General features: G+C 36.9%; 5 protein-coding genes, 1 long non-coding RNA gene and 1 pseudogene across 6 annotated transcripts; 1 reads left to right on the top strand and 6 right to left on the bottom strand.

Moving 5' to 3' along the window:
- Positions 1–14,033: 14,033 nt before the first annotated feature.
- LOC144997559 (uncharacterized) lies at positions 14,034–15,119 on the bottom strand. The gene is made up of 2 exons (XR_013659849.1): positions 14,854–15,119; positions 14,034–14,500 (listed from the first exon to the last, which is right to left on the bottom strand). It is a non-coding gene; the product is annotated as an uncharacterized LOC144997559 (long non-coding RNA).
- Positions 15,120–17,160: 2,041 nt separating this feature from the next.
- On the bottom strand, positions 17,161–17,781 carry LOC145045620 (uncharacterized). The gene has a single exon (XM_078993945.1). The coding sequence runs from the start codon at positions 17,779–17,781 to the stop codon at positions 17,161–17,163; it is 621 nt and encodes a 206-aa protein (XP_078850071.1).
- A 25-nt stretch (positions 17,782–17,806) lies between these two features.
- LOC145045619 (uncharacterized) lies at positions 17,807–19,629 on the bottom strand. Its single transcript, XM_078993944.1, has 2 exons — positions 18,171–19,629; positions 17,807–18,078 (listed from the first exon to the last, which is right to left on the bottom strand). Exons 1-2 carry the CDS (start codon positions 19,627–19,629, stop codon positions 17,807–17,809), a joined length of 1,731 nt encoding a protein of 576 aa, XP_078850070.1.
- A 1,450-nt stretch (positions 19,630–21,079) lies between these two features.
- Positions 21,080–24,720, bottom strand: SNF4 (sucrose nonfermenting-like protein). Its single transcript, XM_078956726.1, has 13 exons — positions 24,003–24,720; positions 23,814–23,901; positions 23,539–23,721; positions 23,257–23,391; positions 23,112–23,171; positions 22,932–23,021; positions 22,626–22,760; positions 22,393–22,537; positions 22,147–22,320; positions 22,006–22,069; positions 21,844–21,913; positions 21,635–21,749; positions 21,080–21,532 (listed from the first exon to the last, which is right to left on the bottom strand). Exons 1-13 carry the CDS (start codon positions 24,122–24,124, stop codon positions 21,441–21,443), a joined length of 1,473 nt encoding a protein of 490 aa, XP_078812852.1. The 5' UTR covers positions 24,125–24,720; the 3' UTR covers positions 21,080–21,440.
- Positions 24,721–43,671: 18,951 nt separating this feature from the next.
- On the top strand, positions 43,672–95,177 carry LOC145045618 (large ribosomal subunit protein uL2mz, N-terminal part-like; annotated as a pseudogene).
- Positions 95,178–97,279: 2,102 nt separating this feature from the next.
- LOC145045617 (uncharacterized) lies at positions 97,280–99,986 on the bottom strand. The gene is made up of 4 exons (XM_078993943.1): positions 99,675–99,986; positions 99,039–99,539; positions 97,815–98,526; positions 97,280–97,743 (listed from the first exon to the last, which is right to left on the bottom strand). Exons 1-4 carry the CDS (start codon positions 99,978–99,980, stop codon positions 97,280–97,282), a joined length of 1,983 nt encoding a protein of 660 aa, XP_078850069.1. The 5' UTR covers positions 99,981–99,986.
- A 4,021-nt stretch (positions 99,987–104,007) lies between these two features.
- Positions 104,008–110,642, bottom strand: LOC144998388 (sodium/hydrogen exchanger 1-like). The gene is made up of 15 exons (XM_078958161.1): positions 110,360–110,642; positions 109,959–110,213; positions 109,683–109,801; positions 108,689–108,786; positions 107,979–108,038; positions 107,817–107,863; positions 107,178–107,372; positions 107,026–107,072; positions 106,826–106,892; positions 106,544–106,644; positions 106,350–106,451; positions 106,122–106,260; positions 105,975–106,037; positions 105,771–105,854; positions 104,008–104,616 (listed from the first exon to the last, which is right to left on the bottom strand). The coding sequence occupies exons 2-15, from the start codon at positions 110,136–110,138 to the stop codon at positions 104,275–104,277; spliced, it is 1,644 nt and encodes a 547-aa protein (XP_078814287.1). The 5' UTR covers positions 110,139–110,213; positions 110,360–110,642; the 3' UTR covers positions 104,008–104,274.
- Positions 110,643–144,179: the final 33,537 nt, after the last annotated feature.

The following is a 144,179-nucleotide window of genomic DNA, read 5'->3' as shown; positions in this document are numbered from 1 at the left end:
CAATGCTCCTAGCATGCTGCAAGTGCTTAACCCTACTCAGTCCTTTCGTAAGGGAATCTGTTGGGTTATCTTCTGACGATGCCCTCTTCACTACGAGGAGTCCCTCTTCCGCCCAATGTCGAATAAAATGATATTTCCTGTCGATATGTCAGGATTTGCCATGATCCCTCAATTCATTGGTCAAGGCAACCGCTCCTTCATTATCGCAGAATATCTCTATAGGCTCCTTTATGGATGGCACAACTCCAAGGTCTCCGATGAAGTTCTTCAACCATATCGCCTCCTTTGACGCTTCGCTCACCGCTATGTACTCTGATTCGCACGTTGAATTAGCTACGATCTCCTGCTTGGAACTTATCCAAGTCAATGCTACTCCATTTAGGGTAAAGACCCAACCCGATTGAGAATGATAGTTGTCCCGATCGGTCTGAAAACTGACGTTACTATACCTTCGCAGCCTTAAGTCATCACTCCCACCGAGGACTAGAAACCATTCCTCGGTCCTCCAAAGGTACTTAATAATATTCTTGACTGAGGTCCAATGTGCTCTGCTAGGGTTCCTTTGATATCTGTTGACCATGCTCAAAGTGAAGGCCACATCAGGGCGAGTACAAGTCATAACATACATGATCGAGCCAACTGCGGAAGCGTAAGGTACTCGGCTCATCTATGCTATCTCGACTTTGGTAATCGGGCTTTGAGTCTTACTCAACTTGGCATTACTTTGGATCGGTAACTCCTTTTTCTTGGAATTCTCCATACTAAAACATTTCAGTACTTTATCCAAGTAAGTATTTTAACTAAGTCCTATTAGTCTGTTAATCTTGTTTCTCACTATCCTTATTTCCAGAATATAAGCAGCCTATCCGAGGTCCTTCATAGTGAAACACTTCCCAAGCGAAGACTTGACTTTCTGTAGGGTCAGGATGTCGTTTCCTATGAGCAGTATATCATTGACATACAATACGAGGAAGCTAACAATACTCCCACTGGCTTTGAAATATACACATGACCCATCCTTGCTTCGCAGGAAGCCAAACTCTTTGACCTTCTCATGTAAACAAAGATTGCATATGTGAGATGCTTGTTTCAATCCACAAATGGATTTCTCAAGCTTACACACTCTATTAGGATGCTTCGCATCGACAAAACCCATTGACTGACTCATGTATACATCATCAACCAACTTCCCATTAAGGAAAGAGGTTTTGACGTCTATCAGCCATATTCCATAACCATGAAATGCAACTATGGCTAGCATCACCCTAATAGACTTTGTCTTTTCAACTGGTGAGAATGTCTCATCATAGTCAACTCTACGAGCTTGAGTAAAGCCCTTCGCAACCAAAGGCGCCTAATAATTGTGCACTTTCACATCCATGTCGGTCTTCGTCTTGAAGATCCATTTACACCCGACTCTCTTACGACCTGGCACATTGTCACCCAAATTCCAAACTTAGTTGTCATACATGGACTAAATCTCGTTGTCCATAGCCCATTTCCATTTTGCAGACTTCGGGGTTGCCATGGCTTCCTTGTAGCTATTAGGTTCATCCAAATTTATTAGTGTACTATCACCAATAAACGTATCACCCTCACTTGTTATATGAAACCATATAACACAGGCAGAACACTAACTGTACTGGAACGTCTAAGAGGTAAGGACTCGTTAATCGGTTCAACCGGAGTTTCCTCCTCGGGTTGAGCGCCAACGTTAGATGTTCCTTCATCGTTTGACTCTTGAAGTTCTTTAAGATCGATTTACCTCCCAATGTCCCCTTGGCTTATGATTTCTCGCTCTCGGAAAACCCCTCTTCTCACAACGAAGACAACATTGTCACTCGGTCTATGGAAGATATATCCAAAGGACTTTTGTGGATAGTTGATGAAAATACACCGCTCACTACGAGGTTCGAGCTTGTCGTGAGTCTCTCGTCTTACGAAACCCTTGAAACCCCAAACCTTGATATGTGCCAACGAGGGAGATTTCCCTGTCCACATCTCGTGAGGTGTTTTGGCAACCTTATTTGTAGGGACTAAGTTAAGGATATGGGAAGCAGTCTCTAAGACACACCCCCATAATGATATAGGTAGCAAAGCACAACTAATCATGAAACGAACCATATCTAGAAATGTTTGATTACGCCTCTCAGCCACACCATTCAACTGAGGTGTCCTAATTGGCGTCAATTGCGAAACAATTATGCATTCCTTGAGGTAATCGTGGAATTCAAGACTAAGGTACTCTCCACCTCGATTGGATCGAAGCATCTTGATTTTCCTGCCCAACAGATTCTCCACTTCTTATTTAAACTCTTTGAACTTTTTAAAGGTTTCTGACTTGTTCTTGATTAAGTAGATATACCAATATCTGTTATAATCATCAGTGAAAGTCACATAGATACGTTCCTACTGGAAGGAAACTCACCTCGTAACGCTAGCTGCTGAGATGCTAAATCTGAAATTGTCTGACTGCTGCTCTGGAATTCCTCGGCTACAAATCCCATAAATACTAAATCAAATACTGATAACAAACCCCAGGGTAAAAATTGACCATTTTACCCTTGCATTGTTTATAGTGAATTGAGTATATCAACCCATAAAAGATATACAAACTATAAATACAATGGGATTAAAAATACTCTAACCAAGAGTTTATACTTTTAAATAATAAAATATTTAACTAAGTATACATACCTGCATTCATACTAAACTCTGTGTTACAATGACAAGAACAGAAGTATTACGATTGTTGAATATCACAAGTAAGCTCGGGGATGTATGGTCAATCTTGGGAGTGGCATAGCCTGATCAACTATGCTGGTCCGAGGAGTGATTAGCATATGCCCAAGAATGGTTGTGATGTGGCAACAATTCTAAAAACTTACCAACACTATCACAATGAGAACACTAGAACATAACATAAGTCTAAAATACTATATGAGTATTTTGTGTTACTATAATTACTTACTTGAGAACTAAAAAGGATCTTTGTTACTAAGTGAATAGTTGCTAAGTGGATACATTAAAGTTATATGTAACTAAGATGTCATAGACTTAGAATTTGTGAATTTTTGCTTTACCCCTGTTCCTTGTGAATTTGGAGTTAAGGTCGCTTATTCGAAGGCATATCCTGCTTTGATTACATATAACTGGTATGCACTTTACAAAGATTGATGTAACTAATGAAGATTGTCTAATAATTATTTTCTTACCCTAATTATCGCATAGATAACATGGCTGGACTCCATCCCCACGGCAACTCGTACCTTCCGAATGAAGGCAATGCTGGATGGTTTGGAGAAGAACCCGAGAATGGTCATCCGATCCATTTGAATGATCACCATGCTGAAGACCTTTCGGATGATGATAACTCTGAGCCAGAAGTTGAGAACCTACCCTCGGTAGCTCCCATTCCAAATCCTAACCCTCGTCCGGCTTTTCATGGCCCGACGCCTCCTTGGGTTGAATGCTTGGAAACATGGAGCCAAGAGCAAGATCAACCTATGTCGTTTAATGGAGACCGAAGCTTCTACAACTTAAGCGAAGGGGGCTCAGCAGACAGAGTTCTACCAATTCTGACCCGTAGAGTTTCCCGAAATGAAATTCAGGGCAGGACGGTTCTCCATCGTATCGAAGAGGTTAATGCCAATGCAAGAATGCATACCATCCGCACCAATCATCTTGAAAACACTCGTGAGAGATCGGATAGAGACCATGAGACCCTGCTGCAAGCACTAGCTGAAACTCGAGCCGAAGTCATAGAGCTCTGAGTACGCCAGAGGGTGTACGAAAGATACATGCTCGATATGGAACGTTAACTAGCTGAACTAAGGGTTCACCATAGGGGTGACCGTCGCCAGTAAGAGATGCTTTACTTTCCTTCTTTTTTTTAAAGAACCGTGTTCCTGTCTATGATCTATGTAGCACTTTTCTATGTGACTACCTTGTATTGTAAGTACTTTTAGTTAGGCCTTTATGCTGTCAAAGGCTTATCTACTCCGGATATGATCTAAGACCTACTACAAGGTCAATTTTCCCAAACTTATTACATCTTAAACATCGATGATATTGACAGTCGGCTAACTTCTGTGTCACTCTTTGTTTAAATACTTTCCTCATACTTTCATTGGAGTCTATCTGAAACCCCCTCTAGTCAAGTTATTGGACTATAGTAATTTAATTTCCGGGATCATTACCAATTCTCTTTCAAAGTTTGGATCATGTTAACCACCAACCAATAATACCCTGGTTTGGACGGCAAATGTCTTGAGACCATTCTATGAACTTACTTCTACTATGTACTAGGACTATATCATAAGGATGTAGGTCAAACCCTCGAGAACTTACTTCTACTCTTTACATGAACGATCGAAATACATGTAGGTTCAACCATAATCGCTCATGAATTCATTTTCTTTTCGTGTAACAAAATCATGTCGCCCAAGAAAAGTAAACAACCCATCAACCAAACACCAACTCTTCAGATTGATGCATCTACCTTTCAAGCTGCAGTCTCAGCTTCCGTGACAGCTGTTCTGACTCACCTTAACGCTAACAACGCAAATGTTAGCGGGATTGTTAGCAATAATTTCAATCAAAGTAACAACCAAGTACATCAGCGAGTAACGAACTACCACGACACTCCAAACCTCAAACCCAAGAGTAAGAAATGAAAGTTTGGGATAAATTTAAAGGCAAATCACCCCAAGGGACGAACAAAAGACAACAACCTGTGGCAACCTTCGCGGCCACGACATCTGTAACTCCTACTACCATCCCTTATGGTATCCCGATTTCCCCTAACCTAGCCAACCAGTATGCTGGAAACCTACCAAAGTGCAATAAGTGCAGCTTCCATCATCTAGGTAGTTGTCGTCTGCTAAACTACAATAACTGCAACAAGAACGGACACACTACCCGCTTCTACAGGACTCGGATCCAACACATTACTTCAACCACCAACGTCGAAATTTCACGGTTTATGTGGGGTTATGGGACACTTCAATAGGGACTGCCCAACAGAGAAGAATGACGGTGGAACAGGAGGAGTTTGACCTCATAATGGAAAAAGGCAACGAAGGACCCTACTATAATATAGGTTCACTTCCAATCGACAGTAATTAAGTATACTTTTAAATTGTTTAAAACTAGTGCAACTTGAGTTTTATCTTTTGCAAGATCCCATCAGTCAAGGGACCCTCGTGCTGTGTATACTTGCCTTTTGTAGTATACCTTGTTCGCAATAGTAATCTTGTAGTTAATCTAAAGTACTATGACTCTGTTAAAAGTGGCACTGTTGTGTTTTGTCTGTAACACCCTCATGATCAAATCTAATGCCTTTATTTCCAAGTAAGTACGATATTATCATACAACTTGAGTCAATTCGATCCTCACAATACCAAATTCGTACGTAAATCTCTTTCTCAAAAATCGCCTTTCTAGCAAAGCCGTCATTCCAAAACTCCAAAGTACTCATGCATCGAGTACCACATGTTTCTTATCCTTTCCGAATAAATCTCAGCAAAAAACCCTCGGAGTACCACTCATACAGTACGTCAAGTTCAAACCAAGGACCCTTACAGTTGATCTATCGCTGAAGAATGTATACACAAGGGTGGTATATAATCAAGGTTCTACAGGTTTAGAATTGATGATTCCACTTTAACTTATTCTCCTTGTTTGGATGTGAGCTTAAAGAAGAATAATTTATTCGACTACCTTTTCAATCTTACTTATATATGACTTGTATACACGAGACTGTGATTGATAAACCATGTATGACTTCTAATATGAACTTCAGGACGGAGACTGCCCAAGACTACGAGTAATCGCATCGACATGCGAACAAACTTAGAACCCAGTACTACTCCTGTAACCAGATCGCCCTACAGTCTAACACCTACGGAGATACAAGAACCGTCCGGACAACTTAACGACTACTCAACAATCGAATTGGAAGACCAAGCTCATCACCCTGGAGAGCTCCGGTCTTATTCTTCAAGAAGGTAGACGGGTTGTTTCTTAGGTGCTTCGACTAACGGAGACCTCGAGAATATTTCCATTAGAAATCATTACCCTCTGCCTCGCATAGATGAATTGGTTGACTAACCGCAAGGAACGATTTACCTTTTAGAAATGGATCGGAGATCCGAATATCACCAGTTACGAGTTTTAGAGAAGGATGTACCGAGGACAATCTTCCAAACTCGATGCGGACGCTATGAGTCCGTAGTGATACCCCTCGGATAAGACCAATGCGCCCGTAGTATTCATGAACTTAATGAATAGGGTATGCCATCCTTACTTGGAACAGTTCGTCATTCTCCTTATAAATAACCTACTTATCTACTCATGTAGTAAGAAAGAGCAAAGAAGCATCCACGACTCAACGTACTCCGCGAACTCAGTAACATACATTTTACCCTCCACGTCTCGAACTTGAAAAAGTACCTTTCCGTCAAGACTCTTGTAATCCCACTCGACGAGATCGAGATCAACAAGAACCTCACCTTCGTGAAAGAACCGTAGTGACCATGGACCGAGAGGTCAAGTGAACGAAGAAAATCCGGTTGCCATTAGTGAAGGTTCGTTGGAATGCCAAGCGAGGAACTGAATTCACTTGGGAGCGCGAGAATCAATCGAATAATAAGTATCCCCACCTCTTTGCTCGATTATTCATACCTATTCCCTTACCTAAATTCTAATTTCGGGACGAAATTCCCTCTAACGGGGGAGGGGGGGATGATGTGACAAACCGAAATTATCTATCTTGTTCAGTCTAACACTTCATTGAAAGTCAAACTCATTCCTGCTATCATTTAGCACAATTTGGAGTCTTTTTGAGCGTTCTAAGCCTTGTACACTTAAGGGATAAGTGTCGGGATTTATTTGTTGAAGCTATAACACAAAGAACAAGCCTTAAACACCTTGACCAGGAGGTCATGGCCACCACAATGGAGTTTACGGCCATAAACTCCATGTGGGCCGTAAAATCCACCTTATATGATCAAGTGAAGGCCATTTGTTCATTCCTTTCTTTTCCTTGGCTGCTTTCCTCCCAAATCCTCTCAACTATCATCCCGATCTTCAAAACTAGTAAGTTTCTTATCCTAACTAGTTGATATTTTACTTGATCTAGCGATCTTACATGATTTCATCCATGAACTCATTCCATTTGTGTAGATCTTCAAGTTTACCAAGAACACCAAGAACACACACTAGTGTTCTTGGCCAAAACCGACCATTCAAGCTCCTATATCGTAACTACTCTTGTTCTAACTTGTTATATACTAGGTTTAACATGTTTAGGCCTTAGAAACATCAAGAATCAAAGGTTGAATGAGAGTTTACGGCCAAGGATCTCCCAAGACCGTAAACTCCCTTTAAGGGTGCAATGATACCCTCTCTTCCTTCCTTAGGCATAGAACTTAGCCTAGAAACAACCACCATTGAACTAGGGACCTCAAACATCAAAATGGTACTTCATACCATGAGTTTACGGTCATAAACTCATGGGGAAGTAGTTCCTAGACCATAAACACAAGTTAAGGTCAATTCTTGGATCTTAAACTCACCTAGCCTCTTGTTTAACCTTGGAACACTTAACCACTTAAGATATCATACCTTCAAGCCTCTAAATAATACCTTTTATAGAGTTTACGGCTAGGAGTAAACCTCCCCTGGGCCGTAAAATCCATTAAGTATGGTCCATGGGCCATAAACTCAATAACAATGCCTTGCACTCCTTTGTTGCAACCCAATGGCCTCCTAACACTTAGACAAAAGTGTTTTCCACTCATTAGGACGTTTATACTTGTCTAATTAGTGTTATAATCACTAATTGTATACATACATGTCTTTATATATTATTAGGATCATTGTGTGTGTTCAGGTCTTCACTTGACACCTAACACTTGTTCAGGCCTTAGGGTATTGGTTATTCGTCCGAATGTCGTCTAAATATTAGTTATATATTATGTGTATATATATATATATATATATATATATATATATATATATATATATATATATATATATATATATATATAGACATAAAAGTTCCATCAGTCAATTCAGCACCTTTGGGTAGCAAAGGCATACTTTCGGTTATACACGTACATTACTAATAACTATAATAGGTATAGTTAGGAGATACGACTTACTATTCCAAGTACAAGGAATCACACAAGATTCAATTCATTCATGAGTCTATACTAATACATTAGATACTATATGAATAAATACTATTACATACTATATGTATAAATACTATTACATACTATATGAAGAGATACTATTACATACTATTACAGAAGTACAATTATAGAAATACTATTACATACTATATGAAGAGATATTATTACATACAATTACAAGAGATACAATTACAAAGATACGATTACATAGATACTATTACATAAATACTATTACAAAGATACTATTACATACGTTACGGGACTTACCATTCCACACCCAAGGCTGTTAGCTATAGTAGGGAAAATGCACATCGACGGATGTCTACGGTTGTATTGTTCGACGAGTTACCACGCCATGAATATCCTAGTACAAAAGGATACAATTTCAGTTATTATATTATTTTCCTTATTACCTTTACTTTGTGTCACATTCACATAATCGACGAGGTAGATTAGATTTGAATAATAATAGTTGTACAAGGGAAAAACCTTCACTTATGTAGAGGTTCAATCCTTCAAAATAGTCGACTCTTGGTAGAAAACTACATTTTATACTAGTAGGAGATATAGGATTTCCTAGGGTTTTCATACTTATACAAACTTTTCTTCAAACATTTACAAGTCTTTTCTTTACAGTTTTACAAATCAAAGATACATAAATACTTATGCATTCACCAGCTTTATTGCTGATACTCGCTTTCAAAATAACTTGTATTCTCAGGTCACAAATAGACAGGTACGACGACCAGGTTTTGTGAAGACGGAGCAGTCAAGACTCGTCTTTTATTTTGATTATTCATTATGTTGTTTTATACTATGAAAGAACACACTTGTATTTAAAATTATACTATTAATACAATGGATGATGTTGTTGCTTGTTTACTACTTTGCAATATGTTTGCGAGTGAAATGATAGTCAAGTGCAATATGTTTTGCCAGTTTACGAGAGTTTGGGTTGTCAATAATGAACACCACTCCTTTGTTGTCACATAGGAGGAGCGAGCAACTTACAAGAGAAACGTGTAAATCAGCTAGAAGGTGTGTTACCCAAATGATGTATGCAACAACATTTACAAGGGAGTGATACTCATTCACTAGTATCATTGGAGCGAGAGTAAGTAAGTCTAAAATGTGATGTGCCCTTAACATAGCGTATAATACACTTAACATGAATAAAATGGTCATTTAGTAGGATTCTATTAGAAATTAGAATTGGCTGACAAGATTGACTGCAAATGAAATGTCAGGACAAATGATAGTCAAATACCGAAGAACACCCAACAGGGATCGATATAATTATAAACTATAATCATTTTAATGGATTCTCAATGCGTTGTAATTGTTGACCATAAACCATGGGTATTTCTACAAGTTTGCTTTCATTATGCGCGCCCATTTTGAGATGGTGTATATGGTCATGAGAACCGATGATGAATTCCATTAGTATGAAATTGATCTTTCAGGGTCTCGTTCGTTCATTTATGTTTGTGAACGTTTGTTTATGTTGTTTGTATACGTTCATTTATGTTTGTTTGTTTAAGTTTATTTATTTTTGTACAACTTCAATTGTTTTTTTATTTAATTAGTATATTATATGTTCAATTCAATTATAAAACATCATACAATTATATATAGAATAAATAAAAGATCATACGATTAATGTAAGATAATACAATCTGTTATATATAAATATTATTAAAAATGATTAAAATTTAGAAGGAAAAAAAACTATTTTCTTAATAGATACTCTATGTCGGACAAAGACAATATTATAAGATTAATATAATATAATTTCGTCCGCTAGACATTTTCTTTTACTAAGATAATATATATATATATATATATATATATATATATATATATATATATATATATATATATATTTAAATAATTGATTTAAAATAAATCCACATATTTTGATCATATATGCAAAAAAAATCCTCATATTCCATTGTTGACCGATTCACCGGATAAAATGGTCAATCTGCAAACAATTACTGGTTTTGGACTTAATTGAATAAAAAATATATAAGGATTAAATCGATTATAAGGTTAAAATATGAAGACTTGTTTTTGTAGATTTCGTTATGGTGCTCAATAAATTTGTTTATATCAATTTGAGTAAATTGCAAAATTGGTTCCTATAATTTACCAAAAAACTGTAGTCTAAGTTCAATTCTTTTTGACACATGGTTAGTCCAAAAATGAAAATATTGTATAGATTTGGTCCCTCAAAAATTAAAATGCATTCGAAAAGACTATTTTGCCCTTGTAATTTTCTTTTTCTTTTATTTACATAAATATCTATATATTTAAAAAAATAAAACTCCATATTATCTCTCTATCTGGAGCATCACCGCCATGAGCTCAGTCTCATCCAAGCTGTTTATGTTCAGATCCACCTCCGTTTATATCCATTGTCGTCCACCTCTAATCACCTCCCTCCAAATCCAACAGCCTACCTCCATATAGATTCGTCAAAATCTACTACCATCCAACGTCCTCCGTCAAACAAATCTACAAAAAAAGGCAAACATACATACTCTTTGTCCCTGAGTAAATGATGATCGTGGGTTAGCCCTTCGATCTAGGAACTCAAACATAGGTGGATAGGGAGGTACGAATGAAAGTGTTTGATTATTCTTCAGCGTAGTCGAGTCCGTATAGTGTTAGGGTTCTGACATTCGACAATTGTGTTCGTCTACAAAGTTCCAAATCTAGATCTGATGACGACTCGTCATCGTTGTGGTTCTAAATGTTGGATTAATGTCTAAGCCCGTAACCATATTTGGTAAATACTTGACCCGATTATGCATGGTCCTTTTGGGTTGCCTTCACCAAAGCAACTTGACTGGAGAAATAAATAGAGAAAGAGGTTATTATGATTTATTAATATGTTATAAGAATAATATATTAAAGGAGAAATCATATTCATTTAATTAATATTGGTCAATAATTAATTAGGAATTAATTTTGTGATCAAGTGTGATTAATTAAACTAGAGGGACTGAATTGTAATTATGTGATAGTTACAAAATAGGGCAATGGTTATCCTTGTAGAAGGATGGATGAATTCAAGGGATTGGATATCCTTGAAATCGTCCATATGGTCCAAGAGATAAGGGTTATCAAGGCTTATCTTGTGATTGCTTGGTGGGCAAGCAACTAGATAAGGATAAGGACTGAAACCCTAATCTCAACCCTATATAAAGATCCTTAGGCCTTAAGAAATTGTCCCACTTGATTCTAAGAGATCCCTAGGCCGATTTCTACCTCCTCCCTTCTCTCTCTTTAGCCTCTCTAATTGCTTGTGGTGTTTGTGAGCCATTAGAGGCACTACACTTGTGGTGCTTGCTTTCAAGACTTAGGGTTTGAAGATTTAAGTTGTTATTGCAATATAACAACAAGAGGTATGTGATCTAACCTTATATATGAATTTCGAAAATAGCAAGCTACATTAGGGTTTTATTCATGTGTTCATAATGTTGTGTATCTAATAGTGAAAACATAGATCAAAATCTAGGGTTGCATGCACACATAAGATTGTTTGTATAAAACCCATCACTAAATTCGTTAACGGTGGCGATACTCCTCCCCGATGGTGTCGATGAAGGTGGTTGGAGTATTTGACAACTTTGGTGGTTTCTAATGATGGTAGTGGTTCCCGACGAGAATTATGGTGGCTTCCAACAAGAAGGTAGCCAGTGGTTGCAAGTGGTTGGCGTTGGTCGACAATAACTGTCGAGAGTGGTGCTCCAGCAGGAAAGAGAAGAGAAAGAAAGAGAAAAGATGAAGTTGGTATATTAGAAAAGAAATAAATAGGTTAAGGTGAGACATGTTTATTAGGGGTTTTAGTTTTTGTTTAGTTTTATTATTATTATTATTATTATTATTATTATTATTATTATTATTATTATTATTATTATTATAAAAATATTTAAACAAATAAAAAAATGAAAAAGAAAATCATGAAGGCAAAAATAGTAGGGTTAATATTATAAAAGCCGTAAATTTTTAACGCGTAATTGGTAAAAGCTCTGATATTTTTTTTATTATTGTTGTGGCCACAACTTTCTCGCAGAATTATCACTCTAGCACACTTAACGAGTTTCATGGTTAAGTTGGTTAACTTTTTTGCAAAATCAGTCCTAAAAAATTCAAATTTAGTTCTCGAGGTTTGAAAAAAATTACACCATATGGTTTTTTAACTTTATTTTTCGTTTTTTGTATACTTTATTTATTTTTGGTTTTTTTATAAATATATGTACATTTTTTATTTCCTTTTTTTATATATATATTTTACTTATTTTAATTTTTTAACTTTATTTTTCAACAATTTTTTAAAACCTTTTTACCTTTTATTTTCAATTTTTTAGTGTATATATAGAGTATATTAGAGTTTTTTTTAGGTTTTTTCACATTTCTTTTCGTATTATATATATATATATATATATATATATATATATATATATATATATATATATATATATATATATTTTCATCTTTTTTTTTTTTTATATGTTTTCCAATTATTTGTTTTTTTTTTTTTTTTTTTTTTTTTTTTTTTTTTTTGTATTTTTATCTTTTTATTGACATTTTTCAAAAAATGTAAAATGTATTAATATATTGGAGTGTATTACAATTTTGATAATTTATAGTTTTGTAATTGTTTTTTATTTTTATTCAAGTAAATAAAGTAGCTATGTTTATATTTGTAATTTCGATCCAATTTATTTTCTTTTTTTTTCTTTAGTGCTATTATATTTATGTTATAAAAAAATGAAAATTAAAAAAAATGTTTACTTAGAATTAGTGTTTCAATGTGTTATATAACTTGCAAATTAAATCATATTTCTATATGTGATATCAATAGATTAAATTCATGATAATATTTTTGAATTTGATAATAGACTAAAAAAAATAATAATAATAATAACAGTCGATCTTTATAAAAAAAAATCTTGTTATAGCAACTTATATTGAATTCAAGTTCGTTTACTTGAATCAAAGTAAATAAAAACATTAAAAAAAACCATAAATAACTAAAATAAGAAGAAAAAAATAGAAAAGAAAAATTGTAATATGAAAAAACCTTAGAAAAACTATAAGAAACAAAAAATAGAAAAAAAAAATAAAAAGATAAAAATGTGAAAAACGTAAAATATAATACAAAAATGAATATGAAAAAACCTAAAATAAACTCTAATATACTCTATATATACATTAAAAAATAGAAAACAAAATGTAAAAAGGTTAAAAAAAATTGTTGAAAAATAAAGTTAAAAACTGAAAGTAAATAAAGTATATATAAAGAAAATAAAAAATATACATATATTTATAAAAAAAACCCAAAATAAATAAAGTATACAAAAAACGAAAAATAAAGTTAAAAAACCATGTGGTGTAAATTTTTTCAAACTTTAGGGACTAAATTTGAACTTTTTAGGACTAATTTTGCAAAAAAAGTTAACCAAATTAACCATGGAACTCGTTAAATGGGTTAGAATGATAATTCTACAAGAAAGTTGTGATCACAACATAATAAAAAAAATATCAGGGCTTTTTCCAATTATACATTAAAATTTTAAAAACTTTTATAATATTAACCTAAAATAGTATTTTCATTTTGGAATAACCATATCTAAAAATTTAGACACAAACTGCACTTTTTGGTAATCGGCCGATTTTACAATTTCACTATAATGTTTTTTTCAATGTGTGAAAGAAACAACAAAATGTGGCATTTTTTTTTTAAATTGTGAACCACAACTAGTCTCAATTTATATAGCAATATAATAATCAAGACAATAGTACAGAACATGGATTCTTTAAGCATGATCCCTAGATTTTTCATTATATATAATTAAGGATTGTACACAAAAAGGCCTTCTTTTTTGGCAATACATACCCTACATTCCTACACGATCAACATGTTTCCATACCCAAAATGTGTTTCTAAAACTAGTGGATTCATCGTCTACCAACCTGCATATGAGTAACATCACCAAACAACCAATTATCCCCAACCAAAACTATATACGACACTACCTATGACAAACATAAGATTCCATTTGAGTTGACTTTTCAATTTTTGAACCTCTCCCATAACCTCCATAAGCTGCAACTTTGCCTTTTCCTCGTCAGCAACCCTTAAAGTCAGCTTCAACACTTTCTTCTTCAGGCGTTCGACTTCAGTTGATTTAAAATCCACCTCGCTTTTTTAGTTTCCATAGCGTACTTCTGTAGTGTTCATTTAGTGGTGGGTCAATCCACCGGAAAAAGTTACATCCGTGTGGAGAAGGCTGAAAATTCAATACGAAATGAGAGTTTCTTGATCGTTGAGCACATATCACATTTAGGGTTTTTGAAAGGTAATCTCGTTTTCATTTTTCAAACAAAAAAATAAAAAACCATTAAAATATCACATTTAGGGTTTTGAATAAGTATACTCTCATTTTCGCAGGAAATGCATGCATAAACTGAAGCTACACTGAAAAATCAAACCAAAACCCTAAAAACCACACCCCCTAACACACCAAAAGATCAAATCGAACCACAATGTATCATAAAACACCAATAAATACTTCATACCCAGACATGCAGCAACAAAAGAGACAAAAATCAGACTACAAGCCTAAAATCCAAAAAAGCAAACCTCAAACTTTTCATCTTCGTCCAGCTCCTCGCCGATGGCGTCAACCGTGGCGGTGGCGTTTTTATCTTCATCAGAACCAACAGGACTTGAAATGGCTTTGAGTTTCTCCTCATCTTCTTCCTCCTGTTCGTGGACATGTTCCTTCTTTGACGAATTAGACAGAGACTGCTTCGTTGAGTCCTTGGATTTGGAGCGTCTTGCCATGGAGATATTCGAGGGTTTTTCTTCCAGTTGTGTAAATCTGGTGGGAGGTACAAAGAAAAGGTGCAAATGGCCGGTGGTAGATATTTTAGGTGAAATTGTAAGAAATGGGTCGGGTTTTCTGAGAGTAAAAAGTAAATATGTGGAAAATGGGTCGGATTTATTATATTTATCAAGGTTGGGAAGAAGAATTTAACTTGATGAAATTGTATTTTTGATGATTTGTTTTTTAATTTAGAAAAAAAAAATCAACATTTTAAGTCTTTTCAAAGAGACCTTTTTTTTAGTTATTTATACAATTATAAGGTTTCCATGTATTCCAATTTAATAAAATCCGCCTTTATATACTTGATCGGTTAAAACGTAGAGCTATTAACTTGATTTTGGCACAATTAACGTAATTCTTTGTTGTTAAGTGCCATATTAGATTTTTTTTAATTTGTAAAAGGCGGTCAAAAATAATAAAGAAAAGAAAAAACAACAGAAAGCTGGACAAAGAAGACAACGAGACAACACCATGAAGAACAACAAAGATCGAAGAACAAACTAGTATAAGAAAATATGAAAGAATTAAATTCAACTTCGGAGGGAACTATAGTAGCAAATGATCTGAACTTCATCCGCCAGAAATAACATGTACCCTTGAGACAACACCATAAATAGCAAACAAGTTTTGAAATTTTGAAAATCCAAATGATCCAACAATTACTGGAGGATAAAATCGTTTTGTCATTCTAACAAGAAAAAAATACATTGTTATAAATAAATCTCTAAAATATCTTTTGATACCATATACGGAGAAATTTAATAAATATCTATGTCATATTTATATAGAATTCAACTTCAACAAGTACATGAACTTTTATTAATTTTATTATTATTAAAGTTAAAAACCAAAATCCCAAAAAATTAGTTAGAAACCAAAACGTTTTTTATTTAAAGTTTGGGTTTTGCAACATGTAAAAATCGACTAAAGGAAAATGAAAGTTGTGGGGAAATAATTGTCACCAAATGTTCTAGGCATTTTTGAATACCCATACAAATAGGTGTAAGAGAAATTAAATATCCTCCTCTCTTAATGTTGCCTAATGTAATGTTGCCTCCACGACTATCTTAGCTTGTGAGGATTGTGACCTTTTGTGATGATTATATTATAGGCTACAATGGAACTTTTTTGTCATCTCTAAATTGTTTGTTGTTGGACGATGGGTTGTAAAGAGCCCTTATCTCTATCCATGATCCATCTTTTTGGTTAGATGTCCTTGATTTTCCATTGCATCATGCCTTATGTTTGTGTCGTTAAACTGAGTTAAGAGGGTGTTTGGGATTGTTTTTTGAATTTCGAAAGAGCTTTTAGACAAAAGTTTTTATTGACATCTAGTGATGATAAAAATAATTTTTTAAAAATGTTTGGATTACCTACCATAAAAAAACTTTTTAATTGTAAAATGACTAAAAAGGTATGGAAATAGATGAAGATAATATTGTGATTTTCATTTCAAAAATACAAAAACACTTCAAAAAATCAAATTTTCATAACTTTTAGAAAGACAAAATTGCAAATTTGATCCCTGTGGCTTGTCAAAAATTATGACCCAGTCTAAAATATTTGGAATTGCATTACCGATCGAAATAAAATTTTTAATTATTGCAAGTTTAGTTTCAAGATTGGAATTACTTAAAATGATTGTTTTACCATTTCTATTTGTTTTTTATTTACTTTATCTTATTAAAATAAAACAAAAAAAAATATAATCATAATCCTAATAACCCATCCTACCCACATCCACATCCCTGTTTTACAAACTCCATCTCTAATGTCCACCGGAAAATTAACTGATTGTCAGTGCCACCCTTTTCGTCGGACCACCACTAAAAACCTATCGTCGGAGACCTATCGTTGGTGCCACCACAATGCTCTTCGAATGGAGTTAGATTTCAGATATGCTATCACCCTCTTTCTCTCTTTTTTGTTCATCGAACGACCATCGAATCTGTTACCCTATTTCTCAGTTCGTCTTCTCTCACCATGGTCCATGAAATTAACGTTCTTAAAAAAACAAAATGTTTTGAACAAATAAACACCAAAAACACCTACAAAAAGAATTACAACTCAGCCCGACGACCTTTAATGTCTTTAAATTCATCAATTATAGACTTTGAATGAATGTTTTCAGCAATTTCTCTTTCTATGTAAATCATCAAGTTGTTTGCGAGAAAATCATCCGACATCTTATTGCGAAGACGGTTCTTGAATATTTTCATTGCTGAAAATCCCCCCTCTATTGTTGCGGTAGAAATTGGAAGTCTCAATATTAACCAAACCACTCTATCAAGCAAATAGTATGTCTCACGTTTCTGAGTTTCCACAAGATGCTTGCATAGGTCAGCAATAGTTGATACACCACTTAGTTTGAGATTCTTTGTGATATCAATATTAAAAATCTCCAATTGATATCGTAATTGAATCCTCTCTTGCTCTGTAAAATCTTCAAGATAATACTTCTCATCAAGAAGACAAATTTGATCAATGTTAATCACTTTAGAAACTAAACTAGAACTAAGTCTCAACAACTCCATCGCCCGATCATTGAATCTACTATTCAACTCATGTAATTGTTTGTCCAATGTGGTTGTAAACAAATCCACTTGATAAAAATGTTCAAAAGTAACATGATTGTCTGTTTTTCGATGCCGATATCGAGTAGAAGTATATAGGGCATTCATATTTGGCATATTTATTTGATGTTTTTCACAAAAAAAAAAACTTTACTTGTGCAAGTAAAGACTCCCATCCTTTGTTTCTAAAATCATTTAGACTCTCCTTTGTTGCTGAAACTAACTCCATGGCATTAAGAATATCTTGGGATTTCTTTTGTAGAGCTTGAGAAAGTATTTCAGTTTTTCCCATTACTTCCTTTATCAGGTGAAGAATAAACACAAACTCAAATGATTTCAGATAACAGTAAGTTGCATCAGCATCTCCACGTTGAGAATAAGTAGCAGATATGTCATCAATTATTCCTTGGAGAACAACACAAGTACAAGCAAACTACAAACGGAACGAAAATGAGAACCCCAACGTATATCACCAGCTCTTCTTAATATTCCTTTACCTGATTCGATTTCACCTAGTTCTAACAACTGTTCAATCTCAGTTGCCTTTGCTTTTTGTAACTCATCATGACGCTTACCGGAAGCACAAACTACGTTAATTGTAAAAATTAAGTTTGTGAAAAACTGGTGAACCGGAATAATTTCCCTTGAAGCAGCCACCAAGGCTAGTTGCAATCTGTGAGCAAAGCAGTGAACATAATATGCATAAGGACAATCCTCAAGAACAAGTGCTTGTAATCCGTTCCATTCCCCTCTCAAATTACTAGCACTATCATAACCTTGGCCACGGATTTTACTAACATCAAATTGATAGTGTAAAAGTTGTCTCCACATATTTGTTTTCAAGGTTAATGATAAGGTATCCCTAACATGAACCAAATCCAAGAACCTTTCCCGTATGATTCCTTCCACATCAACAAATCTCAAAACTATCGCCATTTGCTCTCTTTTAGACTCATCTCGTGACTTATCAATCATGACACAAAAGTATGAATCCCCCACTTCACTACGAATATGCTTTCGAACTTTATTTGCAATAATACTAAGAATTTCTTTTTGAATGTTCGCAGAAGTATACTTTGAATTATAAGGAGCTTTCTCTAATATAACGTTTGCAACTTCATCATTATACGATGCTAGAAGTTTTAGAAGTTGGAGAAAATTACCACGATTTTTGGAATCAAGAGTTTCATCATGTCCTCGTAAAGCACAAGCTTGGAAGGTCAACCAACGAACTGTGCCAATTGACACTTTTAAGCGTAAACGGTTCTTCAATATTTTCGCTTCATTTTGCTTCACTATGATATTTTCAATGTGTGTTGCTTGGTTCATCAAGTTTTCAACAAATGCAACATCATTTCTATGTTGTGAGCAACCAATATGTTTCAAGAACGCACAATTTTTCCCGTCATTAACTTTTTTCCAATTGTCAAATCCTTTAACAGTAAATGCATCGTAACCATGACACACACTTGGTTTATCATTAAATATATAACAAATAAAGCAATAAGAAGCGTGTGTTGTTGGAGAATATTCTAGCCAATTAGGGAAAATGTTGGACCAAGAATATTTGAATCTACGAGGATGTTTTGTTGAACCTTTAGCTTTATACTCCTTAAGATGTATTTGGAAATGTCCTAAATTCAGATAAGCTCGTCTCACTTGTTCTCTTAAAGTAACCGGATAATCCCACATTTGCTTTCGTTTAGCGGGATCTCTTTCTAGATTCTTCGAATCAACTTCATTAGGATTTTCCTTTTCTTGTGGTTGTGGCTCATTCTCTTGTTGTTTATCCTTTTCTTGCGGTTGTGGCTCATTCTCTTGTTGATTTTCTGTTTCTTGCGGTTGTGGCTCACTTGTTGAAGCTTTGTGACGTTTACTCTCTTCACTTTCATGGTTAGTTTCTTTATCATCTGCCTTTCTTTTGTAAAAATAGTCTAAGGTTTTCATCTTTCCCATGATTATATCTATAAAAATCAAAATGAAGGAACAATTGATTCAATCAAAATCAAAATTAGAACAATAACCAATAACTCATTTAACAATTATCAGTGTGTGAAAATTGAAAAGTAAAACCAAATCAAATTGACAAATTGACCGCCAAATTAAATTGATAAATTGAAAACCAAATCAATTTTATAAAAATAGTCTAAGGTTTTCATCCATCTTTGTTTTCAGTTAATCAGTTTTGTTTGAAGCATAACAAAATCATTTTGTTTCTATTCCATACTTCCAGTTTGGTGTCCACTGTCTAGAATAAATATACTAGAAGGCAATAGCAGCAACAATGCAAACAGGAGGCAACAGTAGCAACAGTGCAAACAGGAGGCAACAGCAGCAACAGTGCAAATAGGAGAAATTGACAAATTGACAGGAGAAATTCTAGAATCCTACTATCATAATTCCTACACCAAATCAGATAAACCAAATTGATAAATTGACAGGAGAAATTCTAACCCCTAATTTGGAGTTTGGACCGAGAGATTAAGAGAAAAGAGGAGTAACTCGCAAACAGGCAACAACCGCAACAGTGTAGGCGTGCAACACAACATTCAATCAGAATTCAGAACAAAGAGCAAGTGAACTGGAAAAGAAAGAACAAGATTCGGGATTTCATACCTGATTTTTGGTGCGATGGGCGATAGCGAGAGTGAGAGTGTGAGACCAACAGGCCAACAACGACTCAATGAGCAGCAATTCAGCGACAGCAACAACAACGATTCAACGAAATTGGGGAAGAACCGAACGTGATTTCTGGAGTCTGATTTGGTTAGACTATACTTGCTTGGAGTCTGATTCGGGAGGGGCCAAAGCCCAAGTTTGAAGATAACATGCCTTGTAATTATTTTTTTTGAAGTATATTTCTTATTTCTAGCCCAAAAATCAGGGGGGCCACTACCCCTCCTGGCCCCATACATACTTCGCCACTGTATATATATATCGAGGACAAATCCATCATTATAAAAAGTTTCAAAAATTTTACACTGGGCAAATCCATCATTATAAAAAGTTTCAAAAATTTTAGACTAGACTCGCAACAAAATAAACTTTTTAAACCGATGGTACAAATCCAAAACATTTTTAGACCAAAATCTCAATTTTTGACAATCAACATAGACAAAAATTATACAAGTTTGTCTTTTAGATACCTCCACTTTTAAACATATCAAAAAGTCACTTTAAAAAACAATTATCAATAGCCAAAAAGTTTTTTAGACTTCTTGATTTTTTTAAGCCAATAATTTATTTTGTAAAACAGCCTAATCAATCACCCCCTAAATCTTTTAATTAATTTTTAATTAAAAGTTTGAACGATTTTGCTAAAAAGACTCACCGATTGAAATAAGTTTCACAAAAGTAAAATAAAATAAAAACTACAAAAATTAACACCTAATAAAAAAACCACATATTTCACAACACCACCAATCTTTCCTTTTATTATTTATACCTAAAATCAACCATTGAATAACTGTTATAACTTATAAATACTACAATAATTAAAATACAAACACCATTCAAAAACCACAATTCAAAAAAAAAAAAGTCAAATAAAACTAGTTGCCACGTGGCAAAACAACAAGAGCACATAGGCTTGAGTCGAATCACATATAAAACACAATCAAGATTTACATGCCTTTGCTCTTTACACTAATACACCTTATCAAAACCCGAGGCCAAATCGCAATCATATGCTTCAAAGAATTGTGAAACAATTACTGTTACTTTTGTTGATACTGATACTGATACTGATACTGTTACTGTTGTATCCATTAGCTTAGCAGGAACTTGAATATGTCGCCTAGCGAAATGATACCTTCTACCCGCTTGCTTCCAGCCTCCACAATCACAACCCGTCTTACCCCTGACCCGAAAAAACTCACAAATGTCAATTTTGCCCTCTCATGTATTTATTTTCCTTATAATAATTTATCCACATAAAAAACTTTATATTAAATATATTTACCTGGTTTTGCTAATCTTTCCATGACTTTATGCAGAGAATCTGAGCGTAGACACATGTGGCATCTTTGTGGGGTCCCTCCATGAGAAGCATACGGTTCTTGTCCCAGCTGCAAAGCCTGAGATTACCGAATTTAATTTTTTTATTTTTTATTTTTATAAACAAAATTGAATTGAAATATGTTTATATAAGTAAATATAATCTTTACTTGCCTGATGAATAGTCATTTCTTCAAGGTTAATATGCGTATAAATTTTATCTTTTGCCAAAGCAGTAATATCACTGTCAAAAAAAATTAATTCGATAAAAACAATTTTAAATTTAAACTCAAAAAAAAAAAAAAAAAAAAAAAAAAGTAAATATTAATGTTTTACCTTCGAGAGTATACATCCAACAACGAGTCATTATCATCAACAATAGGAATCGAGCTAACTTCAGCTGCAAAAAAGAAAGAAAGATAGAATCACATAAAACCTGAAGATAGTCAAAATGACAAATATACCCTCAACACACACCTTGCACAAACAAATTTAGTGCTGAACTTAGAGAAGAATTCGGTTTCAAAATTGCTAATGGTTGTCTATTTGTTTCTCCAATTTTTGGAACCCATGTTCCTAAAGGAAGTGTACAAATTGGAAGTTGCAATATAGGCAATGAGCTTGTAGAATGTCTAAAGTATCTGCAAACAACTGAATTAGCAAGATGCAATTAGTTAACATAATAAAATGTAAAACCCAATAAATAAATAAATAAAAGCTTACGTTTTAATATTTCAGAAAGTGAAGCAAGATATAATAGTTGTGGATAAGAACCATCATCTGAGAATGAATGAGTTACAGGAACTGTAGCTACACGATTTTGCAGTATCTTTAATGTCACATCTTTTAAGTTTTCATCGGGTCCCACCTGAATTGATATGTACAAATACATAAGGAATAGCAAACAGTTCTTGTTATGACAAACAAGGGTAAAAACGTCCGAAAGAAATACTCACCCGAACTAGTCTTTTAGAAAATATTTTACCCTGATCGATAGTTTGTTTGCTTAGATATAACTTTGCTTCTTTCCAAGCAGATATTGTATGTGTCTCGAGTTCTTCCTCTGTTAGATTGGATCCATGATTACCAAGCTGCAAAAGAATTAAATCAGAAATCAGACATTTTTTTAAATCAAGAATACTGTAAATTAAATTATATAGTGATCTTGATGCATTATGGAGTTATAAGTTGTGTTTCTGATTGAAAAAGATCCAATTCCAGACCTCAAAACAAATAGAGTCTTGGATTCGCCTTCAACTTACCTCTCGCATAATTAAAATAAAATCCAGTGCACTTAAAACACCAACAAACTGACCCTTGCTGAAGTCCCAAAGAGGAGCTGTTGAAATTCCCTGAAAAAAATCATACATGGTATAAAAGAATAATGAAAAATTACCATTTATGATGAAAATTCCATATAAAGATTCAAGGGTCATACATACCTGCTCAAAAAGGATATGAAATGCTTGCTTTACAGGCAATTCAACATCTAAGGCAATAACCTGAGAACAAGAAAAAGAATGTAAAAAAAAACTAAATCTTCAAAATGATATAAACTTTATAGAATATCAAGATTCTTAATCAGACCTTGCCAGATTCAGGGAGCAGCTCATATGCCATATGTGTAGACAGGAATACAGAAATCCTTTGACGGGATACTGCCAGGTCAGCATCTGATATCCTTGTCAACAGGTCATGTGATGTACAATCTGAAACCCTAACCTGTAATAAAACAATTTCCTTTGCTTTAAGATAACAAATCATATAGAAAAATAAGTGGAAATAATTATGTGATGAAAGATTTTATAGTTAAAAAAGAGAATGATGAAAGGTTTCACTTTCAGCAACTATTTTTATGCTATTTCTTACCACTCTCTGAAAGACCTCATTGTCAACATCCATGCTTGAACCAGAAGTGGTATGTGGGGTCAAGGCTGAAGGAGTGAAGTCTGGCTCCCTAGCTAAGAGTATGGTATTCACAACACCATAATTACCAGTTACAAAAGGTTGGTGTTCATCATGCCTCCATTCACCATCAACAATGAATTTATACTGCAAGATGAGGTAAACTATGAAGTATGAAGATGGAGTTATTAATCTTGAGAGCAAAGAACCCTAAATGTTTCAAGTATGGAAGAACTAACCTGATGGTAACCAGGTGGTAAGCTGCATATGGTTTGAAACACAGTAGGGCATCCCTCAACGGGGGTCATTGGCCAGTGCTCGGACCACCTTCAGGAAATGCAGATGACACCGATCAAAGAAAGTTTGGGGGTATTCATTGAGGCAATATCACAAACACTTGTCGTGCAAAATTAGGATGGAAAACTTACCCTGTAAAAGAACCGCTTAAGTATACACTTCTTCCCCCATAAGGCCACACAAATCTCGCTGGTGTTAAAATTGTTCCTGCACCACCACCTTCCCGGCCATAATCCATTCCTGAAGCAGACATTCTCTTTTCCGCTTGTAATCAAATTAAGCTAAATTTCCGAGTTTTACCCCAGGAATGGGAGGTTAAAATTAAATACAGATACAAAAAACTCAGATCGAGCAACTTTCGTAGGACCCTCAGCTCTAAATTACAACAAAAAGTTATGTCTGACCGAAGATGGAAAGATCGGTAGCAAAACTCTATTAGAGCTCAGGCTGGACTTCTCTCCAAGAGCAAATGTTTTACATCAAAAGCCCGAAAGCAATCTCATGCACAGAAGAAATTCGAAACCAATAAAAGAATTCGAATGGAATGGAATGGAATGAACCCTAATGTGAATCAAATCGAACAAAAATAGTGAGGAATTCGATCTCGATAAAAATTCGAAAGCGATGACGATACAACCCTAGAGCGAAAAAGATCGAAGCTTTTTATTTGTGTAAATTCGCAAAACCCTTTTATGTTTTCCAATGAAAAGCTGAATCTTTTTGTGTATAAACCTTTTCCCCGTCGGATGTATGCGTAGAAGGGTGAAGTAATTTGAAGATTTGGGGAAATTGTATTGAAGTTGCGTTGCGTAGTCACGTACTCAACCGTTCATTGGACAACAACGGACCCAAACCAACAAAGATGGTGAAAATCTCAAAGTGAATACTTTTTTGTTAAATTTTATTTAAAGAAATGTAAGAGATTTTAATTTTTTTTTAATTTATGCTCAAATTTTATCCATTTTCATTAAGACAGATATATTATAACTAACTTAACCATATAGAAACGATAATAATTTACGAATTTTATAAGTCACATTGTTTCAAATGGATAAAAGTTAATGTGCGTTGATATTGTAAATAACAAAATAGATTTGTGTGGTTTGTAATGTTTTTTCCAAAATAATTTTATTTTATAAAAAATGATCCTTGCGTGGAGATGCCATAAAAAACTAATAATAAAATACAAAATATTGGATAGTGGATATCAGCTATAATGTGTTCTTCAACTCATGGCTAGATGATTTTAGATTGTATCTCATCGGTCCACATTCTGCTAGCGATACTTTTTGTGTTTTAACAATATCGCCTTAAGTGATACGTAGCAGAAGATCTCTTTAGTCCATATCCAAAATCAACAAACACTTTGGCTATAACTTTCTAACACTAAGAAGTCATTTGAGCTCGAGAAGGAATTGATCTTTGACTTCAGATGTGTCGGAGCGATTGGTAACATAATAAAACCAAAGACTAAGTAATTTTAAGAATAGATGCTTTTCACGAAGTCTGAAGAAGCATTTTCCAAACCCCTTCCATCGAAAAATAAGTTCAGTTTTTGAATTGCTGGTCAATCTGTAGCTTATCTTTTTAATGTTGTCAAGAGAGATATCTGGTTCGGGAAGAGGGGAAAGTTGTTTCCATTTTTCATAAAACTCTTCATCAATCCTACTAAAATAACCACATGATATATTCTCAAATGATTAAGTATGGTTCCCAGAACTTGTTAGTAGTGGGATCTCTAGTTCTCGCACCATTTCCTAAGAGATATTAGATCAACAGGGTTCATGAATGGAAAGTCTGTTAGGGTAACGTTGCCTTTTTTTCACCATTAGCTATCTTGAAGAATTACTGAATGTGTCTAGTAGACTTGAAAGACCGGACTTTAATTTCATTGAATTTGTTGATTCGTTTAGATGACCACACAACGTTCACTCCTTGACAGGGCCAACCCATGAGGAAGGGCAAACTGGGGGACCCCAACAATTAGTGTGTGTGTGTGTGTGTGTGTATATATATATATATATATATTGTTGTAGTATATAGAATATTAGTTGCAAAAAAAACAAAGGCACCTGTGATTGAATGCACGTTAGAAGTTGAAGGGTAACCCTGAGTTCAAATTTCTTTGTAACTATTTGATATTTTTTTTATCACTTAAGTTTTTATATTTGAAATGTTCATATGGATATTTTTTTATTACTATTATTACAAATGTTTTATATCTAAGATGTTCGCATTGCGACGACCCAGTTTTCAAGAAAAACTTATTCGCCTTTTGGATTTCTGAATTAAGGTCTTTTTAGTTTTTACTGATCTTTCGTCGTCGGCTCGTCGTATGCATATGCTTCTTGAACTCTTTCTCTCCTTTTGTTTAGTGATGCGATATCCAGATCTTCAAGCGCCTCCTCATGGAGGTTATTTATTTTATCTTATGTTCTTATATCCAAAAAGATACTCACTCGTATTTTTTATTTAACATAATGATTGCTAACTAGTTGATCTGTTTTAGTTTTGTTATGGCAGGAAATGGGATTAAGGTTATACCCCGATATCAAATATCTATTTTATTCAATATCTATTTCTTTATAAATTTTAGGATTGCAAGTTTTACATCATTCTATATTCTAAGCATATTTTGTAACAGCTTAAAATATGCGATGGTTCCAAACATTAATCTTTAGTTTGAATTTGATAGGTAGCCAATTGAATATCTTGAATTTATTTTGAAAGAAGAGGTTGAGTTGGTATTAATGGATGATGTTAAAGAGACAAGAAAGAGGGTTTTAAAAGTTACGATTGATATGAGTTTGTTTATTAATGTGTTTGGTTATAACATTGAATCGATGGAAGCTTTTAGCGTTGTTTTACAGTTAGTTTTATATTCCTTTAATAGTTGTTTGATGTCTGGATGAAAAACATCAAAGTGGAATGTCTTTTTGAGATAATGGAAAAAGTTTGATGTTATTGTTTGCTTATATATAGAGCTAATATTCACAAAATGGTATTGTTCACAAAGACGTCCATGCATATTTTCTATCAAATTGGCTTGAATTGATGTCTCTTTGCAAGATTAAAATTGTTCATTGCCACTGTGTTTTGGATTGCATTGTTTCATTTTAGGCTATTGTTGTTTAATGTGTTTTTTTTTCAATACCATGATTAGATTTAGAGCCTAAAGTTTGTTGAAAGTTATGATGTTTTTTTCTAATATTTTGTTATCATTCATTGGAGAACATTCTTATTTTTTTTTAATTTGTATTTGCAAGCTCCCTACTGAATGTTTAATTTATAAAATCTCTTGTCGTTAAAAAAACATTACTTTTCTAAATTTTAAAGGGCCCCAATTTTTGCTTTTGCCCTGGGCCTTAAATTGGCTTGGATCGGGCTGCTCCTTGATATCATTAGTGTCAGTAATATATCAACCTTTGTCTTTCTCTAACAAGGATCTCAGTAATAGGACGATCAAAAGGATACCTATCAAGTGGTTGCATCCATAGACAATTTGGAGAGTTAGAAAAATATCCTAATTTTCATTAATGTCATCAAGGGGTTTGAATGAGAACCGAGGAGCATAGCTTTCACCAGTGAGAAGGACAATGTCATCCATCCACTTTTCGATTCATCAATGACTTAAGGATTCCTTTTGTTGAGAATTGAGGAGATTGGTTTATCATAATCTTCTTTGTCTTCGTCTTCATCAACTATGATTTTGTCATCATCTTCAGTAGACAAATCTTCTTCGATTGGGCTTGACCCAACAACATTTTCTTTTTCCAAAGCAACTTGATGATCAAGCTCGGCTTTCAGCTTTACAGCAGCTTGATATCCCAACTCTTCTGTGATCATTTTGAGCTCTTTAGTTTTTGTATTAGATGATTCCTTGTAGTTTAAATGAATAGCTTCTGATTCATCAATTTTTCCTTTCCCTTTGAGTTTGGTTGGAGTAGGAGGAGTCTTTATTTCTTTTTTCTTGAAGAGGAGGAGGAGGAAGAGTGATGTATTGCAAATAGGGAGAACAATTAAACTGACTGATGGATGAGGAAGCTTCTTATTTTGTAGCTTTGAGGGTGGATTACTTCTTATTTTCTTCATCTTCTGATGAGTCATTCGCTACTTCCACTATTTTTGGCTTTGTGTGGATGTACCATGAGTGTGGATAAGGATGATCATTTTGTTTTTGTGTAGATTTCTCTTCGTCTCTCCTTTTTGTGGAGGTAGAACCATCCAAAACCTCTAACTTGTCACTCTTGAGACCTTCCATTTTCTCAAGAATGGTCATGTAATGTTTGGTTAGCTTTTTGTTGAGGTCGTTGATGATCATAGAATCAACAGGAGATATTTTCTAAGGATGAGTTTGTTTTTCTTTCAAATCATCAACATACAATTGAAGACCTCAGAGACATACATCCATTATACCATTCAAAATATTGAGAGTTTGTTGTTTATCATTCAACAACTTGTTTAATAGTAAAACAAGAATAACATTACATGTCATCACATGAGAGTTTTCATATGAGATCCTCCAATATTTTCTCATTGGGATGCTCCTATCTAAACAATAGTATTGAATGAATACTGTTCAATCTCTTTAATCATCTCAATCATCTTTACCTCATGTTTCAGAAACTTTGCAACATTAGTAGCATTATTTTGATAAACCTTTTGAATAGTAGCTTCCACCCTGAGGGAGATAAGTTCTTTGATCCTCTGATCTCTTTCTTGAAGGGCTGGAATGATGGGTTTTAAATGTAATAATGTGGAAAATATCTAATACTATTAAGGGTACATGCAACCTAACTTGATCTATGTCATAACACTATTGAAGCACACATACTATTGAACAACAAAAGTTCTAAACACAAATAGAAACCGAAATTCACAAAAGGATAACTTGCCTCTTATTTGTTATTGTAAACAAACCCTTTGATCCAACTAGATCAATCCAATAGTGTAACAACCCGATTTTCATGCCCAAAAATTTCATTTAAAATAAGTGGTTTGTAAAATATTTATAGCAAAACATCATTCGGTTATATCATTTCATAAAACATATTACGTGTCTGAAAACCCAAAACAAGAAAATAATAATAATGTCATAGTACAATCCCAGGACATCTCATAATGAGGAAATCCAAAGTGTGTACGTAATGTGTCACTACCGCGCCGGCTCCTTCCCCTTCGCTGAAGAGGTACCTGAAACCAAAACTGAAAAGTGATAGCTTACGCATCCCGCCAACTAAAGACACACGAAGTGAATTATACAACCCACGATCTGGAACTGGAAGCAGTGGTCTTCGCTCTGAAGATTTGGAGGCATTACCTCTATGGTATGAAGTGCACCATCTTCACGGATCACAAGAGTCTCCAACACATCCTGAATCAAAAAGAGTTGAATATGAGACAAAGAAGATGGGTTGAACTATTAAACGATTATGAGTGTGAAATCAAGTACCACCCAGGCAAGGCTAACGTGGTGGCTGATGCCTTGAGCCAGAAGGAGTACTCTAATCGTCGCGCGAAAACTCTCTCAATAACCATCCAATCTCACCTAACCACTCAGATCGGGGTAGCCCAGTCAGATGCCATGAAGGCGGAAAATAGAGCAAGCGAAGCATTACGCGAAATGGAGAAGAATCTAGAGGTAAAAGAGGACGGAGTATACTATTTCATGAACCGTATTTGGGTCCCTAAACTCGGAGGATTTAGGGAGGTAGTCATGAATGAAGCTCACAAGACGCGATACTCCATCCATCCAGGTTCGGAAAAGATGTACTTGGATATTAAACAACATTATTGGTGGCCTAACATGAAGGCAGAAATTGCCACCTATGTCAGCAAATGCATTACTTGCGCCAAAGTAAAGGTGGAGTACCAGAAGCCCTCGGGGTTATTATAGCAACCGCTGATTCCTGAGTGGAAATAGGAAGGGATTTCCATGGACTTTATGACCAAGCTACCCAAGACGTCAGACGGATTAGACACTATATGGGTAATAGTTGACCGACTGACAAAATCCGCCCATTTTCTGTCACACCCCCAAACCAAGGATGGCGGAAACGTCCGGGGGTGGATGACTTCATGTAGAGTATCACAACAATGAGTATAATAGTGCTCAAAGTAAATACAACCAACACAAATATAATTGAAAACGTTACATCAAAGCACATGTTTACATGATTCACATCAATTACATTATGATACAAAATGAACTGTTTGACGATTTATCGTCCCATCCTCAAAACGTTGTTGATTTCCTGTTTTCACTGAATTCCTGAGAATACAAGTAGTTTTGAAAAGTGTCAACACAAAGGTTGGTGAGTTTATAAGAGATTTCGTTAGAAAAGTATATCGTTTTCCTTGTAAAAGCGTTAGAATATGTATCAAGAAAATCCGATATTTTCTTTAAAATCTGTGTAATGTAGTCTTATGACTGAAGACCAAAATGTATAAGTAACCTTTCTTATTAATAGAAAATGTTATGTATTTAAATGGACGTGGACTCTTTTGAATTAAATGAAATTTCTGTACGTTCTCATATTTGTTAATACATTATATATATGTAGTCCTAAATTAGAGGACCGGGTAATAACAAGTATTGACCATACTTTAAAGGTATAAATGTGGTTTCAAATGATGTGTAGTCGTAACTACCAAAACCAAAAGTGTACAGTAAAATCTGTACTCATAGAGATAAAAAGTGATTTTAAATCGACATAAAACTCATTTAGGTTTTAAAAATAAAATCTCGTAAACTTATGGATTGTTATATCCTATGTGAGTCGCTATAATCATACTATGACTATGTGAACCTGCCACGACGTTCTCAGGCGTCGAGAAAACTGAAATGACATTTGTCACCCGTAGACCTGCAGGTCCAACTGTAGCTAGCAGCAAGGTGTGGGGTGTCAAACCCAATATAGATCTATATACAAGTATCATGTTCTCCCTCAATGAGATTCTGATTATAACTACCAGGAATTATATCTCGCACTCGGACATACGGGGGGAGAGAGAGAGAGAGTCTCACAATATAGGATAACAAGTTTACGTGAAATGTGTGTGAATATAAATCTTTCTTGTATGAATGTACCCTTTTTGTACGAGTGTGTTGAGTGATGTATCATAAACTATACCTATTATAGTTTATCTAAAATGTATGTATATGTATGAACTCTTTTATGGAAATGTATTAGTGTTATGAATTTATCAAACTATAGGTTAACAAGTTTACGTGAAATGTGTGTGAATATAAATCTTTCTTGTATGAATGTACCCTTTTTGTACGAGTGTGTTGAGTGATGTATCATAAACTATACCTATTATAGTTTATCTAAAATGTATGTAATATGTATGAACTCTTTTATGAAAATGTGTTAGTGTTATGAATTTATCAAACTATACTTTTTATAGTTTAATATACGTGTTCTAAAATGAATGAATAATATTTATTATGAATGACTTAGTTTCAGTTCATGATGATAAACTAACAAAGAAACACATTCAATAATTTGAACTTATGATTATACACTTTGCTCAACATAATACAAAGTGTTATGATATTTACATGCTGTTGGCTAACTTTAGCCATTCTGCACTGTTTTGGAAAAATCATAGAAAAATCATACGAAGTTGAAAACTAGATCCGTAAATTCTGAGAGTTCAAAAAATGTGTCTAGTTTACTCATAATTCTTATCACGATTTTTAATGACCTCCAACTTGGGTGAATAAGTCCAAAATCACAGACTGGTCCGGATTGTTGTTTGAAATGATAGTCAGTTTTGTAAAAATCACCATAAATTGTAGAAAAATCGTATGGAGATGTGCAAGTAGCCATTTTAAAGCTAAGAACTTGAACTATTTGCACCTTGTACAGTTTTGAAAACAAAAATGTTTAAGATGCCCAAAACAGTCCGTGAATGGAGTTGAACTTTTCTGATGAAGGCTGTTAGAAAAATTTAGTTATGTCCTTAGTGTTTTAACTTGTATTCCCCCCATGAAAACTTGAGAAAACATCAAAATGTAGGGGTATGAACTCACCTTGAGTGATTTCAGTAGATAAGTGTTGAAGAAGAGAAGTGTTCAAGCCAAGAACACTTGAAGAATCACTTGAAGATTCGAAGCTCTAACACAAATATGATGGAGTTTGTGTAAGATATCCATGATTTGAGTGGAAATAAGTGAGATAATCATAAGGAGAATGGATTATGCTTACCAAATGTGGAAGAACACTTGATAATCATCCTTGAATCTCGAGTTTGGTGGAGAAAGAGTTTGAGAGATTAGTGGTGTTTGATACTTAGTGGAATGAGAGCAAATGAGAGAAATGAGGAGAGACGATGTTTGTTCCAGCTTTAAAAACGTGGGAATGAGTGTAATTTGAGTGTAAGGGACATTGATGTGACTTAGGTAAGGTGGGGAGGTGTGGTTAGTCAAAGAGTGGGTGTGGGGTGGTTGCTTGTGACATTGGATAAGGCAAAGTCAACACTCCACCTTTAATAATTCACACATTTGATTTTTATTATTTAGATAATGATTTTCATCAAAATATGTTTAAATTATGAATATTTAGGGTTTATTATGTTAAAATATAATTTCTGGAGAAAATCCCGCTTTAAAATCACGAAAAACGGGCTTAAAATGTTAAAAATATCAAAAATGGGCTAAAAGTGACAAATTTCCGAAATCTGGCCGAGGTTCGGCCTTCTGATGCTGAAACCGAGAGGAGGGAGGGTAGAAACCGAGAGGGGAGAAGGGAGAGAGCAGGAACCGAGAGTGGAGAAGAGAGAGGAGAGGAACCGAGAGGGAAGAAGAGAACAGAGAGGCGGGTAGAGGCAGAGAGGAGAGAAGGAGCAGAGACCGAGAGGAGGGAAGAGAGAGCAGAGACCGAGAGGCGGGTAGAGACAGAGAGGAGAGAAGGAGCAGAGACCGAGAGGAGGGAAGAGAGAGCAGAGACCGAGAGGCGGGTAGAGACAGAGAGGAGAGAAGGAGTAGAGACCGAGAGAAGGGAAGAGAGAGCAGAGACCGAGAGGCAGGTAGAGACAGAGAGGAGAGAAGGAGCAGAGACCGAGGCTCGGTCTCGCATGCCTCAGCCAACAGAGGCTCGGTTCTGGTCCTAAGAGGCCTCTCTTCTTGGTTTCGGTTCCTAAAGCCTATTTTTCTCGTTTTCGCCCCGTTTTAAGCCGTTTTTGACCCGGTTAAGGGTCGGAATGACCCGAATGATTCTAAAAAGTTACGGGAAACTTTTGGGAGAGATTTAGGAGAGATTTCTCACACTTGGAGAGATTTGACATTCTTGGGGAGATTTCCCATACAAAGAGATTTTTGCGAGAGATTTCACATACTTGGAGAGATTAGGGAGAGATTTGACATTCTTGGAGAGATTTCTCATACAGAGAGATATTTGAGAGAGATTTCACATACTTAGAGAGATTTGGGAGAGATTTGATATTCTTGGAGAGATTTCTCATACAACGAAACTTTTGCAAGAGATTTCACATACTTGGAGAGATTAGGGAGAGATTTGACATTCTTGGAGAGATTTCTCATACAGAGAGATATTTGAAAGAGATTTCACATACTTGGAGAGATTTGGGAGAGATTTGATATTCTTGGAGAGATTTCTCATACAAAGAGACTTTTGGGAGAGGTTTCACATACTTAGAGAGATTTCAAATAAAGAGAGATAGAGTGAAAACAATTGAGAGAGGTTTTGAGTGTGGCATTTGTGAGTGTCTGGCTTCGCAAGGCAAGGTTTGTAAACCCTGTTAAGCCTTGTTTAAGGATATTACACACTCCCGATGAGTATGCAACATTGTTTTATTGGTTTGGGCTCGCCACGTACCACAGTTTTAGGTTAAGGAGATCTAGGTGTTCGCACTTTTTGCTTTATGATTTCTCATTAGAATAGAGAGTTATGTAGAAGTTTCATAATGTAAATTCTAGTACCCACGGGCAAATTGAGTCAAACGGTTTGACTTGTTGACTTTGTCTTGACCGAAATTTGATGGTTGTCACATCATCCCCCCGTTAGAGGGAATTTCATCCCGAAATTTGAATTTAGGCAAGGAGTAAGCATGAATAATCAAGCCGAGAAGTGAGGATACTTCCTAATCCACTGACTCACGCGCTCCCATGTGACTCTAGGTCCTTGGTTAGTATTCCAGCGAACTTTCACTAATGGGAAGTGGCGTTGTTTCATCCGCTTGACCTCGGTCCATGGTCACCATGGTTCTTCCAAGAAGGTGAGGCTCTTGTGGAACTCTATCTCGTCGAGGGGAATTGCTAGAGTCTCGTCGGATAGATACTTCCTGTAAATTTTGGGACGTGTTGGGTAGGGTGTACTTTACCAAGCTCGCGGGGGTAGATTGAAGTAGCGAGTTACAGGGCTGATTCTGACAAGAATCTCGAAAGACACAATTATTTGGGGTATTGGCTTTCCACGCTTTCCGAAGTGTACTAAGCCTTCCCAAAGTGAGTGTTTCTAGAGGAATTTGGTCGGTTACACCGGCGTTCTAAAGGTTTCTTCCTCTTGCTTCTCTTCCTGTCAAGGGTTGCTCCCTTTAGGGTCAAAGTTGGGAGGGGGTCTGTATTTTTCGAGAAGTTCCAGAGGAACTAAGATGGTAGGTCAGCAAGACCCATAATTTTTGGCGTATTCCTGCTAACGCCTTCGGTGCTGATTGTTTCTCAACGGTTTTGATCAATTGAAAGGGTCCTTATGAATTTCCACCTTGATAATGATGTGTCTTGAGAATTGGACTCCTCGATTCCAAAACTCGTATCTGGAGAACTTCGGGTAATACTTCTCTGATCATATTGCTTCTGTGGTTTGTTGTAGCTGCTCTCCTTGGTTTCCTTCTTACTACGAGGGTAGACAAGTAAGTCGTGTGTAATGACGATGATGAACTGATCCTAGCAATAATGGCATATCCTATTTATTACGTTCATGAATCCAACGAGTGGGTTTGGTCCTATCCGAGGGTTATCACTACGAACTTTCAGCGTCTGCATCGAAATTGGAGGATTGTTCTCGGACATCCTTCTTCAATACTCGTGACTGGTGATATTCTGATCTCAGGTCCAAATCCTGAAGGGTACCTCGTTCCTTGAGGTTGGTCGGCCTATTCGTTAATGCGAGGCAGATAGTAAAGGTTTCTATTAGAGATGTTGTCGGGGCCTCTGAAATCGATGGAATTATGAGCAATTTGTCTTTCTAATTTGAAGAATAAGACCGGAGCTTTTCAGGGTGAGAAGCTTGGTTCTTCAATTTCATTGTTGAGTAGTTCGACAGGTTTGACCTGACAGCTCTTGTAGCTCGGTAGGAAGTATGTGGGTTTGGTTTACACGACTAGGCCTTTTTGAATGGTAGGACATTCACTCGTCCTTCTGGGCAACCTTAGCCTGAAGTTCATGGCAAGATTCGCACCTGGTTGTATCCATCCCAAGCTTCCTTGCTTGAACCTTGTATGTTGTATGCATGACCTTCCCGAAAGGTCTCCTGTACATACTTGTGATAGGGCTTTGGGGAGTATAACACTCCTCTGGTGCGTGTTTTGGAGTTCCACAGCGAGAGATGACCCAAAGGTCCGTGCTGGATGTTTATGAGAGACGATAGTTTCGATATTCGGGGGGGTTAGGCGAAGGGCCCTTTTGTAGTCGTTAAATCGGGAAGACGAGGGCTATATCAATCAAAATTGAATAACAACAACACTATCTTTTTAGATAACATGAGATAAGTTGTATTCGAAGGAAGAGATCACTAGAGTGATAGAGTGTCCTGTATTTCTTTTCTGTGTGTTCCGTTTTGTTAAATGTTATGATTATTGCAGATGATTCATACCACAGTGTCTAGCACTGGTAGTGGGTGTGTTTTTCAATAGCCATTAATGATACTTGATATCATGATTCCTGACAGGTCTCCTCATGATCGAGCGGTATATGGTCGTCGTATGTAAATTGATATCGTGCAATCGTCGAGTGGGTGACCCCACTCAACCCCTAATACTAGACATGGAATCGGAGTCAGGATGGAATTATCTGTTTCAAGACTTTAGTATTTTGATTCTAAATTAACCCCGATGTATGGACAAGGTCATCACAACTTACAAGTAATGCTCCTAAGGTCACATATGAATGTCTTTGGTTTGATTTGTATGAGAGAGAAAATATTTTAGCTACTTTTTAGAAGGAATGTTACTTTAGTAAGCGTACCAAATTCATTACAAACATATAGTACGTAAACGTTTTGTCGTTGGGAACATTACAAAAGTCCTAACATGGTTCCCTTGCTGCTTCTGTTGGTGTGTTCATCACATTCCTCCTGTTCCTTCGTCGTTCTTCTCAGTTGGACATTCTCTCTTGAAGTGTCCCATTTCACCACATAGGCAGCATACTGGGCCTACCTTGGTGTAGTTGATTGAAGGGAGGTGATGGGCCGAGGCCCTACAGAAACGGACGATATGCCCTTTCCTGTTGCAGTTTTTACAGTGCATCTCCCGGCAAGCCCCATGATGATGAAAGCCACATTTGTTGCACTTTGGGAGTGATCCCTCATATGGTCTGGCAGACATTTGGGTGTCCGTCCCCGAGGCTAGTGTCGAGGCATGTGTCATGACTGCTGTTGTAATGGTAGGGGCGGCCCTAGGTTGTTGTCTTTTAGTGTATCCCTTAGATTGTTGGCGCTCTTTCATGTCCCAAAACTTTCTCTTCTTGTTCGTAGGTTCGTGGCCTGAGGTATTTTTGTTGGTAGGTACCCATTGGTGTCCCTGATTGTTACCACAATTTGTATTGTTAGTACCGCTTCCACCCCTATTGACGTTGTTAGTATTGAAATGCACCATGACGGCTGCCACAGCTGCCGTGACTGCAGCTTGAAAAGTAGCGACGTCTATCTGAAGTGTTGGCGCCTTGCTAGTTGGTTTGTTGCCTCTTGGTGAAGACATAACTCTGTTTCATGACGAAAAACAACTTCATTAGTGGAAATGATTGTCTTAAGTGCATCCTTACAATTTATATTTACGCATATAAATTTTTGCACATTACTGTACTATTCTTAGTGTTTCTGCTAACGCTCCCGAGATGGAGTTATGGCAGTAGTTAGGAGTAGGTTTCATATGGACGTTAAGCTTTACTCCTCTTAGAATCATGTTCATCCGAACACCTTGGCTGAGGAATTTTGATGGGATCCGGTGCATTAGTGCTGGTATGATCGCACCCATAGGTCTATGAAGAAGAAACTTCTCAACAAATGTTTAAAGGTGAGACGATAATGAGTTTATAGAATGGATATATGTCGCGAGTTTTCTAACTAAGTTTATCTCATATCGATTTTTATCAAAGTTCGGTTGTTTAGGGTGTTTTGAAAACAATTTATAACGAGATTCTTTGTATAATAAACTCATGTATTTTAGTAGCTCGGTATCCAAGTGAAACCTTATACTTGACCCAAGCTAGGTCCTTATCACGACCTAATGATGTATGCTTAGTTATATAATTAAGGCTAGATAGACATTCGAGTCGGATAGGTACATCCTAAGCCCATCTTGTTAATATGACCCTAGAATCTATGGTTTCAGTGAAAATTTCGACCTCGATGCAAGTCTTCTTCACATTTGTGCATGGGCAGGTTTTGATAGTAGATAGATTTCTCGATTAGTATGACCACTTAATTTGTAGTGTCGTGATTTTACTTACAATAGAGTAACACCAACGCATACTTATGAAGCTAATTTACCAGGTCTGGTGAGCGGCCTGAACTCTACTTATGATGATCCATCCCTTGTGATGCCTGAGGCAAGGTCGATGCAATTTTGTAGCTCTGCCAATCAACGCTTGGCTACAATCATCCTTTCTTTGAATGTTGTGTGTCCTACCCTTTTACTCTCTTTCCTCTTCACGAGTGGCGATAAGGTCCTAAAAAGAGAGTTGGTATCGGGAATAGTAGTATAATTCTGAGTCACCGGTACATGAGATGGTGGGGTCTATAGTAGTGCGCAGTTTTCTGAACTCAAATTGTAGTCTTCCTGTTTTAATCCCCGATGATCACGATCCGCCGGGTCTTTGCCGGGAGGGCTCTGTCCGTCAGTCCCCCGTGGTTGAGGTCATAGCACCCTCGTTGGTCTCCACATGGTGGTTGTTGTCATTGTTGTCGATATTCAACTCTCGATCACGATTGCCCAACGGGTCACAGGTTCATTATAGTTGAAACGGTTCACGGAACCCTTGCTATGCATGGAGGATTGATTACCTCCGGTCCCGCTTATGATTCTTCTCATAACCATTCACCATTCCTCGAGTTCGGATTAGGAAAGTAAGGGTCGTCCGGCAAGTAGGATTTTTGCTATGCCGTATTTGCGAGAATAGAAGTGGAGGAGATAAGTACGATGCGTCTAACTCTATTATCACTTACTTATAGGGGGTGATCCTTATTAGTTACTCCTATAATGACATAGTGCATACTAATTACATATAACAAGATACGATAGACCTTTGAATAAGTGATCCCACTCTAGGTCCACATCCAAACAAGGAAAAGGAAGTAAAGTAATGACCACAAATTCTAAGTCTATAATTTCTAAGTTATATATAACCTTAAAGTATCCACTTAGGGACTATAGACCTATTATTAAGGATCTATTTAGTTTTCATATAAGTTATGATATTACAAAATACTCCTATAGTATTTTAAACTCATGTTCTGTTCTAATGATCTCATTGTGGTAGTGTTGGTAAGTTTTAAACTTGTTGCCATATCACAACTATTCTTGGGCATGTGCTAATCACTCCTCGGACCAGCATAGTTGATCAGGCTATGCCACTCCCAAGACTGACCATACATCCCCGAGCTTACCTGTGATATTCAACAATCATTACTTTTGTTTTGTTCTAGAGAGGTGCTGACCTTAATATGTATGTATGCATGTATACCTTTAATAAGAAAACTATTTATTTCTAAAAGTATAGTTGTTTTGAAACTTTAAATCAGAGACTTAGTCCCAATGCATTTATAGTTTGTATATCTTATGTGGTTTGATATACTGAGTTCACTATAAACAATGCTCTGATACTAATCTGTCACACCCCCAAACCAAGGATGGCGGAAACGTCCGGGGGTGGATGACTTCATGTAGAGTATCACAACAATGAGTATAATAGTGTTCAAAGTAAATACAACCAACACAAATATAATTGAAAACGTTACATTAAAGCACATGTTTACATGATTCACATCAATTACATTATGATACAAAATGAACTGTTTGACGATTTATCGTCCCATCCTCAAAACGTTGTTGATTTCCTATTTTCACTGAATTCCTGAGAATACAAGTAGTTTTGAAAAGTGTCAACACAAAGGTTGGTGAGTTTATAAGAGATTTCGTTAGAAAAGTAAATCGTTTTCCTTGTAAAAGCGTTAGAATATGTATCAAGAAAATCCGATATTTTCTTTAAAATCTGTGTAATGTAGTCTTATGACTGAAGACCAAAATGTATAAGTAACCTTTCTTATTAATAGAAAATGTTATGTATTTAAATGGATGTGGACGCTTTTGAATTAAATGAAATTTCTGTACGTTCTCATATTTGTTAATACATTATATATATGTAGTCCTAAATTAGAGGACCGGGTAATAACAAGTATTGACCATACTTTAAAGGTATAAATGTGGTTTCAAATGATGTGTAGTCGTAACTACCAAAACCAAAAGTGTACAGTAAAATCTGTACTCATAGAGATAAAAAGTGATTTTAAATCGACATAAAACTTATTTAGGTTTTAAAAATAAAATCTCGTAAACTTATGGATTGTTATATCCTATGTGAGTCGCTATAATCATACTATGACTATGTGAACCTGCCACGACGTTCTCAGGCGTCGCGAAAACTGGAATGACATTTGTCACCCGTAGACCTGCAGGTCCAACTGTAGCTAGCAGCAAGGTGTGGGGTGTCAAACCCAATATAGATCTATATACAAGTATCACGTTCTCCCTCAAGGAGATTCTGATTATAACTACCAGGAATTATATCTCGCACTCGGACATACGGGGGGAGAGAGAGAGAGAGAGAGAAAGAGTCTCACAATATAAGATAACAAGTTTACGTGAAATGTGTGTGAATATAAATCTTTCTTGTATGAATGTACCCTTTTTGTACGAGTGTGTTGAGTGATGTATCATAAACTATACCTATTATAGTTTATCTAAAATGTATGTATATGTATGAACTCTTTTATGGAAATGTATTAGTGTTATGAATTTATCAAACTATAGGTTAACAAGTTTACGTGAAATGTGTGTGAATATAAATCTTTCTTGTATGAATGTACCCTTTTTGTACGAGTGTGTTGAGTGATGTATCATAATGTCACAACTGTAAATTTTGAGCCGTGTAATCTATGCATTCAACCTAATGTGAATCAAAAACTTCAATCAAATACAAGTACTATAAGTAGTCATCAAACAATTGGAGACCCTAGAAGTTCTTGTTAAGTCCATTTAGGACTAGGACTTCCTTATTGGATCCAAATGGACCAATAAGCTTCCAATTGGACTATCATGGGTTTAGGACCCTAATTGGGCTCTAATTGGACCCACATTCGTTTATTTCAATATTTTGGGCTAAGTAGAACCTAGAATGAAATAAAACACAAGTTTTGATCCATAACTTAACCTAACCTAGCTTAATAAAGCATAAAAATCACAATTTTATTTTATAAGTCCAATAAATACCCTAAACTACCTCTAATGTTGGGCTTAGGGGCAAAAGCCCAAATTTTTCCTCTTTCCCTTCATATTCTCGGCCCAAGGCCCAAACACAAGGAGAGGTTGACTTTTAAGTGCCACCTCATTTTTACCCATGGGTTCTCCATGCAAAAATCACATTCATCCATGCAAGCATCACCTCAAAGTCTTTTCTTCCTTCTCTCTCTCTCTCCCTCTCCCTTCTTGTTTCGGCCGAGGATAACCAACACACACACACATCTCACAAATTCTCTCAAAAATTCTCTCAAGAAACTCTCTCCTTTCCCCCTCCAAAAATCTCGAAATTTAGGGACTTTCCAAGAGGATTTTGCAAGTAAATCATCATCTAAGCATCCTAGAACTATCTCAAAACTCGAGATCTTCATCAAAGGGAGCCAAGGCCAAAAACACTTCATTTTTCCTTCCATTTCCTTGCAAAAAAAAAAAAAAAACCGAACCAACACCCCAAGGTGAGCTTCATACCCCCCTATTTTCTGTTTTCACTTGTTTTTGGGGGGAGAATACAAGTCATATGTGTAGATCTATATGTATTTGTGTGCCTTGTATGATTTCCATGCTTATATGTATGCTTTTATGTGTTTTTATGTTGGATCTAGCCTCAAAACTCATCAAAACCGAGATGTAACTTGTGCTACATGATTTTAACTTCAAATATATTTCTAAACACTAAGTGCTTCAAGAAAAATTGGCTAAGTAGTTAATGATAATTTCTTTGGGTTAAAAACACAAATTTTGGGCCTAAAATGTGAAAAATGCAAAAATAAGGGTCCAAAACGACATTTCACAGATTCTGATGGATGAAGTGTGCTAAAACAGTTTTCATAAGTAAATTTCTGGAAATATACTCATTTAGTGGACTAAAATCATAAATTTTAAGCTTAATGGGCTAAAAATGTAATTTTCGGCCCAATAAGGCCCATTATGCAAATTTTTCTGTTTTGGAGGGCCAAAACCGTAACTTTCTGTAAAACAGTGGACTATAAGTGTTCCAACTCCTTTTCAAAGGTTAAAAACGCTTTTTAAATTTAAAAAGGACCAAAGTTGCAAAATTTTTCCAAATTGGGCCAAAATTGTAAAAGTTGCGAAAAGAAGGGGTTAAAACCGTAAAAACTGCATCTCCAGGAACTTAAACTGTTTTTATGAAAAATATGTTGAAAAATATTAATTTCAATAATTTTTGGTATTAAAATGTCAAGAAAAATAGTTTGAGGACTAAACCGGGAAGTATTTTATATAAAGGGTTAAAAATGTAATTTTTACAAATGATGAGGGGCTGAAAACAGAAATATTTCAAGGCTAGTTCAATATACACAATTTGATCAAATAATGGCATCGTGACTATCGACGAAATTCAATACACTACAATACCAAAAGTCGTTGTTAAACGAATTGGTTCGGTCTCGAACCAATAAAATCCGAAAACTACTAACACTACGACGCTATGACACTACGACACTACGATTCATACAACTAACGATTTGGAATTCACTATACATACGAGTGTGCACAGACGTCTACGCACCATCTTCGGGCCCCAAAAGTGTAAAATCTTGTTCGTTGAGCCTAGCTAGCCCAATGACCTGATCTTAAGGCCCGAAGACCTCTATCTTACGAAGTGTTGGGTTTTACCAATCCGACACGACGTAACCGGACTTTCAATGGCTGTAGACTACTGGTCCCCAAGGGTCCTTTAGTGTCGCCAGTGGAGTCTGCCTTTTTGCGAGGCGGGTCTGGGACCCCTCGTACACTATATCCCCAACCGGTTAATGGAGTCACCGGGGTCTTCGTGACCTCTTTCTCTTCGGATGTGGGACTACACCTAGTCAGGGCGATTGGATAACGCGATTAGTACTGACGACGCCTTCGGGTTCGTTAGTATAACTATAAACTGGGCGTTTGTGTAACGCGAGTTTGTAGTAAATAATCCTGCTCGAGAACCTTCCAACGTCGCCTGTGACTGACACTATGCGCTATGCAATGATTTCAATGTAACTTCATGTAATATAAGAAATTAGGAAAACATCGGGTTTTCCTAGGGTTTTGTTTTAATACATACAGATTCAAAACGCATACAACCTTGATGAACAAATTTTCTTTAAGTATAGAAACAAACAAGCATACCTATGGATCTTCACAACATTTTCAAAAGCTTTTCTGTTCAGAAAATATCGGATTTTCTGGTGGTTTTCAAACAATACAAAACATTGGATTTCAAACACTACTTATGAACTCACCAACATTTCATATGTTGACGATTTTCAAAATACTTGTATTCTCAGGGAACCAGTGAGTCAAGGGAAATCCTATTCAGTGACGGATGCGGTTTATTTTTGTATGAATTGAACGAATTAATTTTTGGGGAATGTAATGTTTAAACAATGTATGATATGTAAACGCTACTGGTTGTACTATGTTAATGAATGGTGACGAATGTTGTTATGTTTCATATATATTCAATGTTATGGTATTCAATTGAGTCACGACAGCCCCCGGACGTTTCCGCCGTCTGGTTCGGGGGTGTGACAGGTTGGTATCAGAGCTTTGTTTATAGTGAACTAGCATGTCGAGCCATACATTGACATGCAACTATAAACCAAAAAGAGGGACTAACATAACTCTGAACAACACAAGTAAATAAAACACACTTGCTTGCATTAGGGATAAGAACCTAGCGTCGAATCAAACACAATAATGCTGGTATCTTGGTTAATTCGGGACTGTTCTTAGGGATACCAAGGAGTGAATGTAGCCTGATCAACTACATTCTCTCCAAGGTAAAACTAACACACGTCTTGATGAGATCGGGATAGCCAGGGAACCTAAAACTATACCCTTTATCACCCAAAAAGAGAATGTTGCTTAGTATGTATGATAGATATAGCATCCTAGGATAATGTAGTATATTTACGTACTCGCGCAGACAGCATGGCTGGCTTTCATCACCCGGGAGACCCCTACTTCCCTAATCAGGGAAACAACGGGTGGCCAGAGGAGGAGCAGCAGGGTATTCAGTTTTATCAGGCCTTAGTAGCTCACGGGATGCTTGTGGATGAGCCAGGAGGGAATCCAGGCGGAGCACACGATGTCGGACCCGACGAATACATAGACACTGAATACGAATTTAGAGAGCTCGACGATGACGACAAAGACGGTCGGGTCGGGGACCAGAACCCCCTCCCGCCATGCGAGGACGAGGCCCAACCCGATCACCCTGCTCCACCAGCGAACACCCCAGGAGAGAACCGTTCCCTCGAAGCTGAGATCGCTGCACTGCGACGACAGCTGTATGCGATGGAGGCTCGAGCAGTGCGAGCAGAGCATGAGAGGGATGAGGTTATAGGAGACATGGCAGAGATGGCGCAGCTACTGACACAACATTTCGGCATATGACTTCGGCACCACCTCCTGACGCAGCTCATCGCGGTTAGGAATAGACTTATCATAGTAGGTTATTAGGAACTATGTTATGTACTCCGGCTCTATGATTAAGTGACTACACTACTCATGGAGCCGTTATGCTGTCAGATTAGCGTTATCTATGTATGCTCCTACGAGCAAATTTTCTTGTACTAAATGCGGATAATATTAATGAACTTTTGTGTGTTTTGCTAAGTTATTCTTAGTTGCTATGTGTTGAGACATTATGATTGCATGCTTGATGATAGTAATGTTTAGGTTCGCACCATACACCTAGATAGTAGGGTCGCAACCTCCCAGAAACCACGAACACTCAACATCTTTCCGTTTCATGACAGAAGGATGCCTCGCCCAACTACTCGCGGAAACCCAGGACCAACCCCGCCCGAAGCTGACTCCACTGCCTTCCAGGCAGCCGTGTCTGCTGCAGTCACAGCAGCGATGGCACAACTTCACCGAGGAAACAACGGAGGAGGTAACGGGCAAGGATCTGGGAGTTCGAACAACGGGACGAACCAAGGACTCACTAGAGCATGCACCTACAAGGATTTTGCGAACGCTAAACCCCGAACTTTCAACGGTACCGGAGGAGTGATCGCCCTAAAGCGATGGATCGAGAAGGTAGAATCGGTGTTCGAGATATGCGAGTGCCCCGAGCAGATGAAGGTGAAGTTCGCGGCCTGCACTTTCGTGGACCAAGCACTCACTTGGTGGAATGGTCACATAGAAGCTATGACACTCCCTATTGCCAACTCTATACCCTGGACAGAAATGAAAGAGATGTTGACGGCTGAGTACTGCCCCCGAGGTGAAATACAGAAGATGGAGCAGGAGTTGTGGAACCTCACGGTGCAGAATGGGAACATTGATGCTTACATATCGAGGTTCAGCGAACTATCCCTGTTGTGCCCGGGTATGATCACATCAGAGGGAAAGAAGATTGAACGATTCATCTGGGGACTGACATCCCCCATTCAAGGGAATGTGATAGCTGCTAACCCTGAAACGTTTGACAGCGCGAAGAGATTGGCAAAGAGGCTATATGATCATAACCACAAAAAGGGCGAAAAACCAGTGGAGACCGAGAAGAAGAAGGAGAGCGATGGTAAGAAAGGATGGAACCACAAGAGGAAGGGGCTTCAGGGCCCCGAGACCTCAAAAAGGCAGCAAACAGTGGCAGTTAACGCTGTTACTGCGCCGGTTCCAGTCACCTCACATGCTCCAGCCTCAGCTGCTTCAAATGCTTCAAGGCCCTATTCCGGTAGTCTTCCCAAATGCAACAAGTGCAGTTTCCATCACCAAGGAGAATGCCGGGAACTCCATTGCACCAGTTGCAACCGAAGGGGACACACTGCAAGGTTCTGCAGGACTTATCCTTCTCAGAACCAGAGTCAGGGGAACAACCAGAACAACAACAACTACCGCAATAACAACAACACCAATGCCGGCGGCAGTAATGCAGGGTCTAGCCACACCTGCTACGGGTGTGGAAGGACGGGACATTTTCGCCGAGATTGCCCTAACAACAACAACTCAGGAAACGGAGGAGCAGGAAGAATGTTGACTATGGGTCAGAGTGATGCAGTTCAGGACCCCGCAGTTGTGACCGGTACGTTCCTCCTAAACCACACTTATGCATGCATCTTATTTGATACCGGAGCGGAGCGGAGTTTCGTAAGCGATAAGTTTAAACACTTATTAAAACAACAACCCCAAAAGTTAAATGAAACCTATACGGTGGAAATGGCCAATGGGAAGACCGAATCCACTAGGGAAATCTACACTGGATGTACCCTAACCCTTAACCAACACGTCTTACGAGTAGATCTGATGCCAGTGTCAATTAGGAGTTTCGATGTGATTATCGGCATGGATTGGTTAAGTCCCCACCATGCTGAGGTTTTGTGCCACGAGAAGGCCGTTCGCCTTCGTCTCCCGAATCACGAAACCCTAGTAATTTACGGAGACAAACCTAGCACGAATCTTCGTCTTATCTCGTGCATCAAAGCACAAAAACAACTGCGAAAGAACAACCTAGCGTTCTTGGCCCACATAGTGGACAAGGCCAAAGAAGAAATTAACATCCAAGACATTCCGGTGGCGTGCGAATTCCCGGACGTGTTTCCTGAAGATCTTCCAGGAGTACCCCCAGAGAGACAGGTTGAGTTCCGAATAGACCTCGTCCCAGGAGCAACTCCTCTCGCTAAGTCACCATATCGATTGGCACCTGCTGAAATGCAGGAATTGTCCAGCCAACTCAGTGAGCTTCTGGACAAGGGATTTATCCGACCTAGTTACTCGCCATGGGGAGCTCCGGTGCTCTTTGTCAAAAAGAAGGACGGATCTTTCAGAATGTGCATCGATTACAGAGAGTTGAATAAACTCACTGTTAAAAACCGCTACCCACTTCCACGAATCGATGATCTATTCGACCAGCTCCAAGGAGCTAGCTATTTTTCTAAAATTGATCTACGGTCCGGATACCATCAACTCAAGGTCCGAGAAGAAGATATCCCAAAAACCGCTTTCCGAACCCGCTATGGACATTATGAATTCGTCGTAATGCCCTTCGGTCTAACAAATGCACCCGCCGCATTTATGGACCTAATGAATCGAATCTGTAGACCGTTCTTGGACAACTTCGTCATTGTGTTTATCGATGACATCCTCGTCTACTCTCGAAGCAAAGAGGAGCATGGCCAACATCTCCGACAAATCCTAGAGACCCTGCGAATGGAAAAGCTGTACGCCAAACTCTCCAAGTGCGAGTTCTGGCTCCGGAGTGTGAATTTCCTAGGCCACGTAGTAAGCCAAGACGGAATTCATGTGGATCCTTCTAAGGTCAAAGCGGTGGAAGGATGGGCAACTCCGACTACGCCCACAGAGATTCGTCAGTTCTTAGGCCTAGCAGGCTACTATAGGAGATTCATCCAAAACTTCTCAAAAATCGCCAAGCCACTTACCTTGCTTACGCAAAGGAGTGTGCCATTCAAGTGGACAGACCGGCAAGAATTTGCGTTTCAAGCCCTGAAGCAAGCTCTTTGTAGCGCTCCTGTATTATCTCTACCCGAAGGAACGGAAGATTTTGTAGTTTACTGCGACGCGTCGAACCAAGGCTTAGGTTGCGTTCTCATGCAACGTGGAAAAGTGATAGCATATGCGTCCCGCCAATTAAAGACGCACGAAGTAAACTACACCACCCACGACCTAGAACTGGGAGCTGTGGTCTTCGCTCTAAAAATTTGGAGGCACTATCTGTACGGTACAAAGTGCACCATCTTCACGGACCACAAAAGTCTCCAGCACATCTTGAATCAGAAGGAGCTGAACATGAGACAACGAAGATGGGTGGAGTTGTTAAACGACTACGAATGCGAGATCAAGTACCATCCAGGCAAGGCCAACGTGGTAGCTGACGCATTAAGTCGGAAGGAGTACACAAATCGCCGTACGAAAACGCACTCGATAACCATCCAGTCTCATCTGACCGCTCAAATTGCATCAGTCCAGGCCGAGGCTATGGAAACGGAAAATAGAACCAGCGAGGCATTACGCGGAATGGAGAAGAACCTGGAAGTCAGAGAGAATGGGGTATACTACTTCATGAACCGTATTTGGGTTCCAAAAATCGGAGGATTCAGGGAGATCGTTATGAAGGAAGCCCACAAGACACGATACTCCATTCATCCTGGTTCGGACAAGATGTATTTGGACATTAAGCAGCACTATTGGTGGCCTAACATGAAGGCGGAAATCGCAACTTATGTTAGTAAGTGCCTTACGTGTGCCAAAGTAAAAGTGGAATACCAGAAACCTTCCGGATTGTTACAACAACCGGAAATCCCTGAGTGGAAATGGGAGGGGATTTCTATGGACTTCGTGACCAAGCTGCCTAAGACGTCAGACGGTTTGGACACCATATGGGTAATAATCGACCGACTGACGAAATCTGCCCATTTCCTGCCAATCAAAGAGTCTTACAAGATAGAAAGGCTGACGCGGTTGTACCTACGAGAGATTGTAAGACTTCATGGAGTACCAAAATCTATCATCTCGGATAGGGACAGTAGGTTCACGTCACGCTTTTGGCAGTCGCTCCACAAGGCAATGGGAACTCATCTCGATATGAGTACGGCGTATCACCCACAAACGGACGGGCAAAGCGAACGAACCATTCAGACGCTTGAAGACATGCTTCGTGCATGCGTGATAGACTTCGGAAAGTCTTGGGATACCCACCTACCGTTGATCGAGTTTTCATATAACAATAGTTATCATTCGAGCATTAAGGTGGCCCCTTTCGAAGCACTGTACGGGCGTAAATGTAGATCACCGTTATGTTGGGCCGAAGTAGGTGACACCCAGCTGGCAGGAACACATACGTCGAACGGAGCATTAACGGGACCGGAAATCATTCGCGAGACTACAGAAAAGATTGTCCAGATCAAAGCTCGACTACAGGCATCGCGTGACCGGCAAAAGAGCTACGCTGATAAACGGCGAAAGCCCTTAGAGTTCCAGGTCGGTGATCGAGTAATGTTGAAGGTCTCACCCTGGAAAGGGGTTATACGTTTCGGAAAACGGGGAAAGCTGAACCCGCGATACGTTGGACCTTTCGAAATCGTCGCCCGAGTAGGTCCAGTAGCATACAGACTACAACTACCCCCAGAGCTAAATGGTGTGCACCCCGTGTTTCATGTTTCTAATCTGAAAAAGTGCCTGTCGGATGAAACCCTTGTCATCCCTCTCGACGAAATCGAAATCAATGAGAATCTCCTGTTCGTCGAAGAACCAATCGAGGTTATGGACAGGGAGGTGAAGCGTACTAAGCAGAGTCGCATCCCGATTGTGAAGGTACGGTGGAACGCAAAGCGTGGGCCAGAATTCACGTGGGAACGCGAAGATCAAATGAAGCAAAAGTACCCTCACCTATTCTAGTTTTCTCAAATCTAGCTTTCAAACAGAATTTCGGGACGAAATTCCCTCTAACGGGGGGATGATGTCACAACTGTAAATTTTGAGCCGTGTAATCTATGCATTCAACCTAATGTGAATCAAAAACTTCAATCAAATACAAGTACTATAAGTAGTCATCAAACAATTGGAGACCCTAGAAGTTCTTGTTAAGTCCATTTAGGACTAGGACTTCCTTATTGGATCCAAATGGACCAATAAGCTTCCAATTGGACTATCATGGGTTTAGGACCCTAATTGGGCTCTAATTGGACCCACATTCGTTTATTTCAATATTTTGGGCTAAGTAGAACCTAGAATGAAATAAAACACAAGTTTTGATCCATAACTTAACCTAACCTAGCTTAATAAAGCATAAAAATCACAATTTTATTTTATAAGTCCAATAAATACCCTAAACTACCTCTAATGTTGGGCTTAGGGGCAAAAGCCCAAATTTTTCCTCTTTCCCTTCATATTCTCGGCCCAAGGCCCAAACACAAGGAGAGGTTGACTTTTAAGTGCCACCTCATTTTTACCCATGGGTTCTCCATGCAAAAATCACATTCATCCATGCAAGCATCACCTCAAAGTCTTTTCTTCCTTCTCTCTCTCTCTCCCTCTCCCTTCTTGTTTCGGCCGAGGATAACCAACACACACACACATCTCACAAATTCTCTCAAAAATTCTCTCAAGAAACTCTCTCCTTTCCCCCTCCAAAAATCTCGAAATTTAGGGACTTTCCAAGAGGATTTTGCAAGTAAATCATCATCTAAGCATCCTAGAACTATCTCAAAACTCGAGATCTTCATCAAAGGGAGCCAAGGCCAAAAACACTTCATTTTTCCTTCCATTTCCTTGCAAAAAAAAAAAAAAAAACCGAACCAACACCCCAAGGTGAGCTTCATACCCCCCTATTTTCTGTTTTCACTTGTTTTTGGGGGGAGAATACAAGTCATATGTGTAGATCTATATGTATTTGTGTGCCTTGTATGATTTCCATGCTTATATGTATGCTTTTATGTGTTTTTATGTTGGATCTAGCCTCAAAACTCATCAAAACCGAGATGTAACTTGTGCTACATGATTTTAACTTCAAATATATTTCTAAACACTAAGTGCTTCAAGAAAAATTGGCTAAGTAGTTAATGATAATTTCTTTGGGTTAAAAACACAAATTTTGGGCCTAAAATGTGAAAAATGCAAAAATAAGGGTCCAAAACGACATTTCACAGATTCTGATGGATGAAGTGTGCTAAAACAGTTTTCATAAGTAAATTTCTGGAAATATACTCATTTAGTGGACTAAAATCATAAATTTTAAGCTTAATGGGCTAAAAATGTAATTTTCGGCCCAATAAGGCCCATTATGCAAATTTTTCTGTTTTGGAGGGCCAAAACCGTAACTTTCTGTAAAACAGTGGACTATAAGTGTTCCAACTCCTTTTCAAAGGTTAAAAACGCTTTTTAAATTTAAAAAGGACCAAAGTTGCAAAATTTTTCCAAATTGGGCCAAAATTGTAAAAGTTGCGAAAAGAAGGGGTTAAAACCGTAAAAACTGCATCTCCAGGAACTTAAACTGTTTTTATGAAAAATATGTTGAAAAATATTAATTTCAATAATTTTTGGTATTAAAATGTCAAGAAAAATAGTTTGAGGACTAAACCGGGAAGTATTTTATATAAAGGGTTAAAAATGTAATTTTTACAAATGATGAGGGGCTGAAAACAGAAATATTTCAAGGCTAGTTCAATATACACAATTTGATCAAATAATGGCATCGTGACTATCGACGAAATTCAATACACTACAATACCAAAAGTCGTTGTTAAACGAATTGGTTCGGTCTCGAACCAATAAAATCCGAAAACTACTAACACTACGACGCTATGACACTACGACACTACGATTCATACAACTAACGATTTGGAATTCACTATACATACGAGTGTGCACAGACGTCTACGCACCATCTTCGGGCCCCAAAAGTGTAAAATCTTGTTCGTTGAGCCTAGCTAGCCCAATGACCTGATCTTAAGGCCCGAAGACCTCTATCTTACGAAGTGTTGGGTTTTACCAATCCGACACGACGTAACCGGACTTTCAATGGCTGTAGACTACTGGTCCCCAAGGGTCCTTTAGTGTCGCCAGTGGAGTCTGCCTTTTTGCGAGGCGGGTCTGGGACCCCTCGTACACTATATCCCCAACCGGTTAATGGAGTCACCGGGGTCTTCGTGACCTCTTTCTCTTCGGATGTGGGACTACACCTAGTCAGGGCGATTGGATAACGCGATTAGTACTGACGACGCCTTCGGGTTCGTTAGTATAACTATAAACTGGGCGTTTGTGTAACGCGAGTTTGTAGTAAATAATCCTGCTCGAGAACCTTCCAACGTCGCCTGTGACTGACACTATGCGCTATGCAATGATTTCAATGTAACTTCATGTAATATAAGAAATTAGGAAAACATCGGGTTTTCCTAGGGTTTTGTTTTAATACATACAGATTCAAAACGCATACAACCTTGATGAACAAATTTTCTTTAAGTATAGAAACAAACAAGCATACCTATGGATCTTCACAACATTTTCAAAAGCTTTTCTGTTCAGAAAATATCGGATTTTCTGGTGGTTTTCAAACAATACAAAACATTGGATTTCAAACACTACTTATGAACTCACCAACATTTCATATGTTGACGATTTTCAAAATACTTGTATTCTCAGGGAACCAGTGAGTCAAGGGAAATCCTATTCAGTGACGGATGCGGTTTATTTTTGTATGAATTGAACGAATTAATTTTTGGGGAATGTAATGTTTAAACAATGTATGATATGTAAACGCTACTGGTTGTACTATGTTAATGAATGGTGACGAATGTTGTTATGTTTCATATATATTCAATGTTATGGTATTCAATTGAGTCACGACAGCCCCCGGACGTTTCCGCCGTCTGGTTCGGGGGTGTGACACATAAACTATACCTATTATAGTTTATCTAAAATGTATGTAATATGTATGAACTCTTTTATGAAAATGTGTTAGTGTTATGAATTTATCAAACTATACTTTTTATAGTTTAATATACGTGTTCTAAAATGAATGAATAATATTTATTATGAATGACTTAGTTTCAGTTCATGATGATAAACTAACAAAGAAACACATTCAATAATTTGAACTTATGATTATACACTTTGCTCAACATAATACAAAGTGTTATGATATTTACATGCTGTTGGCTAACTTTAGCCATTCTGCACTGTTTTGGAAAAATCATAGAAAAATCATACGAAGTTGAAAACTAGATCCGTAAATTCTGAGAGTTCAAAAAATGTGTCTAGTTTACTCATAATTTTTATCACGATTTTTAATGACCTCCAACTTGGGTGAATAAGTCCAAAATCACAGACTGGTCCGGATTGTTGTTTGAAATGATAGGCAGTTTTGTAAAAATCACCATAAATTGTAGAAAAATTGTATGGAGATGTGCAAGTAGCCATTTTAAAGCTAAGAACTTGAACTATTTTCACCTTGTACAGTTTTGAAAACAAAAATATTTAAGATGCCCAAAACAGTCCGTGAATGGAGTTGAACTTTTCTGATGAAGGCTGTTAGAAAATTTTAGTTATGTCCTTAGTGTTTTAACTTGTATTCCCCCCCTGAAAACTTGAGAAAACATCAAAATGTAGGGGTATGAACTCACCTTGAGTGATTTCAGTAGATAAGTGTTGAAGAAGAGAAGTGTTCAAGCCAAGAACACTTGAAGAATCACTTGAAGATTCGAAGCTCTAACACAAATATGATGGAGTTTGTGTAAGATATCCATGATTTGAGTGGAAATAAGTGAGATAATCATAAGGAGAATGGATTATGCTTACCAAATGTGGAAGAACACTTGATAATCAGCCTTGAATCTCGAGTTTGGTCGAGAAAGAGTTTGAGAGATTAGTGGTGTTTGATACTTAGTGGAATGAGAGCAAATGAGAAAAATGAGGAGAGATGATGTTTGTTCCAGCTCTAAAAACGTGGGAATGAGTGTAATTTGAGTGTAAGGGACATTGAAGTGACTTAGGTAAGGTGGGGAGGTGTGGTTAGTCAAAGAGTGGGTGTGGGGTGGTTGCTTGTGACATTGGATAAGGCAAAGTCAACACTCCACCTTTAATAATTCACACATTTGATTTTTATTATTTAGATAATGATTTTCATCAAAATATGTTTAAATTATGAATATTTAGGGTTTATTATGTTAAAATATAATTTCTGGAGAAAATCCCGCTTTAAAATCACGAAAAACGGGCTTAAAATGTTAAAAATATCAAAAATGGGCTAAAAGTGACAAATTTCCGAAATCTGGCCGAGGTTCGGCCTTCTGATGCTGAAACCGAGAGGAGGGAGGGTAGAAACCGAGAGGGGAGAAGGGAGAGAGCAGGAACCGAGAGTGGAGAAGAGAGATGAGAGGAACCGAGAGGGAAGAAGAGAACAGAGAGGCGGGTAGAGGCAGAGAGGAGAGAAGGAGCAGAGACCGAGAGGAGGGAAGAGAGAGCAGAGACCGAGAGGCGGGTAGAGACAGAGAGGGGAGAAGGAGCAGAGACCGAGAGGAGGGAAGAGAGAGCAGAGACCAAGAGGCGGGTAGAGACAGAGAGGAGAGAAGGAGCAGAGACCGAGAGGAGGGAAGAGAGAGCAGAGACCGAGAGGCGGGTAGAGACAGAGAGGAGAGAAGGAGTAGAGACCGAGAGAAGGGAAGAGAGAGTAGAGACCGAGAGGCGGGTAGAGACAGAGAGGAGAGAAGGAGCAGAGACCGAGAGAGGCAGAGACCGAGGCTCGGTCTCGCATGCCTCAGCCAATAGAGGCTCAGTTCTGGTCCTAAGAGGCCTCTCTTCTTGGTTTCGGTTCCTAAAGCCTATTTTTCTCGTTTTCGCCCCGTTTTAAGCCGTTTTTGACCCGGTTAAGGGTCGGAATGACCCGAATGATTCTAAAAAGTTACGGGAAACTTTTGGGAGAGATTTGGGAGAGATTTCTCACACTTGGAGAGATTTGACATTCTTGGGGAGATTTCCCATACAAAGAGATTTTTGCGAGAGATTTCACATACTTGGAGAGATTAGGGAGAGATTTGACATTCTTGGAGAGATTTCTCATACAGAGAGATATTTGAGAGAGATTTCACATAATTGGAGAGATTTGGGAGAGATTTGATATTCTTGGAGAGATTTCTCATACAAAGAGACTTTTGCGAGAGATTTCACATACTTGGAGAGATTAGGGAGAGATTTGACATTCTTGGAGAGATTTCTCATACAGAGAGATATTTGAGAGGGATTTCACATACTTGGAGAGATTTGGGAGATATTTGATATTCTTGGAGAGATTTCTCATACAAAGAGACTTTTGGGAGAGGTTTCACATACTTAGAGAGATTTCAAATAGAGAGAGATAGAGTGAAAACAATTGAGAGAGGTTTCGAGTGTGGCATTTGTGAGTGTCTGGCTTCGCAAGGCAAGGTTTGTAAACCCTGTTAAGCCTTGTTTAAGGATCTTACACACTCCCGATGAGTATGCAACATTGTTTTATCGGTTTGGGCTCACCACGTACCACAGTTTTAAGTTAAGGAGATCTAGGTGTTCGCACTTTTTGCTTTATGATTTCTCATTAGAATAGAGAGTTATGTAGAAGTTTCATAATGTAAATTCTAGTACCCATGGGCAAATTGAGTCAAACGGTTTGACTTGTTGACTTCGGTTGACTTTGTCTTGACCGAAATTTGACGGTTGTCACATTTTCTGCCAATAAAAGAATCCTACAAGATGGAGAGACTGACAAGAATATACAACCGAGAAATCGTGAGGCTTCACGGAGTGCCAGTGTCTATCGTCTCAGATAGAGACTGTAGGTTCACTTCACGTTTTTGGCAATCACTTCAGAAAGCACTTGGAACCCATCTCGACAGGAGCACCGCTTATCACCCACAAACGGATGGTCAAAGCGAACGAACCATCCAGACGCTCAAGGACATGCTTCGCGCATGTGTGATAGACTTTGGGAAGTCTTGGGATACCCACTTACCCTTAGTTGAGTTCTCATATAACAACAGTTACCATTCGAGCATCAAAGTCGCTCCTTTCGAAGCGCTATATGGACGTAAGTGTAGATCACCGTTGTGTTGGGCTGAGGTGGGCGACACCTAGATAGAAAAAGAACTAGCATCGGACAAGACGTTAACAGGACTGGAGATCATACGTGAAACCACGGAAAAGATAGTTCAAATCAGAGCTCGACTACAAGCCTCGTGCGACCGACAAAAGAGCTACGCTGATAGACAGCGAAAGCCCTTAGAGTTTCAGGCCGGGGATCAAGTATTGTTAAAAGTTTCACCTTGGAAAGGGGTCATTCGCTTTGGAAAATGGGGAAAACTAAACCCACGATACATTGGACCTTTCGAGATCGTTTCCCGAATAGGTCCAGTGGCGTACAAACTACAACTACCCGCTGAGCTCAGCAATGTACACCCCGTGTTCCATGTTTCCAATCTAAAGAAGTGTCTATACGATGAAACTCTTGTCATTCCCCGTGAAGAAATTGAAATCAATGAGAATCTCGTGTTCGTGGAAGAACTAGTCGAAATCATGGACATGGAGGTGAAGCGTACTAAGCAAAGTCGCATCCCGATCGTGAAAGTACGTTGGAATGCGAAGCGTGGACCAGAATTCACGTGGGAACGCGAAGACCAAATGAAGCAAAAGTAACCTCATCTATTCTAGCATTCTCAGATCTAGCTTTCAAAAGAATTTCGAGAAGAAATTCCCTCTAATGGGGGGATGATGTCACAACTAGAAATTTTTGGTGCCTTGTAACTACAACACTTATGTCAATTATGAATCAAAAACATGAAAGTATGTATGATGCATACTCTATGACAACAAAATTTCAATCAAACACAACATGCAAGCAATTCAAGTGGTCAATAAGCAATTGGAAACCCTAGAAGTTCCTGTTTAAGTCCATTTTGGACTAGGACTTCCTTATTGGGCCCAATGGACCAATAAGCTTCCAATTTGACCACCTTGGGCTTAGAACTCTTAAATGGGCTCTAATTGGACCCACTTCCATGTATTTTAATATTTTGGGCCATATTGGGCCTAGAATGAAATAAATTAATTATATGAACCATTTTCGGGCATAATTAACCCAATTGAGCCCTAATAGGTCATAAAAATCACACTTATATTTATTAGGACCAAAAATCACTCAACATAACTATGAAATTGGGGTTAAACCTTTAAGGCCCAAAAACTCTCTCTTCTCTCTCCATTCTCGGCCCAAGCCCAAAGGAAAAGAGGAGTTGACTTTTCCTATGCCACCTCACAATTACCTAAAGGATTTCCATGCAAAAATAACCCATACATCCATGCATTTCCCATACTTCCACGCAAGCACTCTTTTCTTCTCCCTCTCTGTAACATCCCAAAATTACCGGTTAAAAATTTCATTTTTAATTTAGATGAAAACATAAAACATCATTACAAACATTCATGATAAAAATCCATGTATGAAAAACCGGTGACATCATAATCAGAATTCAGAGTACATCCCAGAAAATCTACAATGCGGAAAACAAAAGGCGTATGTGTGATGTGCTGCTACCACGCCGACTCCTTTCCCTTAGCTGAGGAAGTACCTGAAACAACAACTGAAAAACGTAAGCACAAAGCTTAGTGAGTTCCCCCACAATACCCCATACCATGCAAGCATATAACAAAAACATTCAACTATGAGATACGGGCCCTTGCCCACACTCGTGAAGATACGGGCCCTGCCCACACTTTGCTTTCTGGGAGATACGGGCCATGCCCACACTCGGGAAGATACGGGCCTTGCCCACACTTCGTTATCTGGGAGATACGGGCCTAGCCCACACTCCACTCTCGGAGAGATACGGGCCTAGCCCACACTCAACCGCCAACTCATATCATACCATTATCACACAGACAACAAGTATAGACAGCTCTATCCTACTAGCATATATCGCAATCACTCAATTAAGAGATATGGGCTCGGCCCACACACTAATACTAACGTCTCGTCTATACGGGCCGACCTTGGTGCCTTAGACCCGTTACTACTGAAAGGAAACTAACCTCGAAATAGTTGATGGTGTGTGTGGGAACCGACTGTCTACTGCTGTTGCTACTCCGGAAATCCTCCGGTTGTAATTCCCACAACATACTCAATCAATCAATATTTACTGCCTTTTTGGGTGAAATGACCCTTTTACCCCCGACCATGCCCTAAGTCAAAGTCAGAGTCAACTTCCAGTTGACCCAACTCGTCGAGTTGGCTATCCAACTCGCCGAGTCTATGTCCAAACGACTATCTAGGATTCTGTTTCTACTCATCGAGTTAGGCGTTGACTCGACGAGTTCTCCATCCAACTGATGTTCAAGTCCTTCATCCTACTCGCCGAGTTGTATGAACAACTCGGCGAGTTCATCTTCATCTGATGAACACTTATGCTGCGACTCGTCGAGTTGTATGAACAACTCACCGAGTCTGACCTTGATCTAAGGAGATTGCCTTGAACTCGCCGAGTCAGGGCATCGACTCGCCGAGTTCCATTATGGGTGAGTTTTTGCTTCCAACTCACCGAGTCCCTCCTAGACTCACCTCGCGACTCGACATAACAAAAAAGGGGGAAAACCCAGAGACTCGCGACTGGACTCGCCGAGTCAGATGAGCGACTCGCCGAGTCCGTTCCATGCAAGAGCTAAAAATGTGATTTTGCTCGAATCCAATCCATGTCATTTGTAGATCTGGGCTCCTAGAGCATGAATAACACGTAAAGTTTCCAACTTTACGTGTAAATATCCATCTATGGGGATTTTAGGGTTTGAAATGCACCAAAAGAGTAGATCTAAGGTTTATGTGCAATGTGGGCTCATAAAGGTAGTGGATCTGAGCTCTTGGAGCTTAACTATGCTTGGATCAAGAGACCAATCGGCTTATTTGGGAACATTATGCACATACAAGCTTGGGGAATGGCTCAAGAATGTCTTAAATGAAGCAATAAGCATGGAAAGAAGGGAAAAACGAGATGTACCTCAATGGAACTGCTGAGAGAATACAATGGTGCTTGGATGGCTTCCCCTTCTTCTGGATCTACTTCCCTTCTTCTTCAAAACCTTCAAAAACACCAACAATTGCTTCAACTCTTCAAAGAACAAGCTTAAACGAGGGTTAGGGGCTGGCTTGGGGCGGATATGTTGCTTAAATAGGGTGCAAAACCCTGAAACTTAGGGTTTCATCCAACAACGGTGACTCGCCGAGTCCAGGATATGGACTCGCCAAGTCGCCAACTTAAGCGTGTCCCGTGTCTCGTCCCTACTCGGCGAGTCGAACCTATGACTCGCCGAGTCCAAGGCTTAAAAAGGAAAAATACTCAATGAAGATTTACATACCAGGAACTAGGCGCTACACTCTCTCTCTTGCTCTCGGCCGAATCCAAGCACACACACACACACATTTCACTCACAATTCTCTCAAGAAACTCTCTCATTTCTCCTCCATATTTTCGAGATCCAAGAGGTGTTCAAGGGATTTCTTCCATAAAAATCATCATCTAAGGTAAGATATTTCTTGGATCCATAAGCTAGCTATTTCATTTCATTCAAAAATCATCTCTTAATCCATTCAAACTTATGATCTAGCACCTTAGAAGCATCCAAGTCCGAGATCTTTCAAGAAAGGTTGCTAGGATCGAATTCTTCTCATCTTTTCCTTCCAAAACCGAAACCACACCCAAGGTGAGTTTCATACCCCCTTCTTTTTGGTTTTTATGAGTTTTTATGGGGGAGAATACAAGTAAATTTGTAGATCTATGTCTAAATGTATGCTATGTGTGATTTGATGCATGTATGTGTGTGATATCTTGTGTTTGTGATGAATATGCTATTCAACAATTGTGTAAAACTGAGATCTAAAACATGGGGAAGGAAATAAACATAACTTAAACTATTTTACACTAATCCAGTCAAGAAAAATAGTTTATATGGTTAGGATGTACATAGTTGAACATAAAACCCATTTTAGGGCTTAAATTGTCAAAAATACAAAACTTGGGGTCCAAACCGACAAATTATAAATTCTGGAGGATAAGAAGGGTCCAAATAGTTTTTAAAATAATTTTTCTGAACATCAACATTTTTGAGGGGCTTAAAATGTAAAATTTTAATCTAATGGGCTAAATTTGGGCTTTTCGGCCCAATAAGCTTCAAAGTGCGAAATTTCTAAATTGAGGGGCTGGAAATGAAAATTTCTGTAAAATAGGGGATTTGAAGTGAAACAAAACTATACCAATGGTCAAAAATGCTTTTCAAATTCAAAAAGGATCAAAGATGTAAAAGTTTTCTACTTTGGGCCAAAACTATCAAAGTTGCAAAATTTGGGGTTTCAACCGAGAAAACATTATTCTGGAAGGACTAAAGCTGTTTACAAAAATAAATTTGGACTAAAAATGTTTTTTCTATAAGTTTATGATACAAAAGTGTCAAAATAATGTTTTAAGGACTAAAATGAAATTCTTTTATATAAAGGACTAAAAGTGATATTTTCTTTATAAAAGAAAGGTTGTGAAAAAGTAAAAATTCTTACTTTTAAACAAATTAATTCATCAAGACAAATACGAGATCCACGACTACCGGCGAAACGTAATAACAAATACACTTTCAACACCAATATCGTTACCAAATGAATTGATTCGGTCTCGAATCAATAACAAATCAAAAATAATAAATAATAGTACTTCAATAAACACGCGAAATCTACGAGAATTCAATATTCAATCTTTGAGCTCGAAAGTTTCAAATCGTGCTTGTTGGGCCTTTCTAGCCCAATAACATGATCTTTAGGCCCGAAGGGAACGCGCTTACATGTTATCAGGTCTTCTATGACCTAATTCCATGTAAAAGGATTTTCAATAGCTCTATTGTGTTGTTGGGCCCTAATGGTCCACTAGTACTGCTAGTAAAGTCGAGAAGTCAAATGCGAGTCAGGTCAAGTGCCTTTCGCATTCCCGATAGCCTTGAATAACTTGTGGAAATAAAGGAGGCTTCTTACCCTCCTTTCTCCTCGGTTGTTGGGCTTACGGGAACTCGAGTAATCAGATTCGTGACGTTAAACAAGAGAAGTCAGGGTGGTTGGATTACGTGAGTAGTATGGACGACGCCTCAAGGATCGTTCGTAATTTGTAGTTATAAACTAGTCATTTTCATTAATGCGTGATTATAACAACTCACAAACTTTAAGTAATCCAATGTCACCTGGGTAATCAAAAACATTCGCCGTATCGCTATAACAGTAAACAAGTCATGTAATTTGCGTATTGGGAAAACATCGGGTTTTCCCGGAAAGTTCAACATTCTCACCTGCGTGATGTTTACATAGTTCAACAATTATATATGTTTTCAAAATCGACAAGCATATTTACGGATCTCCACACTTTTTATAAACAATTACTCTTTTTAGAAAATATCGGATTTTCTGGGTGTTTCAACTTCACGAAAAATCATTTTCCATAACATTACTTATGAACTCATCAGCATTTCATATGTTGACATTTTCAAAATAACTTGTATTCTCAGGTAACAGGTATACAGAAGAATATGTATCAAGTTATGTCATGGTGTTTTGTTTAGATTAATTATCAAACGGTTTATGTTATGGAATTGTAATGTTTAAAACAATGTACTGAATGTAAATTATATCAGTTGTAATATTTCAATGCATGGTGATGAATGATGTTATGATTCATGTATAATCATTGTGATGATATTCAATTAAGTCACAATAGTCCTCGGACGTTTCCGCCATCTGGTTCGGGGGTGTGATAGGTTGGTATCAGAGCTCTGTTTATAGTGCACTAGCATATCTAACCACACATAAATATGCAACTATAAACCAAAAGAGGGACTAACACAACTCTGAACAAAACAAGTAAAACATAACAATAAAACACCCTTGCTTGCATTAGGAACAAGAACATAATACCGAACCAAACAAGATAATGCTAGGATCTCGGTTAAGCCAGAGCTGTTCTAGTCATATCAAGGAGTGCATGTAGCATGATCAACTCCATTCCCTCCAAGGTATAACTATAACACATTCTGAGGAGATCGTGATAGCTAGGGAACCTAAAAAATACCCCTTTATCACCAAGAAGAGAACATCCGTTTAGTCTATACAATAGTTGTAGAGTCATAGGATAATGATAGTTTATTCGTATACCTTCTCCCAACCTTCATGGAAGGAGAGCAACAGGGCATTCAGTTTCATCAACTCCTAGTGGCTCACGGGGTGATTGAAGATGAACCTGAAGGGAATCATGAGGAAGCACATGACGTCGGACCTGACGAGTACACAGACACTGACTACGAGTTTTAGGAGACCGATGATGACATGGAGGAAGGACAAGACTCGGGCAAAGATAACACCACGTTATTTGTCGGTGAGGCCCAACCGGACCACCCCGCCCCACCAGTGAACCCCGCAAGGGAGAATCGCTATCCCGAAGCTGAGATTGCCGCCCTGCGGCAACAGCTGTTCACCATGGAAGCACGTGCAGTGAAAGCTGAGCATGAGAGGGATGAGGTCATTAGGGACATGACTGAGATGGCTCAGTTGTTGGCTCAACACTTCGGCATATGATCTCGCCTTTATCTTAGGACACACCATGGAGTGTTAGGGATAGACTTATCTTACTAGGTCATTAGGATCTATGCTATGTACCTCGACTCTATGTTTAAGTGACTACACTACTCATAGAGCCGTTATGCTGTCGAACTAATATCACTTATGTATGCTCTTACGAGCAAAATTTTCATGCATCAAATGCGGATAATATTAGTAAAAGTTTTTATATGTTTTATTATGATGTTATAATCTACTATGTGTTACGAATCCATGATTGTATGCTAAATTGTAGAAGTACTTAAGTTTGTGCCACACACCTAGTCTATAGGATCACAACCTCACCACATACACTCAACATCTTTTCGTTCTATGACAGAAATACGCCTCCACGACCCATTCGCGAAAACCCTGGACCAACCCCACCCAAAGTTGACTCAGCTGCATTCCAGGCAGCTGTATCTGCTGCGGTCACCGCAACAATGGCACAAATTCACCATGGGAACAATGGAGGAGTCAACGGACAAGGGGCCGGAAGTTCGAACAACGGGATGAATCAAGGACCCACCAAAACATGTTCCTACAAAGACTTCACAAACGCTAAACCACGAACCTTTAACAGCACTGGAGGAATGATCACCCTGAAACGATGGATCGAGAAGGTGGAATCGGTGTTCGAGATATGCGATTGCCCTGAAGAGATGAAGGTGAAGTTTGCCGCATTCACTTTCGTTGACCAAGCACTCACTTGGTGGAACGGAGACGTGGAAGCCATGACACTCCCCGTAGCCAATTCCATGCCATGGGCAGAAATGAAAGAAATGCTGATGGCCGAATACTGCCCTCGTGGTGAAATTCAGAAAATGGAACAAGAGTTGTGGAATCTCACCGTCCGGAATGCTGATATAGATGCCTACATATTAAGGTTTAGCGAACTGTCTCTGTTATGACCTGGTATGATTACCTCAGAGGGTAAGAAGATCAAACGATTCATCTGGGGACTAACCTCCCCGATCCAAGGAAACGTGATAGCTGCAAATCCCGAAACTTTCGACAGTGCCAAGAGATTGGCCAAGAAGTTGTATGACCACAACAAGAAGAAGGGTGAGAAGCAAGTAGGGATTGAAGTTAAGAAGGAAAATGATAGCAGGAAAGGGAAAAACAACAAGAGGAAGGGACGTCAAGGCTCCGAGTCATCCAAGAAGCAGCAAATAGTGGCAGTTAATGCTGCAACCGCTCAAGTTCAGTCCACACCACATGCTCCAGCCTCAGCTGCTCCAAGTGCTCCTAGACCTTATTTCGGTAATCTTCCCAAGTGAAACAAGTGCGGTTTCCATCACAATGGAGAATGCAGAGAGATGCAGTGCACCAGTTGCAATCAGAAGGGGGCACACGACAAGGTACTGCAGGACCTACCCATCGTCAGCATCAACAACAAAAATAACTGCAAAAACAACATCACCAACACTGGCGGCAACAATGCAGGACCTAGCCACACCTGCTATGGATGTGGGAGGACTGGGCATTTCCGTCGAAATTGCCCTAACAACAACAATCCCAGAAATGGAGGAAACAGGAAGGGTACTGACCATGGGTCAGGGGGAGGCGATTCAGGATCCCGCTGTTGTTACCGGTACGTTATCCCTAAACCACACTTATGCATGCATCCTATTTGACACCGGAGCGGAGCGAAGTTTTGTGAGCAATAAGTTTAAACATTTGTTAAAACAACAACCCCATAAGCTCAATGAAACCTTTACGGTGGAAATGACCAATGGGAAAACCGAATCCACTGGGGAAATCTACATCAGATGTACCCTAACTCTAAATCAACACGTGTTTCGAATAGAATTGATGCATGTTTCCATTAGGAGTTTCAATGTGATTATTGGCATGGATTGGTTAAGCCCCCACCATGCTGAAATTATGTGTCACGAGAAGGCCGTTCGCTTTCACCTTCCCAATCACGAAACCCTAGTTATTTACGGAGACAAACCTAGCACGAACCTTTGCCTCATCTCGTGCATCCAGGCACAACAACATCTACGAAAGAACGATTTGACATTCCTGGATCATATAGTGGATAAAACCAAGGAAGAGGTTAGCATTCAAGACATTCCAGTAGCACGTGAATTCCCAGACGTATTTCCTGAAGATCTTCCTCGAGTACCCCCAGAGAGACAAGTTGAATTTAGAATTGATCTTGTTCCAGGAGAAACCCCTCTCGCTAAATCGCCTTACCGGCTAGCTCCTGCTGAGATGCAGGAATTGTCCAGCCAACTCAACGAACTCCTGGGCAAAGGATTCATCTGACCTAGCTACTCGCCATGGGGAGCTCCAATCCTCTTTTTCAAAAAGAAGGACGGATCTTTTAGGATGTGCATCGATTACAGAGAGCTAAACAAACTCACTGTCAAAAATCGCTATCCACTCCCACAAATCGACGATCTATTTGACCAGCTCCAAGGAGCTAGTTACTTCTCTAAGATAGATCTACGGTCCGGGTACCATCAGCTCAAGGTCCGGGAAGAGGACATTCCCAAAACCGCTTTCCGAACTTGTTACGGACATTATGAATTTGTCGTCATGCCCTTCGGTCTAACAAATGCCCCTGCCGCATTTATGGACCTGATGAACCGAATCTGTCAACCATTCCTTGACAACTTTGTTATCATCTTCATTGACGACATCCTAGTCTATTCCCGAAGCGAAGAAGAGCATGGCCAACATCTCCGACAAATCCTGGAAACCTTGCAAACGGAAAATCTATACGCAAAACTCTCCAAGTGTGAGTTCTGGATCCGTAGCGTGAACTTCCTAGGTCATGTTGTTAGTTAGGAAGGAATTCATGTGGATCCTTCTAAGGTCAAATCCATTGAAGAATGGGAAGTTCCGATGACACCCACCGAAATTCGCCAATTCTTAGGCCTAACAGGCTACTATAGGAGGTTCATTCAGAACTTCTCTAAGATTGCAAAACCACTTACCTCGCTTACACAAAAGGGCGAACCATTCAAATGGATGGACAAACAAGAAGTTGCATTCCGAACCCTGAAGCAATCGCTCTGCAGTTCCCCGGTACTATCTCTACCAGAGGGAACGGAAGATCTCGTGGTCTACTGTGACGCATCAAATCAGGGTTTAGGTTGCGTTCTCATGCACCGTGGAAAAGTGATAGCTTGCGCATCCCGCCAACTAAAGACACACGAAGTGAATTATACAACCCACGATCCGGAACTGGGAGCAGTGGTCTTCGCTCTGAAGATTTGGAGGCATTACCTCTATGGTACGAAGTGCACCATCTTCACGGATCACAGAAGTCTCCAACACATCCTGAATCAAAAGGGGTTGAATATGAGACAAAGAAGATGGATTGAATAATTAAACGATTATGAGTGTAAAATCAAGTACCACCCATGCAAGGCTAACGTGGTAGCTAATGCCTTGAGCCCGAAGGAGTACTCTAATCGTCGTGCGAAAACTCTCTCAATAACCATCCAATATCACCTAACCACTCAGATCGGGGTAGCCCAGTCAGATGCCATGAAGGCGGAAAATAGAGCAAGCGAAGCATTACGCGGAATGGAGAAGAATCTAGAGGTAAAAGAGGATGGAGTATACTATTTCATGAACCGTATTTGGGTCCCTAAACTCGGAGGATTTAGGGAGGTAGTCATGAATGAAGCTCACAAAACGCGATACTCCATCCATCCAGGTTCGGACAAGATGTACTTGGATATTAAACAACATTGTTGGTGGCCTAACATGAAGGCAGAAATTGCCACCTATGTCAGCAAATGCATTAATTGCGCCAAAGTAAAGGTGGAGTACCAGAAGCCCTCGGGGTTATTATAGCAACCGGTGATTCCCGAGTGGAAATGGGAAGGGATTTCCATGGACTTTATGACCAAGCTACCCAAGAAGTCAGACGGATTAGACACTATATGGGTAATAGCTGACCGACTGACGAAATCCGCCCATTTTTTGCCAATAAAAGAATCCTACAAGATGGAGAGACTGACAAGAATATACAACCGAGAAATCGTGAGGCTTCACGGAGTGCCAGTGTCTATCATCTCACATAGAGACAGTAGGTTCACTTCACGTTTTTGGCAATCACTTCAGAAAGCACTTGGAACCCATCTCGACATGAGCACCGCTTATCACCCACAAACGGACGGTCAAAGCGAACGAACCATCCAGACGCTCGAGGACATGCTTCGCGCATGTGTGATAGACTTTGGGAAGTCTTGGGATACCCACTTACCCTTAGTTGAGTTCTCATATAACAACAGTTACCATTCGAGCATCAAAGTTGCTCCTTTCGAAGCGCTATATGGACGTAAGTGTAGATCACCGTTGTGTTGGGCTGAGGTGGGCGACACCTAGCTAGAAAAAGAACTAGCATCAGACAAGACGTTAACAGGACCGGAGTGTTGGATTATTGTCTAAGTCCATAACTATTTTGGTATGTACTTGACCCGATGGTGCATGGTCCTTTTGGGTTGCCTTCACCAAAGCAACTTGATAGGATGAATTATGGAGAGAAAGGATTAAATATGATTTATTATTATATTATGATAATAATATATTAAAGGAGAAATCATATTGTTTAATTAATATTAGTCAAGAATTAATTGGTAATTAGTTTTGTGACTAAAAGAGATTAATTAAACTTAAGGGACTGGAATTGTAATTATAAGATAATTGCAATTTGGGCTATGGATTGTCTTATATTAAGGAGTGGACGAATCCTATGGGGAAACCCATAAGAAATCGTCCAAGGACTTAAGGAAAGGAGTCCATGGGTTGCTTAGGGCCTAATCATCTAAATTAGGGTTTCCTTGTTAGATAACCCTAATAGCCTCACTATATATAGAACCCTTATGACCCAAAAACGGGGCTAATGATCTTTCTAGGGTTTCACACGTTTTTTGGGCAGCCTCCATCCTCTCTCCTCTTCATCCTCTTGCTTATGGTGTTTGTGAACCATTAGAGGAGTGACAATTGCGACTTTAAGCTTTCTAAAGTCAATACAAGGAGATTTGGGATTGTTATTGCTACATAACAATCAAGGTAATATCTTAAACATATTCTCATGTTAATATGATTACTTGAATGCTAGAATTAGGGTTTATAGTCTTGGATAACTTGCATGTACAATAGAGAAACCTAGATCCAAGCATTAGGGTTTGTATGAGCACATAGGATGTTCTTAGGACCAAAACCCATTAGTGGTATCAAAGACTAGCTTGGTTTCAATTGTATTGATGCATTGTATAACTGAAAAAAATCTTTTTTTGGTGTTTTGGAGGCTGGACTCGCCGAGTCCATAGCTGAACTCGTCGAGTCCATGCAAACTCGACGAGTCCAAGCCTGACTCGACGAGTCAGCTCGACAGAAGGATGGAATCTCGGGTTTTCTTGCTGTTTTTGCATTAGGATAGTTACCTTATCATGTTAGATCAGTATTAATCCGATTATGTGATATATTTGACTATATGTTTGATCTAAATGAAGATATTTATCAATTAATAAGATAATTGATTAATTATTTTGAGTAAATTGATAAATTGTTTTGCAAGAAATCATTAAATAAATCAAATATGGATAACTATGTGATTAAATGTTAATTTAAAATTATTTGTTATTTGATCCTTGTTGTTATGAAAAGTTTCATATTTTCCCCTTTAGGTTTTATAGTTTAAACTTGAACCCAAAAAGTTTTGTTGTTTTGAAATTTAAATAGTTAAAGCCCTAATGTTTTGAAAAAGGTTTCAAAACTTGCCCTCAAGTTTTGGAATTTAAAATGAATTTAAAATTTTGATTAAAAAGTTTAATTTTGATGTATATTTAAATTCTAAACCCTAATGTTTTGAAATGTTTCAAAATTTGCCCTCAAGTTTTGGAATTTAAAAGTTGATTAAAAGTTAATTAGGAATGTTAAATTCTAAAACCCTAGTAATGTTTTGAAAAGTTCAAATCACACCCTTATGGTTTTATTAATTAATTAAGGAGTATAATTAAAAGAGGTTTAATAAATCCATAAAGTTTTGGTTTACAATTTAATTGAATTAAAAGTGTAATTGTTAAAGTTAACCACATAGTATTTTAAAAGTATAAAATACACCTTGTACTATATATAACATTAAAAGTCTAACATTATATATATGTATGAGTAAAAGTCAGTCTTACCGTTAGTAGGCCTCATTTATGAAGCTAGTCTATAAGGGGTGTTTAAGGAAATTGCCTATAATATGGCGATTGAATGAGTATCCACTCTTACCCACCGCACTCTTGACTAGTGGAGGGTCGTTAGCTGAACAGGTAGGATAGGACGAAACCTTCCATTATAAGTATAATGAAATACAAAAGTAACTAAATGTTTTTACAAATTCCCAATCTTAGTTACTTAGGCAAATTGAATCGATGCAATTCCATGAAATTACACTTTGTGCCCTTGCGAAGATGTTAGTGGAGCGTGTGTAGTTTACTGGCACACTAAATGGTTCTAAGCAAAGGTAGCAAAGGGTGACACAATGTTTGTCATAGTTCGGTGGAGCGTGTGTGGTTTACCGGCACATCGAATAGGTGACTGTAACTTGTGAGGGCACCATGTAAGTTTGCATGGTTATTCACACCCGCTTTGTGATCCTCGGCATCCCAGTCACAAACAAGAGGGGCACATCGAGATTTAAACATGCCATTGAAATGTTCAATGAATCTCAAAGGATCTAGGAGTTTTCATAGATTTAAAACTTAAATTTATTTTTCGTTTTTTATAGTGGAAATTAGTGAATCGTCATTCACTTACCTTCAAATATTCTGCAACTAGATTACGGCATCCCTTTTCTAGGTTGTAGCGTATTGTGTTGGGTCCTAGCCTTAGTATCTCATTTGGGTGATTTACTAAGGACTCAATCGATCAACTAACTTGAATTTGTTTTCTCCCGTTTTGTAGATGTCAAATTTCGACAACTATGGTCTTCCCAAATCCCGTGGAACAAGCATTCCACATGAAGATGGTATTCCACGATTCGATCGAGGAACAAGAAATTATGTTTCACTTCCTCCACCTCCTCCAATTGTTCTCCCTAACCCACAAGATTGTACAATTGAAAGGTTCAATATCACTCAAGCCCTTTTGGCAAGTAAACATAAGGAAGGAAAGTCAGTGTGTGCACACGTCTTAGGGATGAAGTCACACATTGATAGGTTAAGAATGATGAGATCCGTTGTCGGTGAAGAGATGGCTATTGATTGGGTTCGTCAGTCACTTCCTAACTCGTATAGTGAGTTCGTAAGAGAGTACTATATGATGAACCACGACGTGACCCTTATTGATCTCAACTATATGCTTATTGCTGCTGAATCAACAATGGTTTGGCGCAATATAAAAGCAAAGTTGATTGGTGAATCTGCATTCAAGACCTCTAGGGATATAGACAATGGCAATGAAAGACATGCAATGATCGAAAAGTTTGATCATAAGAGAAAGGCGATGTTTGAAGTAGTTCCATGTGTTGTTCCAAAAGAGTCAATTTGCTTTTATTTCCAAGAGAAGGGACATTGGAGACAAAGTTGCCCTATTTACCTAAGAGATCTAAGAGATGGGAGAGTCAAAGTATGACTACGCTTTAGGTAAAATCCACTATCTAACTCCGTTAAGTTCATATTCATTGATTCTTAATACATGATGTGATAAGATTGCATTTGAATGTTTTGAAGGATCGGTGAAAAGAAAGGAAGCTTGATAAGAGAGCAACATGAATCTAATCACAAGAGATGGATCTCGATCACATGGACTTGAAGATTGGATTTTGAGCTTAGATAGTTATGATAGAGTTGTTAGAAATTTTCCTTTTACATAGTTTTCAATATATTTTGCATTGTAAGGACAAATGTTTTTCCGCTGCTTTTATAAATAAAATAAATTTTGTTTGACTTATTTATTTATTTGTTTACTTCCTTGCAATGAAATTGTTATGAAAATTGATGTTTGCATATTTCTACAACAAATGGATATGATTCTTAGTTATGTTATGGAAATGTCCAGAATTTACCAAATAGGGAGAGTTTCTCATCGCCCAAATTTCAATTGGACAGAAATTTGGAATCACGCAACTTGGTTGCATGATGAATGGGAAATTTCATATTTGGAAATTAGACTAATTCGTTGACAAAGTGTCAAGTGAAAGGACTAGGAGATCGAGAACACAAAGTTGTGTGTTGATAAAGTCCACCATAAGAGAAACAAAGATATTCGTCATGATTTACTAAAGGTTTAGTAAATATGATTATACTTATAAGATTAAGTATAATTCGGAATTGATTAAAAGGTTTAAATCAATAGCAAAACGAATAAGAATCAAGTAGGCAGAAAGATAAAAGTTTCTCCATTATAAGAAGAAGGGAGAGTACCTTTTATGCTTTATGATAGGTCTTAATGATTAAGAACCATATCTCAATTGATCCTCTAAGTGAGTCTTAGTACAGTTGTATGTTTAAGAAGAGGAATCAAGAATTGAAGAAATGGTTAAATCAAAAGGTCAATCATAATTCGTTCTAATAACAAGTCTTAAAGTTAAGATTGTGACAATAAGTGACAAGTATTAAGAAGGTTTATGACATTCATCAAATGTGGAAAGTTGTGATGTCTTGGATAAGACAAAGGCCAACTAGGACCAATTTATGAAGTGTTTTGATAAAAGCTACACTGACTCTTGAATATTTGTTTTATCAAGAAATGTTTATTGACAAGAGAATCTTATATGCCAAGGAGTCAGTGGGAGTCTTAATGGTCTTGAAAGGTTTCAAGAACAAATCAAATAAACCTTATCATTCATCACTAGTACACGAGTTAAGGTTTACAACCTATCGTGTTGACGTTATTTTGTTTCTGTGCTATTCCAATTGAGTTAATTAAGCATGTGAGTTCTATGAGTTCTCATTTTGAACGCATAAAAGGCAAGGCACGTTGATAAATGAAAAGTACATTGATAGGAAAAAGGTGAGGTGCTTAACTACTTGGAAGACGTGGTGGGCAGCTGTGCTACCGTAAGGCAAGAAATCAAGATTAAGAAAGTTCGGTCCATATGAGTTTGAATTTGTCGTAAACCTTGGTTTTAACAAATTTACATGGATAGGAACACATACACCATTTAAATCGAAGTGTCATAAGATTTCCTCCCTCATGAAAATGATTGTGAGGCAATGCTTTCACTAAGAAAGATTTTAAGAAGATAGTGATTGTAAAATTGCATTCTCGAATTCGATTATGGTTACGGTATCCCTTTCCATGATTTGAATTGTGAGGTTTGGCAATTAGTCTTAATTGTTTAGACACACATATAAGCTATCTAAGGCAAAGGTGTATAAGTTTAAGAGGTCTTGATAAAAGATTATCAAAGCATTAAGTATTAGAAACATGGACTTAAGAAATTCAATAGGTATTGTTTTTCTGGAAGTTAAGATGTTTTGAATACATGTTGAAGCTAGTGGGAGCATAAGTGTTATGTTTTTATAGTAATCAGCATGATAGTGAGAGCATAAAAGTTATGATTGTATGATTATTAAGGAAAGTATTGCAAGTTGGCAATATTAATTATAGAAAACAAGTCATTCTTTGCAAAGTTGTAAGGATGGAATAGTTGTTTTGCTATAATTAAGGGAGAGAATAATATGCTTAATTTCAAATCTAAAGGCTTAGGTTGTGGAATGTTAATAAAATTTAGTCAAAGGTACATAGTATGTTCTTAAAATTTCGATTATGATTACGACATTCCTCTTCAAAATTCGAATTTTGAGAACATAGCAAATAAAACATTATGCATCGTGTCCCATACACTTCGGGTATAGGATTGATTGCAGATGCTTTAATGTTTGACCATTCTAAAATTTTCAAAATGTCTAGCGCATTTAGAGGGAAAAGGGACTAGAATTGGTTTTGACTAAAATAATTAAACAACTATCAAAGGACAATCCAAAGTTCAACGAGGATTGGTTGCTTATAAGTAGTTGGAAGCATGGAAATTATGGAAATGTTTCCACATTGGATGGACCATATCGACATCATTACGAATAGATAAGATTCTGTTAAGAATGAGTTGTCATATGGAAAATATGGAAGCGTGTCCATATTGGGAATTGAATATTGAAAATCTATGTCTAGATTAGAAACTTTTATGCAAAAGGATGTTCAAAGGAATGTACTTTGAGTGAGAGACATCATATCTAAGGAATTGTCTTGTAACAATCTCCGATAGAAGATTTTGTAATATCATTGGCAATAGTCTTTGTGACTTTGGTGCAGTGACATTACGAAAGAATCATTACATAGAATGTTAGAATCTAGCATATTCTATAAGTAGCAAGAACTTGATATTCTTTCACTTATGAAAAAGGATTTGGAGTTGTGAAATGAGAATGATTGGAAATGTGTTCAATTTGATCTATTTCACAAAGTAAGAACCGTAGATAAACATGGTGTGCATGCTAAGAGCATGGGACAAGTGTTATAATTCAAGTAAGAAGTTGATTACCCGAAACGACAAATAATGAGTAATCGATATGGTGATAAATAAAAGGTGTTTTTTATACTCAAATGTTTAAGGCCATATGGGATTAGTATTATTCTTGTGTTTCGCATTTGCATGTTTTGACTTCCAGAATAATTGAATTTATTAAGAATAATCGAATTATTCAAACGGGCCACAGTCGTTCATATGTTGGAAGTAGATATGAATGAAGACTGTCGTGAATTGGTGTGTGGATTGTCTAAAAGAGTATTAGACATAAGCAAATGTTTGTTGCAACGTTCATGAGTGCTTATGAATATGAATTTGAGCATTGGATTAAACCCACGCTCACTTGGATCACTTTATGAATTGTATCACGAGTGATTGGTGAGACGATAACATCTTATATTCTTGAAACCGAGATGTCTGAGTTGTATCTTGCTAATTGGTTGCACATTGATAATATGAAAACGCACTAGTAACTTGGTGTTATAAAACATATTGTTGTGTGTGATTCGGTGAGTGAGTGCAAGCGAGCATTGTATCAAAGTTTATCCTTTCCTTTTATCCAAAGTAGGATAAAAGCGATATCTTTGGGCCCCTCGATGATTTAGTGATGACAAATGTAAATGCTCAGCCGGGCTAGGGCTAATTTGATTTGTTCAATTAGTCAGTCGTCATAAACCGGAAGTCGAGAAATAGTACAAAGAGAATGATTAGAAATCATGTCTCATACGGTATCTAGAATGGAGGAATATATGATCCCTTATCTAAAGGACACACGTATCTGATAGGATTAGAGTTGACATCGGCTTTGGAAAGCTACGATTGCAGATCAGGATCTGAAGTCATACGCATAATAGTTATTAGACTTATCCAAGTGGGAGACTGTTGGATTAGTGTCTAAGTCCATAACTATTTTGGTATGTACTTGACCCGATGGTGCATGGTCCTTTTGGGTTGCCTTCACCAAAGCAACTTGATAGGATGAATTATGGAGAGAAAGGATTAAATATGATTTATTAATATATTATGAGAATAATATATTAAAGGAGAAATCATATTGTTTAATTAATATTAGTCAAGAAATAATTGGTAATTAGTTTTGTGACTAAAAGAGATTAATTAAACTTAAGGAACTGGAATTGTAATCATAAGATAATTGTAATTTGGGCTATGGATTGTCTTATATTAAGGAGTGGACGAATCCTATGGGGAAACCCATAAGAAATCGTCCAAGGACTTAAGGAAAGGAGTCCATGGGTTGCTTAGGGCTTAAGCATCCAAATTAGGGTTTCCTTGTTAGATAACCCTAATAGCCTCACTATATATAGAACCCTTATGACCCAAAAACGGGGCTAATGATCTTTCTAGGGTTTCACACATTTTTTGGGCAGCCTCCATCCTCTCTCCTCTTCATCCTCTTGCTTATGGTGTTTGTGAACCATTAGAGGAGTGACAATTGTGACTGTAAGCTTTCTAAAGTCAATACAAGGATATTTGGGATTGTTATCGCTACATAACAATCAAGGTAATATCTTAAACCTATTCTCATGTTAATATGATTACTTGAATGCTAGAATTAGGGTTTATAGTCTTGGATAACTTGCATGTACAATAGAGAAACCTAGATCCAAGAATTAGGGTTTGTATGAGCACATAGGATGTTCTTAGGACCAAAACCCATCACGGAGATCATACGTGAAACCACGGAAAAGATAGTTCAAATCAGAGCTCAACTACAAGCCTCGTGCGACCGACAAAAGAGCTACGCTGATAGACGATGAAAGCCCTTAGAGTTTCAGGTCGGGGATCGAGTACTGTTAAAAGTTTCACCTTGGAAAGGGGTCATTCGCTTTGGAAAACGGGGAAAACTGAACCCACGATACATTAGACCTTTCGAGATCGTTACCCGAATAGGTCCAGTGGCGTACAAACTACAACTACCCGCTGAGCTCAGCAATGTACACCCCGTGTTCCATGTTTCCAATCTAAAGAAGTGCCTATCTGATGAAACTCTCATCATTCCCCTTGAAGAAATTGAAATCAATGAGAATCTCCTGTTCGTGGAAGAACCAGTCGAAATCATGGACAGGGAGGTGAAGCGTACTAAGCAAAGTCGCATCCCGATCGTGAAAGTACAATGGAACGCGAAGCGTGGACCAGAATTCACGTGGGAACGCGAAGACCAAATGAAGCAAAAGTAACCTCATCTATTCTAGCATTCTCAGATCTAGCTTTCAAAAGAATTTCGGGACAAAATTCCCTGTAATGGGGGGATGATATCACAACTAGAAATTTTTGGTGCCTTGTAACTACAACACTTATGTTAATTATGAATCAAAAACATGAAAGCATGTATGATGCATACTCTATGACAACAAAATTTCAATCAAACACAACATGCAAGCAATTCAAGTGGTCAATAAGCAATTGGAAATCCTAGAAGTTCCTGTTTAAGTCCATTTTGGACTAGGACTTCCTTATTGGGCCCAATGGACCAATAAGCTTCCTATTTGACCACCTTGGGCTTAGAACTCTTAAATGGGCTCTAATTGGACCCACTTCCATGTATTTCAATATTTTGGGTCATATTGGGCCTAGAATGAAATAAATTAATTATATGAACCATTTTGGGGCATAATTAACCCAATTGAGCCCTAATAGGTCATAAAAATCACACTTATATGTATTAGGACCAAAAATCACTCAACATAACTATGAAATTAGGCTTAATCCTTTAAGGCCCAAAAACTCTCTCTTCTTTCTCCATTCTCGGCCCAAGCCCAAAGGAAAATAGGAGTTGACTTTTCCTATGCCACCTCATAATTGCCTAAAGGATTTCCATGCAAAAATAACCCATACATCCATGCATTTCCCATACTTCCATGCAAGCACTCTCTTCTTCTCCCTCTCTCTTTTGCTCTCGGCCGAATCCAAGCGTACACACATACACATTTCACTCATAATTCTCTCAAGAAACTCTCTCATTTCTCCTCCATATTTTCGAGATCCAAGAGGTGTTCAAGGGATTTCTTCCATAAAAATCATCATTTAAGGTAAGATATTGATTGGATCCATAAGATAGATATTTCATTTCATTCAAAAATCATCTCTTAATTCATTCAGACTTATGATCTAGCACCTTAGAAGCATCCAAGTTCGAGATCTTTCAAGAAAGGTTGCTAGGATCGAATTCTTCTCATCTTTTCCTTCCAAAACCGAAACCACACCCAAGGTGAGTTTCATACCCCCTTCTTTTTGGTTTTTATGAGTTTTTATGGGGGAGAATACAAGTAAATATGTAGATCTATGTCTAAATGTATGCTATGTGTGATTTGATGCATGTATGTGTGTGATATCTTGTGTTTGTGATGAATATGCTATTCAACAATTGTGTAAAACCGAGATCTAAAACACGGGGAAGGAAATAAACATAACTTAAACTATTTTACACTAATCAAGTCAAGAAAAATAGTTTATATGGTTAGGATGTACATAGTTGAACATAAAACCCATTTTAGGGCTTAAATTGTCAAAAATACAAAACTTGGGGTCCAAACCGACAAATTATAAATTTTGAAGGATAAGAAGGGTCCAAACAGTTTTTAAAATAATTTTTCTGAACATCAACATTTTTTAGGGGCTTAAAATGTAAAATTTTAATCTAATGGGCTAAATTTGGGCTTTTCGGCCCAATAAGCTTCAAAGTGCGAAATTTCTAAAATGAGGGGCTGGAAATGAATTTTTTTGTAAAACAGGGGATTTGAAGTGAAACAAAACTATACCAATGGTCAAAAATGCTTTTCAAATTCAAAAAGGATCAAAGATGTAAAAGTTTTCTACTTTGGGCCAAAACTGTCAAAGTTGGAAAATTTAGGGTTTCAACCGAGAAAACATTATTCTGGAAGGACTAAAGCTGTTTATAAAAATAAATTTGGACTAAAAATGTCTTTTCTATAAGTTTATGATACAAAAGTGTCAAAATAATGTTTTAATGACTAAAATGAAATTCTTTTATATAAAGGACTCAAAGTGTTATTTTTTTATATAAAAGAAAGGTTGTGAAAAAGTAAAAATTCTTACTTTTAAACGAATTAATTCATCAAGACAAATACGAGATCCACGACTACCGGCGAAACGAAATAACAAATACACTTTCAACACCAATATCGTTACTAAACGAATTGATTCGGTCTCGAATCAATAACAAATCAAAAATCAATAAACAATAGTACTTCAATAAACACGCAAAATCTACGAGGATTCAATATTCAATCTTTGGGCTCGAAAGTTTCAAATCGTGCTTGTTGGGCCTTTCTAGCCCAATAACATGATCTTTAGGCCCAAAGGGAACGCGCTTACATGTTATCAGGTATTCTATGACCTAATTCCATGTAAAAGGACTTTCAATAGCTCTATTATGTTGTTGGGCCCTAATGGTCCACTAGTACTGCTAGTAAAGTCGAGAAGTCAAATGCGAGTCGGGCCAAGTGCCTTTCGCATTCCCGATAGCCTTGAATAACTTGTGGAAATAAAGGAGGCTTCTTACCCTCCTTTCTCCTCGGTTGTTGGGCTTACGAGAACTCAAGTAATTAGATTCGTGACGTTAAACAAGAGAAGTCAGGGTGGTTGGATTACGAGAGTAGTATGGACGACGCCTCAAGGATCGTTCATAATTTGTAGTTATAAACTAGTCATTTTCATTAATGCGTGATTATAACAACTCACAAACTTTAAGTAATCCAATGTCACCTGGGTAATCAAAAACATTCACCGTATCGCTATAACAGTAAACACGGCATGTAATTTGCGTATTGGGAAAGCATCGGGTTTTCCCGGAAAGTTCAACATTCTCACCTGCGTGATGCATACATAGTTCAACAATTATATATGTTTTCAAAATCGACAAGCATATTTACCGATCTCCACACTTTTTATAAACAAATACTCTTTTTAGAAAATATCGGATTTTCTAGGTGTTTCAACTTCACGAAAAATCATTTTCCATAACATTACTTATGAACTCACCAACATTTCATATGTTGACGTTTTCAAAATAACTTGTATTCTCAGGTAACAGGTAAACAGTAGAATATGTATCAAGTTATGTCATGGTGTTTTGTTTAGATTAATTATCAAACGGTTTATGTTATGGAATTGTAATGTTTAAAACAATGTACTGAATGTAAATTATATCAGTTGTAATATTTCAATGCATGGTGATGAATGATGTTATGATTCATGTATAATCATTGTGATGGTATTCAATTAAGTCACAATAGCCCTCAGACGTTTCCGCCGTCTGGTTCGGGGTGTGACATTAGGTCAGATGACTGACCCACCCCTGGTTCAAGGTCAACTCCTTGGTTAAAGTCAACTTCTAGTTGACTGGACTCGCCGAGTCATGGTACCGACTCACCGAGTCATTCTCCCACTAATTCGGTCCTACTCTACAAGCCCCTCTTCCCAATCACTGAGTCACCCATAACTCACTACTTGGGACGATAGAACCGGCTCGCGATCCTACTCACCACGTCCAAGAACAACTCGCCGAGTCCATACGAGCAGACCTCCCACTCGTTTCTAAATCCTCACCATAGCATCCCTTTTGAGGATTTGGGTTTTTGGTACTATTACAACACATTAGATTGCTAATTCCGCGTGTAAATACGAAGGGTTAGGCCTTCAACATCTAAATCCCTCTTACTCAGTAACTATTCGTCTGACTCGCCGAGTTTGAAGAACAACTCGTCGAGTACCAAGCAATCTTCATAGGACTCGCCGAGTTGTTCATCCAAGTCGCTGAGTCTAAGGCCGTCTTCAAAGAACTCGCCGAGTCCCTTGACCCATTTCCCATATAGACCAAATCTGAGACATGCAACGCTTCAAAACCATAGATCTATGTTCCTAGGGCATGCATGGCCTTACAAGCTTCAAAAGGCAAATCCAAGCTCTTTATGAGGTCATACACTCAATGGGGACCTTAATCACTTCATCCATAGGAACTTTATGCTTCTAATACGTCCACAAGGTCTAGATCTAAAGTCCTTTCGGATCATTAAGCACAAACACATGGAGTTTGGTGTTTTAGGGCTTGAAAACCACCAATCTGGGACAAAAATGGTATCTAATGAACTAGTGATCAAGGTATGAACTTTTCTACCTGAATGGAAGCTTCTCACAGTGTAGATTTCGGATCTACTCCCTTCCTTGCACTCTTCAACCTCCTCCTTCTTCTTCTAAGCTCCAAACTTCCTTCACTAAGCAAAATCACTCACAAGAACAATATGGGGGTTAGGGTCTCTCATTACAACTCTCTAGAAGTGATAGGGACAAGGAGGCTGTCACACCCCCGAACCAGACGGCGGAAACGTCCGGGGGCTGTCGTGACTCAATTGAATACCATAACATTGAATATATATGAAACATAACAACATTCGTCACCATTCATTAACATAGTACAACCAGTAGCGTTTACATATCATACATTGTTTAAACATTACATTCCCCAAAAATTAATTCGTTCAATTCATACAAAAATAAACCGCATCCGTCACTGAATAGGATTTCCCTTGACTCACTGGTTCCCTGAGAATACAAGTATTTTGAAAATCGTCAACATATGAAATGTTGGTGAGTTCATAAGTAGTGTTTGAAATCCAATGTTTTGTATTGTTTGAAAACCACCAGAAAATCCGATATTTTCTGAACAGAAAAGCTTTTGAAAATGTTGTGAAGATCCATAGGTATGCTTGTTTGTTTCTATACTTAAAGAAAATTTGTTCATCAAGGTTGTATGCGTTTTGAATCTGTATGTATTAAAACGAAACCCTAGGAAAACCCGATGTTTTCCTAATTTCTTATATTACATGAAGTTACATTGAAATCATTGCATAGCGCATAGTGTCAGTCACAGGCGACGTTGGAAGGTTCTCGAGCAGGATTATTTACTACAAACTCGCGTTACACAAACGCCCAGTTTATAGTTATACTAACGAACCCGAAGGCGTCGTCAGTACTAATCGCGTTATCCAATCGCCCTGACTAGGTGTAGTCCCACATCCGAAGAGAAAGAGGTCACGAAGACCCCGGTGACTCCATTAACCGGTTGGGGATATAGTGTACGAGGGGTCCCAGACCCGCCTCGCAAAAAGGCAGACTCCACTGGCGACACTAAAGGACCCTTGGGGACCAGTAGTCTACAGCCATTGAAAGTCCGGTTACGTCGTGTCGGATTGGTAAAACCCAACACTTCGTAAGATAGAGGTCTTCGGGCCTTAAGATCAGGTCATTGGGCTAGCTAGGCTCAACGAACAAGATTTTACACTTTTGGGGCCCGAAGATGGTGCGTAGACGTCTGTGCACACTCGTATGTATAGTGAATTCCAAATCGTTAGTTGTATGAATCGTAGTGTCGTAGTGTCATAGCGTCGTAGTGTTAGTAGTTTTCGGATTTTATTGGTTCGAGACCGAACCAATTCGTTTAACAACGACTTTTGGTATTGTAGTGTATTGAATTTCGTCGATAGTCACGATGCCATTATTTGATCAAATTGTGTATATTGAACTAGCCTTGAAATATTTCTGTTTTCAGCCCCTCATCATTTGTAAAAATTACATTTTTAACCCTTTATATAAAATACTTCCCGGTTTAGTCCTCAAACTATTTTTCTTGACATTTTAATACCAAAAATTATTGAAATTAATATTTTTCAACATATTTTTCATAAAAACAGTTTAAGTTCCTGGAGATGCAGTTTTTACGGTTTTAACCCCTTCTTTTCGCAACTTTTACAATTTTGGCCCAATTTGGAAAAATTTTGCAACTTTGGTCCTTTTTAAATTTAAAAAGCGTTTTTAACCTTTGAAAAGGAGTTGGAACACTTATAGTCCACTGTTTTACAGAAAGTTACGGTTTTGGCCCTCCAAAACAGAAAAATTTGCATAATGGGCCTTATTGGGCCGAAAATTACATTTTTAGCCCATTAAGCTTAAAATTTATGATTTTAGTCCACTAAATGAGTATATTTCCAGAAATTTACTTATGAAAACTGTTTTAGCACACTTCATCCATCAGAATCTGTGAAATGTCGTTTTGGACCCTTATTTTTGCATTTTTCACATTTTAGGCCCAAAATTTGTGTTTTTAACCCAAAGAAATTATCATTAACTACTTAGCCAATTTTTCTTGAAGCACTTAGTGTTTAGAAATATATTTGAAGTTAAAATCATGTAGCACAAGTTACATCTCGGTTTTGATGAGTTTTGAGGCTAGATCCAACATAAAAACACATAAAAGCATACATATAAGCATGGAAATCATACAAGGCACACAAATACATATAGATCTACACATATGACTTGTATTCTCCCCCCAAAAACAAGTGAAAACAGAAAATAGGGGGGTATGAAGCTCACCTTGGGGTGTTGGTTCGGTTTTTTTTTTTTTTTGCAAGGAAATGGAAGGAAAAATGAAGTGTTTTTGGCCTTGGCTCCCTTTGATGAAGATCTCGAGTTTTGAGATAGTTCTAGGATGCTAGATCACGATTTTTGCATAGATTAGGAAAGGATTTTGATAACAAAAGAATTTAAACCATAGATCTATGCATAATCTTACCTTAGATGATGATTTACTTGCAAAATCCTCTTGGAAAGTCCCTAAATTTCGAGATTTTTGGAGGGGGGAAGGAGAGAGTTTCTTGAGAGAATTTTTGAGAGAATTTGTGAGATGTGTGTGTGTGTTGGTTATCCTCGGCCGAAACAAGAAGGGAGAGGGAGAGAGAGAGAGAAGGAAGAAAAGACTTTGAGGTGATGCTTGCATGGATGAATGTGATTTTTGCATGGAGAACCCATGGGTAAAAATGAGGTGGCACTTAAAAGTCAACCTCTCCTTGTGTTTGGGCCTTGGGCCGAGAATATGAAGGGAAAGAGGAAAAATTTGGGCTTTTGCCCCTAAGCCCAACATTAGAGGTAGTTTAGGGTATTTATTGGACTTATAAAATAAAATTGTGATTTTTATGCTTTATTAAGCTAGGTTAGGTTAAGTTATGGATCAAAACTTGTGTTTTATTTCATTCTAGGTTCTACTTAGCCCAAAATATTGAAATAAACGAATGTGGGTCCAATTAGAGCCCAATTAGGGTCCTAAACCCATGATAGTCCAATTGGAAGCTTATTGGTCCATTTGGATCCAATAAGGAAGTCCTAGTCCTAAATGGACTTAACAAGAACTTCTAGGGTCTCCAATTGTTTGATGACTACTTATAGTACTTGTATTTGATTGAAGTTTTTGATTCACATTAGGTTGAATGCATAGATTACACGGCTCAAAATTTACAGTTGTGACATCATCCCCCCGTTAGAGGGAATTTCGTCCCGAAATTCTGTTTGAAAGCTAGATTTGAGAAAACTAGAATAGGTGAGGGTACTTTTGCTTCATTTGATCTTCGCGTTCCCACGTGAATTCTGGCCCACGCTTTGCGTTCCACCGTACCTTCACAATCGGGATGCGACTCTGCTTAGTACGCTTCACCTCCCTGTCCATAACCTCGATTGGTTCTTCGACGAACAGGAGATTCTCATTGATTTCGATTTCGTCGAGAGGGATGACAAGGGTTTCATCCGACAGGCACTTTTTCAGATTAGAAACATGAAACACGGGGTGCACACCATTTAGCTCTGGGGGTAGTTGTAGTCTGTATGCTACTGGACCTACTCGGGCGACGATTTCGAAAGGTCCAACGTATCGCGGGTTCAGCTTTCCCCGTTTTCCGAAACGTATAACCCCTTTCCAGGGTGAGACCTTCAACATTACTCGATCACCGACCTGGAACTCTAAGGGCTTTCGCCGTTTATCAGCGTAGCTCTTTTGCCGGTCACGCGATGCCTGTAGTCGAGCTTTGATCTGGACAATCTTTTCTGTAGTCTCGCGAATGATTTCCGGTCCCGTTAATGCTCCGTTCGACGTATGTGTTCCTGCCAGCTGGGTGTCACCTACTTCGGCCCAACATAACGGTGATCTACATTTACGCCCGTACAGTGCTTCGAAAGGGGCCACCTTAATGCTCGAATGATAACTATTGTTATATGAAAACTCGATCAACGGTAGGTGGGTATCCCAAGACTTTCCGAAGTCTATCACGCATGCACGAAGCATGTCTTCAAGCGTCTGAATGGTTCGTTCGCTTTGCCCGTCCGTTTGTGGGTGATACGCCGTACTCATATCGAGATGAGTTCCCATTGCCTTGTGGAGCGACTGCCAAAAGCGTGACGTGAACCTACTGTCCCTATCCGAGATGATAGATTTTGGTACTCCATGAAGTCTTACAATCTCTCGTAGGTACAACCGCGTCAGCCTTTCTATCTTGTAAGACTCTTTGATTGGCAGGAAATGGGCAGATTTCGTCAGTCGGTCGATTATTACCCATATGGTGTCCAAACCGTCTGACGTCTTAGGCAGCTTGGTCACGAAGTCCATAGAAATCCCCTCCCATTTCCACTCAGGGATTTCCGGTTGTTGTAACAATCCGGAAGGTTTCTGGTATTCCACTTTTACTTTGGCACACGTAAGGCACTTACTAACATAAGTTGCGATTTCCGCCTTCATGTTAGGCCACCAATAGTGCTGCTTAATGTCCAAATACATCTTGTCCGAACCAGGATGAATGGAGTATCGTGTCTTGTGGGCTTCCTTCATAACGATCTCCCTGAATCCTCCGATTTTTGGAACCCAAATACGGTTCATGAAGTAGTATACCCCATTCTCTCTGACTTCCAGGTTCTTCTCCATTCCGCGTAATGCCTCGCTGGTTCTATTTTCCGTTTCCATAGCCTCGGCCTGGACTGATGCAATTTGAGCGGTCAGATGAGACTGGATGGTTATCGAGTGCGTTTTCGTACGGCGATTTGTGTACTCCTTCCGACTTAATGCGTCAGCTACCACGTTGGCCTTGCCTGGATGGTACTTGATCTCGCATTCGTAGTCGTTTAACAACTCCACCCATCTTCGTTGTCTCATGTTCAGCTCCTTCTGATTCAAGATGTGCTGGAGACTTTTGTGGTCCGTGAAGATGGTGCACTTTGTACCGTACAGATAGTGCCTCCAAATTTTTAGAGCGAAGACCACAGCTCCCAGTTCTAGGTCGTGGGTGGTGTAGTTTACTTCGTGCGTCTTTAATTGGCGGGACGCATATGCTATCACTTTTCCACGTTGCATGAGAACGCAACCTAAGCCTTGGTTCGACGCGTCGCAGTAAACTACAAAATCTTCCGTTCCTTCGGGTAGAGATAATACAGGAGCGCTACAAAGAGCTTGCTTCAGGGCTTGAAACGCAAATTCTTGCCGGTCTGTCCACTTGAATGGCACACTCCTTTGCGTAAGCAAGGTAAGTGGCTTGGCGATTTTTGAGAAGTTTTGGATGAATCTCCTATAGTAGCCTGCTAGGCCTAAGAACTGACGAATCTCTGTGGGCGTAGTCGGAGTTGCCCATCCTTCCACCGCTTTGACCTTAGAAGGATCCACATGAATTCCGTCTTGGCTTACTACGTGGCCTAGGAAATTCACACTCCGGAGCCAGAACTCGCACTTGGAGAGTTTGGCGTACAGCTTTTCCATTCGCAGGGTCTCTAGGATTTGTCGGAGATGTTGGCCATGCTCCTCTTTGCTTCGAGAGTAGACGAGGATGTCATCGATAAACACAATGACGAAGTTGTCCAAGAACGGTCTACAGATTCGATTCATTAGGTCCATAAATGCGGCGGGTGCATTTGTTAGACCGAAGGGCATTACGACGAATTCATAATGTCCATAGCGGGTTCGGAAAGCGGTTTTTGGGATATCTTCTTCTCGGACCTTGAGTTGATGGTATCCGGACCGTAGATCAATTTTAGAAAAATAGCTAGCTCCTTGGAGCTGGTCGAATAGATCATCGATTCGTGGAAGTGGGTAGCGGTTTTTAACAGTGAGTTTATTCAACTCTCTGTAATCGATGCACATTCTGAAAGATCCGTCCTTCTTTTTGACAAAGAGCACCGGAGCTCCCCATGGCGAGTAACTAGGTCGGATAAATCCCTTGTCCAGAAGCTCACTGAGTTGGCTAGACAATTCCTGCATTTCAGCAGGTGCCAATCGATATGGTGACTTAGCGAGAGGAGTTGCTCCTGGGACGAGGTCTATTCGGAACTCAACCTGTCTCTCTGGGGGTACTCCTGGAAGATCTTCAGGAAACACGTCCGGGAATTCGCACGCCACCGGAATGTCTTGGATGTTAATTTCTTCTTTGGCCTTGTCCACTATGTGGGCCAAGAACGCTAGGTTGTTCTTTCGCAGTTGTTTTTGTGCTTTGATGCACGAGATAAGACGAAGATTCGTGCTAGGTTTGTCTCCGTAAATTACTAGGGTTTCGTGATTCGGGAGACGAAGGCGAACGGCCTTCTCGTGGCACAAAACCTCAGCATGGTGGGGACTTAACCAATCCATGCCGATAATCACATCGAAACTCCTAATTGACACTGGCATCAGATCTACTCGTAAGACGTGTTGGTTAAGGGTTAGGGTACATCCAGTGTAGATTTCCCTAGTGGATTCGGTCTTCCCATTGGCCATTTCCACCGTATAGGTTTCATTTAACTTTTGGGGTTGTTGTTTTAATAAGTGTTTAAACTTATCGCTTACGAAACTCCGCTCCGCTCCGGTATCAAATAAGATGCATGCATAAGTGTGGTTTAGGAGGAACGTACCGGTCACAACTGCGGGGTCCTGAACTGCATCACTCTGACCCATAGTCAACATTCTTCCTGCTCCTCCGTTTCCTGAGTTGTTGTTGTTAGGGCAATCTCGGCGAAAATGTCCCGTCCTTCCACACCCGTAGCAGGTGTGGCTAGACCCTGCATTACTGCCGCCGGCATTGGTGTTGTTGTTATTGCGGTAGTTGTTGTTGTTCTGGTTGTTCCCCTGACTCTGGTTCTGAGAAGGATAAGTCCTGCAGAACCTTGCAGTGTGTCCCCTTCGGTTGCAACTGGTGCAATGGAGTTCCCGGCATTCTCCTTGGTGATGGAAACTGCACTTGTTGCATTTGGGAAGACTACCGGAATAGGGCCTTGAAGCATTTGAAGCAGCTGAGGCTGGAGCATGTGAGGTGACTGGAACCGGCGCAGTAACAGCGTTAACTGCCACTGTTTGCTGCCTTTTTGAGGTCTCGGGGCCCTGACGCCCCTTCCTCTTGTGGTTCCATCCTTTCTTACCATCGCTCTCCTTCTTCTTCTCGGTCTCCACTGGTTTTTCGCCCTTTTTGTGGTTATGATCATATAGCCTCTTTGCCAATCTCTTCGCGCTGTCAAACGTTTCAGGGTTAGCAGCTATCACATTCCCTTGAATGGGGGATGTCAGTCCCCAGATGAATCGTTCAATCTTCTTTCCCTCTGATGTGATCATACCCGGGCACAACAGGGATAGTTCGCTGAACCTCGATATGTAAGCATCGATGTTCCCATTCTGCACCGTGAGGTTCCACAACTCCTGCTCCATCTTCTGTATTTCACCTCGGGGGCAGTACTCAGCCGTCAACATCTCTTTCATTTCTGTCCAGGGTATAGAGTTGGCAATAGGGAGTGTCATAGCTTCTATGTGACCATTCCACCAAGTGAGTGCTTGGTCCACGAAAGTGCAGGCCGCGAACTTCACCTTCATCTGCTCGGGGCACTCGCATATCTCGAACACCGATTCTACCTTCTCGATCCATCGCTTTAGGGCGATCACTCCTCCGGTACCGTTGAAAGTTCGGGGTTTAGCGTTCGCAAAATCCTTGTAGGTGCATGCTCTAGTGAGTCCTTGGTTCGTCCCGTTGTTCGAACTCCCAGATCCTTGCCCGTTACCTCCTCCGTTGTTTCCTCGGTGAAGTTGTGCCATCGCTGCTGTGACTGCAGCAGACACGGCTGCCTGGAAGGCAGTGGAGTCAGCTTCGGGCGGGGTTGGTCCTGGGTTTCCGCGAGTAGTTGGGCGAGGCATCCTTCTGTCATGAAACGGAAAGATGTTGAGTGTTCGTGGTTTCTGGGAGGTTGCGACCCTACTATCTAGGTGTATGGTGCGAACCTAAACATTACTATCATCAAGCATGCAATCATAATGTCTCAACACATAGCAACTAAGAATAACTTAGCAAAACACACAAAAGTTCATTAATATTATCCGCATTTAGTACAAGAAAATTTGCTCGTAGGAGCATACATAGATAACGCTAATCTGACAGCATAACGGCTCCATGAGTAGTGTAGTCACTTAATCATAGAGCCGGAGTACATAACATAGTTCCTAATAACCTACTATGATAAGTCTATTCCTAACCGCGATGAGCTGCGTCAGGAGGTGGTGCCGAAGTCATATGCCGAAATGTTGTGTCAGTAGCTGCGCCATCTCTGCCATGTCTCCTATAACCTCATCCCTCTCATGCTCTGCTCGCACTGCTCGAGCCTCCATCGCATACAGCTGTCGTCGCAGTGCAGCGATCTCAGCTTCGAGGGAACGGTTCTCTCCTGGGGTGTTCGCTGGTGGAGCAGGGTGATCGGGTTGGGCCTCGTCCTCGCATGGCGGGAGGGGGTTCTGGTCCCCGACCCGACCGTCTTTGTCGTCATCGTCGAGCTCTCTAAATTCGTATTCAGTGTCTATGTATTCGTCGGGTCCGACATCGTGTGCTCCGCCTGGATTCCCTCCTGGCTCATCCACAAGCATCCCGTGAGCTACTAAGGCCTGATAAAACTGAATACCCTGCTGCTCCTCCTCTGGCCACCCGTTGTTTCCCTGATTAGGGAAGTAGGGGTCTCCCGGGTGATGAAAGCCAGCCATGCTGTCTGCGCGAGTACGTAAATATACTACATTATCCTAGGATGCTATATCTATCATACATACTAAGCAACATTCTCTTTTTGGGTGATAAAGGGTATAGTTTTAGGTTCCCTGGCTATCCCGATCTCATCAAGACGTGTGTTAGTTTTACCTTGGAGAGAATGTAGTTGATCAGGCTACATTCACTCCTTGGTATCCCTAAGAACAGTCCCGAATTAACCAAGATACCAGCATTATTGTGTTTGATTCGACGCTAGGTTCTTATCCCTAATGCAAGCAAGTGTGTTTTATTTACTTGTGTTGTTCAGAGTTATGTTAGTCCCTCTTTTTGGTTTATAGTTGCATGTCAATGTATGGCTCGACATGCTAGTTCACTATAAACAAAGCTCTGATACCAACCTGTCACACCCCCGAACCAGACGGCGGAAACGTCCGGGGGCTGTCGTGACTCAATTGAATACCATAACATTGAATATATATGAAACATAACAACATTCGTCACCATTCATTAACATAGTACAACCAGTAGCGTTTACATATCATACATTGTTTAAACATTACATTCCCCAAAAATTAATTCGTTCAATTCATACAAAAATAAACCGCATCCGTCACTGAATAGGATTTCCCTTGACTCACTGGTTCCCTGAGAATACAAGTATTTTGAAAATCGTCAACATATGAAATGTTGGTGAGTTCATAAGTAGTGTTTGAAATCCAATGTTTTGTATTGTTTGAAAACCACCAGAAAATCCGATATTTTCTGAACAGAAAAGCTTTTGAAAATGTTGTGAAGATCCATAGGTATGCTTGTTTGTTTCTATACTTAAAGAAAATTTGTTCATCAAGGTTGTATGCGTTTTGAATCTGTATGTATTAAAACGAAACCCTAGGAAAACCCGATGTTTTCCTAATTTCTTATATTACATGAAGTTACATTGAAATCATTGCATAGCGCATAGTGTCAGTCACAGGCGACGTTGGAAGGTTCTCGAGCAGGATTATTTACTACAAACTCGCGTTACACAAACGCCCAGTTTATAGTTATACTAACGAACCCGAAGGCGTCGTCAGTACTAATCGCGTTATCCAATCGCCCTGACTAGGTGTAGTCCCACATCCGAAGAGAAAGAGGTCACGAAGACCCCGGTGACTCCATTAACCGGTTGGGGATATAGTGTACGAGGGGTCCCAGACCCGCCTCGCAAAAAGGCAGACTCCACTGGCGACACTAAAGGACCCTTGGGGACCAGTAGTCTACAGCCATTGAAAGTCCGGTTACGTCGTGTCGGATTGGTAAAACCCAACACTTCGTAAGATAGAGGTCTTCGGGCCTTAAGATCAGGTCATTGGGCTAGCTAGGCTCAACGAACAAGATTTTACACTTTTGGGGCCCGAAGATGGTGCGTAGACGTCTGTGCACACTCGTATGTATAGTGAATTCCAAATCGTTAGTTGTATGAATCGTAGTGTCGTAGTGTCATAGCGTCGTAGTGTTAGTAGTTTTCGGATTTTATTGGTTCGAGACCGAACCAATTCGTTTAACAACGACTTTTGGTATTGTAGTGTATTGAATTTCGTCGATAGTCACGATGCCATTATTTGATCAAATTGTGTATATTGAACTAGCCTTGAAATATTTCTGTTTTCAGCCCCTCATCATTTGTAAAAATTACATTTTTAACCCTTTATATAAAATACTTCCCGGTTTAGTCCTCAAACTATTTTTCTTGACATTTTAATACCAAAAATTATTGAAATTAATATTTTTCAACATATTTTTCATAAAAACAGTTTAAGTTCCTGGAGATGCAGTTTTTACGGTTTTAACCCCTTCTTTTCGCAACTTTTACAATTTTGGCCCAATTTGGAAAAATTTTGCAACTTTGGTCCTTTTTAAATTTAAAAAGCGTTTTTAACCTTTGAAAAGGAGTTGGAACACTTATAGTCCACTGTTTTACAGAAAGTTACGGTTTTGGCCCTCCAAAACAGAAAAATTTGCATAATGGGCCTTATTGGGCCGAAAATTACATTTTTAGCCCATTAAGCTTAAAATTTATGATTTTAGTCCACTAAATGAGTATATTTCCAGAAATTTACTTATGAAAACTGTTTTAGCACACTTCATCCATCAGAATCTGTGAAATGTCGTTTTGGACCCTTATTTTTGCATTTTTCACATTTTAGGCCCAAAATTTGTGTTTTTAACCCAAAGAAATTATCATTAACTACTTAGCCAATTTTTCTTGAAGCACTTAGTGTTTAGAAATATATTTGAAGTTAAAATCATGTAGCACAAGTTACATCTCGGTTTTGATGAGTTTTGAGGCTAGATCCAACATAAAAACACATAAAAGCATACATATAAGCATGGAAATCATACAAGGCACACAAATACATATAGATCTACACATATGACTTGTATTCTCCCCCCAAAAACAAGTGAAAACAGAAAATAGGGGGGTATGAAGCTCACCTTGGGGTGTTGGTTCGGTTTTTTTTTTTTTTGCAAGGAAATGGAAGGAAAAATGAAGTGTTTTTGGCCTTGGCTCCCTTTGATGAAGATCTCGAGTTTTGAGATAGTTCTAGGATGCTAGATCACGATTTTTGCATAGATTAGGAAAGGATTTTGATAACAAAAGAATTTAAACCATAGATCTATGCATAATCTTACCTTAGATGATGATTTACTTGCAAAATCCTCTTGGAAAGTCCCTAAATTTCGAGATTTTTGGAGGGGGGAAGGAGAGAGTTTCTTGAGAGAATTTTTGAGAGAATTTGTGAGATGTGTGTGTGTGTTGGTTATCCTCGGCCGAAACAAGAAGGGAGAGGGAGAGAGAGAGAGAAGGAAGAAAAGACTTTGAGGTGATGCTTGCATGGATGAATGTGATTTTTGCATGGAGAACCCATGGGTAAAAATGAGGTGGCACTTAAAAGTCAACCTCTCCTTGTGTTTGGGCCTTGGGCCGAGAATATGAAGGGAAAGAGGAAAAATTTGGGCTTTTGCCCCTAAGCCCAACATTAGAGGTAGTTTAGGGTATTTATTGGACTTATAAAATAAAATTGTGATTTTTATGCTTTATTAAGCTAGGTTAGGTTAAGTTATGGATCAAAACTTGTGTTTTATTTCATTCTAGGTTCTACTTAGCCCAAAATATTGAAATAAACGAATGTGGGTCCAATTAGAGCCCAATTAGGGTCCTAAACCCATGATAGTCCAATTGGAAGCTTATTGGTCCATTTGGATCCAATAAGGAAGTCCTAGTCCTAAATGGACTTAACAAGAACTTCTAGGGTCTCCAATTGTTTGATGACTACTTATAGTACTTGTATTTGATTGAAGTTTTTGATTCACATTAGGTTGAATGCATAGATTACACGGCTCAAAATTTACAGTTGTGACAGAGGCCAAGTTAGTGTGCTTAAATAGGGTGCCAACACTTGGGTTAGGGTTTTTGCCCAACAGGGCCTACTCGCCGAGTCGGGGAACCGACTCGCCGAGTCCAAGGCTCAGACTTTGCGTCTCATCCCGCTCCTACTCGGCGAGTCGGTCCTTCAACTCGCAGAGTCCAAGGCAAAAATGCATGAATTTAGAATTATTAATTACAAGAAATACGTACCGGGAACCAGGTGCTACAAATAGTCTCTTGAAAACTAGCTTCAATTGTGTTCAAGCCTATAATGGTTCACACCCACAACACAAGAACCTTAGAAGGATTAGAAGAGATGGGAGAGAAGGGGATACTTTTGGATCTAGTATGAGGAATATCATGGCCAAAAATTCCTAGGTTCAAGGCCCTATTTATAGCTGATTAAGAAACACATAGATACCCTAATTTGAACATAAAATAATATTATTTCAAAAAGGTAGTTATCTAGTTCCTTGATTATCTTCATGAAGGCTTCCAAAATGCTCCAATAGGAGCTTCCAAACCGTCCAATAGAGTAAGGTTCTAGAACCTATCCTTTGCTCAACATTTGAACAATTACATCTATAGTCCTTCAATTTTTAATTAATTATAATTAACCTAGAAATAATTCCAAATTAATATGTTAATAAATCATTTATCTCTCACCTACAATCAATCTAAACAATTATTGGTTATGAGGAAAACCTAAAAAGGACTTTACTTTTATTCATCAACATTATACCAATTTAGTTAGGACTTTAGATACTTTAATCCAACAATCTCTCACTTGGATAAGTCGCTAACTAAAATTGCTCTTACAACTCCAAATAACCAGTAAAGTGTGTTTTGAAGGCACTACCAGACTTTGTTGGCCTTAAGATAAGTAACGAGTGTTTTAAAGAAAAATATTTCCTATAATCATGGTAGTATCATTGACTTTTAACCTAATTTTTTCCCTATTTTATCTACACTCGTTCTCTCTGTAACACCGCCTTCCATTCCTCTGTAATATCACCGCCCATTCCTCCTTTTTCTCTAAAAATCCACCGACCACCACACTTCTACAATCTCCATCTTCAACGCATTCTTCCTGACTGTCCGACCACCATTGCCACCTAAAACCACTACTTTCATCCACGATAATCATGTTCTATTTTCAAATACGTCTTCAAGTTATCAAAGTCTTTGGAGGTTAACGTAAATCTAGAACAACCAGACTTCGGTACCCTAATTTCAGAATGTAATACAAAACCAAAATTGTTGCAAAATCTGAATCTCCTCTCAATTTTAATCAAATTTCTGCTCTTTTTCGGGTATAAAAAAGGTAAGCCTTTTTTTTTTTTTTTTTATCAATTTCTTGAGAATCTTTTGCAAGGAAATCAACCTAGGGCTGATTGAGATTGGACCATTCTCCTTTAAGCATCCCTATCCTTCTCCGGTAAGCTACCTTTCTGCGTTTTCTTTTTATTTATATCTCTATCGTTAATCTTGTTCTTTTCAATATCTTCTGCAATCTTGGTAAGTTAAATTCTATTTCTTCTTGGTATCAGTTACGATTACTTGTTATCTCTGGGTTATTCGCGTCCAATGTTAGGGTTACTCCACCCGACCGACTTCTATAGTCTATGGTTTTCTGTGAATCTTGTATTGAAATTAGACTACGTTGCCAAGATTTAGGTTTTCATTGACTTTTGTTCTAGATCGTAGTACTGTTCTGGAATTCAAATTGATTTGGGTTCTTTTTGGCAAATTTACACCGATTTTTTCAAGCTTTTCCTAGGGATTTTCCATACTTGAGTTCAACTCCTCCTGCAACTCCAAGCATAAGGCTGTTTTTATAAAATGTAATTCGTTTAGAATGGATTAGCAATACATTCTATTAGAATATGTATAGTTGTATTAAAATGTATAACCTATTATTCTATAAGAATATGTATGAATGTATTCAAGTGTCTACGAGTAAACAATGATCATGTTATTTTTCAACTAATGGTTCAAAGATGTTATCTTTCTTCAAGAAATTCATTTAATCAAAACATGTATTCTATCAGAAAATGTGTATTTTGCTATTATTATAAAATATTATTCTAACAGAAAGTCATTCTGACAGAATAAAATCATGTATAATTAAAAATTACGTTAGAATTAAAATTGAATTAATTAAAAAAATCAGAATTTTAAATCAAGATAATTATTTATCCCCAAAAATTTGGAATTTTCCTTTTCTAAATTTATTTCAATTGACTAAAATACTCTTATAGTGAAATTAGATGATATTTCTCAATTATTTTTAATTCAATAGTATTTATTAATCATTTTCTTAAAATATCTAAAATGAATGGTCCACAATCAACCCTACATCTACACAATAAATAGTTAGAATAGAATAACCTAAGCCTATATATATATATATATATATATATATATATATATATATATATATATATATATATATATATATATATATATACTACATTATTAAGGATATTGCCCATTTTTTGAAATTTAATAGGTACTACACCTACTGCGTAATATACAATCAATTTATTCATACCTTTTAATACTCCTATCACATTTCCGTTTTACAAATTAATTGCATTAAATATTCACATTTTCGTTTGACAAATTAATGACATTAACATTGACGTTTCATAAATTGAATCAAAAAAGTAAACATACTGTTTTTCTCCTCTGTCCTCTACACTCTCATTTTCCCTCAAACAAATAGCAAAAACCCTATTTTGAAAAACCGACATCGCACCTCGTCCGCCTAACTCATTGTTATCATCACCATCGGTAGTGAATCACCACCCACTCTCCAACCTCGCACCACTCACTGTATCTGTATTTGATCCCCGTTGCCGCCACCTACTATGCTCTTGCAACACTTTTTCGGTAACAGGAAGCCACCACGCTCTCTCTTTATCTCCTCTGTCCTTTACACTCGCACCACTCATTTGAGATTACTTTGAGGATTAGCAGCTTTCAGATGAGATCTAAGCACTCTATCAGCCGTAAGTTTTTTTTTTTTTTTTTTTTTTTTTTTTTTTTTTTTTTAAATGTAAATTCGAAGTTGAAATTTTCATGTTCAAGAGAAATGAATTTGAAAAAGGGGCTCAATGAAGATTGAATTTGATGTCGGAATTAATGTGCAAATACAGATTCTTTGTTCTAGTTTTGATGTCAAACCTAGCTCTTTCAAATTATTACATGTTCGAGTGTCGTTTGTGTGTCTCTAGCCTCAAAACCCACGTTTGTATAAGGTCAAAATGCTTAAGGGTATCGGCAATCACCCAAGGCAAAGTTCTGTTTTTGAGGTTTCAGCTTTGTTGGGATATTGGTTCTCTCAGAGTGTTAATTTGGTAATAGTAATGCCGAAAACACATGTTTTATGAATTGCTGATGAAACAAGTGACTTTTTGAATTTGTTTGCTTGTTGTTCTTCTTGTTGAACCCTAACTTCAATTTTACAATAAGAAACAACCTTTTTGACATCAGAAGCGAAACTTTCTTTGGCATTCCTAGACCATGATATACTCTTTTAAATAAAAAGAGTTGATTTTGTTCATGTACATTTCAGTAAACACTTATTTGTACATGTAAAAATGCAAATATATTGAAAGAATGAATCATATGTTGATAAAGTAAAAAGAAATTGGTATTTAAAGCTGCATATTTTCAATTCAAGATGGATAATTAGTACCAGAGAGATGTCATTCCAACTTTCTTAATTTGATTGTAGAGATGTGGTGCTTAGGATTTGAACATTACCGATTATATTGATATATGAAATTCATCTATGATTTATCCAAACAAAAATAGTTTTACTGACTTTATCATATTCCTACAGGTGCTCAAAATGTGAGCTCTGAAAGGCCACTTAGGCAATTCGTTACAGGTAAAGACAAGTCAGCAGGTAGAAATTCAAGGGGTTGTATCACAATTTTCCACAGAGGGGGTGGGGCAAAACGGTCATAAAGAACAATTGACCTAAAACGCAACACTTCATTAGTAGGTGTAGTTGAACGAATCGAATACGACCCAAATCGCACTTCATGGATCACCGTGGTCAGATGGGTCGAAGGGGCAACCGTTGACCGTCCAAAAAAAGTCAACTCCCTCCAAAAAAAAAACTTCACCCCACCCCTTAATATCCTACCCTCCATCTCCATCAAAGGTCAGTTTTCATTCTCTTCAATTCTCGGAATGTTAGAAGACAAAAAGGTGGAATCTTTAAGGCCTAAAACAGATCATGTAGTGGTTGGACATTCAAAAGGTAGTAGGACCTTGAGTAGTCAAAGTCAAAGTCAAACGGGAACCCACATGAGAAATGTTAAGGATGTTTTCTTGTCTGCTTTTCATCTTCAAATGGGAAAAAAAATACATGATGCTCCTTCTTCGTTTGTGAACGTGTTGGGTGTTCCAAGAATGGTGGTGACAAGGGCAAAACCGGAATTTTTTGTTCCAAGAATAAAAGATGATGTGAAAGAGAATGAAAGTCTGTTGCTTAATGAGGTAAAAAGGTGGGATAAGGATAGTGTTGTGTGGGAGCATAAGATGAAACGAAAAGCAGTTGTTTCTTGGGGGAGTTTGAGACAAAAGGGGATTTTAGGGGTTGTTAATGATTCAGAGTCAAAGTCAAAGGTGAGAAAAAGTGAAAAGGTGGAAAAAGATGGGAAATTTGGAGTGGATCGAGCTCCTGTGAGTTATATATTGGCTACCTAGGTGTCGATTTATCTGTTACCTAAGTGTCGATTTATTTGTTACCTGTCTTTGTTACAAAAAAACAACATAAATAATAATTATACTGAAAAAAAAACAAATATTTAATCGGGTTTGTAATCGAGAGTGTACATTTATATATTATTATTTTAACATTTGCACAGTTTGACATAATCGGGTTTGTAATCAAAAGTGTACATTTATATATTATTATTTTAATTATACTGATAACTGTTTATATGTAGTAAACTATTTCTGCAAAAGAATTAATCGTCTCTACAATTTAATTTTTGAATAAAATATCCGCACCCGGCGCTTGGCGCGGGTAAACGGTATATATATATATATATATATATATATATATATATATATATATATATATATATATATATATATATATATATATATATATATATATATATATATATATATAGGGTAAAGTGAATATACCTAACAACCTTATATAAGCTTAGCTACCTAATCACATCATACTATATAATTTTGTATCATATTTGCATTGTAATCACCCAAAGTGAATAAAATTCAACCTCATAACTTGATTGCTTCCAAAATCTTTGGACTTTCACCATTAGCTTCTTTCAAATAACGTCTTTCTATCGGAGACCCTCTGGTGGGCTTTATATACTACCGTTACAAATCAAATGGTGTAGGAAGAATATAATGGTGAATATATGAAAATCTTGGAAGTCAATCAACTTAAGGAATAAAGTTTAAGAACCTTAGATGATTGCAATGGAAATATAATGCAAAACAATGTAGTATAATGTGGTTAGGTACCTAAGCTTATATAAGGTTGTTAGGTATATTCACTTTACCCATATATATATATATATATATATATATATATATATATATATATATATATATATATATATATATATATATATATATATATATATATATATATATATATATATATATATATAAAAGGTCTTTATGATGTGAAAAACTTCTCAACTATTTTCAGAACCTGGAGAAAGCATTGTGTTTCGAGTAAAGATTAATGATGGAACCTTCAAACATTTCAATCGTAATTTTTAAGAAGCCCAAAGTTTAGTGGTGATGATTTGAAAACCATGCTTGTCATTCTTCGCATATGAGTCTATAGCTAGCAAGCTCAAAGAGAAGATAATGTCAGATATTTCTTGGTGGCTTGATGTTCGAAGTTAGTTAAGATATGTATAGAGTACAATTGACAAGATTAAAGTGAAGATAACCAATGCAAATATCACTTAAGAGGGAAAGATTAAGAAAACTGATTTTGCAAGTTATTGAAATTACACAAAAACATTCTAAGGCACGGACATTGTTCCATCACTAGGATCACAGCAATGACACACTGGTCCACGTTGTTGATCACTCAACACTTGAAACGGTTTCTACCCATAGAAAGAGGTCTGCTTTAATGGCAAACTCCATTTGATTTCAATGATATCCGCATTTTGTCTAGCGTATAAATAGTTTGTTATATCATTTTAGTTATTTCCTAGTTATGGAATGCTTTGTGTTACAATTTCCAGTCTATAAGAAGTCGATAAATTTGTTCTATCATTAATGCAAACATAATTTCAAGTTATGTTCTTGATTTTTACGATTAAATCCGATTCTAATTCCACATTCTTGCTATTTGATTGACCTGGAACTTTTTTAGTTTTTATAACAAGGCTTTTATTAAAAAAAAAAAAAAAGTTTGGAAATAAATGTTTGAAAAAAAATTACGAAAATCGGATTAAATAAAGTTGGAGGGGGGATAATAATAATACCATTTTATTGTCTTAGGTGCTGTTTGTTTTTCTGAAGCCAAAATGTCTGCAGTCTGCGGACCACATCTGCAAGCCTCTGCAGCAGAAGAGGTGGACCAAACGTCTGCAGTCTGCAATAAGAAGACTGTTTGTTTTTTAACGTCTGCAGGCTGCTGAAATAAACTGAATTTTAAATAAAATTATTTTACAAACTTAAAATGATTTTTCAACACCAAAATTTTAATAATAATAGTCTTATAACATTGAAAATAAAATTCATGCAACTAAATTAGTCATACAATAAAAAAAATGTTTTACAATAACAATTTCATTTAAAACAATTCAATGTATATTGTGCATCAACTGATCAGCAATTTCATCACGTAACTGAGTCATATATTCACGGTCTGCTGCAGTACCATGTGTTGGAATCCCGTCTTCATCATCATCAATGGCCACATTGTTATTTCGAAACGGGACATTGGGTTCATCGTATCGTGCGAAATACTCATCACTCAATCCTTCTTTCCTTATATAATTATGAAGTGCGAAGCATGCCATGGCAATGTTTCTTTGTGTCACAAACGGGAATGGTGCCATCCTCTTCAATATAGGGAAGCGTGCTTTCAAAACACCAAAAGCATGCTCAATGACATTTCGAAGTTTTGCATGTCCATGGTTAAATTTTTCTTTATTGGTCAATGCACGTCTTTGACGAAAATCTCCAAGCCAATACCTCACATTACGATAAGGGGCCATAAATCCTCGAGTGTGTGCATACGCGGCATCACAAAGATAATATTTGTCTGAAAAAAAATGCAAAACACTAATCAATTTTCAAATTAGAATGAAAATATTAAAAAAAACAAAAAATTACCTGGTGGTGGAAACGGGAATGATGCTTGTGGATCGGCTACTGCTTCTGATAATATTCTAGAGTCATGCGCTACCCCTTCCCACTCGGTCACAACAAATGTAAAAATCATATTGAAGTCACATATTGCCAATACGTTTTGGTAGCAATCTTCCTTTCCCCTACTTCTATATAAGTCTTGTTTCTTAGCAGGGACAACAGCATGTATCAAAGTGCCATCAAGTGCACCAACTGCTCCTTTGAAAACCCTTCGTAGCCTCCTATTATGTCCTGGAATGTTTGGATTCAGATTAAAAGATGTTGGTACTATAACATCTTGTGCGAAAAGCATCATTTTTTCCAACACTTCATAAAAAAATTTATGAATTGTTTGCTTCGAGTGTTGAAATCTCCGCTTGATAATCACGTAACGTTGATTATGTCCGATCATCATAAAAAACATAGCCATCTTTTCCTCAACTGATACATGTTTGCTGTCCTTTAATGAGTAATTTGCTCTAAAATGAGCACATAGTCGTACAAAAGATTCACGGGACATGCGTAATACTTCAACACATTGTAAACGATTACGGTGTAATAACTCCAATGTGTATTCGTGTCCCGTCATTTCCGAATCATTATCCCGCAATCGTTTCACACCCCTCTTCCAAAAATAACGGATGTATAGGTACATTAGAATTACGAGAAGTAACTTTTGATCGTGATCCATATGAACCTAAAATCAACAAAGTAGAACTTTAAAAAACATTACATAAACCATATTTCAAGTATCAAATAAACATTCCATTTATCATATTTCAAGCCAAAATAACATTACATAAACCATATTTCAAGTATCAAATAAACATTCCATTAATCATATTTCAAGTACCAACAAGGGCAAAAAGACCTAACAAAATAGTTCCAACAAAAGCAAAAACATTTAACAAAGTAGTTCCAACAAGGGCAAAAAGACCTAACAAAATAGTTCCAACAAAGGAAAAAACATTTAACAAAGTAGTTCCAACAAGGGCAAAAAGACTTAACAAATACTTTCAACACTAGAAAATCATCGAACAATCTTCCCATCCTTCAAAACTCCTAAACTGGTACCCGTCATCTCAAGCCACCCTCGTAATATCTCGGGAACATCGGGCAAATGCATCCACATCTCTCTCATGTTCATGGTTCCTCCAAAAATATGATATGCGACAAAGCGTAAAGGATCTGTAGGCCTAACTGAAGGACCTCTAACTTCTCTAAACACTGAGGAATTGTATACCCTTTAGTCAAACTTTGTAGAGCTTTCTTCATTTCAAATGCTAAATCGTCAGCAGTAACAGAAGTTCCATCAGGTGAAGAAGCAGACGGTGAGGCACTAAGAGCTACAGGAGTTGAGGGTTTAGCCCTTTTGTTGGGGTTACCGGATGGTGTAGCAGTATATGGTGAACCAGTATATGGTGAACCAGCAGAAGGTGAAGCAGCAGAAGGTGAAGCTGCAGAAGGTAAAGCAGCAAAAGGTGGTGGCTCATGATGAGAAGTGTCAACACCATCATCATCCATTGCATCAAAAGGGGTGGCGGTGATTTGAAGTGGTGGAACACGACAGGAGGATGCGCCAGCTACTGATGATGATTGGGTTGAGTAACTCCTAAAATTACCAGTAGCACTATTTCCATCAAAAAGACGTGCACAAAGATCTGGAAAAGGCAATGGAATTGTTCTCAAAGAAGCAGCTTTCGGATGCCCCTAAACCCAAATGTAACAAGAAATAGTATAAGAATATTTGGCAACTTCAAACGTAAATGTTATATATATATATATATATATATATATATATATATATATATATATATATATTATTGTATATTAATGTATATGTACCTTCTTAAAATCATCCCACTCCTCGGCTGTTAAATTAAAAGTGTTTGTTTGAGAATTGTATATATTACCGGTTTTGTTTTTTAAATATACCCATCCAGTGTATTTGGCTTTCAGATTGTCATATGCGTTTTTCATTTGTTTTTGAGTCAACTCAACCCCAAATTTCTCCTTAAGAACTCTTCCAAGCCTTATCCATGAATCTTTCTGTAAACTCAATCCTTTTCTACCAACACTCTCTACTTCTTCAATACAAGTATCCAATAAGCATTTTAAGTGCTCATTGGTCCATTGTTGTTTTTCTCCCATCTCTAATAACCAAATAACAATAAACAGTGAACAAGTAACATCATTATTTCAAGAAAAAGTTTTTATTTTCACGACAAATTTGTAATTTTGTTTTATTTTCAATCACAATAATGTGAAACTTTTTATTCAATTATAAATAACCTCAATTAGAGTGTTTTAATTCAAAGTTTTCTAAAAAACTTTATAAATCAAATAAACTTCACTTTAACGACAAAAACTTTACTTCTATAAAATAAACAAAACTTATGTCTCTTTTTGATGCTTTCTATCATATACATACAAAATCAACAATCATATACATATATACTATCATATAAATATACACAATCAATAATCATATATATATATATATATATATATATATATATATATATATATATATATATATATATATATATACAACTTTGAATTACTGCATATTTAAGTAATACAATCAATTCTAATTATAAGCATTGTTGATAATATGGGTGAGTGGAAATTTAACATTATTGGTGTACATAACCTAAATTACATTCAAGGTATCATATAAGCATCATAAAAACATCATTTGACAATAACATAATTAAACAGAAAATTTGGGTGCTACTGTTACAAGTTTAACATCTAGGTTCAATTGCTAATTGAAGCACAAACACATACACAATTGGACTTTTTCGATCAAACAAACCAAGCTGGAGATGTTACAGGTTTAACATCTCGGTATTTCATTCAAAATCAAATCCAATTTCACATTCAAAGACAAATTACTTTCATTACAAATGTTTTTATTTTACACAATTTAGTTGACAACAATCTTTTGAGGCTTTTTATTCTACCTGTTCAATTACTACAACAGATTGTTATGTTTCAATAATTCAATGTCATTTTCATTTTACGATCTATATATTCGAAGCAAATCTTATTAGTATTTGAAGCATAGAAAGACCTTTCGTTATGGTATATTTTTAATTGGTCATATTTTAACCGTCGATCTAGAGGTCTATGATCTTGTGGAATCTTGATCAATACATCATTTTAAATTTGAATAAGATGAGGCTCAAATAAGTAGTTGATTTATATCATTTTTGGTCTATGTGGTGTTTACACTCATGTTTATGCATCAATTAACATAAATTCTGAACTATAGCTTCAATGCAACAGAAAGAAGGGAATAACAGAAAGTATATATGTAGAAGGGAATAACAGAAACGTGTAGCTCACAGCAGGAAAAAATAAATAAATAAACGAACCTGTGAGGTCGAAGTCTCTGGTGTAGCTGTGGGGGCGACGGTCTCCGGCCGGTGGCGAGCAGGGTGGTTAACGGCGGCGAGCAGGGTGGAGTACGATCGAGCAGGGTGGAGTACGATCGATCGATCGATCGAGGGTTGTTGTTCGCCGGCTGCTGCAATCGACTATGATGGTCGGAAAATCGGAGGACGCCGGATCGGAGAGGAAGGCGGCGATCGATGGCTTTGATCGGAGAGGAGGGTTGCGACGGTGGTGGTCGCTGCAAGGTGGAGCACGATCGATCGATGGAGGGTTTTTTTTGGGAGGGTTGGACGAGGACGGGAGGCGGAAGCAAAAGAAAAAAAGACGCGTTTTTTTTTAGGTTAAAGGGCTTGCAGACTTTAGAAGATGCTATCCCATATCTGTGTGGTGAAGACCTTGCGCAGACGTTTTTATGTCTGCGCACTTCAGAAAAACAAACAGACTGCAAACCATTATGTCCGCGCGTGGTCTGCGCCTCGCAGACAGAAGAGATCACGCAGACCTGCAGAGAAAAAACAAACACCCTCTTAGTCGGGTGGTAAGGTACATTGTTCATTTGTTTGTGAGGACGACATATTTTTCCTTTTCATTCAAAATGTTGTTTTTTTTGAAAAAATAAATAAATAAAAACCGATTGGCCCATACTCAACACGGAAACGGGCTTAAATACGCGTACAACAAAATTGAACCATTTTTGAAAAAAAAAAAAAAATAGGCTCGAAACAAAAACTGTCAAATTCTTACGTCTTTTTTATTATTAATCGTAAACTATATGAAAAAAATAAGACAAAATTACATAAATGGTCCTCATGGTTGACAAAATCGACCAATTATGGTCCTTATGACGAATTCTTTACACAGATGGTCCTTGTGGTTTCAAAATCTTGCAAAGACGGTCCTTTTGATTAACGGCGTTAACTTTTTCAGTTAAGTCCTATGTGAAATGACTTATTTGCCCTTCATGCATAAGGATGCTTTATGTAATATGTTTCTACCACAGGGACCATTTATGTAATTTTCTCTATTATTTATTATTTTTTTTATCTTTTTTAATTATATATTTAAGTATTTAGATTTTTTTAAATTTATTGTTTAATATATATATATATATATATATATATATATATATATATATATATATATATATATATATATATATATATATATATATATATATATATATATAAAACATTTTTTAACGTTTTGCTCAAATTATTTTTTCTAATTTTTTGATATTTTATTCAAGTAAATTTATTAATGTTTTTTATTTTGACGTTTTATTCGAATATTATTTATTTATTTATTTATTTATTTATTTATTTATTTGACTTTATGTTCGAATACATTTTTCAACATATAGTATGTTTATATTTGTTAAAGGATTTCACAGCTATTGTAATTATAATTCTTAACTTAATTCACTTTCAATTATGTTTTCATTTTTTTCTTTTATCAGGTTATATAATTATTACTTTTTAATTCAAATATTTAACTATATAAGGTTGCATAATTATTATTTTTGTAAACTAATTTATTAACATTTTTTATAAAAAAATGTAAAATGTTTGTTAAACGTGAATATGATTAATATAGATTAGGTAGACATAGGCTACGTTGAGACCGCCTCATAACGTTGCCGAGAACGACCGGATCATTTCACATTGGATTTAAATGTAATTATTTCGAGTTATTTTATTTTTTTGTTTTTAGTTGTGTTGTAAAAAATTACAATTAGGCCCGTTTAAACTCAGATTAATCCCTAAACGCTACCTGACTGATTAGAGACCCTTGCGTTGTGATTTTTTAAAACACTGCTAAAAAAATAAAATAAAAAAAATAACTCGAAATAATTACATTTAAATCTAATGTGAAATGACCTGGTCGTTCTCGGCAACGTTGTGAGGCGGTCTCAACTTAGCCTATGTCTACCTAATCTATATTAATTATATTCACGTTTAACATACATTTTACACTTTTTTATAAAAAAATGTTAATAAATTAGTTTACAAAAATAATAATTATACAACGTTATATAGTTGAAAAATGTATTCGAACATAACGTCAAAAAAAATAAATAAATAAATAAATAACATTCGAATGAAACGTCAAAATAAAAAACATTAATAAATTTACTTGAAGAAAATATCAAAAAGATTAAAAAAAATAATTTGAGCAAAACATTAAAAAATGTTAGCATGTATATATATATATATATATATATATATATATATATATATATATATATATATATATATATAACAATAAATTTAAACAAATCTAAATCGTTAAATATATAATTAAAATAAATAAAAAATAATAAATAATACAGAAAATTACATAAATGGTCCCTATGGTAGAAACACATTACATAAAACATCCTTATGCATGAAGGGCAAATATGTCATTTCACATAAAAATTAACTGAAAAAGTTAACGCCGTTAGTCAAAAAAACTGTCTTTGTAAGATTTTGAAACCACAGGGACCATCTGTGTAAAGAATTCATCATAAAGACCATAATTGATCGATTTTGTCAACCATGAGGATCATTTATGTAATTTTGTCAAAAAATAATAATAAGAGATACAAGGCTAAATTGGTAAAAAAACATTATGACTTAATAGTGAAGCCTTATCTAAATAACTTATTAAAACTTTCCGGATGTAGTTAATCTTCATTAATCACGACAAGTGAAAAAGAAACAAAACCATCGCTACATATTGCTTTCAAACTATTCAAAAAAAAAAAAAAAAAAAAACATTGCACAACGAACAACTTACATAACAAAAGACACAAATCAACGATTTGAACAACGAAATTCGATACACACGAAATACACAAATTATACATCAAGTCATAAACCTAACAACATAATCTACACACACTCTCTCTCTCACACACAACTCGTGTGGTTTGTTTCACACCTTCCAACCAAAACTGAACATATGTAAATAAAACAACAAAACCGGATCTCGGTTCAAAATAGTCATCCAATCTATGAACAAACAAATAAATACACAAACATAATTGATAATTCTACAACTTGATTTAGTTGGTTTCTTCATCAACTAAATGAAGAGTACTCTGTTCGGTTGGTGACCCGGGGACAAATGGCACGAATCCACGCCCACCGAAAACCGGACGCATAAATGCGTTATCGAATTTTCTCCAATAGTGGTGGACTGTGTGTGAAGGCGTTGAAAGTAGCATTCTCAGACTCGAGGGGCGGACAATGTGTGGGCCCAGGTCGATTTCGGAATCTTGCCCGTTTCCTAAAAGCGGGACAATGAAGGATTTTGGGGTGGTGGGTTCGGATGAAATCATACGGGTCATGGATTTGGGTGAGGGGAGTAGGAGTCGGACTAGAGGTTGTGTGATTAGACCGAATACCTATATAGATTAATAAGACAAGGATACGGATTAGATTTTTTTTTTTTTTTTTTTTTTTTTTGACTTAATGGAGATGTGAATGACTTAATTTGATGGGTTATATATACATGCTTCTTTTGACTTTTTGACTTTAGGCTCTGTTTTGCATGCATAAGCTAGTTTACTGGCTATTGCAGTGTAGCTTTTTAAAAAGGTATTTGAGATAGGTTATTGATAAGCTCATAGGGCTTTTTGGTTTTTACACAAGTTTTCTAAATATGCCCTTGTATGTTTGTTTTTTTAATTATATATCTACACGTCCTTTTACGTCATTTTAGATTTGTCATCTAGTTTTTACCCAACGCTATTAGAGCGTCTCCAATTGGAGAACATGATTTTTTTTGCTAACTTTTATTGACCAGATAATATATATCGAGTGGTGAATATAGTTTAATAGGTTGAACACTTAACCCCTTTATCTTTAGTAATATTTCATTTTATCTCCTTGATTTAGTGTTACTATTTATTAAAGCAATGTATTGCATTTTAAAAATGATTGGTTAGACGGGGGAGTTTTATAGAACATTTAAGATAGATGAAATAGATGAAGATGAATTAGTTAAATTAATAATAAAAGTCATAGAAGAGATGAACCAATGGAAAAGTTATTTAATTAGAAGTCAATATTTTAATGGGTTGATGAGGTGGAAATGTTTTTAGCCTAGAATATAGGTTTATCATTGCTTTAATAAATACTAACACCAACGTTGATGCAAAAAAAAAAAAAAAACATGAAGTCAAGAAAAGAGGCTCTCATTAAATCCTAACTTTTTACAAAATTTCTCTTGTAATGTTTTCTTTAATCTGAGCTGTCACTTTCTCAATAATTTTGTAAACATCATTTATTACAATGATGATTAGGATTTTTGCATGTACAGTTACAAAAGCATATATTATTATTATATTATTTATTTTTTACTTAATGCACTTAATAGAACAATGCTATATAATATACAGGTGTTACTTTTTGATATAATAGAGAAATGAAATTTTAGCAACTATAGCAGTGAAAATTATGTTTTTTTATTTTTGGATGGCATTGTGGTAATTAGGTAGATTTTTCAAAGTCCAGTGTTGTAATATGAAGGGTAAAATGGTCAACAGTGATATCTTACCATTGTACTGAAAAGGACAACAGTGATAGTACTTGTGATCATGATTGCATTCCCCCTCAATGTTGTGTGCCCTAACTTGGTGAACTGCATATAAATTAATAACTCATTTTTTTTTATTCAAGACTAAAGGGTAAAATGGTCATTCACTCAATCAAATACTATTTAAAAACATTGATAAACAAAGGATGAAGTTAAGTCACCAACCTGATTATAAGCAAGGGCCATAGATACAGCACCTCTCATAAGACCAGCCCACCATATTAAAACCTTTAAAAAACACATAAATTAATAAATAAATAAATAGTAAAAAGGATTAAAATTCATGAATACCAGAATAGAGTAAGAACATACCTGCTGCCTAAAATCTATTCTCTCGTGTCGAGCCTTCTTTGTTAAATTGGATAAAAATGATAAGGGGAATACAAAGGCTGCTCTTCCAACTAAAACCAATCCCAATAAAATTGCACTCACTTCAACCGAAGTCCCAGGGCTAAAAAAGTAAAAAAACAACCATAAGAATGGTGATCGAACCAAAATCATACATGAGAAGGGCATTTACGTCTTTTGCACAAATTATACCTGTCTTTTACAAACTTCCACTTTTCAATATCTAAAGCATCCATTCCGACATAAAGAAAGATAAATAACTCAGCAACAAATGACAATGTTGCAAAGGTATGCCTGCAAAGTAGATAGAAATTAACTTATTGATTTTTTCAACAAAAGCCTAATATAAAAATAAATAAATAAATAAATAAGGTAAATGAACTTACTTGGTAGTTACTCGAGATTTCTCTGTGACATTATGCCAAGTGTAATGAGACATCACAATTCCACAGAAGAAAACCGTGAGAATGCCACTCAGATAGAATAACTGCCATACAGAAGTAATTGATATTAGCTAAAAAGACGTAAATGCCCTCCTCATCTTCATCATCAAAAATAACCCTACCAAGGTTTGTCCAGTCCGGTGTAACAAAAAGCAGTATAAATATAGAGAAAAGAAGATTCCAATATTAATTAATAAAAAAAAAAAAAAAAAAAAAAAACTTCACCTCAGCTAGCATGTATGAAAGATAAGCCATTAGTATCATTATAGCAACTTCTCTATCAGTTGAATGCCTAGAATCCAAAAGGGTAAAGAAGTAATTAGTGTCATAAATTTCAATCCCGGAAAGTTCAGAAACCAAAAACGTGAGAAAAACACGAAATGTTATTTATTTTTTCATCCAGATATAAAAAAAACACTGCATACCTTCCAAAATATAGCTTCTTTATAATATAAGCACTTAGTAGCCCAGCCTATTGGAGTCAAAATAAAACATCACTTGGTTGTACTTGTAGTGTATCTTTCTTAAAAACACTTTATACAATAACAATAACAATAACAGTAATTTGAAGCCTTACTCCAGCTCCTAGAAGTGTGCTTGTGATGAATAAATAAAAGAAATTTCCAATCAGTTGAAATGCAACAGCAGTTGTGATTTGAGAGAGATCAAAGTTTTGAACTGCATTGAAGATGACAACTGATGTGGCATCATTCACCACACCTTCACCAAACACCAAACTATATAATAAAGGTGTTTGATCCTGATTCAACACCTGCATTTTTCAATGAGATACATTAGCACCAAAAAAGGTTATAAGCAAGTATTTGCCAACTCAAGCACATTAATCAAGCGCCTGATAACATACAATCAGGTGCTCTGATAACTACCGTACCATCAGGCGCCTAATCATGTACTATTAGGCGCATGATAACGTACTATCAATGTACTATCATGCGCCTGATAATGTACTATTAGACGTCTAATAGTACATTATCACACGCCTGATAACAAATTATCAGGCGTCTTGATAACATAGCAACCGCCTGATAACATATTATCAAGCTCCTTGATGACGTAATATCAGGCGTCTTGCTAGCGTACTAGCAAGGCGTCTCTGATATTTTATTAGTCACATTGTGTCTGATAAATGATAATGTTCATTTATCAGGCACATTGTGTTTATGAGTAGAGCAAAGTAAAAGGAAGGGATTGATACCTGCAAAGTGCAAACGGAATCGGTTGCTGAAAATATTGCACCAATTGCTGGGAAGAAATTTGAAGGTTTAGCAAACAAGAAGATATTCAAAAAAAAAAAAAAAAAAAAAAAAAAAAAAAAAAAAAAAATCTTTTTAGAAGGAAGAGAAAGAAGAAGTGATACCAAGAAAGTCTCCAAGCTCAAGGGTACCAACATCCATCCTTTGGAAAATATTTATAGCACCTGTACAAATCATGAAGCTGATAAGTATTAAATTTAAAGAAATAAATACCAAATTGTGAATCAAGTTATTAGTTTTTAACACTATATAACGCATTCAGCTTCAATATTCTTGCACATTGTATCAACATTGATATTTAGCAGTTTATTTTTACTATTATAGCGATGAATATTCAATGATAATAATTCTGCAAATAATATGATCACACAAAAAAACAAAATATTCAAAGTATGCCAACATAACAAAGTCATAGATATCATCAATTTCCAGATTTTTTATTTATTGCATAATAATAGAATTGGTCATGTCTAGTACATATTCCATTTTGTCATTATTAATGTTGCAATTATGTATTATATTACATAAAAGAAACATCAAGTAAAAAGTCAAAGTGTGCATTTATTTTCAAACAAAACACTTTCTTGATTATTAAAAAGACAAAAGCAAAAGTATAGGTGTCTCATCTTGTGAATAAATATCATAATAGACAACACAGTATTAACAAATAGTACAATATATTAAAATTTGATAACTTGGAACAATTTTATGAACACAAATAAAAATGTTAACCAAAATCTGATATATATATATATATATATATATATATATATATATATATATATATATATATATATATATATTTAGTGCATACCAAATGATATGATGGTGAAAGATATCACAGTGCCAACAGCACCAAATAGCACAATGGTCATGAAATTGCGAAAAAATTGTTTCTTCTTAACCTGAAACCTGTTCATTTTACAAAAAAAGAAAAAGAAAAATGAACATAATAGCCATATGCAAAAAAATAGAAATTACGATAAAAGAACAAATAACTGCAGTCCAGTGGATCTTTCGACAAAAAATGTACTCATACATTCATATATGACAAAAATGAACAAAAAACTGTCACATCACACTAATAAAGTAAGGTGCATTAAAGCAAGATTTCAGAAATATTTCATTCTACTATGCAAATCATGCAAAATGCATCATGATAAATATTAGCCTAAACTATAGTGTAATTGATTATCACATGGATTTTGTCACATTAAAGCAAACATAAGCTAGAATGAGAAGATATAATAAGTAATAATAATCTACCCTACCACTCAAATGTTACTAATATTAGTCAGTAAATCCCCAAAAACAGTATTTTAAGATTGAAGAAAACGGCATAGCTGATAGGGAGCAAAATTTGGTCAATAGTATTAATTTAATGCACCTGAAATATGGCAAGAATCCAATGAACTAAATCAAGTTTATTAATTACAGTATAACTGCTTAAGTAATGTCTTTTTTTTTTTACTATATTAAGTTTTTAACTAGAAAATGATCAATGTTTCCTAGTTGTTGCCATGAACTAAAAAGAGATGTTGCTTCCTTAGATGTGATTGAGGTCCCCTAGTTGTTTCCATAAGTTTTTAGAAGCTATATATATAGTAAAAAATATATATTTTCGAAACAAAAATGAATGGTGGGTTACCCTTTATACAAATAGATAGTTTTAAACATAAAAACCCTAGCAGAAAATTTTGAAGTAATGAAGTCAATGTAAGAGTTTTTCCACCATGAGTCCATGACATCACAACCGATTTACAGAATAATGGAATCAACTAAAAACAAATTAAAAGTTTAAAACATACCCAGCATTGAAGATGATAGGTGGAAGAAGATAAATGAAGAAAAGATCTTCACTAAAGACTAGAAGATGTGAATTTGTTCCTCCACTGCTTAACAAAATAACAACTCCAGTGCAAATACCCTGAAATCAAATTATAGAAATCGAAGAAAAATATTAGTTTGAAAGTCGCTTCCATGTTCATTACAAATCAATTTATTTTGTTGATTTTAGGGAAAGATAAACGATGTAGAGATAATTCAGCAAAAAGAATGGATTAGTTGCGTAGAATCATACTTACAATGACAAGGGCAGTGATAGATTCGTTCATCCATCGATTCTCCTCCAAAAGATGACCGATTACGATACAAGCACAAAGAAGAGCAACAAACAAGTTCATAGAGACAATGGAAGAGTACTCAGAGGTAGCAAGTCTATTGCTACCCAATTTCCCAAGCAATAACGCGTAATCAAACCCCATTCTGGCCAACTGATTTGGCCCCTCGAACGAACAAACTTCAGCTGACTTTTTATCTTCCAAAACAATCCGAGATCACTGCAACGAACAGATTATAAAACGACTTTAGTTACAGATTGCATCATCGAATCCAAATTTTAGCAAACCAATCAAGTTGGTATCTTAGATAGAACAAAAAGGGGTCACACAGACACGCATAAATAGCTATATGAAGCTAAAATTACCGAATATAGTTGCGTAAATCGATGAAATTGAGCTAATGGGCAGGCAGGTGATCTAATCTTGATCTCAAAATTGAAGTTCAGATTTGAATTCCAGCACAACAAAACTAGAATTTTATGCTTGAGGGTGAGAGATACGTGCGTGGATTCCCTTCGAGAGAGTTCAAAAATTAAACACGGGTGAAAAGGTTAAAGTTGAATCGAAGCGAAAGATTGAAAAGTAATGGAAAGCACGTAAAGACACGCTGAGCATTCAACTGTATTTATATACGGTTCTGGATCAAAGAGACGATTGGATATTTTGAAGAACCCTTCTTTACTTAGCCAGATGGCAACAAACAAAATTATGTTTTTTAAGATGTGTTCGAGAAAATTAGAAAATAATAATAATAATAATAAATTAGAGCAAATTATATAATGAGTAAGTTACACTGTACAGTCTAGTTTTAGTTAAATTCATAGTTTTAGTCCGACCTTTTTAAAATATTGGTAAGTTGTATCTTTGTGGTTTCTATATCTTGCCATTTAGGTCATTAATACATATAAATTAACTATATTACCCAAGATATTTTATTTTATTTTTTTTATTTTAGTATCTAAATATTTAAGATTAATTATTTTAATATTGTCTGGACCCACACCCCCTACTCACCCAATCCCATCGAGCTTGAAGATACGCTGGTACCCTATATCATCTTTATATCTCGGGATAATGGCTTAAAAAGGTAACGAAGTTTCAAAAGTGTACAAAAAAGACCATTATTGTTTTTTTTGTACACTAAATACCATTTTACCGGCTATTGTAGGTTATCCGGTTTCCAAATGTTCAAAAAATATCATTGTTGTTTTTTTAGTACAAAAAATACCATTAATGTTACTATTTGTACACAGAATACCAACAAAATATAAATGTGTTCAACTAAAACATTGTGGTAACCAGGTACTTCAGGTAAATGGGATGAGATGAGCGTAATCAGCAAGTGCTTATTTAATTTTTGTTGAAATTGTTGGAAAATATCTTACTTCCACCGTATAATCAGCCGAACAAGATTACAGGTGATGCTTCGGCTGATAAATTTTTCTTCAAATTGGTGATGAGAAGAACGTAATCAGCAAGTGCTTGTTCGGCTGTTAGATAGGCTAAAGTAGAAGCATTCTTGTATGCCTCTTTCTGGCTTCCATATGACATCGATTCATCATAATATCGATGCTAGATCAAATCACGCAGCTTTTGATAAAATTGTATTATTAAAGGTCTGCAAGTGAACAAATTAATGTAGAGTAGAGTGATTATGACTTTTACTTCGGGGAAGATGACCATGGCACCAAAACGAGGGGCGAGTTCCCAAACGAAGTCGGTGTTGGCAGCGAACCATTCGATGTCGCCTTCGTTGCCGCAATAAATGAAGATTGGGCCCAAACAACTAGGGCCTGGGCCCACCCAGTGATCGGAGTTGATGAGATAACGTTGTTGGAACTTGGGAAGATCATTGAAACTGAAATGATCAAGAGTCTGATCAAAGTATCGTGTCTCGTAAGTGTACTTCGGCTGAACAAGAATTTTTGGCTTTTGAGAAGCCGTGGGGATTTGCCGAGAAACGGAAGTGGCCGGTGAGATTCCAACGTTGATGAAAGTAGGCAGATGATTAGGAGGAAGAATAAGAAAAAGGGTTTTGCCATGGTGGTGGAGGGTGGCGATGAACAACAGTAGTGGTCGAAGTGAAGTTGAGGGTTCTTTATAAAAAGTAGCTAAATTTCCATTACATTCAAAGAAGGAAAAATGACTTAAAAAGGTAATGAAGTTTCAAAAATGTACAAAAAATACCATTGTTTTTTTTTTGTACACAAAATACCATTTTACCGGCTATTGTAGGTTACCCACAAGGTATTATTTGAACACATGTGTACTTCATTGGTATTTTGTGTATAAAAAATATACTTTAATGGTATTTTGAGTACTAAAAATAAAATAATGGTATTTTTTGTACATTTTTGAAACGTCATTACCTTTTTAAATCATTATCCCTTATATCTCTCTCTCTTTCTCCTCTATCATTCTTGTTAAGGTATGCAATAATTAATCGATTCAATTCAAATTCAAACTAACACTTAGATTGAAAAAAAGATGTACATGGGATATCCAACTGTAATTAGATTAGATTGGTTCCAATATTTTTGTATCAAACTGGATCGACCAATTCTTGAAGAAAATCTTGTTCCAATCGAAAATTGAATCAATCCAAACAAATTGGATAGCTAATTAACATCCTATAATCATCAAAATAGTTATCTAATTAATTCTAACTATCGTCCATTTGAATCCATCCAATTATCATCAATCTCACTATCATCAAATTGATATTAAAAATATTAAAAAACTGGATAAATCCAATAATATTAGATGAAATTTGGATAACCAAAAGTAAATATTCAATGTAAAACTCATGGTTGTCAAAATCGCGATCCTGATCGTAGGATCGTACGATCCTAGGTATGAAAAACGATCCGGATCGTATTTGGGGTAGGATCACAGGTAGGATCGTAAGATCGTAGGATCGAGATCCGATCCGATCCTACCTTCCCTTGATTTTATTATTATTATTATTATTATTATTATTATTATTATTATTATTATTATTATTATTATTATTATTATTATTATTTTTGCAAATGAAAATTATTTTTATAATAATAGCTTTTACCTTTTACCAATTTACCGCTAATCATTTTGTGTTGTGACTTATGACTAATATTTTGAAGCTTTTATAACTTTTGAATGAAAAATTAAATGTTTGAAATATTTTTCATGTTTTTGAATTATGTTTATTTTGTGGGATCTTAGGATCTCGATCCCGATTTTGCAAACCCAAAAACAATCCTACGTAGGATCCCGATCTTGAAAACATTAGTAAAACTATTCCAATTTAATATCTATTAGATCAATGCAATTCATTAAGCACATTCGATTGGATTGAATCAACTACCAATATAAAACATCAATTGATAATTAGATTGGATCGATTCTATATAAACATGGGATATTCAATGATAAACACCCTTAATTCCTCATTAGTGTACCCTCCTTATCTATTCCTTTTCTTCTTATTCCCCATCCTCCTCCTTCTTTTTGGTTTCTTACTTCGACTTCCCCTTCTTTATCTATGTTGGCACTCCCTTATTCATCTCCAGGATGTAATTTGTCACACCCCCATCCGATGACAGAAATATCGAGGTGTGCGACGTTGTAACGCCCGCAGATCCGGGCTAGTCAATTTAGAGACAATAGGGGTCGAAAATGACTTTTCGACAAAAGATTATTTAGAATAAATAATCTTAACCAAGTTGTAGAATATGTCACAAGGTTTCTGTACATATAAAGAACGCCGAAATCCGAGTTATAACGAAGAAGTTATTCCCCGTCGAAGTTTCGCGACGGAACCGGCACGACATCGGGAAGCGTAAATAGTGAATTTACGATGGAGGACTTTTTACCCTTAGTGATCTAAATGAAAGTTGTAGAATATGTTAAACTAAGAACATCGATAAAAAGAACGCCCAAATCTGACTTCATATGAGGAAGTTATGATTTTTCTAAGATTCGGCTTAGCAGTGTACAGCCCGAAACTCGAATTTTAGTTCGAGCGGTTTTTGGCTTACGCGACTTAAATGAGAGTTGAATATCTCATTAATAGGAACTCAACGGTAAAAAGACAGACGAAAACGGAGTCCGTATGAAGGAGTTATGAACTCTTCGCGGTCATTTAACAGTCTAAACGCCTCCTACTGTTAAATTTGAGATCGGTCGAGAATTAGCCAACGGAGTCTAAACGAAAGTTGTAGATCTTGATTTTACCTATGCTTGGATATAAAGAACGTTGAAAACGGAGCTTGTATGCGAAATTTATGATTTTTCTAAGTTTGAGGGCTGATACGCGATAGGGGGTGACGTGGCACCACCAGAATTGGACACGTGGCACCACCAGAAGGCCACCACATGGACCAACTCGGCGAGTCATGACTCAGACTCGGCGAGTCCATCAGATTTCTCCCCTATAAATAGAGGTGCTGGGTTCCCTCATTTCCTCACCCCTCAACCATCTTCTTTCTCTCTCTAAACTCTCTCTCTAGCCCCCTAACCCCCCTAAAAGCCTAGGTAAACCCCCTAGCACCCGAAGGAAGCCCCGAGGCTCCTGGAGTTCCGAGAAAAGAGCCTTTCGGCTCGGGAAACGCTGCTCCAGCGAAGCCCGGTTTTGCGAAAAACCCGCTGTAAGTGAGCTACGCCTACGCTAGTTTTAATATAGCTTCTAATTAATTATAGTAACATTATTAGGACCTTAAAATAATTATTTGGACTATTATTATGAGTTACATTGAGTGTTATTTAACGTTTATATAATAATAATAATAATAGTCAGACTATTAATTTGTTGCGGATATCGGTAGACTAAACCCTAGTGGTATTGGTACTAGGTTTTATCGAAGGAATATCATTTTGAGAGTATCGAAGCGCTGTCCGAGTGCTGAGTCACCACCTACTCAAGTGAGTGCATAGTCCCTTTCATCTTACACATAGATATGAAGTATTTAAATATAAATTACATGCTATGTGTGCATATTGTTTGAATACTTGTTATATACGCTGGATGAATGATTTATACATGTTTTAAATGATTTAAACTGTATAGTTATTTTATATCTACAAATATGATGGGATAAAACATGGGTAGATGAAATAGTTGGTAGGTGATGAAATAAAATAATGAGAGATAGGTGATGATAGGAAGGTGATGATGATAGGTGATTATGAATCGGTGATGTAGGATACTACAACCTTGTCCGACAATTTGGAGATGTAGTTATCTACCAGACTATAGATGGCAACCACGGACTATCATAGACAACCCCGTGGAAACACCAGCAGGCTAGTAACCTGTAGGTGATGAATTACGAGTTCAGGCGATGTTGTAACTACGTATTCATGCGATGATAGTCTAACCCTTATTATGAAGTACGAGTCCAGGCGATGTTGTGGCTACGTATTCATGCGATGATAGACTAACCCTTATCATGATTTACAAGTCCAGGGGATGTTTTGGCTGTGTAATCATGCGATGATACCCTAACTTTTGCTAGACACATATTGAGGGAGTAATCACCCTTATCATGATTTACAAGTCCAGGCGATGTTGTGGCTGCGTAATCATGCGATGATACCCTAACTCTTGCTAGACACATATTGAGGGAGTAATCCCCGGATTAGTATTGTCTATGCAATGTAGGCGATGATCCTTAGGTAAAGTTCGTAGGAACAATCATATAAGGAAATACGATGTAAGGAGATGAGAAGTAAATATGATATAGGAGATGACCCTTGAGATAATATCTTTAGGGAAGACTAAAAGAAGATAATAGGGATGAGTAATTGGGTTGATTGTTTGATTGAACATAATAATTATATTATTGTGGGTTGAAAACCCTATGTACTCACCAGGTTTCCCAACCTGAGCCACTCAGTTTATGTATATCACAGGTGACAAAGTGAAGTGACATTACACTGAGAGATTTAAAGAGATGTAGATCACTAGTGTAAATAAATGTAAGTTCTGTTTATGCTTATGTTTCGGTATTAACGATGACATCCCAAACGTTTTGAAATGAATAAAATACGCTTCTCCGAAAATGTTTTAATAACGTATTTATCATGTTTTTCTGGGAACAAATTCCGCAACATTTTTATTAAAAGAAGAACTCTGATTTTTATAAAGCATAAACAAAAATGGGTCTTTTCTGGCCGTGAAAATGGGGATGTTACAGACGTAGCGATGGATCACAATTAACACACATAATGAAAAGTACAAAACTCGTAATACAAATTATATTCTTCTATTAACTTATAATATTGATTACATTGTTTGTGATTAGCAATGGATCACAATTAACACACACAATGAAAAGTACAAAACTCGTAATACAAATTATATTCTTCTATTAACTTATAATATTGATTACATTGTTTGTGATTAAAAGGTACATCAAAACATTACAAATGAATCTAAACATAACATTAAAGCTTTATAGTTGTCTGAACATATATGCCATAACAAAAACAAGGAATAATGATTGATAACAAGGATTTCCATATTATTCACTGTGTGTGTACTTCCAGCTCATAGGTTCCTGAGAATACATGCGTTTTAAAATACGTCAACAATAATGTTGGTGAGTTCCATATGTTTTGACTCTCCATTCTTTTATAACCAAAAGTATATTTATATAATTATGACTGGTTAACCAGCTTATATAAAAAGTGTACTTTTTATAACCAAAAAGTATAAAATTAGAGAGCACATTCTTATAACCTCATACAAGTGTGTGTGATGTGTATAAGTTCTACATGACTTAAGTGAATTCATGCTTGTAACACCGTACAAGTGTGAGTAATGTTTGTAATCATTTACTCATAAAAAATATAAGTTTATTAAAAAAAAGTTCATGTGATTCGTTTACTAATAAGTATTTGTTTTACCTAAAATTTACCGATACTTATCGTTCTAAGTATGTGTTCATGCTACATAAAGTCCTATTTCAACTCATATAAGTGCTTTTAGTGTACTCTGAGGTTATTATGAGCCTATAACTACTATGGGGCTACTATATGACAACCCGAAAATTTTTTACTTTTAAAGACCAGTCAATCAACTCAATTGAGTGTCAAACTCATTAATACTGAGTTCTATCCCGGTTAAAGGTCATTCTAAGGAGTTTTGAGCCTAATACACTTAAGGAATAAGTGTTAGAAAGTACCTGCTAGACCCACAGTGTAACAAATCGAACCTAACCCTCATCTAAATGAGTTCACGACCACAAGACCACGAGTTTACGGCCGTAAACTCATGTGGCCGTAAACTCAAGAGCATATGTAAGGCTTTGGGTTATTTCTAGTCATTTCTTATTTCCTTGGCCGATTTTTCCTCCAAATCCTTTCAAGTATCATCAAGACTTTCGCCTTAGATATTCAAAAGAGTAAGTGTTATATCCCTTGATTAGTTGATACATCTTATTAACTAGCTACATACATTGATTTCATCCATGGAAATCATGTTTGTTTAGATCTTCAAGTTACACCAAGAACACATACTAGTGTTCTTGGCCAATATCAACCATTTCAAGGTTTTAGATCGTAAGTGCTCTTACCTATACTTCATATCTAGTTAGGACTCATGTTTAGACACTTAAAAACATCAAGAACACAAGACCAAATGGAGTTTACGGCCAAGCCATCTCCCATGGCCGTAAACCCCTTAAAGGTTACCATTTTGGCCATTAACCCTCCTAGATGCAAAGCTAGTGAACCAGGACCCTTCATGGATGAGATTAGGACCTTAAACAACTCACATAAACATAAACGGTCATTAGTTTATGGCTGTAAATTCATTAGGGCCGTAAACTCACCAAAGGATTCAAAGAAGGTGGTCTTCCTCATCCTAGTGTAGAGCTAAAGTCCATAAAACTTCCCTAGCCTTCAAACTTGACATTATACATGAGTGACCATGAGTTTAAGGCCATAAAATTCCTTGGGACGTAAACCCATGGTAGTAAACTCATTTGAGTGCCATTCTACTTTCCCTTGTTGAATCACATGTGATTCAAACACTTGGTCAAGGTGTTTCCTAGTCCCGGAAGGTGTTTCCTTTCATATAGTTGTTATAAACACTATATTCATGCCAATATGTGTCATTATATATCATTTAGGACTTGTTGTGTCTCGGGACTTCATTCGTGGAACTTCTCATCCTTACACGCATACCCGTTTGAATCACCCACATCAGGTGAGTTCATAACCCGTAATGAATATTTTAACTATTTTAAATGCTTTTACGGGAGGGGGGGGGTGGGGGGGGGGGGAATACAAGTTGAACATAATGATAATGGTGTAATTATTTGTTATAAACATTGTTCAAAATGTTGCTTATGTCTTCTATAAGTGGTCAAAACATTTCAAAACTATTTTACAGTTATGTTGCTTTATAGTTTAGCAAAACTCCGTTTTTAAAGTATAAACATAACTTGTTAGTAAAACGAGTCTTTTCAATAACAGTTCAAGTAGAATACTAGTAAACTATAATAGGTATAGTTTAGGGAGTCAGTTCATACTAGATACAATACACGATAACAGAACAAACATAATAAGGTGCTATAGCATGGAACAATTACTGGATCTAACTATACCCATGAATCACTAACGCATTGTTTTAAACAAAAGGTGATAGTTATTTTGGGTATACATGATCATATAATCATAATGTGGATGTTCACGACTTGAAATCATTTCAGGGTTCGCGTTTGGTTCCTAGAATCTTTTGTTAAGGAGAGCGTTTAGTATGAGATCTAGCCATCACATTATACCTTTATACTCAATTTAAGGCAATTAGTACAATAGTAGCCACTTTATACAATACTACAGTACTTATATTTTACAAACAAAAAACAGAATAGTCGGGTCTAGTACATACAGTAGAAAGGGACCATAATGCTAACCCTATGATTCCTTAATGTATAGATTAGGGGATACATCTAAATGGTATCCGACAGATAATAGGATGTGTGCCTTCCGCTTTATTTCCTATTCCTCGTTGGGTTGTGGGCTTAGAGCAGATTCACCCAACCTATTATTTATTCGATGTTAGTTATATATATGTTCTATACACATTAAGTCATCATAAGGGGTACCAGGTATGGGTCAAATCATAGGACACAAATTCAATGCACCGTTTTCTAGTACAAAGCATACTTTTCAAATCATATCTTTCAATACACAAAACTAGAAACTTCCCGGTAAAGGGTTTAATCCATTTTATTAAACCAAAGTATACTTAAAGGACTTTAGGTAATTGACACTATAATACCTTGGTTTATGCATCATGGTTATACATCATTAATACCCAATAGGTCATTGGATGTGTGCCTTCCGCCTTATTTCCTGTTCCTCGTTGGGTTGTGGGCTTAGGGTATATACACTCAATTAACTATCTATTCGATATTAAATTATGTATAACCAGTACAAACTAAGTGATTATAGAAGTAATTATTGTGGTCATTATTTTAAGAAATAAGGGTTTTCTTACAGAATCTTTTCATAAAATATAAAGGAGCTATTACAATTGACTCCATGAGTAACAAGCGAATACACCAGAGTTATATGCATCAAGGACCTAACAAACAATAGGATGTATGCTATCTGCTTTACAACGTGTTCCTCGGTGGGTTGTGGATTTAGGGCAGATGCACACAGTCGATTGTTTGTTTACTTCAAGATATATATATATATATATATATATATATATATATATATATATATATATATATATATATATATATATATAACTTGTATTCATTTAGTACTCATAGAAAGGATTGTAGAATCACTTTTACGTATCTTTCATCTAAGTAGGAAATATAGGATTTTCTGGAGGAACATGCGAACTTTTCTAAACATAACTTACACTTTACATAACTTGTAACTTACTACATTTTTCAACTACATTTTACAACAACTTTCTACAACTTACTTACATCACTAAAATCTTATGAACTCACTAGCTTAATTGTTGACAAACTCTTACAAATAACTTGTATTCTCAGGAAACTAGTAGACAAGTACTCACGCTGGGAATTCAGAAGATGGAGCAATATAGTTTCAAGTCTTGTTTTGTTATTTGCTTATGTACACTATGTTTTATGAACACACACATTGTAAACACTTTCTTTCTAATGAAATGGTTGTTCATTACTTTGCTTACTATGATGCATGTCTTGTGATACTAAACATGACGTCCTACACCCCCGAACGTTTCCGCCATTCCGGTTTTGGGGTGTGACATACTATAAGCTTATAACCGAGCTAAATGACTAGATCAAGCCTCTATATGGCACTACAACGGAGCGTGTCGAGAACATTACAAACGCTTCATCAACGTCGTGAAAGAGATAGATAACAAACAATTATCGCCCATTTTGACTCATCAGATGAAGGTTGTAGCTAGCAATCGCAGGCTGGGGTGTCAACCCGTATAGATCTATACACAACATTCCTCGTTCCTTTAAGATTAACGGTTATAACACATAAGGCTTCACTAAGTTTTTGTTCTTGGTATATGAAGAGACACTCATTTACTAATCCCGAGTTTAAACAGTTCTAAAAATGTGTGATTTCGTGTCCTAAACCTTAAGTTATAAAGTTTACTAGACTTATAGTTCATTCGTTGTATTAAAAACTATAATGAGTTTTCGAACGAAATTTGGACATCGTAACGGTTGTAATTTGACCGAAATCAAGTTTTACCCAATGTAAAACCAACATTACCAATATTTATACATATCTAAAATAAAAGTAACTATATCATTTTAAATGAATAAATGACAATAACAACTATTTTAACGATTAAATTTATAAACTATAAAATAAACATTTGTTGTTTATAATTATAATAAAACTATATTGTCATTATTTATAACATCAAATATATAAATCGAGCATATATTGTTCAATATATATATATATATATATATATATATATATATATATATATATACATATATATATATATATATATATATATATATATATATATATATATATATATATGGGATAACTGTGACAACCCGAAACTTCTATCAATGTTAAACTCGACTCCGTCACCTTTGAACACTGTTTAAGGGTTCGTTTAAGTGTTCTAAGCTTGAGTACAACCAAGGTTGAGATTAGGGATGAACTTTAAAGTCGTAAAGTAGTAAAATCGGGTCATACACCCTCTTGGGAGGAGTGTACGACCATACACATGGGTGTGCGGCCGCACACCCACCCCACAACTGCACACCCGGGGTGGTGGGTCACCCACCCCTATAAATATGAGGAGACCCCCTCTCTTTTTTTTTTCTTCCTTTGGCGCACACTGTTAATTTCTCTCTTTAGAATCTTCATCCAAGAACCCTCCAAAGGCATCAAAAACGTAAGTGATTAATCCCCTAGCTCGTTATACTTGAAAAATCCCTTGATTCTTCATGTTTTAGGCCTTTTTCTTCATCCTTTGAAGGTGTACGGCAGCAAACCTTCATAAGGTCGGCCATACACACCTTAAAGGCCCTCCAAAGTGAGAATTTGGCCTCTATTTTCTAGTTGGACGTGACCCTAGCCTTTATTTGCTTGAAAATCGACATTTTTAGGCATATATGAAGAGTATACGGCCGCACACCCCTCTGTACAGCCGCACACACCTCCTAGAACCGTAAACCCCTCTTTGATGATAATTTTAGGCCTCAAACTCGCATTTTAACTAAGCATGGTACCTAGAACACCGCTTAGATGGTAGATAGAGCCTTGGAAATGCCACAAAAGCACCCCTCTTCATGAGTGTACGACCGTACACTCATGGGCCGCACACCTATGGTGGTACACACCCTTAAGGTGGCCATACACCTCCCTCACTCAAACACATGTGATTTTTACACTTAGTTCAAGTGTTTCCAAGCCCCTAGATTGGATTCCCGTTATGACTAGTCGTGAAATACCCTAATTTTTACTCCTATATGTGTTATTACATGTTAAATAGGATCTAATTGTGTTCAATGCTTCACTAGGCACTCATTATCTCATACCGATCTTCGTTCAAACTATCCACTCAAGGTGAGTTCATACCCCTACATTTTTCCAAGATTTTTAATGTTATCAGGGGGAAAACAAGTAAAAGCATAAGTAATCTTGTGTTCATATATATTATTTTGTTTAATATATTACCGTTATCAATATACAACGAATCTAGAAATCAATTTTACATAATGCGTTAGGTTATGAACCATGCAAAGGTCGTTTTCAAAACTAAGGAATGAACTTACGAATCATGAAACCAAAGATACTATTTTATAAAGATTTGTGTTAACAATCAAAAGGGTTTTTCTGTATTATTACTCGTAAAGTCGTCACCTAAATTGGGAGACACGTCCTTAGGCGCTTACAATGTTAACTAAGTGGAGGACTACCCTTATGAACCAAAATTTCTTGGAGGGAAAGCGTGGCTTTTGTGTATAGATCTATACAAGACTGACTATCCCGCACCTGGCTGCTAGCTACAATCGGACCGACAGGTCTATAAGTGACAAATGTCATAAAGGGTACATAGTAAGGATCATTTCATAAAAAGTTCATGATTTCAAAGTATCAGAACCCTCGTACCAGTAGTACCCGCTAACATCAAACCAAAAACAGGAACCATCAGAAATATACACCCCAAGGCACCAATGTTCTAACAAAACGCTCCATCCGAACTAACTTAATGCACAATTCTACGACATCATTCCGCTTGGTATGACTAATTCTATGTCATACCAAACCCGCACGTCCCTAAGGAGACCCTTTGCCTTAAACCATTCGAATCCCAAAACCCACGTCACTCATAATGACAAACTAGATGTGAACTTCGAAAAGTTCATCTCCCTTCTGGAACCCGAAAGTATGAACGCAAAAAGTATGCCATCCACCCGCAAACTTCCTTAAACATCCTTGATAGACCAATCTAGGATTCCCTCTCGCACAGCAAGCCAAGTTTAAGCATAGAGGCTAGGGATAAATACGATTAGCCTATCGATATTAAATGTACACGCAAGGGTGGTATATAATTAAGGTCCTACGGACTTAGGATGTGTGTTTCCGTGCTATCTCCTGTTCCTTGTCTGGTTGTGGACCTGGGGCAGAGTCACCCATCTGACCGTATTATCAATCTTAATTATATACGACTTGTGTACACGACACAATGATAGATGGACTAAATATGAGTATTATCATAAACCTCATGACGAAGACTGCTGAATATACAACGAATCTAGAAATCAATTTTACACAATGCGTTAGGTTATGGACCATGAAAAGGCCGTTTTCAAAAACTAAGGAATGAACTTAGGAATCATGAAACCAAAGATACTATTTTATAAAGATTCGTGTTAATAATCAAAAGGATTTTTCTGTATTATTACTCGTAAAGTTGTCACCTAAATTAGGAGACACATCCTTGGGCGCTTACAACGTTAACTAAGTGGAGGACTACCCTTATGAACCAAAATTTCCTGGAGGGAAAGTGTGGCTTTTGTGTATAGATCTATATGGGACTGACTATCCCACACCTGACTGCCAGCTACAGTCGGACCGGCAGGTCTACGGGTGACAAATGTCATAAAGGACACTGGCCCCGATACGTGCCATATCAAGTTTAAGTATGGTCATAAAACTTGCCAATCGGACGAAGCTTCTACGTAATAATAATATACCTCTCTAAAATAAATGATTTAATAATATAAGTGTAGTACTTATATCTTACGATTTCGGAATCATTAAGGTAAAACCTCACGTATTACAGGGAAAATAAGGGATTTTCCCAGCCTCAACCTCTTACTGGTGGTAGCTAGGGTTTTCAAGAAGGAACTATGCTTAACCTATATAAGTATGGTAGATACTTATACATTCTGATTTAAAACCAGTAATTCAATAGTTTTCACTTAAGGGAAATGTAGGATTTCCAGGGTAATCAATTAGTATTTTATATACAGATGGTCTATCATTTAACCAACGAACTTTCATTATTAATTCCATGATTTCTTAGTTTATACATTTGGGTTATGTATGAAGAATACCTGATAGAATGTAAAATGTATGGTTTCCGTCTCATTCCCTGCTCCTTGTTTGGTTGTGGGTTTTAGGGCAGATCCACACAATTAACTATCTATCCGGTATTGGTTTATACATAACTAGTATGAACCAAGAAGTCATAGAAGAAATGGGTTTAATCATGCTTTTCATAAGAAAATATGGGATTTTCTTGAGGAACTCTTTCAACTAATATCAATGAGTCATTTTTCTTGAGGTTTATATATTTATTTATTTCACCGGGCAGTATGAAATTTCCGGGAAAGATATTGCATTTTTCAAAAGAAACGAGAATTGTTTTCCTAAAAAAAATGCTTATGAACTCACCAGCTTTATGTTGACACTCTTTCAAAATCTACTTGTATTCTTAGGGCTCTAGTAGACAGGTACACCCCCGAAGTTTTGAGAAGATTGCTTAGCACCAGACTGCGACTCTTGTTGTCTTTTGTATTTCTTTGATGTTAGAATATGTAATATTTAAAACAGTTATGTAAAACTTATACCTATTAATACAATGGTTGGCTGTACTTTGATTACTATAATGCATGTGTTGTGATACTTACATGACGTCATCCGCCCTCGAACATTTCCGCCGTTCTGGTTTGGAGATGTGATAGATTGGTATCAGAGCCTTGTTTATAGTGAACTCAGTATATCAATCATAAAAGATATACAACTATAAATACAATGGGGTTAAAAAAACATTATGGCCAAGAATTTTACTTTAAAAATATATATCATTATGATATAAAAGTATAAATATATATTTAAAATATGTACATACCAGAACAAGAATCATATGAAGAATAAAATAAAAGTATTTGGAGGTTGGGCACTGCGGTTAAACCTGGGAAGTTATGTAATCATGTCTATGATCAATATAACCTGATCAACTATATTTATTAGAGACATGACCAATATGTTCTTGGGAGTGATTGTGGTGTTGCAATAAGTCTAAAACTTACCTAGATACCCGAAAAATTTCTAGAACCAAACATAAAAGTATAAAATACTATAGGAGTATTTTAGCTACTATAAGATAACAACAGAGTATCGAGCATACAATTACAATACTATAGAAGTAGTACTAGACTAAATGTATGTTAAGTATCTCTTTACCCCCATTCTCGTGTAGATATCATGGCGGGATTCCATCTCCTTAGCGACTCGTACTTTCCCAACCTAGGAAATGGAGGATGGCTTGATGATGAGCTAGAAGAAGAACCTGCAATCCCATTAGATGATCACTCCGCCGAGAACTATTCGGAGGGTTCCGACTCCTAGCCTGAAGTCACTAATCGACCTCCAGTGACTCCTGTCCTAAATCCTAACCCTTGTCCGGTTTTTCAAGGCTCGACGCCTCCATGGGTGGAAAGTTTGGAAACATGGAGTCAAGAGCAGGATCAACCTATGCCCTTCAATGGAGACAAAAGCTTCTACGATCTTAGCGTAGGGGACTTAGCAGACAGAGTCTTACCAATTCTAGTCCACAGGGTTGCTTGGAATGAAATACAGGGTAGGATAGCCCTTAACATAATCATGAAAGTGGATGCCAATGTGAGAAGGCATACAGTCCGCACCATCCACCTTGAATATGCTCGTGAGAGGTCTCTAAGATACAACAAGGCCCTGCAACGAGAGCTTGCTGCAACTCGAGCTGAAGTCATAGAACTCCGAGCACGCCAAAGAGTATTCGAACGACACCTTCTTGACATGGAGTGGCAGCTGGCTAACTTAAGGCTTCGTTCGAGGAGTACCCATCGCTAGTAGGAAATACTCTACTCATCCTTTCTTTTAATTAAGAATGCCCTTCCTACCTATGCTCCAAGTAGCACTTTTCCCCCGTAAGCATCTCTGTATTGCAAGTATTGTTTTACTAGTTCTTCATACTGTCAAGTTTTCCCTCTGTTTGTATGTTGTAGACCTACTCGTAGGTCAAAATTTTCCTAACTCTGTGTAATCTTAATACCAACTATAGAGACAATAGTATTAACTTAGTTAAAGGCCATCGTTAGCAAACGTATATCTCAAATCAGTAACCTGCGAACTAAGTAACTTTATCAAAGTCGTATCACCATTTCATCTACGAAACGTATTCATAGATTGTACTCTTACCCTGGGCGATCACTATTTTCCCATCAAACTCATGCCATTATCCCTAAAGAGAGATTCGATGTTATAATCGACATGGATGGGTTGAGCCTAAATCACGTTAATAACCTCTGTTTCGAGAAAACGATTCATCTTAATCTTCCCTCTGGCGAAGCCCTCGCTATTTTCCGTGATAAGCTCAGTTCGAAATTTCGTATCATTTCATGCATCAAAACCTAGAAGTACTTGCAGAAGGAATGCTTTGCATTTCTAGGTCATAGTGTGTATGGAATGCAAAAGTTAAAGACCACAAGAGCTTTCCCCGAAATCTGCAATTTTTCTGACATCTTCCCAAGAATCTTCCAAGGATTTCTCCCAAGCGCCAAGTCAAGTTTCGTATCAACTTAATTACCGGAGCTAACCCTATAGCTAAACCTTCATATCGTCTAACGCCGGCGGGAGTGCAAGAAAAAAATTTTCCAGCCATCCCAATAAACTGATCAACAAAGGATTCATAAGTCTATGTTATATGGGCCTCATTATGGATTGTTTTTAAATCTTTTCAAAAATTGGAAATCAATGTTCACCAATCGAAGGTAACTCAGTTCGGAAGACACTCAGTCTTTAACCATTCTAGAGACTTACTTCTATCCCTACTAGGACCACATCATAGGGATGTGGGTCGAATCAATGAGAACCAGATAACAAAATGGAAAATTTTTATGCATATATATAAACATTTAGAGTACATCCAGAGGCAACTATTGTTGCTCACAAGCTCTTTTTCTTGATATGTAGCAGATCATGCCTTCGAAGAAACCTAGCCAGCCCGCCCGTAAAACGCCAAACCTTCATATGGATTCAACTACGCTCCAAGCTGCCATCACAACAGCCGTAGCAGCCGCCATAGCTATCCTTAACACTAACCACGCGAATGCTAGTGGGAGTGTTAACGAAAATCCTAATCGTGGTGATAACCAAGTTTAGCAACAAGTGCCTTCTAGAAAAGACACACCTGACCTTGAACCTAATACCATGAAACGAAACTTTGAGAACGAGATAAGGAGTTGTTCAACTCAAGGACCTACTGAACAGAAACGAACTGGGGCAGTCAATACCCCCGTCAGCTCTGCTATTTGTACACCAACCAAACCCTACTTAGGAAACCTCCCGTACTGCAGCAAATGCAACTACCATCACTGTGGAGTCTGTCAAGTGCTGCACTGCACTAGATGCAACAAGAAGGGATACACCGCCCGCATCTGTAGGACTTCGGTCGAGTTCATCACTCTGACTACCAATTATAAGGCTAGTCCAACATGTCACCTATGTGGTAGAGTAGGACATTTCAAGAGCTGCTGTCCAACATAGAAGAATGATGTGGAAGCAGGAGGAGTTTGACCCCCAGAGAAATGAAGAAACATCATGGAACTCTGCCATATTTTGGTACGCTTTCAAAACCCCAATAATTGCCTATAATTCTGATTACTCTTTCATTCAAATTAAATCCCAACATTCATATAAACTTTGAAGCCCTAATGGGTGAACTATCATGGATTAATGTATACGTCAGGGTTAGTTATACATGACTAGTATACACCAAACGATTATAGAGAGACATAGTAAGGATCATTTCATAAAAAGTTCATAATTTCAAAGTATCAAAACCCTCGTACCAGTAGTACCCGCTAACATTGAACCAAAAACAGGAAACATCAGATATATACACCCCGAGGCACCAATGTTCTAACAAAACGCTCCATCCGAACTAACTTAATGCACGATTCTACGACGTCATTCCGCTTGGTATGACTAATTCTATGTCATACCAAACCCGCACGTCCCTAAGGAGACCCTTTGCCTTAAACCATTCGAATCCCAAAACCCACGTCACTCATAATGACAAACTAGATGTGAACTTCGAAAAGTTCATCTCCCTTCTGTAACCCGAAAGTATGAACGCAAAAAGTATGACATCCACCCGCAACCTTCCTTAAACATCCTTGATAGACCAATCTAGGATTCCCACTCGTGCAGCAAGCCAAGTTCAAGCACAGATACTAGGTACAAATATGATTAGCCTATCGATATTAAATGTACACGCAAGGGTGGTATATAATTAAGGTCATACGGGCTTAGGATGTGTGTTTCCGCCATATCTCCTGTTCCTTGTCTGGTTGTGGACCTGGGGCAGAGTCACCCATCTGACCGTATTATCAATCTTAATTATATACGACTTGTGTACACGACAAAATGATAGATGGACTAAATATGAGTATTATCATAAACCTCATGACGAAGACTGCTCAATATACAACGAATCTAGAAATCAATTTTACACAATGCGTTAGGTTATGGACCATGAAAAGGATGTTTTCAAAAACTAAGGAATGAACTTACGAATCATGAAACCAAAGATACTATTTTATAAAGATTCGTGTTAATAATCAAAAGGATTTTTCTATATTATTACTCGTAAAGTTGTCACCTAAATTAGGAGACACATCCTTGGGTGCTTACAACGTTAACTAAGTGGAGGACTACCCTTATGAACCAAAATTTCCTGGAGGGAAAGTGTGGCTTTTGTGTATAGATCTATATGGGACTGACTATCCCACACCCGACTGCTAGGTACAGTCGGACCGGCAGATCTACGTGTGACAAATGTCATAAAGGATACTGGCCCCGATACGTGCCATATCAAGTTTAAGTATGGTCATAAAACTTGCCAATCGGACGAAGCTTCTACGTAATAATAATATACCTCTCTAAAATAAATGATTTAATAATATAAGTGTAGTACTTTTATCTTACGATTTCGGAATCATTAAGGTAAAACCTCACGTATTATAGGGAAAATAAGGGATTTTCCTAGCCTCAACCTCTTACTGGTGGTAGCCAGGGTTTTTAAAAAGGAACTATGCTTAACCTATATAAGTATGGTAGATACTTATACCTTCTGATTTAAAACCAGTAATTCAATAGTTTTCATTGAAGGGAAATGTAGGATTTCTAGGGTAATCAATCAGTATTTTATATACAGATGGTCTATCATCCAACCAACGAAATTTCTTTATTAATTCCATGATTTCTTAGTTTGTACATTCAGGTTATGTATGAAGAATACCTGATAGACTGTAGAATGTGTGGTTTCTGCCTCATTCCCTGTTCCTTGTTTGGTTGTAGGTTTTAGGGTAGATCCACGCAATTAACTGTCTATCCAGTATTGGTTTATACATAACTAGTATGAACCAAGAAGTCATAGAAGAAATGGGTTTAATCATGCATTTCATAAGAAAATATGGGATTTTCTTGAGGAACTCTTTCAACTAATATCAAAGAATCATTTTTCTTGAGGTTTATATATTTATTTATTTCACCGGGCAGTATGAGATTTCCAGGAAAGATATTGCATTTTTCAAAAGAATCGAGAACTATTTTCCTAAAAAAATGCTTATGAACTCACTAGCTTTATGCTGATGCTCTTTCAAAATCTACTTGTATTCTCAGGGCTCTAGTAGACATGTACACCCCCAAAGTTTTGAGAAGATTGCTTAGCACCGGACTGCGACTCCTGTTGTCTTTTGTATTTCTTTGATGTTAGAATTTGTAATGTTTAAAAGACTAATGTAAAACTTATACCTATTAATGCAATGGTTGGTTGTACTTTGATTACTATAATGCATATGTTGTGATACTTACATGAAATCATCCGCCCCCGAACGTTTCCGCCGTTCTGGTTTGGGGGTGTGACATTAGCAGAAGTTGTTTTATCGATCGGTATACATATAACAAAAACATTAGATTATATAAACCTTTAAACTAATGATTTAGCATTTATATACACATAATGACAAGTGATGCACGTATTCTCCCCAAAAACATTTAAAGCTTAAAAGGGTTCATAGAACACACTTTTGAAGCGTGTGGAGTTATTGTTGTCGAGATCGGGAAACATGTCACGATTTCAGACTTTTTGATCGACAAACTTTTTGAGCAATACGGCACCGCAGGCTTATACATCGAGTTGAGATGATTCAGAAAAACCTCTTTTTACAGCTATCGGAGGTCGTTGGAATTTTGCTGGAGCTCCGCCAGAATAATGATCGTTGGCGGTGGTGCTCACAGTGGTTCATGGTGCTTTATGGATTGTTGATGGATTGATTGGGACTTCTTCGATAGTAGGTGACAGTGGGGTGGTGCACGGTGGCGTAAGGTGGAGCACCGGTGGCTGGAATGTGAGAACCCTGAGAAATTCTATCATTAGTCACCAATAGGAACTAATAGGAAAATAAATGTAATATAAAGCATTATAATATTCGATTTCTAAGATAATAATAATCAGATATGTTTTTGCAGTTATTTGCTAAAAATCATCCATTAGACTAAAAAAATTAGCGATCAAAAAATTGTGACGTTTTTCGATTCGGTTAACATACTTGGATAGTCCTCATTAATGTGATCTCAAGGATATAAGAATCGTAAAAATCCGACTTTGAAGGAGAGAGTTATGGATTTTATAAAAATAGAAATCAACCATGTAGTTAAAATTAGTCATGTCAAAACGCTACTTAAAGATTGATTAAGTTTTGACTAAAAGTTCAAAAAGGAGTTTTGTAGTACTCGTGGAGATATAAACTTTAGGAAAAAGTTTGTCAAAAACGGGATCCATATGAGTAAGTTATGTTTTTTATAAAATCATTAATTCTTACCCCTGTTGGGCTCAAAAATGAAAGTCAAAATCGGCTAAAAGAACCAAAAAGAAATTTGTAGTGCCAGTTGAGATCGTCACATAGATATAGTCAGGGTTTAGATTGGAGCACACATGAGGACGTAATAATTTTTGAAAAATCTTTACTTATGCGTCAAGTGCGCGACGTGTACCTGACACCGAATTCAATCAGATTGCGAGAGACATGGCTGAGTAGGGAGGGGACATGCGTCAACTTCCTATAGAACTGCGGTGTTTAAATGCACGTCACGCTTAGGAAAGGCATGATGTGCACCCCCAAAACTCGACTATAAATAGAGGGTTGTGTCATTCAACACATCACACATTAAAATCATTCCACTCCCTCCCCCCCATCTCTCTCTCTCTGGTTTGTGTGTTGTCTCATGGAGCGGTCCCCGATGTTCTGAGCTCGTCTCTACCCTACATCAACGATTTTAAACCCTAGAGTGAGTTCATGACCCCTAATTTTACTGTTTTAAAATGTTTTTAGGGGGGATACTTGCTTAAAAAATGATGTTATAAAATATTTTTATTATAAATATTAAGTCCTTTTATTATAAGAAATATGCCTTAGGATAGTATTGTTATGCTATTAGCATATCTACAATCCTATTTGATCATGCAACCCTAATTGCTTTGGATCTAAGTTTTTCATTGATGGAACATGAAAATTAAATACTAAAGCAATAACCCTAGATCTAGCATATAATTTCGAAATTCATGTATAAATTAGGGTTAGGAGATTACCTTACTTGTTATGTAGTAATAACAAGACAATCTTGAAGATCCTTGACTCTTGAAAGCTTTGTGCCCCAAATGTTGCACCTCTAATGGTTGACAAACACTCTATGCAAGAGGATGAGAGGAGAGAGGAGGAGATTCACTTAGAAATTTGGATAGGGTTCTTCCTGTTGGGTTTTGAGCATTCTAACAATCTTATGGTGTACATGCAACCCTAGAAACCTTGGATCTATGTTTGACTAAGATACATGCAAAATGATTTTCCAAGGTTCATAATCCTATCTAGCATACATGGGGAGCTTTTATTCTAATAGTTAGTAAGAATTACATACCTCTTTGTAGCCTGGATTCCTTTGAAACCTTGTGAGCCTAGCACCTCAAGTGTGATGCCTCAAATGTCTCACACAACAACAAGTACACTTGGAATAAACTCTAAGAGAATAAGAACACTTGGATTTTCGGCTAGCCCCCTTTGATTCACTCTAGTGCCGAAAATGGTGATTAGAATAACCATTATATAGTGTGTCACAATTAAGGTTACACCATGTAAGCCCTAATTGTCATGACTTTTCATTTCCATGACGCATGGGTTATGTAATATCCATGGAGCATCTTGTGGGTTTAACCCAACTTGATAATCCATGGAGCTTTGTCCCACTATATAAGTTATGGATGATTAACACAATCAACCCATATATTTAATTAGTCTTCTTTTGATCACATAATTAATTCTAAATTAATTATTGATCAATACTAACTAAATATTATTCTTCTTATTATTAATATATTAGAACTTATAATATATTAATAAACAATAAGTGTCTTATTTCTCTCATTTAGTCTATCCAAGTGCATGATGCCATGCAACCCAAATGGACCATGCCGGGTCGGGTCAAGTACATACCAAATATAGTTATGGACTTCAAGAACCGATCAGCAATCGCAATCGTAGCTCTTTCAAGGTCTCTCGGAACTATAGTTGCAAGTATGACTTCAAGAACCGATCAGCAATCGTAGCTCTTTCAAGGTCTCTCGGAACTGAGAAGATGATGCTGTGCCATTTTAGATAAGTGATCATATAATCCTCTGTTCTAGATATCAGCCGGACAAACACATGGAACAATTTCTTTCTATTGTCTAGCAGTTGTTTCCTAATTTCCGATTTGTTTGACTTAGAACTTTAATTGAACACATCAATTTAGTTCTGACCGGGCCCGGTACATGGGTTAAAACAAAATCACTGAGGGGCCCATATATCGCTTCTAATTCAAGAAGGAACAGATAAACTTCGACTCATATGTTTGCTCTACTACTTGTTGAAGTACACACAAAGGTACGTTTTATAACATCGAGTTACCAATGTGTTTTCGTACAATCAATGCATAACCAACTCATAGGTAACAAACTATATGTCTAGGTTTGAAGACTTATATGATATTACCTTCTCACGATCACTCGAGATAAATTCCGTGAAGTGATACCAGTGAGTGTGGGTTGAATCCAATACTCAGAACTTATGAGCACTCATGAGTGTTGTAGCCCCCTTTGTCCAACATCTTGGACCTCTACAAACCAACCCATGACAGTATTGATTCATATGTACTTCCAACATATGATAGACTATGGAGAATTTGAATAATATGATATATACACATTTTACATACGATTCACTAATTTCCACCATGAAAAACGAAAAAGAAATTTGAGTTTTAAATCGATGAAAACTCCTAGATCCTTTGAGATTCATTGAACATTTCAACGGAATGTTTAAATCTCGATATGCCCCTCTTGTTTGTGACTGGGATGCCGAGGATCACAAAGCGGGTGTGAGTAACCATGCAAACTTACATGGTGCCCTCACATGTTGCAGTCACCTATTCGATGTGCCGGTAAACCACACACGCTCCACCGAACTATGACAAACATTGAGTCACCCTTTGCTACCTTTGCTTAGAACCATTTAGTATGCTGGTAAACCACACACGCTCCACTAACGTCTTCACAAGGGCACAAAGTGTAGTTTCATGGAATTGCATCAATTCACTTTGCCTAAGTAACTAAGATTGGGAATTTGTAAAAACATTTAGTTACTTTTGTATTTCATTATACTTATAATGGAACGTTTCGTCCTATCCTACCCGTTCAGCTAACGACCCTCCACTAGTCAAGAGTGCGGTGGGTAAGAGTGGATACCCATTCAATCGCCATATTATAGGCAATTTCCTTAAACACCCCTTATAGACCAGCTTCGTGAATGAGGCCTACTAACGGTAAGACTGACTTTTACTCATATATAATGTTAGACTTTTAATGTTATATATAGTATAGGGTGTATTTTACACTTTTAAAATACTATGTGGTTAACTTTAACAATTAAACTTTTAATTCAATTAAATTGTAAACCAAAACTTTATGGATTTATTAAACCTCTTTTAATTATACTCCTTAATTAATTAATAAAACCATAAGGGTGTGATTTGAACTTTTCAAAACATTACTAGGGTTTTAGAATTTAACATTCCTAATTAACTTTTAATCAACTTTTAAATTCCAAAACTTGAGGGCAAGTTTTGAAACATTTCAAAACATTAGGGTTTAGAATTTAAATATACATCAAAATTAAACTTTTTAATCAAAATTTAAATTCCAAAACTTGAGGGCAAGTTTTGAAACCTTTTTCAAAACATTAGGGTTTTAACTATTTAAATTTCAAAACAACAAAACCTTTGGGTTCAAATTTAAACTATAAAACCTAAAGGGGAAAATATGAAACTTTTCATAACAACAAGGATCAAATAACAAATAATTTTAAATTAACATTTAATCACATAATTATCCATATTTGATTTATTTAATGATTTCTTGCAAAACAATTTATCAATTTACTCAAAATAATTAATCAATTATCTTATAAGGAAACAATTATCTTATTAATTGATAAATATCTTCATTTAGATCAAAAATATAGTCAAATATATCATATAATCGGATTAATATTGATCTAACATGATAAGGTAACTATCCTAATGCAAGAACAACAAGAAATCCCGAGATAAGCTCTATCTGACGAGTTGACTCATCGAGTCAAGCCTGGACTCGTCGAGTCACCTTGGACTCGACGAGTTCAGCTATGGACTCGGCGAGTCCAGCCTCCAGAACACCAAAAATCGAATTTTTCAGATATACAGTGCATCAATACAATTGAAGCCAAGTTAGGCTCTGATACCACTGATGGGTTTTGGTCATAAGACATCCTATGTGCTCATACAAACCCTAAAGCTTGGATCTAGGTTTCTCTATTGTACATGCAAGTTATCCAAGACTATATACCCTAATTCTATCATCCAAATAATCATATTAACATGAGAATAAGTTTATAATGTTACCTTGATTGTTATGTAGCAATAACAATTCCAAATCTCCTTGAATTGACTTTGGAAGGCTTAGAGTCACAAGTGTCACTCCTCTAATGGTTCACAAACACCATAAGCAAGAGGATGAAGAGGAGAGAGGTTGGAGGCTACCAAAAACGTGTAGAAACCCTAACAAGAAGCCCAGCTACGTTTTTGAGCCTTAAGGGGTCTTTATATAGTTGGGCTATTAGGGTTATCTAACAAGGAAACCCTAAATTGGATGCTTAAGCCCTAAGCAACCCATGGAGCCTTTTCTTTAAGCATTGGATGATTTCATATGGGCTTCCCCCATAGAATTCGTCCACCTTATAATATAAGGCAATCCATGGCCCAAATTGCAATTATCTTATAATTACAATTCCAGTCCCTTAAGTTTAATTAATCTCTTTTAGTCACAAAACTAATTACCAATTAATTATTGACTCATATTAATTAAACAATATGATTTCTCCTTTAATATATTATTCTCATAATACATTAATAAATCATATTTAATCCTTACTCTCCATAATTCATCCTATCAAGTTGCTTTGGTGAAGGCAACCCGAAAGGACCATGCACCATCGGGTCAAGTACATACCAAAATAGTTATGGACTTAGACGCTAATCCAACAATCTCCCACTTGGATAAGTCTAATAACTATTATGCGTATGACTTCAGATCCTGATCTGCATTCGTAGCTTTCCAAAGCCGCTGTAAACTCTGATCATATCAGATACGCGTGTCCTTAGATAAGGGATCATATATTCCTCCATTCTAGATATCGTATGAGATATGATTTCTAATCATTCTCTTTGTACTATTTCTCGATCTCCGATTTATGACGACTGACTAATTGAACAAATCAAATTAGCCCTAGCCCGGCCGAACATTTATGTTTGTCATCACTAAATCATCGAGGGGCCCAAAGATATCGCTTTTATCCTACTTTGAATAAAAGGAACGGATAAACTTTGATACAATGCTTGTTTGCACTAACTTACCGAATCACACGCAATAATATGTTTTATAACACCAAGTTACTAGTGTGTTTACATATTATCAATGTGCAACCGATTAGCAAGATACAACTCACACATCTCAGTTTCAAGAATATAAGATGTTATCGTCTCACCAATCACTCGTGATCCAATTCATGGAGTGATCCAAGAGAGCGTGGGTTTAATCCAATGCTCAAATTCATATTCATAAGCACTCATGAACGTTGCAGCAAACATTTTCTTATGTCTAATACTCTTTTAGACAATCCACACACCAATTCACGACAGTCTTCATTCATATCTACTTCTAACATATGAACGACTGTGGCTCGTTCGAATAATTCGATTATTCTTAATAAACTCAATTATTCTGGAAGTCAAAAATGTGCGAAGTGAAACACAAGAATAATACTAATCCCATATGACCTCAAACTTTTGAACATAAATAAAACACTTTTTATTTATCACCATATCGATTACTCATTATTTGTTGTTTCGGGTAATCAACTTCTTACTTGAATTATTACACTTGTCTCATGCTCTTCCGCATGCACACAATGTTTACCTATGGTTCTTAGTTTGTGAAATAGATCAAATTGGACACATTTCCAATCATTCTCATTTCACAACTCCTAATCCTTTTTCATAAGTGTAAGAACATCAAATTCTTGCTACTTATAGAATATGCTAGATTCAAACACTTTATGCAATGATCCTTTTGTAATGTCACTGCACCAAAGTCACAAAGACTATTGTCAATGAAATTACAAAGTCCTCTATCGAAAATTGTTACAAGATAATTCCGTAGATATGATGTTTCTCACTCAAAGTACATTCCTTTGAACACCCTTTTGCATAAAAGTTTCTAATCTAGACATAGATTTTCAATATTCAATTCCCAATATGGACACGTTTCCATATTTTTCATATGACAACTCATTCTTAATAAAATCTTATCTCTTTAAAATAATGTCGATATGGTCCATTCAATACCATGCTTCCAACTACTCACAAGCAACCAATCCTCGTCGAACTTTGGATTGTCCTTTTGATAGTTGTTTAATTATTTTAGTCAAAAACGATTCTAGTCCCTTTTCCCTCTAAATGCGCTAGACATTTGGAAAATTTTAGAATGGTCAAATATTAATGCATTTGCAATCGATCCTATACTCGAAGCGTATGGGACACGACGCATAATGTTTTATTCGCTATGTTCTCAAAATTCGAATTTTGAAAAGGAACGCCGTAATCATAATCGAAATTTTAAGAACACACTATGCACCTTTGACTAAATTTATCAAAATTTCTCAACCTAATCCTTTAGATTTGAAACAAAGCATAATATTCTCTCCCTTAATTATAGCAAAAGAACTTTACAACCCTTACAACTTTGCTAGGTATAACTCTTGTTTTCTATAATTAATATTGCCAACTTGCAATACGTGCTTTAATAATCATACAATCATAACATTTTTGCTCCCACTATCATGATGATTATTATAAAACATAACACTTATGCTCCCACTAGCTTCGACATGTATTCATAAACATCTTAACTTTCAGAAAACAATACCTATTGAATTTCTTAAGTCCGTGTTTCTAATACCTAATGCTTTGATAATCTTTTATCAAGGCTCCTTGAACTTATACACCTTTGCCTTAGATAGTTCATATGTGTGTCTAAACAATTAAGACTAATTGCCAAACCTCACAATTCAAATTATGGAAAGGGATACCGTAGCCATAATCAAATTCGAAAATGCAATTTTACAATCACTATCTTCTTAAAATCTTTCTTAGTGAAAGCATTTCCTCACAATAATTTTCATGAAGGAGGAAATCTTATGACACTTAGATTTAAAGTGGTGTATTTGTTCCTATCCATGTGAATTTGTCAAAACCAAAGTTTACGACAAATTCAAACTCATATGGATCGAACTTTCTTAATCTTGATTCCTTGCCTTATGGTAGCATAGCTGCCCACCACGTCTTCCAAGTAGTTAAGTAGCTCACCTTTTCCTATCAATGTACCTTTCATTGATTAAGGTGCCTTGCCTTTTATGCGTTCAAAATGAGAACTCATAGAACTCACATGCATAATTAACCTAATTTGAATGGCATAGAAACAAAATAACGTCAACACGATAGGTCGTGAACCTCAACTCGTGTGCTAGTGATGATTGATAAGGTTTATTTGATTTGTTCTTGAAACCTTTCAAGACCATTAAGACTCCCACTGACTCCTTGACATATAAGATTCTTTTATCAATAAACATTTCTTGACAAACAAATTTTCAAGAGTTAGTGTAGCTTGTATCAAAACACTTCATAAATTGGTCCTAGTTGGTCTTTGTCTTATCCAAGACATCACAACTTTCTACATTTGATGAATGTTATAAACCTTTAATACTTTTCACTCATTGTCACAATCTTAACTTTAAGACTTGTTATTGGAACGAAGTATGATAGACTTCTTGATTTAACCATTTCTTCAATCCTTGATTCCTCTTCTTAAACATACAATTGTACTAAGACTTACTTAGAGGATCAATTGAGATATGGTTCTAAAGCATAAAAGCTGCTCTCCTTCTTGTTAGAATGGAGAAACTTTTATCTTTCTGCCCACTTGATTCTTCTTATTCGTTCTACTATTGATCTAAACCCTTTAATCAATTCAGAATTACACTTAATCTTGTAAGTGTAATCATATTTACTAAGCCTTTAGTAAATCATGATGAATATCTTTGTTACTCTTATGGTGAACTTGATCAACACACAACTTTGTGTACTCGATCTCCTAGTCCTTCACTTGACACTTTGTCAACAAATTTGTCTAATTTCCAAATATGAAAATTTTCATTAATCATGCAACCAAGTTGCGTGATTCCAAATTTCTGTCCAATTGAAATTTGGGCGATGAGAAACTCTCCCTATTTGGTAAATTCTTGACATTTCTATAAATAACATAACTAAGAATCATATCCATTCGTTGTAGAAATGTGCAAACATCAATTTTCATAACGATTTCATTGCAAGGAAGTAAACAAATAAATAAAATAAGTCAAACAAAATTTATTTTATTTATAAAAGCAGCGGAAAAACATTTGTCCTTACAATGCAAAATCTATTGAAAACTATGTAAAAGGAAAATTTCTAACAACTCTATCATAACTATCTAAGCTCAAAATCCAATCTTCAAGTCCATGCGATCGAGATCCATATCTTGTGATTAGATTCATCTTGCTCTCTTATCAAGCTTCCTTTTTTTTCACCGATCCTGCAAAACATTCAAATGCAATCTTATCACATCATGTATTAAGAATAAATGAATAGGAACTTAACGGAGTTAGATAGTGGATTTTACCTGAAGCGTAGTCATACTTTTGACTCTCCCATCTCTTAGATCTCTTAGGTAAATAGGGCAACTTCGTCTCCAATGCCCCTTCTCTTGGCAATAAAAGCAAATTGACTCTTTTGGAACAACACATGGAACTACTTCAGACGTCGCCTTTCTCTTATGATCAAACTTTTCGATCATTGCATGTCTTTCATTACCATCGTGTATATCCATAGAGGTCTTGAAGGCAGATTCACCAATCAACTTTGCTTTTCTATTGCGCCACACCATTGCTGATTCAGCAGCAACAAGCATATAGGTGAGATGAATAAGGGTCACGTCGTGGTTCATCATATAGTACTCTCTTATAAACTTACTATACGAGTTAGGAAGTGACTGAAGAACCCAATCAACAACCATCTCTTCACCGACAACGGATCCCATCATTCTTAACCTATCAATGTGTGACTTAATCCCTAAGACGTGTGCACACACCGACTTTCCTTCCTTATGTTTACTTGCCAAAAGGGCTTGAGTGATATTGAACCTTTCAATTTTACAATCTTGTGGTTTAGGGAGAACAATTGGAGGAGGTGGAGGAAGTGAAGCACGATTTCTTGTTCCTCGATCGAATCGTGGAATACCATCTTCATGTGGAATGCTTGTTCCACGGGATTTGGGAAGACCATAGTTGTCGAACTTTGACATCTGCAAAACAGGAGAAAACAAATTCAAGTTAGTTGATCGATTGAGTCCTTAGTAAATCACCCAAATGAGATACTAAGGCTAGGACCCAACACAATACGCTACAACCTAGAAAAGGGATGCCGTAATCTAGTTGCAGAATATTTGAAGGTAAGTGAATCACGATTCACTAATTTCCACCATGAAAAACGAAAAAGAAATTTAAGTTTTAAATCTATGAAAACTCCTCGATCCTTTGAGATTCATTGAACATTTCAATGGCATGTTTAAATCTCGATATGCCCCTCTTGTTTGTGACTGGGATGCCGAGGATCACAAAGCGGGTGTGAATAACCATGCAAACTTACATGGTGCCCTCACATGTTACAGTCACCTATTCGATGTGCCGGTAAACTACACACGCTCCACCGAACTATGACAAACATTGAGTCACCCTTTGCTACCTTAGCTTAGAACCATTTGGTATGCCGGTAAACCACACACGCTCCACTAACGTCTTCACAAGGGCACAAAGTGTAATTTCATGGAATTGCATCAATTCACTTTGCCTATGTAACTAAGATTGGGAATTTGTAAAAACATTTAGTTACTTTTGTATTTCATTATACTTATAATGGAACGTTTCGTCCTATCCTACCCGTTCAGCTAACGACCCTCCACTAGTCAAGAGTGCGGTGGGTAAGAGTGGATACCCATTCAATCGCCATATTATAGGCAATTTCCTTAAACACCCCTTATAGACCAGCTTCGTGAATGAGGCCTACTAACGGTAAGACTGACTTTTACTCATATATAATGTTAGACTTTTAATGTTATATATAGTATAGGGTGTATTTTACACTTTTAAAATACTATGTGGTTAACTTTAACAATTAAACTTTTAATTCAATTAAATTGTAAACCAAAACTTTATGGATTTATTAAACCTCTTTTAATTATACTCCTTAATTAATTAATAAAACCATAAGGGTGTGATTTGAACTTTTCAAAACATTACTAGGGTTTTAGAATTTAACATTCCTAATTAACTTTTAATCAACTTTTAAATTCCAAAACTTGAGGGCAAGTTTTGAAACATTTCAAAACATTAGGGTTTAGAATTTAAATATACATCAAAATTAAACTTTTTAATCAAAATTTAAATTCCAAAACTTGAGGGCAAGTTTTGAAACCTTTTTCAAAACATTAGGGTTTTAACTATTTAAATTTCAAAGCAACAAAACCTTTGGGTTCAAATTTAAACTATAAAACCTAAAGGGGAAAATATGAAACTTTTCATAACAACAAGGATCAAATAACAAATAATTTTAAATTAACATTTAATCACATAATTATCCGTATTTGATTTATTTAATGATTTCTTGCAAAACAATTTATCAATTTACTCAAAATAATTAATCAATTATCTTATAAGGAAACAATTATCTTATTAATTGATAAATATCTTCATTTAGATCAAAAATATAGTCAAATATATCATATAATCGGATTAATATTGATCTAACATGATAAGGTAACTATCCTAATGCAAGAACAACAAGAAATCCCGAGATAAGCTCTATCTGACGAGTTGACTCATCGAGTCAAGCCTGGACTCGTCGAGTCACCTTGGACTCGGCGAGTTCAGCTATGGACTCGGCGAGTCCAGCCTCCAGAACACCAAAAATCGAATTTTTCAGATATACAGTGCATCAATACAATTGAAGCCAAGTTAGGCTCTGATACCACTGATGGGTTTTGGTCATAAGACATCCTATGTGCTCATACAAACCCTAAAGCTTGGATCTAGGTTTCTCTATTGTACATGCAAGTTATCCAAGACTATATACCCTAATTCTATCATTCAAATAATCGTTTAACATGATAATAAGTTTATAATGTTACCTTGATTGTTATGTAGCAATAACAATCCCAAATCTCCTTGAATTGACTTTGGAAGGCTTAGAGTCACAAGTGTCACTCCTCTAATGGTTCACAAACACCATAAGCAAGAGGATGAAGAGGAGAGAGGTTGGAGGCTACCAAAAACGTGTAGAAACCCTAACAAGAAGCTTAGCCACGTTTTTGAGCCTTAAGGGGTCTTTATATAGTTGGGCTATTAGGGTTATCTAACAAGGAAACCCTAAATTGGATGCTTAAGCCCTAAGCAACCCATGGAGCCTTTTCTTTAAGCATTGGACGATTTCATATGGGCTTCCCCCATAGAATTTGTCCACCTTATAATATAAGGCAATCCATGGCCCAAATTGCAATTATCTTATAATTACAACTCCAGTCCCTTAAGTTTAATTAATCTCTTTTAGTCACAAAACTAATTACCAATTAATTATTGACTAATATTAATTAAACAATATGATTTCTCCTTTTATATATTATTTTCATAATACATTAATAAATCATATTTAATCCTTACTCTCCATAATTCATCTTATCAAGTTGCTTTGGTGAAGGCAACCCAAAAGGACCATGCACCATCGGGTCAAGTACATACCAAAATAGTTATGGACTTAGACACTAATCCAACATTCTCATCTGATGTTTCCCTCGTTGCCATGAGGATTCCTTCTTTTATTCGATGTCTGATGAAATGATATTTTCTATCGATATGCCTGGATCTCTCGTGATCCCTTGGTTCCTTTGCTAAGGCAACTGCACTTTCACGATCACATAAAATTTCCATGGGCTCCTTAATAGCTGGTACAAATCCAGGGTCTCTGATTAAGTTCCTTAGCCATATAGACTCCTTTGCTGCTTCACTCGCTGCTATATACTCTTGTTCACAAGTGGAATTAGCCACTGTATCTTGCTTGGAACTTTTCCAAGTAATTGCCCATGTATTTAGGGTAAAGACCCAGCCCGAATGAGAGCGGAAATTATCCCTATCAGTTTGAAAGCTAGCATCACTATACCATGCTACTTTCAAGTCATCACTCCCACCAAGGGTAAGGACCCAGTCCTTAGTCCTTCGCAGGTACTTGAGAATATTCTTTACTGCAGTCTAGTGAGCCTTGCCAGGATTACTCTGATATCTGCTAACCATGCTTAAAGCAAAAGCAACATCAGGATGAGTACAAGTCATAGCATACATGATGGAACCTACAACGAAAGCATATGAGACTCGACTCATCTCAGCTATCTCTTCATCTATGCCCGGGCTCTAAGTTTTACTCTGTCTGGCATTACACTGAATAGGTATATCTCCTTTCTTGGAATTTTCCATACTGAACCTCTTCAACACTTTGTCCAAGTAGGTACTCTGACTAAGTCTAATTAGTCTTTTATTCATGTTTCTCAAAAAATTTATCCCGAGGATATAGGCAGCTTCTCCTAGGTCTTTCATAGCGAAACACTTCCAAAGCCAGGATTTCACTTCCTGCAAGGTTGGGATGTCATTTCCTATGAGCAGTATGTCATCCACATATAGTACCAAAAAGCTAACTATACTCCCACTAGGCTTGACATATATACAAGATTCATCTTCACATCTCGAAAAGCCAAACTCTTATACTTTCTCATCGAAGCAAATATTCCATCTGCGAGGTGCTTGTTTCAATCCACATATGGATTTTTCAAGCTTACACACCATATTAGGGTATTTTGTACTTACAAAACCCTCTAGCTGAGCCATGTAAACATCCTCAGCTAACTTTCCATTAAGGAAAGTGGTTTTGACATCCATTTGCCATATTTCATAGTCATGAATTGCAGCAATGGCTAACAGAACCCTAATAGACTTAATCTTGGCCACTGGTGCAAAGGTCTCTTCATAATAAACTCCCGGAGTTTGAGAATAACCCTTCGCATCCAGTCGTGCCTTATAAGTGTATACATTACCATCCATGTTGGTCTTCTTCTTGAAGATCCATTTGCACCCTACTGTCTTATGACCTGGTACATTATCAACCAAGTTCCAAACTTGATTGTCATACATGGATTGTATCTCGCTATCCATAGCCTCTTTCCATTTAGCAAACTCAGGGCCTGCCATGGCTTCCATGTAGCTGTTTGGCTCTTCCATATTTATCAGTATATTATCACTGATAAGGGTATCACCTTCTACAGTAATATGGAAACCATAATAAGGCTCAGGTGCATTTATAGCTCTGGTGGAATGCCTAAGAGGTATGGAA

This window comes from Lactuca saligna, chromosome 5, assembly GCF_052625555.1.
Source record: "Lactuca saligna cultivar CGN05327 chromosome 5, ASM5262555v1, whole genome shotgun sequence".
Classification (NCBI taxonomy): Eukaryota; Viridiplantae; Streptophyta; class Magnoliopsida; order Asterales; family Asteraceae; genus Lactuca; species Lactuca saligna.
The sequence above is the reverse complement of the archived record's forward strand: the minus strand, read 5'-3'. Positions and strand labels throughout refer to the sequence as shown.

What these genes read in the sequence shown, in the direction of transcription:
- LOC145045620 (XM_078993945.1), bottom strand. Translation starts at nt 17,781, where the DNA reads ATGAATGCCCTATATACTTCTACTCGATATCGGCATCGAAAAACAGAC.
- SNF4 (XM_078956726.1), bottom strand. Translation starts at nt 24,124, where the DNA reads ATGTCTGCTTCAGGAATGGATTATGGCCGGGAAGGTGGTGGTGCAGGA. An exon ending in TTAAGCGGTTCTTTTACAGG is followed by an intron (nt 23,902 to 24,002) that starts GTAAGTTTTCCA and finishes CATTTCCTGAAG; the next exon opens with GTGGTCCGAGCACTGGCCAA. An exon ending in ACTAAATTTGTTTGTGCAAG is followed by an intron (nt 22,070 to 22,146) that starts GTGTGTGTTGAG and finishes TCTTTTTTGCAG; the next exon opens with CTGAAGTTAGCTCGATTCCT.
- LOC145045617 (XM_078993943.1), bottom strand. Translation starts at nt 99,980, where the DNA reads ATGGGAGAAAAACAACAATGGACCAATGAGCACTTAAAATGCTTATTG. An exon ending in AGTGGGATGATTTTAAGAAG is followed by an intron (nt 99,540 to 99,674) that starts GTACATATACAT and finishes ATTTGGGTTTAG; the next exon opens with GGGCATCCGAAAGCTGCTTC. An exon ending in AGTGTTTAGAGAAGTTAGAG is followed by an intron (nt 98,527 to 99,038) that starts GTCCTTCAGTTA and finishes TGTTGATTTTAG; the next exon opens with GTTCATATGGATCACGATCA.
- LOC145045619 (XM_078993944.1), bottom strand. Translation starts at nt 19,629, where the DNA reads ATGGGAAAGATGAAAACCTTAGACTATTTTTACAAAAGAAAGGCAGAT. An exon ending in ACTAGGTGAAATCGAATCAG is followed by an intron (nt 18,079 to 18,170) that starts GTAAAGGAATAT and finishes TTGTTCTCCAAG; the next exon opens with GAATAATTGATGACATATCT.
- LOC144998388 (XM_078958161.1), bottom strand. Translation starts at nt 110,138, where the DNA reads ATGGGGTTTGATTACGCGTTATTGCTTGGGAAATTGGGTAGCAATAGA. An exon ending in ATTCCGTTTGCACTTTGCAG is followed by an intron (nt 107,373 to 107,816) that starts GTATCAATCCCT and finishes TGAAAAATGCAG; the next exon opens with GTGTTGAATCAGGATCAAAC. An exon ending in AAGAAGCTATATTTTGGAAG is followed by an intron (nt 106,893 to 107,025) that starts GTATGCAGTGTT and finishes TTTGGATTCTAG; the next exon opens with GCATTCAACTGATAGAGAAG.